This window comes from Cyprinus carpio, chromosome A7, assembly GCF_018340385.1.
Source record: "Cyprinus carpio isolate SPL01 chromosome A7, ASM1834038v1, whole genome shotgun sequence".
NCBI classification, from domain to species: Eukaryota; Metazoa; Chordata; class Actinopteri; order Cypriniformes; family Cyprinidae; genus Cyprinus; species Cyprinus carpio.
The window spans coordinates 18909638-19031990 of record NC_056578.1 but is presented as its reverse complement, the minus strand read 5'-3'; the positions used below and the strand labels follow the sequence as shown (position 1 = coordinate 19031990).

At 37.2% G+C, this 122353-nt stretch overlaps 5 protein-coding genes across 11 annotated transcripts in view; 3 read left to right on the top strand and 2 right to left on the bottom strand.

Annotated features, from left to right (window-relative positions):
• Nucleotides 1–5499: 5499 nt before the first annotated feature.
• On the top strand, nucleotides 5500–13750 carry LOC109094210 (transcription factor PU.1-like). Of its 4 annotated transcripts, none has more exons than XM_042760131.1 (6): nucleotides 5500–5859; nucleotides 6433–6525; nucleotides 6625–6703; nucleotides 8092–8285; nucleotides 12468–12636; nucleotides 12787–13750. In XM_042760131.1, exons 1-6 carry the CDS (start codon nucleotides 5818–5820, stop codon nucleotides 13098–13100), a joined length of 891 nt encoding a protein of 296 aa, XP_042616065.1. In that variant the 5' UTR covers nucleotides 5500–5817; the 3' UTR covers nucleotides 13101–13750. The 4 variants fall into 4 exon arrangements, with proteins under 4 accessions (XP_042616065.1, XP_042616064.1, XP_042616067.1 ...); XM_042760130.1 differs by having other exon boundaries at nucleotides 6622–6703; XM_042760133.1 differs by lacking the exon at nucleotides 6433–6525.
• A 6809-nt stretch (nucleotides 13751–20559) lies between these two features.
• LOC109093803 (ARL14 effector protein-like) lies at nucleotides 20560–25694 on the top strand. Its single transcript, XM_042760126.1, has 5 exons — nucleotides 20560–20763; nucleotides 21267–21465; nucleotides 21592–21732; nucleotides 24919–24971; nucleotides 25158–25694. The coding sequence occupies exons 1-5, from the start codon at nucleotides 20693–20695 to the stop codon at nucleotides 25384–25386; spliced, it is 693 nt and encodes a 230-aa protein (XP_042616060.1). The 5' UTR covers nucleotides 20560–20692; the 3' UTR covers nucleotides 25387–25694.
• Nucleotides 25695–27151: 1457 nt separating this feature from the next.
• On the bottom strand, nucleotides 27152–33346 carry fshb (follicle stimulating hormone subunit beta). 3 transcript variants are annotated; one of them, XM_019107905.2, is made up of 3 exons: nucleotides 33323–33346; nucleotides 28121–28294; nucleotides 27152–27482 (listed from the first exon to the last, which is right to left on the bottom strand). In XM_019107905.2, exons 2-3 carry the CDS (start codon nucleotides 28292–28294, stop codon nucleotides 27264–27266), a joined length of 393 nt encoding a protein of 130 aa, XP_018963450.2. In that variant the 5' UTR covers nucleotides 33323–33346; the 3' UTR covers nucleotides 27152–27263. The 3 variants fall into 3 exon arrangements, with proteins under 3 accessions (XP_018963450.2, XP_018963448.2, XP_042616061.1); XM_019107903.2 differs by lacking the exon at nucleotides 33323–33346 and adding an exon at nucleotides 28573–28889; XM_042760127.1 differs by lacking the exon at nucleotides 33323–33346 and adding an exon at nucleotides 28573–28618 and having other exon boundaries at nucleotides 27153–27482; nucleotides 28121–28320.
• Nucleotides 32006–71136, top strand: kcna4 (potassium voltage-gated channel, shaker-related subfamily, member 4). Of its 2 annotated transcripts, XM_042760125.1 has the most exons (4): nucleotides 32006–32754; nucleotides 33101–36762; nucleotides 50979–51102; nucleotides 70307–71136. In XM_042760125.1, exon 2 carries the CDS (start codon nucleotides 33453–33455, stop codon nucleotides 35463–35465), a length of 2013 nt encoding a protein of 670 aa, XP_042616059.1. In that variant the 5' UTR covers nucleotides 32006–32754; nucleotides 33101–33452; the 3' UTR covers nucleotides 35466–36762; nucleotides 50979–51102; nucleotides 70307–71136. The 2 variants fall into 2 exon arrangements, with proteins under 2 accessions (XP_042616059.1, XP_042616058.1); XM_042760124.1 differs by lacking the exon at nucleotides 50979–51102.
• Nucleotides 71137–111262: 40126 nt separating this feature from the next.
• Nucleotides 111263–122353, bottom strand: part of LOC122145779 (leucine-rich repeat-containing G-protein coupled receptor 4-like) — a 30350-nt gene continuing 19259 nt past the window's right edge. The window contains exons 2-14 of the mRNA XM_042761368.1: nucleotides 121519–121590; nucleotides 120112–120180; nucleotides 119499–119570; nucleotides 119247–119318; nucleotides 118744–118812; nucleotides 118441–118512; nucleotides 117689–117754; nucleotides 117483–117554; nucleotides 116391–116462; nucleotides 115994–116119; nucleotides 115640–115737; nucleotides 115427–115483; nucleotides 111263–114366 (exon numbers count right to left, since the gene is read on the bottom strand). Coding sequence (XP_042617302.1) covers nucleotides 112994–114366; nucleotides 115427–115483; nucleotides 115640–115737; nucleotides 115994–116119; nucleotides 116391–116462; nucleotides 117483–117554; nucleotides 117689–117754; nucleotides 118441–118512; nucleotides 118744–118812; nucleotides 119247–119318; nucleotides 119499–119570; nucleotides 120112–120180; nucleotides 121519–121590 — 2290 coding nt within the window. The 3' untranslated portion in view covers nucleotides 111263–112993. The remainder of the gene's footprint in view (nucleotides 114367–115426; nucleotides 115484–115639; nucleotides 115738–115993; nucleotides 116120–116390; nucleotides 116463–117482; nucleotides 117555–117688; nucleotides 117755–118440; nucleotides 118513–118743; nucleotides 118813–119246; nucleotides 119319–119498; nucleotides 119571–120111; nucleotides 120181–121518; nucleotides 121591–122353) is intronic.

The following is a 122353-nucleotide window of genomic DNA, read 5'->3' as shown; positions in this document are numbered from 1 at the left end:
GTTCTCTCAAAAAATCAAAGGTGCAAAAGCCCATAAATAGTATAACTTAAAAATATTTACATGTTAAGTTGTTCTTTTTTTGCTGAGTTTATATAAATATATTAGTGTGTGTGTGTGTGTGTGTGTGTGTGTGTGTGTGTGTGTGTGTGTGTGTGTGTGTGTGTGTGTGTGTGTGTGTGTGTGTGTGTGTGTGTGTGTGTGTGTTTAATATGCTTATGAGCTTAAGAATGTATTCACCATTTTCTGAATACTGCTGACCAGCATGTGACTTTTCGGCAGGCCCACATTTAGAACGGTGCAGAAAGATTTCCATAAAACTTCTGAGATCAAGAGTTCATTCTCCTCTCAAGAGTACATTGTACATTTGGCATATGCAAATAACATAACTTTGTCAGGTAGCTTTATTTCTGCGTAGACGTCTGCTTCACTCATTGACTTTGTTAAGGCCTCTAAAGATTTTCATCAAACCATTCACTTGCATTACAGGAACTGAATCTGACAGAAGCCTCCTACTTCTGCTTTTCTCTCTGATACCCACAGTGCACAGTTGCTTTATTTGTGTGGCTCTGTGTGAGGGTGTTGTTTTAAAACAACAGGTTTGCTTGATGTCAAGACATGAAAGACATTTACAGACCAACAAAAAACTTGAACAAATGGTGAGATTATCACTTATAAGAAGGGACTGATAATCTACCTCTGATAACTCTGTGCTCCTTTTGCTGTCTCTGAAACCGTCTGCAGTTCTCCATTCTATGATATCTGAGGTTAATTGTTGTATTTAAAATTAAGGGACTTGCCTGGATATTTCTGTAACAGTTGCACACATGATGTCTAGCAGTAAAACAAATTAATTTTATTATTTTACAGGTCATTGTCTATGTCCATGGCTGAGAAAGATCAAAAAATCTCTTTATTCAGATCACTGAAATTGAGAAGTGAAATTTTCTCACTTTCTACCTGCTCTTTTTCAATCAAGTATATAATAGGGCCTTACATAAGCATGTTTCCAGCAGACATAATAGGCTGTAAATGCATTCCATGAGATATGAATAGTTTCTACAAACCTGTACTGTCTGTCATTATTTTCTCACCTTCTCATTATTCCAAACCTGTATGGCTTGCCTTCTTCTGTGGAACACAAAATAAGACATTTTGAAACATTTTTCAATGGTTTTGCTTATACAAATGAAATAAATGAGGTCCAAAACAACACTGGCTTATAGAAAAAAAAAAAAAATCTTCTTTTCTGGTCATCAGAAGAATGAAAGTCATGCACGTTTCAAATAATGTTGAGGTGGATTTTCATGTATGGGTAAACCCAAATACTATTGCACACAAACTCCACTGTTTATGTTAGCCTTTGTTAGCATTTTGAAATGAGCAACAATCATTTAAACAGTCAGTTACACTATGCTGGGAAGGGTGTACAGATTTAAGCAACACATTCCAGCCTGGTGTCATTGCACATTCACAGTTATCCCGCAGTTGCGCCATGCTAAAGACTGGCATGGAGAATGAAGCAAGAGCTAAAGGAGCTGACGTTGAGTGGATGAGGAAAGACAGTGTGGGTGGAATGTTCCACTAGAACTAAGCAGTCATATACCTCAAGCACCAATGAAGAGCCAGCAGCGAATTGGAGAATTAAATTCACATTTGTGTTACATGAAAACAAGTCCATGTTGAAATATTTGTGGAAAAAGCAATGCCTGGTCATATCGAAATTTGTATAAATCACTTCAGAAGAAAACATCTGTGGTGCTGTGAATTTAAAATTGGAAAAGATTGCATTGCTTTTATCAAAAAAGAAAATAATTTTTCACATATGCAATTTAAACATTTGTGTGCACCTCTTGAAATAGCGTTGGAGAAAATAGACTGCGACACATGCAGTGTGTATTAATATATAAAGAAAACAGCGAAAGTCATCAGTTTTAGCCGGGTGTACAGGCAGCTGTGTGTCGCACCAGGCCTGCAGTAAGCTCTGTGGTTTGGACAGCTTGGATCGTGGTGAAACAGAGCAAATAGAATACAATAGCAGTTGAAAAACATTTTTTTTTTGAAGTACAGCAATATGCTGAATGCAGGATTCCCAAAAGTGTTTAGTGCATGCTAAACAGAGGAAAGAACGTATTAGCGATTAGTGTTTGTATCCGGAAAGTAACCAGTGTAATTATACAAAAAGTAATTATATATATATATATATATATATATATATATATATATATATATATATATATATATATATATATATATATATATATATATATATATATATACATATAAATATATATATATTCTTCTAAAATGAATGTGTGTGTGTGTGTGTGTGTATATATATATATATATATATATATATATATATATATATATATATATATATATATATATATATATATATATATATATATATATAAGTAATGCTGAACATAAAAAAGTCCAAATCAGAAATTCTGTAATCATCATGTTCCAATCCATTTTTTTTTAAATCCGTGAAACACATCTGTGACCTTTTTATGCGTGAACCACAAAGATAAGCAGGGGCGCTTTAAGATGCCCAGAGGCCCCTGGGCTGCAGCATTTCGGTAGGCCCCCCTCCTAAGATTTTTTGTTGTTGTTGTTGTTTTGTTATTGATATGATAGTTAACATTTGAAACACTTTTCTTGTGAATGTAAGTGAATATGAACATTCACTCTTTGCCAGACGGTGGCACTTGTGGAACAGCAGAATTATAGCCTTTACATAAACTATACGAAAAGAAAATGCCATCAGAACTTACCATAAATCACACAAAATATTAATTATTCATCATCAGTAGAGCAAAACACACAAAATATTAATTATTCATCATCAGTACACTGAAACATAAGTTGGCATATATGTGAGCTATTTGGTGATTGCTAACTGCGTTTTTATTATAAAACATGCCGTGCTTGTGTTTGCTTAATTAAATCATAGCCGTTTAAAATATAATGATAACATTTAAGCAATAAGGTTGAGACTTTGAAGCAGCAGCTCTGATGGAACAAAGTGTCTGAACCTAAAACCTTCAGCTGACACACAGATTTTATCCACACATTTGTAAATGACTGAAGTCGCACTGTATGACTTTACAGAAAGTTGTCCAGTCCAGTTCCTTTCACACAGCAGTGTTGTGTTATAGCTTATACTACTGTTTCAGTTATTAAATTAGCTCAGTGTTGTACAAATACATGCCTCACAGACATGACAAAACTCTTTCATTATAATAATAATCCTTAAAGATGCACTTCTTTCTAAAGGCGTGTCTAATGAGGAGATGGCGAGTCAGGATCGGTACCTTCATCCTTGCGACACAGACTCAGAAAACTAGTTTATTAGTAAATTATTGAAATATCTCCTTACTGTTTCCCCTTGACACATTTATGGTAATTACTTTTGCCGCTTTAGCCTATTGCGTGCATTTGAACGCAGAACTCTTCCTCTGCGCCGACAGCACGACCAATGCTGCTGCTGACAGGACACTACACACCGTAGAGCCGCTGTGGTTTCCACCAGCACGCCAATTTTTTTCATCACTAATTGATGGATGTCTAAAATATCAAAATAAGGAGAAGCCTTAAACAGGCCCGAGGCCTGACTCGCACCAAACTATGACTGAAAATTGACACGAAGCCTGGCCCGAGGGGCGTAAAAAAAGTCGGGGCACGTTAACAGAACACCGCTCATACTAGGCTTATTAACTAGCGCATTGTGCATTCCGCTCACAGTTTATCAGTGGAGCATAGGCTACCAATTATACAAACTGTGTGGGGGAAACCTAAAATGAAAAAATACTACAAGTTCTTAATCTTACATTACAAAGTACATAATCTTATAAGTGTTGCACTCAATTTATTTAATTATTCAATTCAGTTGATCATTTTTTTGTCAGTAACCTGACAAAGGTTAAATCTTTGACCAAAAACAACAAAGAAACCACTCCTTTCTTTGAGGCATAATATGTGCAGTCATTATACTATGTGCAAGTGTCTGTGTGATAACAGCATATCAGTAGTCCTCTTATAGGTCACCACAAACAAGTTGACAGAATGATCATGTTTGCATCTAGACCATGATTGGCAATAATGTCTCACTTTTTTTTAAAGGCACTAAATATACATACTCTTTAAATTTAGAGGCACAAGTTATGGCAAAACATATAATTGAATAGTTCATTATTACAAATTGATTAATCAGTTTGTTATGGGATGAGCAGTTCTATAACTTTTTTCTAATAATCATTTTTTTTTCTAATAATTGTGTATAAAACAATAATAATAGGATCACATTAAATCACTATGAAGCTTTTTTCCTCTTTTTTTTCTTTTCTGATGACAAGCTACAGTACCACAGTTTTAGTGTAGTAACAGTAACTGTTAATTATATGGGGCTACATGCGAACATGATCATACTGCGTTAAATGAATAATACAGAAATACTATTGTACATAAACCCAAAGGAAATATCTTAGGGTAATTTGTATCACGTGTTTGCCTGACTTTTGTGTGTGCTTTTATATATAAAGGGTCCAAAACTATCTTTTAGTGTTTAAATGTATGCCATATATAGAAAGAAGAAGCATGCATACAAACACTCACAGAGATAAATGCAAAAAAAAATCTTTTGTTATATATATAACATTTTTATCTTTATCTTCACGCTGCAGCTTAACTTTGTGATAAGTCAGACATGTGGTATAGTAGATGAGGACACTAAATGGTGTTTCATACAATGTACTGTATTTAGATCACTAAACATTTTTGATTATTTCAAAGCATTCACTGTAGACTCGGTAAACAGTCTATGTATGCACACGTATGCAACTTTCTCTTCTGTAAGTGATTTTTATGATACTGTTAATTATATGAATAGAAGAAAGGCAGACAGAAGGTTTAATACAGGTGGAAAGTTTGATAAAGATTGAAGCTTGTTTCATCATTGTCATTCAGGATGTTGTATCTCCTCTCCCAGCATGTACTGTACTGATGCAGATAGAAAATGCAACATGATCAGCAATCTTATCTGTCAGTAGGTGCTCTGTCTGCAGCCATGATGAGGCTGAAGCACAGTCTCCAAGATGTAAACATTAGACCAACTAGAAGTTTTCCCTGATTTATTTAAGGATCAGTTATCTGTTTGATTTTTAAAGGGTATGTGATATATTTGTCAGATTTATTTTATTCGCTCATGGTTTCATCGCTTTAATTACCAGACAAAAATCAGTTCTTTAAAAAATATGAAGCATTTTTAATTAAGAAAAGTCTGTACAGTTTTTACATAAAACATTACATTTTTTAAATGGTACCAATGTGTGTGTATTTTCATCCTACATTAAGGAGTTTCTATAGAACAACAAGCACCACGGAGGTGGACAGGAAGAAGAGCGGTCAGCTGAGTTGTCTCTGATTGGCTATTGGGGGCGGTGACACTTTACGCCTATTCTAACTGCAAAGATAAAATCCCCACCTGCCATTACCCTAAAATCAGGAACCTCCAGCGAATACGCACACACTTACCCACACACCCCAAAAATAAAGAAGTAACAAACAGAAACTCTGTCCCTTTTCTAAGGCCACTGCCAGGGTGGGTTGCCCTCTGCAGTGTATCTCTGGTTGGCTTCTTTTTTGGGCCTTTGGATACCTTTGAGGCCCCCCGCGTGATAAGGTGCATGAGTTAGATCATTGGTTTCATTTGGTAAGAGGAAATTTAGCAGAGTTGAGCAATGGTACGGGGACAGTTTTGAAAGCCCTTGAGAAAGCATCAGAGTTGCAGATCGAGTGTCAGGCGGCGAGGAACCCATGCTGCATCCGTACAGAATGGAGGGGTACATCATCCCACCCGTGAGTATTTTTTATTCACTAAATGGTCCTAATATGATGCCGCTGCTTTTATTAGATGCATACGTGTACACAATGCACTTTTAGTTATATTGCTGTCAGTGTGTCAAACGGCATTACGAGGACTTGCCATTGTGGATGTACTAGTTACCGTTAGAACAGCTGGATCTTTTTTTGTGTGTGTGTAATATTTGTGTTTGACATCCGTCAGTCTTTTGCATATTTTGGATGATTTGTACATTTTTTGAGTATTTATTTTATTTTATTTTTTTAAAAAAGTGTAAAATAGTTTGTGTCAAGGTGCATACGTGCTTCAGAAAGACAGTCTATTGATATTCAGCTACTTGTGTTAGTTTTAAACATCTTTATTCATGTGTAGTGGATCAATTAGAGACCCATTGACAGTTTAGTTAATTCATTTGGGTTTGGATATTATACAGAGTATTAATAAATATATGTCTGTAATTATAGCTAATGTGTAGTGGTATGTTTGCTGTAACAGGCTATGATTCACATCAGTGTAATGAAAAAATAAATTGTTCTCCAAAATGTATAATAATCATAATTTCTACATAGAAAGAAGAGAGTAGAGAGAGAGTAACCTGGACTGGCTGGATGTCACAGACACCGTCTGTACAAAAAGATTACTGGGCAGTTTTAACCAAAGATGTGAGGCTTTTCCTATATGGTACAATGTATTATTATTTTGGTGTTGGCTCCAGTCATTCAAACTGGTCACCATTTGTCTCTTATCTATTTGCTTAGCAGCAAACAGAGGAAATGTTTGAGTCAGAGATGTATCGACCACCAATGGAGTATCAGTATGTCATTGACGAGAGTCAGAATGGTGAGTTCCTTGTAATTAAAAATTATAAGATCATCACAATCAAAAGGTGTTTTTTTGTTTGTTTGTTTTTTTTTTACCAATAGGTTTATAAACCAATAATAACCAATAAACCAATAATTAATTTAACTCAGGATGAACACATGTATTTAAATGTAACAACTTCAATATTTTCTTTAACCACAGAATGTTTTTTTTTTTTTTGTTACTTTCTTTTTCCCCTTCAGCCCCAGTTAAGCAAAGTGCTTTGACTAAGTGGCCTGCATTTCTGAAGATGTCTTCTTTCATGTAATCAGCTTCATAGACATTACTTACCTCCTGCAAGCAAAAAACACTTAAATGTAATAACACCTAAAGAGGCCCATCTTGTTATGTTAAGCTAACGGATCAAAATCACACCCAGGGCAGCTGGGACTGAAATGTAAGGGGACGTTAGGGGAGCGAGCGAGTGGAACCGGGCGAGTGACCTAGCACAAAGCAGGAAACAGATGCCTCGTTCTGACATGCAAGAAAACTACAGACGTAGAACGACAAATATCCCCAAGGGTTTCTGTCCAAAATGAGACAATATAGCAATTTAGCTATGTAGACTTCTGAAATAGCGTGTTAAACAGTAGCAGCGGTTTCTGTCTTAAAGGACGAGGATGGTGATTGCGTTTTGTTACTGTATAGGACTGTGAGAGTCATTTTTAAAACAGTTTATGGTGACCTTTGGTTAGACCTTTGTGTTATTTAGTCAGTCCTTTCGTCAGACAGCTATGTGCTTATTTTCTAAGAAGTTAAATGACAAAGAAACTGAAAACTGTTCTGAGTTTCGTTATACAGCAGTAAGACTTGTCAAACTATTTATGTAACAACTATTTATGTTCACTGGAGGAATGTAAACATATGTTTCTCCAGAAAATGTAAAAAAAAAAAAAAAACTTAACTACAACTTTTATGAACACTAAAGGGATTTAAATGCCATAAAATTAGATTACAGTGATAATGTGAGAAAAAAATAGAAAATGAAAGCACATTTAAGTGACAGGTGCACAAAAACATGCTGTAGATTATTTTCTGTGTTTCTATATAGGATTTAAAACCATTAAATAAAATGGCAAAAAAACAAAATTAAAAAAAAAAATTAAAAAATGTGCGTGAGGCTATTCAAAAACTGCAAAGGAAATGGTGGTGTGAACAGGAAACAGGGTGACAAGTAAATGAGTGAGAAAGTAAATGTCATTTCTTGCATGCGAATGAATTGACGGACAGAATAACGTGACATGGTTGATATATTAGCTGCTGGTACCAGCTTACACAAAGAGCATGTGACGTATTGTCATATTTCTTTGCTCGTTAAAAGATGCTTTCTGCTGACCCTCCGTTTCAACTTCACTGTCCTTGTCTAGATCACACTTGGGATTATAATACACATCATGTCCATCCAGTGGATTTCGAGAACCTGCCAGAGAGCCACTTCACAGAGCTACAGAGTGTACAGCCACTACATGCATCAAATGTGCATCGCTTCCCAGAAGTTGAGTCGAGCCATTTTATCGACCCAGGCCTGACCGGGCATCACCTCACTCTACCCCCTCCACAGGTGAGACTTACATGATCTAGAAAACACCTGCTATTAAAAACCCGCATCACTTTCATGTCTTTCACTTTCATTTTATGTGTGAGAACACCTTCTTATGTGTTTTGATGTCTTCACACACAATCTGTGTGGGCTCTGGTCACATTACTGGTAATGAAAAGTAGGCATTTTGTTGAATATAGTGCAGGAGACATTTGAGAACAGATAAATCTTTCTTATATTTCTATAACACTGGGTTTAAAAACTTTTGGTTCAATTTATCTGGTGCTTCGTGACACAAGTGGATGTTGAAGCTGGTTAGGAGGTTGTAGTAAGCATCTGTGCCCAAGCTATTGCTCAACTAAGCCTTATCCTGACCAAGACTCAACACTGTCACCATAACTGCAAGAGTGCACACTCATCAACTGCCGTTACACAGAACATCCCCACTTACACAAACAAAACCACTCTTTATTGTGACACTAACATTCAAGCGCACAAATGTTACAGCTTGAAGAGAGTTAGAACAACACTTAGCTCAAACACAAAAAGACATACATATGATGTTAGGATTTATACAGAAAGCGTAATGTAATTCAACCCATATTAGTTTAATAGCTTGTTTTGGGCAGTTAATTAGAAAATAGCTACATTCTAGAAACCTTCTACACCTGCTTTGATAAAAAAAAAAAAAAAAAAAAAAAAAACAATGTCCGTTTGCTTAACCTTTTGGTGTAGTTGTTTTCTGATATTTGAACAAAAAGATGTTTATATTAACATGTAAAGTATATTGACTGTTCTGTGGGTGGAAAATCAAAGATAACCTCTTTAAAGAGATCATTTAAGATCGTTTTTGCATAACGCAGTGATTAATTTCCCTTCCTTCGGTTGGACTTGATCTTGAAGGCAGACTCTAACCATAAAGTCTGTCACAAAAGAAAGCTTTTCGTTTGTAGACGTCCTTGATTTTTTTTTTAATGGTTTTGAAAAGAAAACCTTTATGCTTACCAAGGCTCCATTTATTTGATCGAAACTACAGTAAAAACATTCATATTGTGAAGTATTATAACATTTAAAATAGCTATTTTATATTTAATTATATTTTAAAATGCTAATTATTTCTGTAATGGCAAAGCTGATTTTCCAAGAGCCATTACTCCAGTCTTTAGTGTCACATGGTCCTTCAGAAATCAATCTAATAGGATGGAAATTTGGAGCTCAAGAAACATTTCTTATCATTATCAAATTTGAAAACAGTGCTGCTTTATATTTTTTTGTGGAAACCATAAAACCGCAGTTTTTTTCCCTCATAATTCTTTGATGAATAGAAAATTCAAATGAAGTATAAATCTTTGTAAAATTAGAGATGTTTTTATTGTCACTTTTGATTAATTGAATGTATCCTTGCTGAATAAAACCATTTACAGAACATACAAAATCATACTTTTGAACGGCAGTGCATAGGCGGAGGCGGCTGCAGGGAGGGCTTTGGGGGGGGGGGGGGGGGGGGGGGGGGGCGGTTGGGTTGTTAGGGTGTTGCCCTCTAAAAGTCCTCTGAGTGAGAACAAAATCAATAGTTGTGGAACTTGACTGTCAAGGCTATTTTATTTACTTAAACATTGGATGAAGTAATTCATTTCTCTTTAATGCAGATGATGCCAATATAAATATATATATTTTTTGATAAGTCCACTATGTTAGCAATAATAACGTTACAGTTGTAACTACTAAAATCATTATGAGATCTCCTTTAAACAGTGTAAACGTTTATTATTATTATTATTATTATTATTATTATTATTATTATTATTATTTTGATGATAGTGCGACCATTATTTAATGCTGAGCCACAACAATAACTATCATTTTTGGCTACCATTGTAATTTTTAAAGGGGCTGTTTTGTGAATTCAGCAGCAGTTAATCTGTAGATTAGTTTTTTCCACCTCAAACCCAGCAATGCAGATTTCTTGGCTGAGCAGATGAATATCACTCTATCATGCTCTATCATATATATATATACAGCAGCTTCGAAAAAGGCAAATTTAAAAGAAAAAAAAATTCTGTGGTATTAAACTTCTCATATGTCTCTGTTATTAACATAACTTCTAATGCCAACTGCCAAATATGACACTTACAAATTAATACAATTTATGAACGCACATAGAAAAGAGAGAAAGTTGGGATTTTTTCCTTTTTTTCATTGTTTTATTTTATTTGATTTTGATTTATTTTTTATTTATTTATTCTATTTAGTCATTTTTTCCTGACCATCAAGTGTCAGTCACTCTCAATGCCAGCTGGCAGGAAAACATGGTAAATTCTAACCATTTTTTTTTTTTCTTTTTTTTACAATAGATAAAGTGCCGACAATTCATACAACTATTTCCACACATTGGGATAGCGGACGGGCATTCAGGGCACGCACTGCGGGTGGGCCCCGTGATAACCTCCCCGTGCTGAGATACGTCGTATCATGTGTAGCCAGAGATATTGTCAAAAGCATAAAAATTGGCAATATTAAGAGGATTTATCATTTCCAATGAACGTAGGCCTGTTACATTATTCTTCTTCTTCTTATTATTATTAGGTTATTTTTATTATTAAATTAAATTAAATTATTGCCCCGCAATATGAAATTATACTATGATTTTTTTTTAAACAGGTCTGTTAATTTATACATTGAATAATAGGCCTTTAATTAAAATGGTTAACACTGCAATCATCAGTGAATATTAAGAGCAGCTTTATTTCGTGCACCGATTTTCAAAAACAACCTGATTTACGCAAAATACTTTCTTCTCACATTTTTCACTATACAGGCCACAAGAGAAATATTAAGGTAATAATTTAAGACAGTTATATACCATTATCAGCATATACTGGAGTAGTTTCGTCTCTCGTTATCTCTTAAACGCTGTTAATGTAGCGTTAGAAAGCTCCATCAGTTTTTTTTACTTTCACTTTCTCTATAGTGAACTGACTGACATTTACCGGCATAACTCTTGCACACAGTTTTCGCGTTGCTTGCTTGCGTTGCTTGACCCCTCCCCCATAATATTAATTGTTTAGGCCACATATTAGGCACTTCATCTTATTTTAGGGTTTTCATGTTTATTTTTCAATGTTAAAGAAAGTGACACAAAAAAACAGGAACATCATTAGGAAATCCTGGGGGAGGGTGGCACCGCCACTGAAAAACAGGCTGGTCTTTAATAGCCTAAAAGCACATTTACACAACTATCTGACCTCTGAGGCTCGTCACAAAATAAGGGTTTAACAAATCCACATAAAAATGTTCCTTATGGTTTTTTTTTGTTGTTGTTTTTTGTCAAAAATGTCAAAATAGTTTGACTGTTGTGTGTTTTTGAGGACATTCTCCTGAAGTCATCAGAGTTTTCAACTGTCATGTCACAAGAAATTGCAACCCCAGCACTGTGTGCAATCACATGAGACTGCTATGAATCTTGACACTTTGGGTTTTTGTTGGGGCTTTTTACATTGAAGCATTTTAACTGAAAAAATTGAGAAAAACATAATATTTTATTTGTTCTTTCACCTGTTCGTTCTTCTCTCTCTCTCTGTAAATACTATACATCCACACTGTTTTATAGATGCCCTTGTTGTAAAGAAATAAAATATCCTACAGCTTGAAATTTCACTGCAGTTATATTGACAATATATAAAATGTAAATTTCCTCTTTCTTAAAGTTGAACTGGGCTGAAATCTCCAGATGACACATTTCAGACCACATGATTGCACAGATGTGGTTGTATAGCTCTCATATTATTTGTGCATCAACTGAATCTGTGACTTTAGCAAGAATTACACCCTTTATAATAACGATTCTTAAATGGCACTTAACAAATCAAGACATATTTACTATATAGAGTTTATGTGAGTTAGCTACAGTATATTCTTCTAGAGAAAAGTTCTTTAGCCTACTACATGTCTGTAAACTTGTCGGATATGGATCTGTAAACTTAAAGGATAATGTACTGGTAATTTTCTGCCAGGACAACTGCTGTTTTGGAGATCAGCATATTGATTCATGAGCACCAGTATGTTTTTTTTTTTTTTAAATAGAATTAAATTATAGAGTTAATTATAGAATTAAATTTAATTAGTCGATTCTTACTGGAACCTCTATTTTGTGTGTGTGTGTGTGTGTGCTCTCTGATAATAATGCACTTTATGTCTTCACAGATGGCGTATTTGCCACGGCCATCTGTGTGTTACCCTCACAGTGTACAGCCGTCTCCTCTCCAGCGCAGCTCGGATGACGATGACCCCAGCAGTCGCAGTCCTCCGTTAGAGGTGTCAGATGAGGAGTGTATGAGAGACCATATTACATCAACAACAGGAGGCGAGCATGGTAAGGACAAAATCCAAGACCAATCTCACCTCATAAGGACACAACCATAGTGATCATGGGAAAAGTGGATAAGCAATGCAAACCCAGTACCTGCTGACTTTTGCAGCCTTCTAGAATCTAGATGTAAGTGTTCATTTCCTTTGTTTTCAGGTAACAAGAAGAAAATTCGCTTGTATCAGTTCCTGCTGGACCTTCTCCGAAATGGTGACATGAAGGACAGCATCTGGTGGGTTGACCGAGAAAAAGGAACATTCCAGTTCTCTTCCAAACACAAAGAAGCTTTAGCACACCGCTGGGGCGTACAGAAGGGAAACCGCAAGAAGATGACCTACCAGAAGATGGCAAGGGCGCTGAGAAACTATGGCAAGACTGGAGAAGTCAGGAAGATCAAGAAAAAACTCACCTACCAGTTTAGTGGAGAGGTACTTGGCAAAAGCCACACAGAAAGGAAGCTTTACATGTAAACATATGCATAAAAAGCAAGAAAAAGGGAGAAAAAGACTTGGAGAAAACAAGAGAATTTTTTTTCTCTATGAAAACAAGTAAATGGCAAAATGGACCAGAACTCTTACCATTGTTATGACCTTATGGTTTGAAACAATTTTATTTTCCATTCCTTTTTTATTATTCACCTTTGCATTAATGAAGTAAACTTTACATCCTTTAAATTTCAGTAGCTTTTGTGATGCAAGACCAACATTTACACCTCTGTATAGTGTATATATATCTTGGGAGAGGACACATTTAAAGAGCAGACACAATGACCAAAGTGGGTAGATATTAAAAATTAGACAAAAAGCTATTCTTGAGTTTAAGACAGTTGCAAACTTCACCACCACGCATGATGGGGAAAAAAACACAAAAATACAAAAAGCAGAAGTGAAAACCAATGACACAGGCTCACACAGCACGGAAAACTCTGTCACGTCTGTGTAACACACACACACACACACACACACACACACACACACACACACACACACACACACACACAAACACATACAGATTCTATGCTCGTGTATGTACTGTCTTTCTCTCTACATTACATTCCATCTGAAGAAAAATAAATATCTTTATAGAAACAAGATGAATAAACATTAATTGTTAATAGAAAGAGTGAGCAGTGTGTTTGCTGTAATCCATTTGTTCAAAAGGCCGTATCATATTTCAGGGTAATGTCTCAGTAGTGTAATGACTCATTTCAGTTGGTTAAATATAAACATAAAAATAACAAGAATCAGTGTCTATAAGAACTGTGGGATAATCTGAAAACAAGCCGACAATCTTAAAACAGACCGACAAAAATGCTTCAATGACTTTTTACAAAGATTGACAAAGATTTTAAACCCTATGCTAAGAACATATATAAATGTATTTATGCTGATAGATCTATGGCCAGGTGGAGTGATAATTAATTATTCATTTGACACAGAACTCTTAATGACTTAAAGGGGTCAGATGCCCATTTTCCACAAGTTGATATGATTCTTTAGGGTCTTAATGACAAGTCTGTAACATAGTTTGTAAAAAAAAAACACCATTTTTACCCTGTCAAAAACAGCTCTTTTCAGAGCAAGTCGTTTTGTAGCATTTTCCTTTAAATGATAATGAGCTCTGCTGACCCCGCCCCTCTCTTCTGAGTCACTCTCCAGAGAGACTGTTTACTTTAGCAGTATTCATCATGAAACTTGCTAGTTAGCACATTATTAGGAAAGGCGATTTGGCAAAGATTCATTAAAAAAACCTTACTCACAAAAACATACTCACCTCTTTAGTTGGTGAAGATGGATCACGAATTATTTGCGCGAACATAGACACATTTAGGTAGATCAGGGGCGCATTCCCTTCAAAAACAAACGTAATCCTCTGCGTCTTCAGCAGCTCAGATGTCGGGATTAAATGACGACTTCTATGTTCATTATTACATCAAACAACAAAACACCTCAATCACCTCAATTCTTGTCTACATCTGCTCCAGAGGTGAAACAATGGCGGACTGATAACAGCTCACTAAGGGCGGGTCTAAGGTAAGAAGCCAGTCCAGACTGTGCTGAAACGCCACTGTCAATCAAACTATCATGGGAGGGGTCTGTCTGTGTGACGTCACATCTGAGATCAACTCGATTTGAGAAAGGGGAAATGATTTAACAAGATTTTTAAAAAAACAACACTGGGTGGATTTTTATCATTATAGGGTGGTTGTGTACACACACTGCCAACACGCATTTCAGTTCAAACTACTTGTAAAAGTGCATGTAGCATCTGATGATCCCTTTAATGATTAAATTTAATATGAAGTAGGCACAAGGAATTTTTGAAAAGTTCAGGCCACATACCTTCATCAGAAATCCTTTAGGATCAACAATATATCAGTTTTGCTACTTAATCTAATTTCATGTTTTTCCATATGTGTATATATATATATATATATATATATATATATATATATATATATATATATATATATATATATTTATATATATATATATATATATATATATATATATATATATATATATATATATATATATATATATATAATATATATAAAATGAATATACCTTACTTCTGGATGTGCATACAAAGTATAATACCCTCAAAAATATATCAATCTAAATATGAAAACCTACTCAAAAACCATTAGTGAAAATACAACTTCCCTTACACGGAACACCTCAGCTGAAAGCAAAACAACCTCTCAGCGCCCCCTGTCAGCAAGACCACTGAACTGCTAAAAACATTTAAGTATGTTTATTTGTCAGTTAATGTATTTAAATAAAATATCATAAAATTAAATTTCATTGATCAATTTTCATTTCATACACAAGGATTAAAGAAACCATTAAATAGTGGTTACTGTTTGGGGGGGGGGGGGGGTGAATGCACATATTCCTGGATTCACAGATCCGTTCTGTGATTTCTTTACCCTTAGGTTCATCCGATGATCATGCAAGTATGCTCTAAATTCAGAGTCCTTTTTTTCAGAATGCAAAACAGGTTTCTTCTTTTTAAATAAAAATAAGTCTGATCAGGAGGTCTTCTGTAAGCTGGAGGGCCTGACAAGAGGAACATACCACTGTAGGTAAAGAGGGTGATCATTATAAAAAACATTATTATTTGGTTTAAGGTACGCAGTCAAACAAATAACAACAACAATAACATCAACAACAACAAAAAAATAAATAATCAAATAAAAAAAATAAAATAGGATAATTCTGCAGAAATTCAACAATGGTATGTAAACCTCTTTTGTCATCCCTGCCATCCTCCTTCCCTCTGTGTTGAATGGAGGATTCAAAAACCCTTTGAAATGCAACTTCACCAATTCATGGAACATTTTCATGGAATCCTGAAATATATTGAGGAGAAGAAAAAAACAGCTTTTAAGCTAGGAAAAAGACTACTATATAAGCATTTCAAGCCTATTTGCATTAGCAAATGTGTTTTAAAAATATGTTTTTATGATTAAATAATTCACTCTCACAGTCATTTACAGTGAAATTTTACCCACCATTTTAATTTTACTGTTACATTGTACATAATTGTACTGTAAAAAAAAAAAAAAAAATCTGAGTTGTTAGATCTCTTACCCGTTCTTCTTTTGAGCAGATGTATGTGAACCATCTCAGCCCTGTCCTGTAGCCACATGTGTGATCTCATCAGCATAAATCACCTCTTACACCTTCACTGAGCTTGTGTCTCCCTGAGCAGCAAAGCTGGACAGAGTGTGAAGGAGCACATCTAAACCTCTGTAAAATCCAAGCAAAAATACAACTAAATAGATATTTTCAGATACATACATGAAAATACAGTAACAGATTCTGACAGACATGAGATGTGTTTTACTTGGCTTCGTGGACCATGTGCACTATAGCTAGCCTTGCCAAAAGGTTGAAAAGAAAAGAGACAAATATTGAATCTCTACCATCACCTATGTTAAAGGGGTCATATGATGCGATTTCAAATTTTCCTTTCTCTTTGGAGTGTTACAAGTTCTTGGTGAATAAAGAAGATATGTGAAGTTGCAAAGACTAAAGTCTCAAATCCAAAGAGATATTCTTTATAAAAGTTGAGACTCGTCCACGCCCCCCTGAAACGGCTCGTTCTAACACGCCCCCCACATCTCTACATCAGTATGTGGGAAGATTTGCATAAAGCCGCCCAGATGTTCACACAAAGAAAGAAGGCGTCCCTTTTATTCTCGTTCTAGTATTGTTGTTGCCGCCGCAGCCATGTCATATATACGCTGTGTGTTTCACTGTGAAAGCGAAACTATTTTTTTTAGCCTTCTAAAAGAGGACGATATCCACTTCGTCATGCCTGGGGCTGAACCGTGCTGGTCGATGAGAAAATGAAACTACTTTGTTTTTGCCTTCCAAAAGAAAACACGACTAGAAATCATGTTTAAATCAAGTTTATAATGGGTTTTATGTTTTTGTCTCATCTCTCTGGCTGGAAAAGGCATCACAATATGTTAAGAGGCGTAACATTTCCATCTCACGCTTGAGGCATTTGGCCAATCACAGCACGTCGCTTTTCAGAGAGATGAGCTTTGTAAAAATCGACTTTTTCAGAAAGACGTTTCAGAAGGCGGGGCATAGAGGAGAAACAATAATGTACAGTATGTGGAAAATAATATGTTTTTTTTTTACCTTAAACCGCATAAACACATTTCATTACACCAAATACACAAAATAATGTTCTTTTTAGCAGCATCATATGACCACTTTAAAACTGGTAAAGCACCAAAGCAGCTGGCAAGTTCCATAATCCTTTGCTCTAGTAACTGATAATGCTACAGAAGAAGAGGTCGTCTAATTAATGTAGGTTACTTAGTTAGCATTTAGCCTAAAGAAATAAAAGACGTAAACATATAAACATATAAACCTTGGCTTCATCTTCTGCTACTTTGACAGAACTGTCGAGGTAATGGCTCACCATTGCTTAGTCTAAATGTGAAGAATCTTGCTATCACATCCCAGGACAGGTCTATTGCCCACTGCTCTATATTTGCAAGAGATTGCAGTAAAGCAACCCTACTCGCCTGTTAGAACAGAAACCATTTTTACTTTGACCTAATTAATCTTTCATTTTCTACTAAAGAACAAAAAGTAGTGTCTTAGTGAAACAAAGTTTACCAGTGTGCCACCCTTGCCCCGTTTGATTATTCCAGGCTCCACAACGGTCAGATTGTCTTTTCTGTTGGACTGTGTGGGAGGGCTGGCCTCAAAGAAACCTATACGAGAAACAAGCAGAAGTCGTATGATGATTTATTTTGCGCAATCAGAAGGTGTCTGATAAAACTGAGATGTGGTAAATGATACTGTTTAGTCAATCACTACATGTTAAAGGCTATGTCCAAACCTTTTCCTGTGGGTCTGAGGTGTGAAGGATTTTGGTGGCTCACATGCAAAGTGTTTTTTCTGAGGAAATTTATTTCCACAGGCAAACTATCTGCAAAGAATCAGCACAAGCATGTATTGTGTACCATAACATGCCATACTCACAATTCATATTTTTGTATTCACTGCCTATTGCTCACCTTGGTGGGTTATTTTTGTCACTGGGATGCGACAGAGGGACAGCGTGCTGTGGGGATTTATATACACTTTTCCATCCAGTATACGGACATCATACACTTGGTTCTGGTGACAATAATATGAGAATGCTGTTAGTTTGATCACCATACATTAAAGATATACTTCACCCAAAAATGAGAATGCAGGGTGAGTAAATAATGAAATAATTTTATTTTTTTGGGCAAACTATTCCTTTAACATGGACCATAATAACAACTTGCATAATAACAAGGAACCAGTTTCAAGGATTAAATCAAGTAATGCCATGGGCAAATCAGTGTCAGTTTCCCATTGCCCCGATCCTCAATATCACCTTGCTCAAGATTATTATATTCAGATCTTAAAACAATTATTTTTATTTTACTGTATTACAGTACAGACCCATAATTAACTTGCATTGTTTTGTCAGAAAATGTTTTAAACTTACATGTAAAAAACAAACAAACAAACAAACAAACAAACAAACAAACAAACAAAAACAGGATAAATATATTTTCAGTTGGCCCCTAACTGTGAATCATTTCACATGTGCTAGATAAAAACCTTAAAGGGATAGTTTAACCAAAAATGATAGTTCCAAACCTGTAAGAGTTTCTTTCTTCTGTAGATTGTAAAATAAGATATTTTAAGAAATGTCTCAACAATACTGTTTGATATTTTGAACATTCTTCAAAATATGTTTTGTGTTCACATTATAAATTCACACAGGTTTGGAATGACATGAGTGTGAGTCGATTATTTCATTTTTTTTCTCCTTTAAGTGAACAATATTAACTTAGAAAGTGAAACAAAAGCATAAAGCAAATTTAAAACAATAACCAATCAAATGTCTGATGTTTCACCTAGAAAGTGGAAGTTACATCACACCACCATCTAGAAAGATTTTTCTCTCAAAGCTCTCTGTGCAAACGAGGCTTGTGAAGGAAACCAGAATGAGGCCAAGATGGTGAGAATGGAATAAAGAGACAATTATACCAAGTTCTGCATAACATTATTTTGTATGGAAGGGCACAAAATAAATTAATATTCAAGGAGAACCATATGAAAGCATAAAAACATTACAGTAAAGTAGTTGCAATGGTCAGATGACAACAAACTGAATCTAAAACCAAAACCAGTCCATCTAAACAAAGAAAACACACTTCCCTTGGCCAGCACATAAACCACAAGAGTTATCTGTATCAGTAACAACTAACCTTCATGTGGGCAAGATTAATCCATAGCCCAGAATGTATCATCCTCTGTAATGCACCAGGACTATATGCTCTCCATCATCACAGTAAAACCTTAAAAATATAGTTATTATTAAAGATATTCTCAGAAAATATGTAAAAGTGTACGCATGAAGAAATGAATGCTGTCAAATGATTAATCGCATCCAAAATAAAAGTTTTTGTTTATATATGTGTGTGTGCTGTGTATATTTATTATGTACATATAAACACACACATACAGTATGTATATGCATTTATATATTTATATTCTTATATTTTATATTATATATAAATATATTTAATATATAAACATAACATATTTTTCTTAAATATATGCATTCATGTGTTTGTATTTATATATACTTAAATATACACAGTATACACACATATGTAAACACAAACTTTTATTTTGGATGCGATTCATCGCGATTAATCGTTTAACAGCACTAGAAGAAATATTATACTGATGTGAATTTTCTCAGTGAAAATATGAATATCCATATGCATTAATTCTTTAATACCCGCAGGTGGACTCAGATTTGACCCTACTGCATTTCCCAGTTTTTTTTTTCCATCGTAAATTATATTTTTAGTGTAACAGCCATTCAGAATAGATTGATTTGTAACATAGAATCCTTGTCTAATTCCATATTTTTTTTTTAAATACATCGATTTATTTATTTATTTATTTTTTTCAAATCTGCTTTCCAAAAAGTTGTTTTATAAAATATCCTCATAACAGTTCAAAAGTATCATATATGTATGCATTTATACAATGACAAATTTAGATTGGACTCCCACGCTGCCAGTTTCCACTAAATCCTTCTGGAAGTGATCCATTCAGAACCTCCTTGTGCCTTCCACTGTTCCGGGTTCACGTAGCTCCGGTTACGATTTATTTCAAAATAAAAGTTTACAACTTTACTTTTTTATATTTATTTTCCTTTTCATTTGTTTTTTTCTGAAGCAAGTGTTCTTAAGAAAAAAAAAAGTGTTGTTTTGACTATCAAATACGGACGCAATGGCATATCCTCACATGCAAAAAAAAAAAACACATTATCTCTATTGACACTAATAATAATACGCCAAAAATCCCACAGAAGAAGAACACACTAATAAAGGATCTGCTGTGTGCCCGTCCCGTGGCAGCTAAACGATTAACAGCGCATGCGCAGTTAACACGGTCGGCGTTTGTGAAAGATGGTTTTTGTTCGTGTGGAAAAATAACAGATTCTTCTACGTTTTTAACACGGATGCAGAACCATGCCGATCTCCTGTTCAGCTATCGATTGCTCAAACCGGTTCGCCAAAGGGTCAGAGATCAGATTCTACAGGTAAGCTCGAATATAATTACAGTTTTTAACACACTTGAGCTTTTTGTTAGACTTCATTGTTTACATGTGCACGAGTTGCTGTATATGTAAATTAACTAAAAAAAGATCCTGTAATGGCAGATAGAGGTTTCCTAGTTAACATTTAACTTATCGTAAATGTGCTTCAAATACTATCTTGCAGACAAAAGGCAACAGCACATTTTTCCTTCTTGCTTATTATGGTGCTTCGTGTATGTCTGTGCGCTCTTTTTCAGTTTAATATTTATTCTAGTCAAGAAGTCGCAGATATTGACACCCCAACATTATTAACTGTAATTGAATGCTTGTAATTGAATTTGATATGCTGATATGATTGGTCAGTTTGCCATGGTGAGTCAGTATTTTTAAATTTAGGTGATTTGCATAGGTTGCTGATTTCAGAATACAGTATGCATATGTAGATAAACTGTATTGGAAGTAACAGTATCTAATGGAGTTGCAGCCTTTACTGTCTCTCTGTTCAGGTTTCCAATCAGCAAGCCTCAGCTAGCCGAGCAATGGGTACGAAACCTTGGGAGAAAGAACTTTGTTCCCACTCAGAACTCCTGTTTGTGCTCAGAGCATTTCCAGCCTGACTGTTTCCGTGACTATAATGGAAAACTGTTCCTCAGAGAGGATGCCGTGCCGACTATTTTCGCAAACTCTGGAGGAGATGGTACAAAGGTGTGTGTCTTTGCACTTTTAAAGTTATTCTCGTTGTCCAGCTCAAGAATACCAGTGTAACTGCTTCAGCAATGTACTCCCACTCATTGTTTTTTTTTTCATGGTGTTTATTTATTGCTTTTACAGATTGAGTTACGGAAAAACAGAGGAGGATTTGTGGCAAAGGATGCAAATGATTCCAATCGGTTTAGTTCACTTTCTGATAAAGACGGAGCCAAACAAATCACAAAGGACAGAAGACAGCCCGTAAGAGACTCTAGCCTGAAGGTAACTCGTACTCTGCCGAATGTGCAGTTATTAACACTTACCTTAGTCGTTTTCTTTTTAGATTAGATTAGATTAGATTCAACTTTATTGTCATTATGCAGAGTACAAGTACAGAGCTAATGAAATGCAGTTAGCATCTAACCAGAAGTGCAAGAATATAGTGTTTTATATGCATATAAGTGCAGAGTAAGAGAAGCTGTGATTTACAGAATGTACAGAGTTGCTATATACAGTATTAAGAAGAGTATGTACAGAATATAAATAGGAATGCAGTGTAGGATTATATATATACATTATGAACAGCAGCAACGTAAGACAGTGGTAATAAATACAGTTGGTTGAGTGTACAATAGTATTGTTAAACAATGTATTCTATGCAAAATATCAGTGGTGCAATAATATTTTTATAGAAATAGTTACTGTGCTTTGTACAGTAACAGTGTTAGACAGTTTACAGTGTAATAGCTTGAACAGTGTGCAGTCTGTGCAAAATATGAGTAGTGCAAATACATGTATGTAAAGTACTGTGACCGGTGCAGTAAGAAAGCAGGTGCAGGTTTGATTGGTGGTGTGGAGTTCGGAAGGGTCACAGCCTCAGGCAAGAAGCTCTTCCTGAGCCTACTAGTGCGAGAGCGTAGGCTCCTGTAACGCCTGCCGGATGGAAGGAGGGTAAAAAGTCCATGGTTAGGATGTGAGGCATCCTTGATGATGTTCCTTGCCCTGCCCAGGCAGTGCTTGTGATAAATGTTCTCAGTAGTAGTTAACTGGGTGCCGGTGATCCGTTGAGCAGTTTTCACCACCCGCTGGAGTGCTTTGCGGTCAGATGCGGAGCAATTGCTATACCATCCTGAGATGCAGTTTGTGAGTATGCTCTCAATGGTACAGCGGGAGAATTCAACAAGGATCCTGGGACTCAGGTGAACTTTCTTAAGGCTCCGTAAGAAGTAAAGGCGCTGCTGTGCCTTTTTGACCAGGGTGGAGGTGTTAAGGGACCAGATGAGGTCATCAGAGATGTGGGTGCCAAGGAACTTGAAACCCGACACACGCTCCCCTACAGCTCCATTGATTTTAGCTTCTCTGCAGGTCATTAACATGTCTCACGTTTTTTTTGGTGTTTAATCTTATGGAGAAAAATCTCATTTTCAGATTAACTGTATGTGAATAGAGCAAACCTTAAAGATGTTTGGCTGCAAGGTGTGTCGATGATACTTCAGTCTGTTAATCCTTTTGATCTTTTATTTAAAAAAATTCACAAAAATCTAACCTTTCATTGGATAATAAGAATTTAAAATGGGGGGAAATATCAGTATGAAATGAATGTTTTTCTCTAATACACATTGGCCACAATTAACGGCACCCTTTTATTCAATGCTTTTTGAAACCTCCATTTGCCAGTTAAACAGCTCTAAATGTTCTCCTATAATGCCTGATGAGGTTAGAGAATACCTGACAAGAGATCAGAGACCATTCCTTCATCCAGAATCACTCCAGACCCTTTAGATTCCCAGCTCCATGTTGGTGCTTCTTCTCTTCAGTTCACCACACTCATTTCTATAGGGTTCAGGTCAGAGGACTGGAATGGCCATAGCAGAAGCTTGGTTTTGTGCTCAGTGACCCATTTTTGTGTTGTTTTTGGGGTTTGTGTTTGGATTATTGTACGGTTAGAAGATCCAAACATGGCCCATTATAAGAGTCAGTCACTCAGTGATTTTTTTTATCTGTTGGTATTTGATAGAATCCATGATGCCATGTGTCTAAACAAGATGTCCAGGACCTCCAGCATAAATATAGGCCCACAACATAAAAAATACAGCAGTATATTTCATTGTACACATGGGGAACTTTTTTTATTTGTGTTCACCAAACCCATCTTGAGTATTTGCTGCTAAAAAGCTATTTTTTTTAGTTTCATCTGACCATAGAAGCCAGTCCCATTTAAAGTCCCAGTCGTGTCTGATAACTGAATATGCTGGAGTTTGTTTTTGGATGAGCTACAGTAGGAGAATTTTTCTTGAAACCCTCCCAAACAACATGTGTTGATGTAGGTGCTGTTTGACAATTTTTATTAAGGTTTTCTGACCCCGAGACTCAACTTTTTTCTGCAATTCTCCAGCTGTGGTGCTTGGAGAGTCTCTTTAGCCACTCAAACTCTCCTTCTTACTGTGCATTAAAACGATATAAAGACACGTCTTCTTCCACGCAGGTTTATAACATGTTCTGTTGATTGGAAATTCTTAATTACTGCCCTGATGGTGGAAATGAGAATTTCCACTGCTCTAGCTCTTTTCTTAAAGCCACTTCACTAATTTGTGAAGCTCAATTATCTTTTGCTGCACATCCGAAATATATTCTTTGTTTTTTCTCATTGTGATGGATGATTAAGGGCATTTGGGCTTTGTTTTGCCTCATATTTATATTTCTGTGAAACAGGAAGCCTTGGATCAATAATTTCATGTTCATTATCACCCTGGAGTGCTCAAAATTGTGAATATGAATGGGAATATACTTCAGAGATATTTTACTCATAAGAATTTCTAGGGTTTTTTCCCCCCATTTTAAATTCTTATTATCCAATGAAAGTTTGGATTTTTGTGAATTTTTTTAAAAGAAAAGATCAAAAGGATCATATTTACCAAGGGTGCTGATATTTTTGGCCATGATTGTGTAATTATTATTATTATTATTATTATTATTATTATTATTATTATTACTACAGTTGCATTGTAAGACCAGACTAAAACTCTTTTTGTCATGGCCTAATGCCTGAAGTTATAGTAGTTTTTTTTTTTTTTTTTTTTTTTTTTTTTTTTTTTTTTTTTTACCACTGATTAAAAATAAAGTTAATTGTGACTTCTCACATTTCGGAATTTTATTCTCAAATGTGAATTCTGAAAGTCGGAATTGCAAAGGAAAAAAAGTCACAATTACCTTTATTTATTTATTTATTTATTTATTTATTTATATATTTTTATCCCATATCAGAAACAGACTTCCATAGAAAAGTGTCTGGAAAGTGTCAACATTAAGAATAATATATTTCTTGAGCAAATCTGCTCGGCCATTAGGTGTGATCACAGCATTGCTTCCTAAAATAATTGTTGCCATTTAAAAAGGAACAGCTATAGTTCAGCTGACCACTTTTCCCTTTATAATGTCAATCAGACTTCTTTTCTCTCTTTATTACAGGGCAGAGGTGTGAATGACCGGAGACGTGCAGGGAAGCTCTCGTTAGGTGACAGGTACCTGTCTTTCTAGTTTCTCAAACTCACGAACATACTGCCTCCAGTCATAATGAAGATTAAAATATAAATCATGGTTTCAGTTAATTGAATTGCAGTTGTATCCAAAGTGTTTCAAGCTTTGAAATAAACACTAAAGCTTGGATGAACTTATCCCATTTTTTGCCATCTTTCTTGTCCCTGCAGACAGACCCTGTCTCTCAAGAGTAAAGTGTATGACAGCAAAGGCCTGTTGATCTCATGTGGAAGGGATCTGTGTGACTGTCTAGATGTAGACTGCATGGGTTGCTTCTACCCATGTCCTGAGTGCGGCTCACGGAAGTGCGGTGTTGAATGCCGATGTGACCGGAAATGGTTGTATGAGCAGGTGGAGGTAGAGGGGGGAGAGATCATTCGCAACAAGTATGCAAATTAGCTAACTTGTAGGTTGACCAAGAATACGACACCGCTTCTGAGCACAAAAGACTGTCAAGGGCTTGGTATATGGACATTGCAGAAGTACTTGGTTCATTTGCTATATTGTTTCTTTTTTTTTTTTTTTTTTAAACTTCAATAAAAAAAATTTGTCTTATGTTTTTTATTCTTCCATGTTGTTATCACAGCTGTGTTCATTTCTGTAATCTTTCCAGGAGTTCCACTTTCTGTAGTTGTGCTGTAATGCTGTAGCTGTTTTTCGCCCTTGAGATTTGTGTTCACACTTACAAAAATAAAATCTGAACATAAGCAGTGTGCACAGCGCTGATTCAAAGGTTTTACAAATATGATCTAACTTCAAATGCTGTGAACATTTGGGAAAATGTATCTATTGAGAGTTTTATCTGAATCACTCTATCTACACTATATCTTATGTAAAATATCAAGCATAACATGTAGCCATTGGTTGTATTTTATTATTTAAATAATTTTTATTTGAGTAATAAAATTAACTCTTTGATTTACTCAGAAAACCAACTATGATGATTTACAGAAACCTGTTGGTTCACTGCAGGGCACTTTAGTATTTGTTTGGTGAGATCATCTATTAGATATTGTCTAAGATGTTTTTCTAATTGGCCCATTTGTCTCAGCCTGCACATTCAGGGCGCTCCACCTCGTGTAGAAGTGCTAGGAGCCAGCAACGTCAAGATGAAGAACAATCTGTCATAGGCCCAGTTTGCCTTGTAGCTGCACAACAATAAGAATGTACAAACAGCAAGAAAGTTGACTTGAAGAGGGGATAATTTATTGCAAAAGAACATGAATGAAGCAGATTTGGATGATTTTCAAAACATTCACAACTAGACAGGCAGTTTATCTAAGGAAAACTGCATGGGTGCAGCTTTTTCCAGTACAAACAACTGGCAGTGCAATTTAAGAGAGCATTGATAGTTTTTATTTATTTATTTTTTTAAATATGACAATTCTTGCAATGTAAGGCTAGGGTAAGCCTTTTATTTAATTACTTAAGACCTTGGGAGTTAGTAGGGAATTTCTGCCGGTTTTAAATCAATTAATCAAATGAAATTCTGATTAACCCTTTAATTTTGGAAAAGTATCTGCAATGTGCCACCAAAAAATGTACACACACACATTTATATACTCAGAGATTATTTGTTTCTCATTTGTTTCTCATTCACCTTGTAAAGTTTGTACACCTTTGCAACTGTAAGTCTGCAAGTCAAGTATTAAAGGCTCTTTGGGATGTGTCCTAACCCATTTCTCTATTAATATGCCCCTTTTTCCTGAAAACTCTTTGATATTCATATTGATTTATTACTAATTTGATTATGTAATGTAGTATGGTTTCAGTGAGTTTGTTCAGTGTATCAGACATCCTTGTTCAGTGCATCCTCAGTTGATCTCAGAAGGACAATTATAAGCTCTGGTAAAAACGCACCAATTTCACAAGCAAATTTAATTAAGTGTCTCTATGTATAAGCATTTGGGAACAGATGGTTTATCACAGGAAATGAGTTCTGTTTAAGATATGTGAGAGCTGTTTTAATGGTACAGTTTGTGCCTGACTAAGGTAATTGACACCAGAGCCCACAGAAGATTCCTGAAAAACAACAGCATGAAACGGCACATCACAGAAGAGAGCCAGGAGCCAAAGCATATTTTATATTGATTTAAAAATTAAATATATTTCGCATTTAATAAGTTCTTGCAGTATGTTATATTTATTAATGCTTACAAATAAAATGAAAAGGTTTCATATTAGTTTTATTCCATTATGCAATTTACATAGTATGAAATATTCAGAACTGTACAACAGGCTTTCAAATGGTTTAGAGTGGGGTTTGGTTTTCTTGTCTAATGTGCATTGCAGCCGATTGTCTGCTGGCTGAGAACTCCACAGTCTGTGATGTCAGAATTACACTTGCTGCATTCACAACTGAGGGCCACTGGGTAAGTGAAAACGGAGTCAGCCCTGGCAGGGCAGCCTTTAAACTCATAGGTCTCGTAGGTCCATTCTTTGAAGTTACAGGTGTTCTGGTAGTACAGCATCATTGGGCTACGGTAAACACTTTCCTGTCAAAATGTGAAGTAGTTTAGCTCCCTTTTATCTTTTAATGTTGTTAAAAGAAGTCTCTTATACTTACTAAGGCTGCATTTATTTGGTCAGATAAATGCAGTACCGTAAAAGCAGTAATATTGTGAAATATTATTACAATTGTAAAAAAACTGCCTGTTTTTACTATATTTTAAAGTGTAATTTATTCTTGTGACAGATAAACTGAACTTTCAGCAGCCATTACTCCAGTCTTAAGTGTCACATGATCCTTCAGAAATCATTCTAATTTGCTGATTTGGTACTCAAGAAACATTTCTGTGTTGAAAAGAGTTGTGCCGCTTAATGTTTTGTGGAAACTGTGACACACTACCATTCAAAAGTTTGGGGTAAGATTTCCACAAAAAATATTAAGCAACAATTTTTTTTTTTTTTTTTTTTTTTTTTTAGCATTGATAAGAACTGCTGAGTACCAATAACAATTGAACACCAAATCAGCATATTAGGATGATTTCTGAAGGATCATGTGACACTGAAGACTGGAGTAATAGCTGAAAGTTAAATTACTAAAGTGAAAATTCATATAAATTCATATATATGTCAAATGTACACAAATCCATTTCAAACAAAATGTTACAAGAATATTGCTTCATCCTACCTGTGTTTTGCAAAGCCCGGCACAGGCAGTGGTGTCAATTGTGATGCAGCTGCCACATTCCTCACTTTCCACGGTAATGGAGATATTGGTGAGCCGACAGCTGGACCTGCATTCTGATCCTTCCAACATTAGCGCTGGCAACAGCATCACCATAACAACGAAGCGCATCCTCATCTGGGAATCAGTGCGAAAGTGTGCAGCTAATCAAATACAGGTACTGCAGTGGATTAATATTAGCATTGCATTTTGTGTCCATCTTGGGTTTTATTGCTTATTGGACATAAACAAAAAAGTTGGTTAAATTATTATTAGTTGAGTAACAAAGATGAATAAATCTAAATTTGGTTTGGGAAAAGCAACTATCAAACACATTGAAAGTGAAAGCAAATTGCTAATATAAAGTTCATGCTAATATAATTATAATTACTAAAATACTAATATGTCAGTCCTACCTGCTGCAGTTTCGCTGAGACAAAATCACTTCACCTCAGTTCACATGGACACTTATACCCTCCTGTCAGATGTGACGCCCACATCTAGTTGAGAGCAGCCATGTCTTATCATACTACTCTATTTGCTTTTGTGGAGGTGGCACAAATCCCCAAAAGCCCTGTGGCCATGGCATTAAGTCTGGAAGAGGCTTAGACAGAACAGCATCCATGTAAAGGCCACCACTGATGTTCTGCTTTTCAAGGTCAGTGTTCTGCAGCACAGTTGAAAATCACTGGAACAACAGCTTGTCTTCTCTAAAAGATCTACACATGGCTGCTTCAACAAAATATTTCTGCAGGATATTTTTGAGAAAATTTTACTAACCTAAAAATCAATCAGTTTTTAGTGCACTGCATCTGTTCAGGTTTTACCTGGCTAACTTTTGAAACAGTCCTTCATAACAAATGGAGATGATGTTCCTACAAGAACAAAAACAGGCATCAGACTATATCCTGATTTACAACACATATGTCAGTATTTGGTATGTTGGTGTGTATATTTGACATCAAATGGTCTAACAATGCATTTATTTATTTATTTTCTCACTAGATCTACCTATTTATGTGAATATAATAACTGGATTGAGATGCTCATGAGCTTTGAAAAGTGTAATGGGTAATTTGATGCATTAAATTGGTAAAGTATGCAATGAATCGATCAAAGTGACAGTAAAGACATGAAAGTAAAGACTGGAGTATGGCTTCTGCTTTGCCATGACCAACAGCATTTATTTGAAACAGAAATATCATGAATGAAAATTTACATAAAAAGCCTCAATGTGTTCACTGTCACTTTTGACCAGTTTAATGAATCATTTTATATACAGTATATAATCTTCAAAACTGTCTTCTGTAAAAGAACTATTCTAGCATTCATTCCATTTAGCAGCAGGCCTAGCCATTATTGCATTATTGCTTGACCATTATCTGTTTTAAAGTTATATAGTGCCCTGGATTTCCATTTTGATTCTGTTTCTTTTCTGTCAAAGATCTCAGTCTGTCTCTTTGGCTTTTCATCTCTTTTTTTATTTCAGCCGCCCCCAGTCTCTTTCCATTGCTTTTGAAGGTTGTACAGTCATTGACTCCTGATGTGTACAAATCTTGGAAATTGTCCAAGATGACCCACTGACCTTCATTTATCATGCTGTGACAAGAGCCACATTAGAATAAGGCTTATAAATGTAGAGAAAAAAATCTGCCTTTTCACTCCCATCAGTGCATCCAAATGCTTCTGTCTGACTCTATATTTCCAGTAATTCTCAGGGCTTTTTTTACTCAGTCTTAATGTACTTCTCACTGCCACCACAGTCATATTCAAGACTCCATTCTTGGTCTACAATGCAGTCAGCACCATTATTCTAATAACTACATGCCATTATCCAAACGCACACCCACAACCTTCCCACTACAGTCAGAATCTTTACTTCCTATACATATAAAGCAGGCATCCTGTGTACTTGCACACAATGACTAAATGTTGTCTTGTGAAATACTGCCCCCTTTATTCTGTATAGTACCAGCTGTAGCCTCTGTACAGAATAGACAAGCATAGACAAAATCATAAGCTAAGTCCAAAACAAGCTACTAAGGTGGGGTATTTGAATAATAAAAAGGCAAGATGTCAATGCATGGTTGTCAGGATAGTAAAGGTTGGTCAGTGCAAACTGTTTTAACAAGTGTTTTAACTGTTTTACCACAATATCTGCTGCATAACATATGAGCTTGATCTAACAGTACAATCATTCAGATAGCACATTCACATTTCTACAACTGAGTATGAGAGACCCGAGTTTTGTTGAGCATTTCTCTGTCTTGCGAAATATATTCCAGGTGATAAATATAAAGTATTTGTGGCTTAAACACAGTGCTGCTGATGGAACTGGTTTTCTAAAGCTCTCTGTTGTAAATAGAGTCCCAAGAGAAACAGACAGATGGCGTAGTGGGAGTAATAATTTGCATTTTGCTTTCATACAACCATCATGAGTTTAAAGCATTAACATCCCCAGAAAACCAATTTTGAGTTTAAAATGTAAAATTAAAACTGCATGCTAAACCAGATGTTTTCAAATATTTTAATGGCAAGAATCTCACATATGATCATATTACAGGAAATAAATCTTTTCCAAAACTTTTAAAGGGATAGTTCACTCAAAAGTGAAAATTTTATGTTTATCTGCTTACCCCCAGGGCATCCAAGATGTAGGTGACTTTGTTTCTTCAGTAGAACACAAATTATGATTTCTAGCTCCAGCCGTTGCAGTCTCTCAGCCGTATAATGCATGACAATGGTAACAAAATCTATGAGAGTTAAAAAAAAAAACATGCACAGACAAATCCAAATTAAACCCTGCGGCTCGTAACAATACATTGATGTGTAAAGACACAAAACGATCGGTCTGTGCAAGAAACTGAACAGTATTTATATTGTTTTTTTTTTTTTTTTACCTCTTATTAATGCAATGTCTGAACTGTTAGAACTCTTCTGAATGTGCATTCACAGCAGCAGGCGCCTGAGGCATCTTCTTCTTCTTGCTTTATGGCGGATCGCAGACTTATAAGTGCATTACCGCCAACTATCTCTCAAATGGACCATTGACACTCTATCTACAATCTCAGTTAGGAGCAAGAATATTATTATTCTTTTCTATTCACTATTCTATTCAAGAATTATAGCACAAGAAGAAGAAGAAGATGCCTCAGGCGCCTGCTGCTGTGAATGCACGTTCAGAAGAGTTCTAACAGTTCGGATATTGCATGAATCAGAGGTAATGGATGCCCTGGGGGTAAGCAGATAAACATCAAATTTTCATTTTTGGGTGAACTATCCCTTTATGTAATTGGCCCTTATATTACCATTGTTCAAAAGCCAAAATAAACTGATATAAAATATTGAAAATATTATACAATAAATTCCAATAAGATAACAGCATATTTAAATGTATAAACATTAATGTAAATTTGGGTTTTATTTTAAAACAAAATAAATAAAAAAAAACTGTGATTGATCCTATGCTTCCTTGTGTGTAGAAAAAAACAGTAATCGTTTCAAAATCTGATAAATGTATTTCGAAAAATATTATGTTAAACATATTTAATTATGTCAACATTTAAACTTTGACAACTTAAAGTAAAAGGTTGTAAAATCTTTATTTTTATCCTCAAGTTTTCGGCAGATCCTACAGCACCCCCTTTTTATTCTCTTCGGCATCCCGGTCCCCAGCTTCAAAGCCTCAGTGCTAAGCTAAAAGAGGTGAATCTTTTATTTATGCTCTTTGTATAAACGCGTGCTTGTTTAATGGATCAGGGAAGAGTGAAGTGCAGAGCTCTCACGAAACACAATCACATTCATCTTTTTAATGTTGTGTTTACATTCTTATCTTTTTCCAAACGACTGCTATACACAAACCGGCTGTGACAGAAAGTGTATGTGGCTTTTTGACAGAGCCACACACAGGCTGCTTAGTGCGTGCATCTTGTGCTCTGCAGCAGTCCCTCGGGAGGGCAGTTGCGATGAACTGGATGTCAACAGATGCATAAGGGGTTGTCGAAGTTTGAGAACTGCAGCACAACGGTGCGCGCGCAGTGTCCTGCCACGACCACTTGGGGGCGATCGATGTCTTTCCGCGTTGCGCAAACGTGCCTCTCTCGGCGGAGCGCAGCTCCCCAATAACACGAGCACAATGGTCAACGGGCGAGACTGAGCGGCAGACTGATGCGCGCTGCGCATACTTACCTAAGGCTATTTCACATGGCATCCTAAAACTTTGATACATCTCGATTCTGACGCCGCTTGTGTGATTTATGGAGCCTCGCAGCATGCTCTCGGTGGCAGCACCTGCTTTTTTGTGAGTCCAGGCTTAATGCAGCGGTGCATGTTTTTTTGGGGAGGGGGAGATGGGCAGGTGATGAGAGATCCTGTTGAATAAAGACCCAACGGCGAGCCGTGACCAAAACTGTCATCCCTCGAATGCGATCACACCTGACTGTTGAGGTGTCATGTTCTACGTTTGGCTACGTCGAGGAATATCTGGAATTTCTGGATATCTGGAAATTTTGACAAACCTGGGATTTACATCCTCAGCCATCTCTAGCTTGTCATATTAAGGGTGGAAGCTGAGAAGACATCCTCATATAATTTCCTACGTAAGTGACTCGAATAATGGAAGGTGGGGTGCATGAGAGGGTTGATAAATTGCGTGCGACGACTGTTTATAATTAATTGCCAAGGGATTTTGGATCAGTAATATAACGCGCTGTTTCCTGTTTCCTTGCTTGGCTGGCCTGTAACAATAAGGATGTGCCATAGTATTATTATTATTAATAATAATAATACTATTATTATCGATATGTAGCACAAGAATAGTGACTTATGTCTTTGTTACTGATTACTGTTTTCAATTGCTCTGCTCATGTCGGTATACATATCCATCACAGTCTACATTATGATGAGCAGTTTTCATTCTACAACACCTTTTTCTTTTCTTTGCAGTTGTTTCTGGTGTCAAGCGGATTCAGTGATTCATTCATAGCTCTCGCCTCCTGCATTTAGTTTCCTTTTGGATAACGCAGGCGCGCGCTACGCACATGGATTCTAGAACTGTTGGACACATTTTTCTCATAATGATGATTATGATGATGATGTCACCAGAAGCACGTCGCTTCGCTACAGTTGTAAAGTCCAATTACAATAAGTAAAAGTGCACTGAAATACCTTAAAGCACTTCCGAAGGCAGCGGACCTACAGTTCCAGTCAAGTGCATTTATGAACTTGCTGAGCCCGTCTTTTGCTCAGCCTCTTCAGCCCATTTTCCATCTTTCTGAACGCTTCGTAGTTTAAGAAGATGGAGTTTGCTATGGTGGGCGCGGACAGCGGGGGCTGCAACACCCACCTGCCCTATGGATATGCACAGGCTCGCGCCCGGGAGAGAGAGCGCGAGCGGGAGAGACAGTCTCGCGCAGCGGCGGCGGCGGCAGCCGAAGCCGGAACGGTCGGAGAGGGAGGTGGGTCTAGTGGCCATCCCCATAACCACCCGCATCAGAGTCGCACCGCCTCTTCAACGAATGCCAACAACAGTAGCACCGGGACCGCCTCGCGCCCCTCCTCCTCCTCCTCTTCCTCCTCCCAACAGCCGCAACAGCAGCAGCAGCAGCAACAGCAACACCACGAGCCACCACAGCAACTTCCCAGAGAGCGAAAAAAGCAAAGAGGCGTTGCGCGCTGGAGACGGAACCGCGCGGCACTCGGCGGGGATCTACGCCACTCAGAGTTGGCGCTCCTAGGATCCGAGGAGGACATCATGATCGAGGAGGAGGAGGCGGAGGGCGAGGAGGAAGAGGAGGACAGGGGAAGCAAGAGGTCGAGTTTTGTCTATAACATGGTTGATGAAGAGGAGAGGGTCTCGTTAACGGACAGGCGTCCTCAGTCAGGGTACGAAAATGTTTACAATGAGTACGGCTGCTGCGAGAGAGTTGTCATCAACGTGTCGGGCTTAAAGTTTGAAACTCGGCTGAAGACTCTCGCGCAGTTCCCGGACACTCTCCTGGGAGACCCTGAGAAAAGAATTAGGTACTTCGACCCTCTGCGTAACGAATACTTCTTTGACAGAAATCGACCGAGCTTCGACGCCATTCTATACTTCTATCAGTCAGGGGGACGTTTAAAGAGACCCGTCAATGTGCCGTTTGACATCTTTTCCGAGGAGGTCAAGTTCTATGAACTCGGGGAAGAGGCAATGCTCAAGTTTCGTGAGGATGAGGGCTTCGTGAAGGAGGAAGAGAAGCCGCTGCCCGAGGACGAGTTCAAACGTCAGATCTGGCTGCTCTTCGAGTACCCGGAGAGTTCAAGTCCAGCCAGAGGGATCGCGGTCGTGTCAGTGTTGGTCATCGTTATATCCATCGTCATTTTTTGTTTGGAAACATTGCCAGAATTCAGGGACGACAAAGAATTTCTCAGCCCAGGTAAAAACTCCACACAGGCAAACAATGGATTTACGCCATTCAACGACCCCTTTTTCATCATTGAGACGGTGTGCATCATTTGGTTCTCGTTTGAGATCATCGTGCGCTTCTTCGCGAGCCCCAGTAAAGCTGATTTCTTTAAAAATGTTATGAACACCATAGACATTGTCTCTATTTTGCCTTATTTCATAACTCTCGGCACAGACCTCGCTCAACAGCAAGGCAACGGGCAACAGGCAATGAGTTTCGCGATCCTGAGAATAATACGACTCGTCCGCGTGTTCAGGATCTTCAAACTGTCTCGACACTCGAAAGGTCTTCAGATCCTCGGGCACACTTTGCGCGCGAGCATGCGAGAGCTGGCGCTGCTCATCTTCTTCCTCGTCATCGGTGTCATCTTGTTCTCCAGCGCGGTGTACTTCGCAGAGGCGGACGAGCCCTCGTCACAGTTCACCAGCATCCCAGACGCCTTCTGGTGGGCTGTAGTGACCATGACCACAGTGGGCTACGGGGACATGAAGCCCATCACGGTCGGGGGTAAAATCGTGGGCTCGCTGTGCGCCATCGCCGGTGTCCTGACCATTGCGCTTCCAGTCCCTGTCATCGTGTCCAACTTCAACTACTTCTACCACCGGGAGACTGATAATGAGGACCAGGCGCCTGTTGTGGAACAACCCCCACCGGGCTGTCCGTACTTTTCGGATTTCTTGAGAAAATTCAGAGGGTCCCCATCGGGGTCGTCTTTGGGTGACAAAGCGGCAGAGTACATGGAGATGGAGGAGGGCGTGACAGAATCTCTGTGCGGGGCTGACACGCAAAGCCCGAGCAGAGGGAACGGTACTGACATAGGCGGAAAAAAAAGTTCACATTCACGAACCCTACAAACAGATGTATGATTATGGAAGAACGATAATTTTCATAAAGGTGACTGCACAAATGAATCAGTTGACAGCACACATGCACAACTTGAAGACATACAGTATGCGCGTGCGCAAAACACAAGGAGACGCTCACACACATACATACATGCACTCAATAAGTTCTGGACCTGAGCTGAAACATTTTTGCTATGTGGCTACTTTTGTAGAGAAACATACCCTGTAATCACGTGACAGGCAACGCAAAAACCACCAGCTTTACTTGACGCGGAGAGGTGTCTCTATCTGCCCACCTGTTCAGTTTAGCTGAGAGAACTGAACGACTCCCGGTTCATTAATGAAGGCAACAAAAAGAAACTTGCATTGGCACTTTATGAGTTACATTTGTCAGTAATTGTAGGGAAACAGTCGAGTTCTTATCGTATGCTATTATGCAATAACGTTTAAATCGTTTGCACTATCATCAATTATGTTATAGTCTCCCAGTTTAATGCAGAGGTCAGAAACGTGTAACACTTAGGTAGAGAGGGAGGACATTGAAAAACGACTCAATTATCAACATGACTTGCATTATTAATTAATTAATTCGAAATACTAGCAAACATATTCTGCAGTCTTCGCTGATGAAAACCAATTCAGCTAATAGTAATAAATTATTTTAATATATTTGAATTATGATTAATTGGAAAGAAGCATGTTGCCCAACTTAAGGCAATGTTTTCTTAAATCCCATTACGGCAAACACGAATCCGCATGGCAGTATTCAGTATGTTCTACACTCTGGTAAAACCCCTTTTAGCACAAACCCTGTGTAGTTATTTGTGCATTGTCCACGGTGACTGAAGTGTCATTTATAGTCAGTCACTTTTTTTTTGTTTATTGAGAAACAAATCAGTAATGTTAGTTTTTGTTCATTAGCACAATATTTGAAACACCATAATTCATACATCACACACAATGCGAGGATTCATTCTTACTAAGCATCACAGTCACATTATGGCAAAACGAGGCCAAAATAACCGGTTCACATTGTCTCACAAAGTAAACACCTTGTACAACAGAGTCAACGACACCATGGCTTGAAGGATCAGTTTGGCCAAGTTACTGTCATGGGAGTATATTTCAAGGGAATGCATCATGCAACTATTGTCTTCATCCCTTTACCAAATGACAATGCATCCCTTTATAAAAATGCTGGCGGAAATGTACAGCTCTGGAGGGAACATGAACTTGGTGGACTTCATGCACAGCGAATTCTCGTCCGATTGGAATGCACGATGACCACTGAACAAGCGCAGTGCTTTGTGGAACCCAGGTAAGCGATTTCTGCATTAAGATTTTGTTTAGTCACACACAGCAATCATGTCATTATTCACGCAGTTTTAAGCGGCATTCAGATGTTTACGCATCTGCATGGACCTACTAGTTGTCTGTTATGACTAGGAACAGGTGTTCCACGTGATTTCAGCAGGCATGTTTTCTCTCGTTTCATAATATATCAACAATGTCTTGAATTGCTTAGCAACAAGGGGCTTAATTGTGAAAAAGACGACTAACTGTGCTGTGTTCCCTTGGAATCCAAAAATCCTCATTGCTCATTAAGTGTTCCGAGCTTCATTTTCTGATGTCATAATAGCTGTCACCGTTTTTTGTAGACCAGATAATTACCATTTAATCTCCAGTAAACCGATATTTTGTCATTAATAAGACATACTCTCAGCACGCGCTACGGGGAGATAATATGGCCTCCCTCGGCCTGCTCGTCTCTCACAACACGATAACTTGGCAAATGTGTACTTGTGTAAAATATGCACTCCGTATTAGATTATCATAAGTGCCTTCTGTGTCGTGTCAATCTAGTGCCTTGTGGGATGTTACAAGAACATTGTGTAAACTGATGACAAAGTAACCGACAACTGCCATTTATCAGCTGTTAATGCTGTCACCGCTATAAACTATGCACACTGTGTACAGTGTCCCTTTTCAGAAGCGATCCTCTTACAGTAGATGCTCTACTGATAAAGAGTTATATACTGTAATGACATGAAATTACAGGCAACGTGCACTGTCTTTAATCATAAAAAACGGATTTTAAGCATATTATTATTATGTCTTTATAATATAATTCAACAGAGGTGATGGAAATCTTTTCACTTAAACAGCGTTTACTTTCTTAATGTGGACTTATTGTGAACAATTCATTGGTGCTTGTTATTAAAAAAAGTCTTCATAATCTCAGCACATGGAAATGTATGTGTCATATTATGGATGTAAATCGCAAAAAAAGATGTCTATAGCATATATTATTCTTTGACTTATCTTTATTGTTTATAATGGACTGTAAATGTGCACTATGCAGTTACAGTAATCTCCATCTCACATAATAGAGAAAAAATAGTGAATTTCTTTCATTTTTATATGTTACATATGGTATACTTATTCACACAAATGCTGTTTGATACATATCTTGTGAGATTTTGTTTGCAATGTTAAGGGAGGGGATTGACCGTCCCATTGCACTAAAAAAATAAGAAGTGGTATTGAGTAGTGTTTACTAAACCTTTATGTTTGCTGCTGAAATCTGAAATGATATTCTGTGTAAATGAGGATATATTGATAGTCCTTAAACATTATGGGATCCTGCTTGCTGAATCATGCAGTACTTTTGCACATATACATGCAGGCACTCATATTCATGATAACCCAGGCTATTAAGCACTCGTTTACAGGTTAATGTTGCATAGCCTGTGGAGAGGTGTTACGCTAGATCTGTCACTTCATTTTCTGCTGTAGTTCATACTGGATTGCACCAATACTTCACAGCACTAGTTATTTGCTGTGCTGAACATTTTTAAAACATTTGGTGCTGGCTGTGTAGTAATGGCTGTTGCCCATCTTGAGCTCTTTTAAGTTTCTCTGGGCCTAAAAGTTGTTGTTAACGATTCATTGCATCCAAAAGCTGAATCTGCTTCAGCTTCAGAGGATATTTTCTGAAAACAATCTGCTGTGCTGCAGTCCAGGCATTTGTAAAATGGATAACAAACTAAACATTGGCTTTTCTCATACTTTATTATTTGGCATTCTTCTCTCAATCTGTCCTACTCTGTTCTTTGTTCCTTCCATATGCTTCTTCTTCTAAAAGGTGAAAGCATATCCCTCCATCTGTGACAGCCTCATTCACTTCTCTGTAGAATAACATATAGAATCCATCACACGCATGTCAGAGACAGAAAAAACAACAACAATGTAATTCTTGTGAGATCAGTAGACTGTACAGTTTGCAATGCATGATATTTGTTTAAAGTGTAGGTCTGTATGTGTGCACTTGCTTTTCTGTGAGAGCGTAATAAATCAATAAAACCCTTCACCCACATCACCTTCATAAATATCAGGCTCAATGCCACAGTAAATGGATATTAAACTAGATTTCCTAATATTAATTAGCCATGACTAAAAAAGACATTTTGCCATATTGATAGATCAGTGCAACAGCACTCATTCCCATAACACCGACTCTCTGTAAATATCAAGACTGGCATTGGAGCAGTGTGGAGAGACAGAATAATGTGGCATTAGTCCAACCGAAAGCAATCAGCATCTCTCAACTCAGGGCATTAATTAGCTGCCGTGCGTGATGTGTGTTGTATGACACAGAAGTGTATCTGGACTTGGCTTGATCACCATACCCACACATACAGTGGCTTAGTGCATGATGGGAAAATAAACAGCACTATAGATTAGAAACTGAGTTGTCATAACAGATTTTTCAATCCATAATCCTCTCATCTTCTCTTTGTACACCCAAGCAGTATAAACAACAGTGCTGCATGTGTTAAAATCAGTTGGGCAGAAAAACACAAGCTAGTTACCCTTATGTAACTTTAAAATTAGTGATTTTATTTCTGCTAAGTGTTGTCCTCTAAACCGTTGTTAGTGTCAAGTGCAGTGTAAGGCCCCAAGCACAGGTGGTGTGATGCAGCTGACAAACTAGCATTACTCCTTGTTCTGTGTAGAGCAATGCTTAACATCTTAATGACATGCAGTAGAGGTACATGTTCATGCTCAGAGGGGTACAAACTAGGTTTTTAGGATCACAGGGCTTGCTAGCACCAGTGTATGGGAATGTGGTTTGAAAAGTGACCAGTGGTTTCATTCAATGAGTCCCTCAGCTAAGAAAAAGTTCAGTAAGAGGGTCAATGATGTAAAAAACAAAACAAACAAAAAAAAACCTAATGAATCATGTGGGGCAAACATCAAGTAAAATGTGAATTTTACCAATTTTAACTGAATACATGTGAGTGTACACATCTTGAGCAGTACGGTTCCACATATGTCCCTGGGAGTATGGTAAAATATGGGATTTTAGAATGTACAGTGACATCACATAACTCCCAGATTCAAATGTGCTTTCATGCTTTGCCTGGTGCTGAGCCACAGACTGATACACTCTGTGCCTGTCATATATATCACAACTATGGAGTGTTTTCAACCACATAATGTTTATTTTATGTTTCAGACATTTAAATACACATAAGTACTAAGGATGCCACAATTCGCAATATAATACTGAACCATTCTATAAGACATACACGGTTCAATACGAGCTTGTTAAGTGTTTCGTTTTTTTCTAAGTTATGCATTTAAATAATTTTTGTGTGTTTTATTTCTCTCTGAATTAGCTCTGTTTATGTGTCTACATGCTGAGATGAGAAAATGCCTCTCATCTTATCTAACAAAAGAGAACATTATAACGTACTCCACAAAATCAGTTGAATGTTTGAAAAAACTTCATTTTGTGATCGGATGTGGCTTCCAATCATTGAATGAGGCAGAAAATATTTTCCATACTGCAAAAAATGTTGATTAGCAATGGATTATAAATATACATAATTACTAATTACTACATTAATTACTATGAAAATACATGAGATGGCTTGAAGAACAGAGATAAAAACTAAACATTGTCACAGTCAAGTGTTTATTGTCTTGATGTTTCATCATTCAAAACATTTCTATCTAAAAAAAAAACAAGGTATTTATTGAACCGTGGGCCAACTGTATTGTTGCATCCCTAAGAAGTACTAGCAAAACTAGCAATACGGTGCTATTGTGGCTGCAGTATATCACATGCAGTGTTGGGAAGGTTACTTTGGAAATGTAATAGGTTACAGATTACAAGTTGCCCTATTTAAAATGTAATAAGTATAATGCAACACTATATCAGTAACTATTTCAGTTACCTTATTAATGTAACTGATTACATTTGATTACTTTTTGATTACTTTTATAAAGTTCTAATGAATGTTTTCAACTGAACCAGAGTTAAACTCACAGTAGTACTCAACACTGATTACTGTCAAAATCCCCCAAATCCACTTGAATTAAGATTCTAAAAATGTCATTTTAAAGCTCAGCCACCACAAAATCAGATTTTAGACTTTTTACTTTGAGATCATTCTGAGGTTAAATACAAATTTAAAATCCTAAGATATAGTTTAATATGTCAGGAACCATTTGCATCTAACAGTGCCTTGAAAAAAAAAAACAGTTAATCTTAAAAAAATAAAGTATATACATAAAACCAAATAGAAAATAATACACTTATAAATAAGCATGTGTCCTGAAACATTGGTGTCTCGTATTTTAAAGAAGTCAATGCATTTTGGAAAAGAAATCAATTAAATCTGTATGCATATGTGTGTGTGTGTGTGTGTGTACTGGTTTAACTATACTTGTGAGGACCAAAAATAACATCAAAAAAACATTAAAACACAAAAACAACACACAAATGAGGACATTTTACTATCACTACCACCCACTAGTGAGGGCATTTGACTGGCCCTCACTAGTTAAAAGGCTTATAAATCAGCCAAAATATATTTTTATTTAAATTTAGTGTTTTGCACAAATTTCTGTGAGGGGTAGGTTTAAGTGTAGGGGTTGGGTTAGCTGATAGAAAATAATCAATGGGAGTCTATGCAAAAAATATGTCTGTCGAAAATATTCACATGTACCCCCTTTGTAATCATTAACATTTTCATAAGTATCTGTAATTTAATTACACATTTTTTTCCCAGTAACTGTAACAGATTACGGTTACATTTATTTTGTAATTAAATCACGTAACTCTGTTAGTTACTCCTCAACACTGGTCACGTGGCAGGCTTGATGCGTCCCCATGGAAATAATACAGTGATACCTTCTAAAATAATGGTCACCCTAAAAAACTCATGCTGAGGGGTCAGCTAGAATATTTAAAACTTATGTGTGAAAGGGTTAAATATATTTCTCAAGGTATGTACATTGCATTGTAATGAGAGTGAATATGTATTCATAAATATAATGTTTTTGGTTGCTTCACATGACATTTTACAACCTGAACTAACCTTGCCTCGCTATGCACAGGTCAAATCATCTGATATTTTAAGAAACTTAAACTGACCTTGACACACAGTCCTGAAGGTCTGCAGGGGTTCTCGCTATTATATCTTTTCCTTTTTTATGTGTTTTCCCCCCAGCATGTTTCTGCATAGTTGCACCACATGACTTTGATTTGGACAAAAGCTATACAAATAGCTTGAGCAATGAAAATTTATTAAATATATACTTGTTCTAAGAAATATATAATAAATAATTTTTTGTCAAGAATTTCTCTTTTAAATGGGCTTTTTTATTTATTATGATATCAAGTTGTTTTTACCCATATATTTTTTACTTTATTAGGGTAAAAAAAACAAAAAATCCCCCCAGCAAAATAAATAAATTCATTTGATTACAGAAATAAAAACATACCTACCTTAGAATATATGTGTTCAATTCACTGTATGTGTAAATTGGATTTTAATGTGCTTTTTAAACAAATTATTTGATAGGACAGAAAATAAGTGTCGCTTCATTGACCCAAGAGCTGACTCAATAAAAGATTTAGGGCTTCTAAAAGAAGGGTCTTTCACCCTCAAGTCATGACTGCTGAGGTTTATACCCCCATGTTTTCCTGGAATACAGACAGAATGACTTTGCACCTGGGTGTGTAGAAGAACAGACTTGATGAACAAATGTTCTCCCGCTTATATTCCACTAGTAAGTAGAAAGATCAGTTCTATTGTTGTCAGCATATCCATCTTTGACGTGTTTGTTTGTGTGGTTGACTTGCACACACACACACACACACACACACACACACACACACACACACACACACACACACACACACACACACACACACACACACACACACACACACATTGACAAAAACACTTCCCTTCAGGGTTTAATAACACTCCCGTAGGGCAGGGCACTGGAGGTCAGGACGTGTGTGTTGCTGAGCAGTTCTGTCTTGTTGGGTTGTGTTTCTCTTGTCTGACGGCTTATGCCCGCAGGGTCAGGGTGCATTGTCTGTACTAATAGGACTGACCCCTCTGATGAGAGACCCAAGACGGGACACACGCAATGGGATGCTCTAACAAACTTCATGACCTTAGCAGAGGTTAACACATCTTGTTTGTCAACTGCATTCACATACAGCATGAAGAGCAAATAATTGAAAAAAGTAATCTAAAGACAATTCCAAAAGCTCCAGAAGCTATTTAGAAAAAGATTCTTAGGATAACCCCATTTATTAGTGTAGAGTGCGAACATGCAATTACAAGTGTTCCTCTTCAGCTGATCTGCCATTTTATGTCAAATTATGTGTACTATATGTGCAGTTCCTTATCATAGTCCTGTGACCTATGGTTACTTGAGTTGTTTTTCATTTGACCGACATATGCTTGAGAAAACACTTCAGACAGACCATAATGCTGAAGGAATAGGATATGCAATCCAACTGAATTCTGCTCAGAGTAAATCCAGTTCTCAAGATATTGTAGGATAATTACTGATGCCTCACGACTGCAAAATATGATAAAAAGTACAATCTGAATATTACTAGATGCCACTAGATGTTTGAATTTGTTGCCAGTTTTGAATAAGAATAACATACAGTAATTAAAATAAAAAAGAGGAAACATTGAAGGCAATCCCTAACAAAGGCATTTCTAGCACGCATAACATCATTATATCATCATCACAATTGAACTTGTGCTACAAATTTTTTGGAACAGGTGAGATCTCAGAATCCTATTCTTAATATCTCAGTTTTAATGGATCTGTTCATTTATATATGTAGTTATTAGGGCTGACAGCAAATCTATTTGATTCACAATTATTTCATATGATTCTTAAAAGACATCCCCTAATGTATTTCAAGCAAGACAGTCATGGTGAAAAAAAAAACAGCATATGCTGGTTAGGTATGTTTTGAAGCATGGCAGCTGGTTTGAGCTGGTTAAAGCTGATAATTAGTTGGTTATAAGCTGGTTATGAGCTGGTCCTGAGCAGGAGCTAGTTGCTTAGGACCAGTTTAGGACCAGCACATGACCAGCCTAAACCAGATGCCATGCTTCAAAGCAGGTATGTTTTTCAACAGGGAGAAAAGATGGACAGACTTTTAAAGACTATTTATTGTACCAAAAGTAGGCGCGGATTAACCCACAGGCTTGCCTAGGCTGCAGCCTAGGGGTCCCACGTGTGCAGGTTTCTCGGATTGGCCTGACTATTTTTTTATTATTATTATTTTAAAGTTTCTTCAGTGCGAACAAAAAAGACCCTCATTGGCCCATAAGAAACATCAAAGGAGGATTCGTTGCAGAGCGTCAAAAGTAATGTCTTGTATTGTAGAATGCACGCGCAGCACCGCCAAGAGTTCGCGCAATTGTTAAATCGAAACCGAAAGTACAACGATCAGGCGCATTCAAAACCGATTTTAATACCCCGCGTTATGAGAGCGACTCCCTCCACTTTGAATATAACACTTTTTGTTATTTATACTGTTTTTATTTCTATGTTCAATTTGTGAAAAGGAGTTCAGTTAGGAGGTCAAACGTTCTAGAAGCTCATAATTCATGTTCAATTCTAAGGTCTAAAGAGACTCACATGAAATCATAAAAGAGAGAAGCCAGTCAGCTGAACAAAACCTTTTACAGTGCTTGAGTGTTTTTACAGCATATGATAATTCATACTCAGAAAGTAGAACTGAAATGACATTCATCACAATGATTAGGTAAATAAATATTTTCAGTCATGTATTTGGTCATTGAGTATTTTTTTTTAAAAAATGTGTAAAAATCTTGGTGCCTTGTCTTGTGTCTTGAGTTAAGTGTCGGCATTAATGATAATCAAACAACAAAAGACGAGGAGAAAAATCACTCCCTGCTCTTGACAGAATGGCATTTGTAGCTTTTATAAGCATTTATATAGTGTAAATTGTTCCCTACCATCACATTCACATCTGTGCAACCAATAAATAAATTACTACTACTAAGAAAGAGCACATATTTCTTCATGGATCTAGTCACTTGATTCTGATCTCAAAATGCACTAGATTTATGCATTTAAATATAAAAAATGAACAAAAAAATAATAATCCCCCCACCAAAAAAAAAAAAAAAAAAAAAAAAGCATCTTATACTGAACATAATAGGCTACTTAGAACACAACAGATAATTTAATAAAACAGTATGGACTGAGATGGGGAAAAATACAAATCAATATATAATAACATCTAAATAAATTAATGTAAAATAATATGTCTGTTTTTAGTTATCTTTGGGTTACCTCTAAGCCACTTCATAGCAATAATATCCAGACACCTTTATGATACTAGTAAAATTGCATGTCTGTATTTTACAGATAATTATAAAGTTTAGTATTTTTTTCTGCTTTTAAAAGGTTAATAGTAGATGTGAAAAATTCATGCACATGTTCACATTCAAGTACATTAATGAGCTAGCTTTAATAAAACTAATTTATTTTACATACAGTGGGCCACTTTATGGAGCAGACATATTAAGATAACATGACCAGCAAAATATCACTCGCTTTACCCAGGTTACCCTACTAAGACACTTGAAGAATAAATGATATGTCACTGACTGCAAATAGGGCAATTCTGAATGCACATTTCAGTGCATTTTTTTAGTAGTGGCCATTGCAAGCTGAATCACTGGTTTGAACACACCTGTAGCAGTTATAGGTGGCAGCGTGATGATTTGTTACAGCCTTAGTTATTAGTTGCATCGCTGCAAAGATACATTTCCCAAATGCATAAGATCGAAACATACAACGATTCAGTTTCTTGTCCTTCCTTGTCAAGTTATTCAACCATCCATTCCCACCAAATTACACCATCTTTCATGATGTGACATTGTAGTGTCCTGGGGAGGTACTGTGGCCTTGCTCTGCATTATAGTCTCCAATCCACAGACCACACAGACACTCATCAGAAGAAGGGAATTACAAACGGGACTGAGTGTGCCCTGATCTAATTCCTGCGCTGTTTGGTAGTTATAGGTGGACATCAAGTTCAAGCAGGAGTCAGTGACCTTCTGACATTCATGCAGTCAGAAATACAGCATGAAAACTACTGAGCTGTAAATGTAGTATGCTGCTGCACAAGCAGGCCCATCATTTCCTGCATGTTGTCTATTAATCTTATTGTATAGCAGCTGAAATAGTTTATCAACTTCTAGCATTTGCCTCGCATCCTGGCCCGTTGTACAGCCATTTACATTTCTCCTCTGTACTGTGCAAGGAAATCTTCATTGTTGTGATAATTCTGGTCTGAATGTTTATCTTGGTGGGTTTCCTGTGCTTTAATTGGCTTGTCATGCTACCCCCAGAGAGCAGGCTGAGAAACTGCAATTTAGGTCTCTGGAATTAGACAGCACTTCCTGTCTCTCTATGGGACAGATGTAGACCAATGCATTTTTTTATTATTATTATTTATAGTACTGTTGAGGAGGGTACAAGAGTATATGTGGCTTTTCTCAAGAGAGCTTTTTATTCGCTTCATTTAGTTGTTCTACTAACCAAACGTTTAATGTAGATTTGCTTGTGGAGGACCATCACAGGGACCTAAATCTGTTTTAGCAAAAAATAAAAAATAAAAGCTTTCTTGTAATGCTTTAAAAATGTATTTGTTGCTTTGGTGATGTATAGTTCTAAAACACATTTGCTTTACAAAATATAGTTTAATGGCTGAAGCACATGCAATGTGAGGTGACAATGATATATAATAATGTTTTAAAGATCCCATCCAGCTTAACATCGTGGATGTAATAACGTGACATCATAACCAATCACCTGACATGGTGTTTATATTGAAGTTATTTTTGATTCTTCCCACCGTAAGAGCTAGATGTTTTTACAGTAATTAAAACTACACAGAAACAAAGCAATAACTGTAGATTAATCAACTCACAAATTGAAAAATGCAATAAATTTAATCAAATCATTGATGTATTTGAATGACTGTGTTGTATTTTATCTTGACTGCTTGTATGCAATCTCTGTCAAAATGTGTCATAAAATGTGTGCAAAATTTACATATTAATTCACATAAATCTCATTCCATACAGACAGACGGATGAGGCCTAGCAAGACAATTGACTTCCCCTTGTTGTTCTGTCTGCAGAAATGGAGGGAGAGTTTTTCTTTCATTCCATTCTCTCTCTCTCTCTCTCTCTCTCTCTCTCTCTCTCTCTCTCTCTCTCTCCAAGCCTCTGTAAAGCTATAGAGCTGACTTAGTTTGGGCGGCTGAAATGTTAATGTTACCATGGAAACCTTAGCTAAGATCTATTTTATGTTACTAGCTCCAGAGTTAAGTGTGTGTGTGCATGTGAGCGAGAATGAGAGAGAGATGACTTGCTTGTTGCTTGATTGAAACAATGTTTTCTTTAATATTTTTTTAAAGTATTGCTCTAACTAGATGATTAGTGTTAGATGATTCAGCATAGGCAGAGTTACTTTTGTGCAGAGGTGTTTTCACTGAAGGAGGCTGTGAATGTTTTTTTTTTTTTTTTTTTTTTTTTTATGAACGCAGTGAATTAAAAAAAGGCATACACTTGTTTAACTTTTGAAGTGACTTGATTTTATTAAATAGCAGTATGTTAATATATATATAAAAAAATCTATTATAGTATTGTTTTATTGTTAATAGTGTATTAGTGATAAAACATCAAATGGAAATTAAGTTTGAATTTACATTAGAAATAAAGTGCCACTGCTTGTATCTGAAAAAAGTGGTCTGAAGCACATATACTGTGAAATTACCAAAATTAACTTCTTGACAATTGCCAATAAATAGTAGATTTAGAAGACTATGGAATTTTTAAATTGTGAAATTAGTTGTTTTTTCCATGAATATGTATGGCAAACAGTGAAGGTCATCGTGTCACTCACAGCATCACATATTGTCCAGTCTATGCTCTCTATGTGAAATTCTGTCTCTCATAATAAAAATAGTCATTTTGGTGGCTTAATGCAAGTAATGTCACTAATGCATCACAACATGCAGTTCAATAAAAAAGCTTAGTTGTTAGAAGATGTGCAGGAAACGACAGTCACTAATGAGCTTATCTTTTTATGGTCGGACAGAATGTCTGTGTCCGGAGAGATCACACTTCCATCATTATTAGATGATAGTCACTTTAGTAGAGTGCTTGTACAGTATGTGTTTCATTTGATTCACTCATGTCACTTACATCAAGTAGAAATCAGCTAGACTTGGACTATCATTCTTGGCACTGAAACATAACATCATGTTACAGCTCCTAATAAAGCTACCAGTCTAATGCCAAGAAAATTAATTTATTTACTTGCCAAAGTCAGATTTTTCTCCCTGGGCACATATATATAAAAGGTATGTTTACACAGAACTGTTTAATGAGCAGAAGGGACATAAATACATTTGCAGAGTAATCACAGTTGCGGTAACCAGTGCATCACATGCAGAATTTTTGTCATGAGGAAAATATAGAAAAATACATACTGGTTGTCATGGCGACAGCAAAGTTGAAGACACAGAATGAGAAAGGTAGATTTCTACACCATTCTATCCACAATAATCATTTTAACAAAAGTCATTCACACTCCATCTCTCATGCTGTGTTCTCTCGCTCGGTTACCTGGGTGTTGTTTATAGTGATTCCATATTCATTGCAGTGCAGCAGACACCACGACTCGGCTCATGATATCTCTGCAGCTCCCTCAGGCTTTGCTGCGTGCAACATGTGGAGCACAAGTGCTTTCCTGCTTCTTACTTCTGGAGAGAAGGCTAGATCCCCAAGCACAGCTCATCATGGCAGCTGCTGCCCTCTTTCCACATGGAATTTGACAAGTTTCTCCATGTTGCTTAAATAATGCAAACTCTCTTGCCTCAGCTTTAACACAGTTCACCACAGTGAGACTGTGTGTGTGATTTGTGACTGTGTCTTTTGTTCTGTATGTTCTGACTTTCACCAATAGTGATAAAAAGCATTACAATTGGCTGATTTGTGTAATACAGATAATTGAGCACTTTTAATACTAATACTATCAGCAATAGGACAAGGGATAGTCCAACCAAAAAAGAAAATTCTTTCACAATTTACCCATCTTTATGTTGTTCCAAACCTGTATGATATTCATCCTTCAGTGTAAATTTTTGAAGAATGTTGGTAACCAAATAGTTCCAGTTCCCATTGACTTTTATTGTATATATATATATATATATATATATATATATATATATATATATATATATATATATATATATATATATATATATATATATATATATATAGTGGTGGGAGGAGCAAACATCAGACACAGTGGGTGTGGCATCAGGCCTAGGAGCAGTGGCAGCTGGTCAATAGGGGGCACCGCCCCCTCCAAGTTAGCCAGGGAAGAACCTACTTCAACATGTTAAAAATAAGTTAAATATATATTGCAAAATAATCAAGATTTAATGTCAATTTTAGTCATACTATTCAACTGGTGGTCATGTTAGCACCTATTAAAAATCCAAAAAATTAAAAACTCTATTTTGTTTGATTTGTGTATGATTTCATTTTTTACAAAAAAATCCTTTCACAAGACATTCAGATTAAGAAAATAAATAAATAAATATGGATCATGGAGCTTGGGCAGAGTCGGCTAGCTGGATGCAACGTAGGTCATGCCTTTTATTGTTTTCGCTGTTTGTTATTTCAAAGTTCTGTCACTGAAGCATTGTGGACAACGACACAATGCAGTTTAACTTGAGGCAATCATCACAGTCCTAGCACAATGGTTTGTGTAGATTATATAGTTATCCAATTTATGTCTTTTCAAGTGAAATATGAGTCTTTATGGAAGTATTATTATATGCACTATATTAAATTAGATAAATAATATAGTGTCCCTTCTACTATTGGACATACATTTAGTCATGTCTGACAACTTGGCAAATATGTTGTCAAAACCATTAAAATTAAGATAAAAAAGGTCTATAAGTATTTAGGAAATTGCAGTTTTTGCATACTTATTATATTGGGGTTTATTAAACTTTTTGAAAATATATTGAATTTATATGCAATTTTTTACTACAAGTCAATTTATTGAACAATCTTCACAGTCTTAAAACTGAGATCTTAAAGGATTTGATATCCTGTGGCTCCTTCCTGTGGACAACATTAGTATTGTGGCCTTCATCTTTGAATCACATTAATATAAATGGCTGATATATATATATATTACACGTTTAATGATTACTTTACTGATAATACACCCACATTAAACTCAGATTCACTGATTTGTGGTATCTTTGCTTAAAAAGTTGAATTTTCAACTTCCATTTTTTAGCTAAGCAGTAATGATACATTATTATGTCATTTTTTAAAAAAAAAATGGTTATTTAACAATAGCATTCAGTCCTGCTGCCTGCAATAACAGTGTTCTGTTCTTCCCAAAATTGTTTTAGCACCAGCCGCCACTGCCTTGGAGAGACTTTTATTTAACAGAAAATAAAACATAAAATGTCTGTCTCCATTCACTTCAGGTGTGCCTCATCACACGCCACCAGACCTGAGATGGTCCTCACTGCAGAACACAAGTCCAGGGGGTGTGGTTGGATACAGATCCAACTCCTCCCATCTGACATATACCTAAACCTACCTGTCTCCACCCCCTAATCCCTAAACCCACCCATCTCCACCCTTAAACCTACCAATCTCCCCCGTAGATGTGGATCCAAGCACGTCCCCTGGATTTTGTTTTCTGCAGTGAGGGGCTACTGTTAGACCTGGGTGTTTCTGCACCCCTCCTCTCTCACACACCCACTCCTATCGGGAGCCTGGTGAAGGGCTGTGATTAAGGGATGGGGTGATGATAATTAGGGTGAGGCAGCCGATCGGTCACAATATATAATATTGAAAGTCAATGGAAACATAAACTATTTGGTTACCAACATTCTTCAAATATTTTATGAGCCACAGAAGAAAGTCATATAGGTTTGGAATGACAACAAACGTAAATTACGACAAAATGTTTATTTTTGGGTGGAATATGTGTTAATGTGGGTGCTCCAAAGGAGCAGTTTCAATGCATCATGGGTTTGTAGTCTGTTTCACTTTTCTAATCAGAATCAGAATACTCAGTACAAATGTTTTATGAAACTTGATTTTTGTTCTTCAGGAACTGATTGGATCGTTAAAATTGGATGTTACAAATCAGAATGGAGCCAGTTGGAGTATGAGGGAATTGTGATATCAGCCGAAAGTGCAAGTCATTTCAGAGGTGGAGAATCTGAAGATTAAAGGTTAAGACGACAATTTAAATAATTTTAAATATATGAAATATTTTTTATATTTTACCCCAGTGCAATGCAATATTTGTTTACAAAGGCTTTAAGGAAATAATCCATTTTATTTTATGATTCTTCTTAAAGTGAATGTGTAATAAACAAACTGTAATTGACAAGAACAAAACAAACAGTTAAATTCATAATTATTTGTTTGTCAAATAATCCTCAGTTAAAGTGTCATGATAATGTCAGCTGTATAACAACTTCATTCTTTGCTTATTTCAAATGGGTTTATATCTTTAAAATGGTTAATCACTTACTTTTAGACACCACTAGATTCATTTTTCCTCAAATATTTCAAATATAGTCTTGTCTGACAACTTTGCATCTTGCTTGTGTCTCCCACCACCTAGCTGCCCTGATTTCATTTAGATGAGGCTTGAAAAATTGTAGTAGACTGCAGTGTTCATTGTGAGGGAGATCTGTCTCAGTCTAGAAATACTCTTATGCTTCAAATACCAGTGTAGATGAAACAGGCTGTATAGGGACTGTAAGTGGATTGTCGAGAAAGTAAAGCAAATGCATGACACTTTCAAGCAAGACGTTTTATAAAAAAATTATTAACATACTGTAAGTGTGACATTGCTGCATAAAAGTAAGCTAAAATGCAGTGTGAGCAGCACTAATGTGACAATATAGTCAAAATGTCCATTACATCTGTGAATTGGTATAATTGTTACAAACTGCTCCAAGACTACAGGTTGAAGATCCAAATACAGTATTTATTAAGGCAACAGCAGATAAGACCGGGCAAAGAATTGTGAGAAATGGAGTCCAGGATGGAGTGGGGAGGAGTGCCCTCTGGTGGATGTCCAGGGCACTCCAGTTGGTGATCGTGACATAGGCCCCTCCTAAGGGGCGGATTCCAGGCTCTCCTAACAAGATCAGAGAAGACCAGGAATGAGGTGGAGTGGAGGCGGATCAGGGGTTCGGGTTGGAGAGCCAGATCCATTGAGTGGACAATGGCCTGGAGATTGAGGCAGAGCTGGGGGAACAGGCAACCAGGGCAGAGCAGAACGCTAGGGTGGAGTCAGCAGAGCGGAAAGCCAGGGCAGAGCAGGGAGCAAGGAAGGAGCTGGCAGAGCAGAAAGCCAGCGAGGAGCTGACGACCACTAGGGCGGAGCTGATGGCCACCAGGGTGGAGCGGGCAGAGCTTAAGACCACCAGGGTGGAGCAGGTGGAGCTGAAGACCACCAAGTCGGAACTGACGACTACTAGGGTGGAGCAGGTGGAGCTGATGACCACCAAGGTGGAGTGGGCAGAGCTGAAGACCACCAGGGCAGAGCAGGCAGAGCTGAAGACCACCAAATCAGAACTGACGACTACCAGGGTGGAGCAGGCGGAGCTGAAGACCACCAAGTCGGAACCGACGACTACCATGGTAGAGCAGGCGGAGCTGATGACCACCAGGGCAGAGCAGGCAAAGCTGAAGATCACCAGGGCAGAGCAGGCACAGCTGACAACCACTAGGGCAGAGCAGGCTGAGCTGTAGACCACCAGGGCAGAGCAGATGGAGCTGAAAACCACAAGGGTGGAGCAGGCAGAGCTGAAGACCACCAAGTCAGAACTGATGACTACCAGGGTGGAGCAGGTGGAGCTGAAGACCACCAAGTCGGAACTGACGACTACCAGGGTGGAGCAGGCTGAGCTGAAGACCACCAGGGCAGAGCAGGCAGGGCTGAAGACCACCAAGTCGGAACTGACCACTACCAGGGTGAAGCAGGCAGAGCTGAAGAGCACCAAGTCGGAACTGACAACTACCAGGGTGGAGCAGGCGGAGATGATGACCACCAGAGCAGAACGGGCGGAGTGGGCAGAGCTGATGACCACCAGGGCAGAGCAGGCACAGCTGACAACCACCAGGGCAGCAGCCATAATAGAACAGGCAGACAGTTCAGAGGGGGCATCTTGGCCTTGACAGTGTAGACAAGGAATTCAGGGACGGCCTCCTTGGCCGTGACAGGACAGGCTGAGAGTTCAGAGATGGCATCTTGGCCATGACAGGGTAGACAAGGAATTCAGGGACTGCTTCCTTGGCCATGACATGATAGGCTGAGAGTTCAGAGAACGCCTCCTTGTCCGTGACAGGGCAGACGAGGGATTCAGGGATGGCCTTACTGGCCATGACAGCACCGGTAAAGAGCTCAGAGACAGCCTCCTTGGCTGTGACAGGACAGATGGAGAGCTCAGGGAGCATCCATGGCAGCCATGTCATGACAAAACTCTGGAATGGCAGCCATGACAGGACGAGTCTCTGGAGTGGAGGCCATGATGGGATCCTCCTCAGTGACTCCCACATTGAATGTTGAACTGCTCAGCTGCAATGCAACATTGATATAATACTCCAGAGTCCAGTTAGGGTCGTGTAGCAGCATGAGCAAGCTGAGTAGTTCTGATAGCCCCAGTCAGATGAGCTAGCTCAACAAATTCCTGAACATAATCTTCAATGGCCTGGTTACCTTGACGAAGGTGCAAGAGGCAAACTGCTGGATTCATCTTTTGCCGAAGTCTTCTGTTACAAACTGCCAAGAGACTACAGGTTGGGGATACAAATGTAGTATTTAATAAGGTGTAATCCAAAGTCGTAGTCTAATAAACAGGCAAGAGAACATAAACACAGGGTAAACAGTCCAACACAAAACATCCAAATAGTAAAATACACTTGGGCCAGTTCCGGTTAGATTCTTACCCCTTGGCCCGACTCCGTCTGCCGCACTCAGGCTGGATGCCTGCTGCCGTTAGTGAGTTGATACTGCCGCATCCGCATGCACAGTGCACCAGACATGGCCCGGATTCATTTTTAATATCTACTTTACTGTTCACTAAGCTTTCATTTAAAATTGATATGCAGCCAAAACGTTTTTCATTTTAATTATACAGATATAAACATCTCATTATGATGAATGCAATTTTAAAGTAAAGAACTTGTTTATTTAAAGTAAATAAATAAACAGATGTTATACAGAAGCTATATATAAAACATAACATTTAGCAAAACAAGTAATAATAAATACTTGGATTCTAAAATTTCAAAAAAAATTCTTGGATGTTCTAAAAGTATAAACATTAAACACTCTAAAATTTTCATTAAGGTTTCATTTGTTAACATTAGTTACCTACCTAACATGAACTAACAATGGCCAATACTTAATATTAACCATAGTTACTGTAGTTAATAGTTAACATTAAACTTAGTTAATTTTAACTTACTAATACATTATTAAAAACAAAAATTGTTGACATTTAATGGATCTGAGCTAACATGAACTAACAAATAACTTTTTTTAACAGCAACAAAGATTAATACATATTGTAACAAATGTGTTGCTCAATATTTAATGTTAATTTCAACATTTATTAATGTTAACTAATTATACTTTATTGTAAAGAGATATCAAAACTTAGTGTTTTTAAGTTTTTAAATTAAACACATTTTGTACTGTTTTAATCATCCAATCCAGCGGTTCCCAATCCCAGTCCTCGCGGTTAGGTAAAACGTAAATGAAAGAATTCTTGTTAACTATATATTTAAGTAAATTACTAAACACTTTTCACCAGCCATCGCTATGCAGAAAAATAACAGTGAGCGCTGCAAAAAAATGTTTGAAAAATACACATTCAGTAGATCCAAAGCTTGCTGATGATCATCAGTAGGTCTCTTCAGTTAATATTCTACCCAGTTACTGCAGAAAATAACATGATGAATTGGTCAGTGCAGACATTTACTTGAACTTTTGTTCTCATTGGCTCTAATGCTCCTTGCTAGTTCAGAAGTATAATAAAGATGATGTCCACTGTCTTGGACTCCAACCACTGCTCGGTGTTCAGTTTGCTGCAGCATAAACACCCTAGACTCACACAACAATACTTAGATCAAAGACGAAAAATATATTGTTTGTTTATTTTTAAATCATGTTTCGGGCAAAGCAAGTAAGCCGCGTTCGCTGCAGTCTCGCATGTGAGGTTAACTTTAGCAAGTTCCTTTATGAGTGCCTGCGCTAGTAAAATACTAAAAATAAAAGCTCAACGATGCTTACCAGAATTCTTTTATCGAAATGAGTCCATACATCCAAATCTCTTGGTAAATAATCCATTGTTTTATTTGAACCAAACTGCACAAATATGGCAGACGTCACCCTCGAGCACAGGTACAAGACTCCGCTGACGCTATGCTAGTGAAAGTGAATGAATCACCTAGAGCACATTGAAGCATGTTCAAAATAGACACAAGCGTATAAAAGATTTGCATAAATAGATTTGCTATTGTTATAACTATTAAAGAATGTTCTGTCCTATAAAGCATGTCTAATATTGTTTTTTTATCATAGATCATTTGTTTTTGACATATTCACGACATTAAAGTAGTTAACGTTATAAAATACTGTAAAGGTGTTAAGTCAGGTTTAAAACAGTTTTATGATAATTATTGCTATATTAATGTAACCATCTATGATTGAACCAAGCCAAGTCATTGCCAGAAGTGGCCCAGACTCTACAACCAGATCCAGGCAGGTTACGCTGAACACAAATCGGGCCAGTGCTTTACAGCCGCATCACAAACACATGCGCGAGAACGAGCTGCGGGCCACACTCGGCCCGTATAACACTCGACGATGCCTGAGTCTGAGCTGAAGGCGGCAAGGGCCAGCCAAGCTCGGGCTGATTACTACATACTATCTGGGCACCAGGCAGGAAACTCCGGGATACAGGGTAATACAGAGAACAGGCAGGGGTCAAAGCCATGGAACAAATAAACAAAAAAAGCACTCAGAAATGCAGTAGTAACACACACAAGACTTCGCAACTCAGACAGCAACATAGTATTGGCACAGATCCAACACACATCTGGCCCGTGATCTGCCAACACTGGTTGCTGTCTGGGAAAGACACAGGGAAATACATTGTATAAATAATGACAGACAGACAGGATAACAAGGAAACAAGGGGGAGGGGCTAATTAAACACCATGGGAACCAACAAGGGGAGCCATGAAAACAAACAAGGCAGAGGGGCAAACAGCCGATGAGACCAGGCAAAGAATTGTGGGAAATGGAGTCCAGGATGGCGTGACAATGGAGTGGGAAGGAGTGCCCTCTGGGGGATGTCCAGGGCACTCCAGATGGTGATTGTGACAATAATAAAAATATCGGTAATGTCTTAATTGCTCTTTAATTCCTCAAATATGTATAGCTGAAATATATGCAGCTATACAAATAATAATTTTGAGATTTTGCTATTTCAATTCATTTATTTTTGGACATATTGCTTAATTATTTTACAAATTGTCCAGATAACGAGAACATTTAAGTTTATTGGCCCTCAGCTAAGCTTAAAGTTGAATGAACTAGTAAAACCGTTTCAACTCAAAAACACACTGAAACAACTGCATCACACTGAAAAAAATAAGATAACAAAAAATAAAAAAAAATTAAGGCAGCTGGGTAACTTTTTTAACAAATTGTTTTAAAAACAAAGTTTTTTTTAAGTTGACTCAACAATTTTTTTTTACAGTCCATGCAATCTAACTGCATTGCTTTATTCATTTTTATTAGCATGACTGCTAATGTAAATGGAATCTTGAGCCCTGGGAGTATTCATTCATCTGTCACAAATTGCAGTAACCAAACACGAAATGCATAACACTATGCCTCAGTGCATATGACAGAACCAAATATTCCTGCAACAGACAGTATCAAAGCATTATTGATTTTTTTTGTGTATGTACAGTATGTATGTTTATGTGCATTACTTGTGCATGCATGTATGTGAATTTGTGTTTGGAAGAGGCAGAGAATGCATTTTAATTCCAACGACTGTGCAGCTTAGATGCTGACAGATGAATCATACGCTGCTAGAGAAGGAGAAAAATCAATAAATTTTAGATTCACTTTGTGAGGTAATATCAAAGGCAGTGACTGTTGAATCGCAAATAAGTACATGGCTGTGTGCAGGTGTTAAGCAGGGGCCGGGTGAAGGGAATGAAGTGTTTTGTAGAGGGTGTTTTCAGCATGCACTGAAAGCATGATGATGTCTGTCTCTGATAAAAAAAAAAAAAAACTCTCTCAAGACCTCCCACTCACCTTCACTAAATTCTGAAAAATGTCTATAAGCTGCAACAGCTTGAAATCTCAAGCTGAAAACCCATCAGCATACAATATTGTTGTTTCATTGGTTCTGAATGCTAATATAGTGCAGTTGATGGATATTTTATATTGAATTCTAATGAATCAATATTTTAATATTGAATCCTATATGCCTATTGATATTATTTTTATTAATATTATAAGGTATGTGTTTTGGGGTAGAAGTATCTGTGCGTTTGATGGGTGGACTGTTCAGAAAACCTGTTTGACAACATTTTTTTTTTCAGTTCTTTTTGGTGATGCTAGTTGTGCATAAATGACGTGCTTCTCTTTTAAGGGCATGTTTTGGACTGAATACATATGGCATAAAATATTTAAAAATATGAGACACAGTTGGGTGTTGGCATTGTCTTTACTGTTAGTGACACCTTCTGTTGTGTTCTGTTTATCTGCTTTAATCATCCACTTGCTTTTCAATAGAACCTGATCTCTTGTTGATTTCACAAAACATATCAGTGGTGAGCCTGTGGTTTAAGTATCATGTGGCTTAAAAGTATTTCATCTTAAAATCACGCCCCACTTTCACATTCCAACAGCTATCATCATTTTACCCTTGAGCAAAGCATGTTACCCTATGTCAGTACCTACACAATTATGTTAACTTGACACTGTATTATTTCAGTGGAACACAAAAGAAGTTATTTGGCAAAATGTCCAGGCTGCATTTTTTTAATAACTGGGGCCATTAGATTCCAAAAATACAATAAAAGTATTCTGTGCTACTTTTGTGCACCATGTTTTCATTATTCCAAGTTTTTTAAATTACAGTTTTTCTCAGTCACTTTGGTGCATTTCTCAAATCAGAAATTAAATTCTCAAAACTACTTGTTAAAACTCCACATCATCTAGTCAGTTGTATACATCATAAAAACAGCTTCTTATTCTTTTTAACAAGTTGCGATTGCTTTGGTACATTCATGCAATCGATTATGTACATTTGTCTGCGGTTTCCTACATTATCAGATGCTAATGTCATGTTGCTCAAAATGTATTATATAATTTTCTGTGCAATAGTCTTATCCCTCAAAACATCTAGTCTTTATTTCATCGTGTAAGTCATTAAATGCAAAATGGTTGATCTTGTTCACGTAAACTGTCAGACACATTTTCTACACATTTCTATTAGATTTTTTGTAAATTTGTCATGAATTGTGCAGGTGAATCTTGACTTTCACTAATGAAGAGAATGTAGATCAGCTAATGATAAACCAGTTCTCTGAAAAAGCTCAAAGGAGCATCTCATGAACCTTCAATTGGAAAGCATATATAGACAGAGCACAACACAAGAGTTACAAATTCTGACAATGGATATTTCCTCCCCGAATCAACAGTAGCTCTGTGGCCGATGACATTTTGACCACGCCTTCTGCTTTTGGTCATGGTGAAGCCAGCCTCATCCATATGAAGTTGTGAGATGGTTCATTTCACTACAATTCCACGTTGTATTTAAAGGGAAGATATTCATTGTGATGTAGATGAGAATCTGTGGGCCGACTGACTGGCACATCAGGAGGTGTAGACGGAGTCAAGGGAACCATCTCACAACTTCATATATGTGAATGAGGCTGGCTTCAATATGACCAAAAGCAGAAGGTGTGGCTTATTTAGGTAATTCATTGTGTGGTGCTGTTTGTATGAATTGTTTTGAGAAATGCACATACTTCTATGCAAATATTAAGGATGATTCGACTGAGAAAAACTGTAATACAATAGCTTTTTTTATGAAGTACAGGCCCTAAATTAAGCAGAAATTCACAGAAAAGGCTCACATATTGCAGCTTGAGTGCACTGAATTTTAAGTTTTTTTAAGATACCATGTACTGCAAACCTTAATAAAAATGTAAATGATTATTATCCTGCTGATTAACGTGCGCTCTAACTTAACAGCATTTGTTTTATTAGGGCAGCTGGGCAATAAATGATAACGATGATTATCGAGATACAATTTTCCTCCATAAAACGATATGAAGAGTTCAATATAATGTTTATGTGCCAAAAGCGGAACAAAACAGGGCTATTCATTTGATGCATGCCACACAAAGCATTTATCCACTCGGTTTAAAGTTCAAACGGCAGCGCAGTACGAGCAAACTAGAGCAGATACGTTTACTCGCTGATGAGTCTCGGTCACACAACACTAAACAGCGCTGTAAAGATCCAGTGTGAAGCGCTTGAATTCAGCCAAAAACACAAATGACTCGCTGATTTAATCTAGTTTAAAGTCAGATGAAACAGCACTGACAAACAGGAGAAACAGTGTGCGTAACAGTGTTTACAGTCAGATCTATTCAATCTACAAATTGCCATCCTTTACTATGGATTTACTGTAGTAACACTAACTGCAACATGGTATTGTAGTAGAAATGTGGGATATCCATATAGAATTTTGTTACTTATCACAATCAACTAAACGCTGGATTTTCAAAAGTATATGAAATATTTAAAGTTTGCAGCATAGAATCTTAAAAATACGTCCAAGAGTTTTACACATGGTCTGTTATTGTGGGGACATTTCCACGCCTCTAAACATGACGCGCCACAAAACAAAACGTGATTAGTTGCTTTATCTGTCAGTCATATGACCTCTTGGGAGAGCCTTAGCCATTCAAAGCAGCCAAGGTTCCCAGACTTTCTGCCGTGAGTCTGAAGGTCTGGCTACGCGAGACTATCATGATCTAAATGTATGCTACTATGGAAAGGCGAATGGTTAATTTTAATAAAGCTAAATAATTTAATAAAAATAAGTAAATAAATTTAACCATATAAAAATGAGGTTGTTACCTTTTTTACAGATGTTACTCTTTTTGATAACTGATGATAATTTGATTGTTTGATATTATGATATTTTTTTTTGGCCATATCGCCCTGCCCTAGGCAGCAGTAGTACAGGGTATATTCATTGTAGTGATCTGTGGCATTGCATTAGTCTTGCATTGTACCCTCACTTGCTGGAAGGCCAGACGTTTTTCTCATGGCTGTACAGTGAGACATAATTGGCATTAGGCAGAGCCCGTCTGAGGCATTAGATCTGTCTTCCTCTAATAGGGATGAAGGTCATTGGCAGCATAAATCTAGCACATGAAAAGAGATGAAAACGGGCACGGGATGACTGCTGATATCATTTCTGTTTCAGATACGTCTGTGTGATTGATGAGGCTGAAAGCAAACAATAAATCTCCTCTCAGGTGAGGAGAAGCAGTAAGGCAACTGGCACACTTGTGTCCCTCCTTTAGATCACTCTCAATCTATTTCGGCTCTGAATGATCAGACACATTGGCATTCGACTATATCACAGAGAGAGAGGTGTGAATCAAAAGCAAACTCTCTTGGCTTCATAATCTCTGTCTGTATCTGCATGTTCATTGGTTAATGGATTCATTGGTAATGACTATATAATCTGAAAGAGACACTATGTAATCACTGTCTCATAGATCATCCAGCACCAATCACTTACATTGATCTTCCTTACAGACATGCAATAAATATCCTCAGAAAACGTTACACAGAGCAGCACCACCCATATGTTGGTTCACAACGCTCTGACATAACCTGGGTGGGGATCAGTTATTTGATCATATTAGTTATATGGAAATAGTGGAAAGGGGGGTAAAAATGTGTTGTACATAAATCTTTACATGGTTTCCACATAACTCTTAAGTAGCACAGCTGTTTTCAACATTGAAGATCATAAGAAATGTTTCTTGAACACCAAATCAGCATATTAGGTTTCTGAATGATTATGTGACACTGAATACGCGAGTAATGGCTGCTGAAAATTCAGCTTTGCCACCTCAGGAATAAATGACATTTTAAAACAAATTAAATAGAAATCAATTATTTAAAATTGTAATTTTACACAATATTTTTGTTTTTATTATGTTTTCGACCAAATAAAAGCAGACTCTGTCAGACTTCTTTCAAAAATATTAAAATAAATTAGCGGCTCCAAACTTTTGAACATTATGCACATAAAATAAAAATACCTATAAATTAATAAATAACCAACTCTTCAAAACATAAATATATATATATATATATATATATATATATATATATATATATATATATATATATATATATATATATACTGTTTTTTTTGATTTTCTGATATGGGTAAACTTTGATATAAACTGAGCTGAATGTAAACCACATACCAGGTTACAGAAATGTATTCTAAATGAAAACAGCGTAATTGTGTCTTGATTTTTTTAGTTTTTTTTTTTATTCGGGTATTTGAAGTTGAATCCAGTGCCAAGAGAGAACGCTGAATTAACTGAAGCTTGATGATTTAATTGAAACATCATTTTCCTGAGGAATTAGTCAGACAGTGATGTCCTTATTTGGACAAGTAACTCTCAAGTGTTTATGAAAATTTCATGCACACATCTGTTTGTACATTTTAGCATTGTGTTGCTAGAGGGAGAGTGCACAATTAAATCGGTTAGACTTTATCTATTTTTACTATTCCCCTAATTTAAATCTATTAATAAACACTGCCTCAGAGCAACACCACTGACAAGCCTTTTTTAACGTCATTCTGAACATTGCCCTTTTTAGTCACCATGCGGCTACAAGAACGTGTTTGTTAACACTGCCAGAAGCATCAGCTAAAAATGGAGTTTAATAACCCCGTACAAGCTAAAACGTCCATGCACTGTCGCAAAATTGGTTGCTCATCCACTTGGAGAATGCACTATTTCGTTTTCTTGAAATGATGTGACTGTTAGAAGGGTATAATGGTAAATAACCTCTAATAACAGCTCTCTATATATTCACTGTGATTTGTGCCTTAGTTGTCACACAGATTGTGGAAGATAAATAAGAGGTATAATTGTGTTTGTGGTCCTGAATAACTTATCCATTGTCTGAGCTACTTTCTTTCTTTCTTTCTTTCTTTCTTTCTTAACTATATGTACTAGCTAAATTTGTGTTCTTCCCATTTTCAGTATTCAGCGAGTTGGGTTTTGGCAAGTGTATGTACACTCCAGTCTAATTTTTTACCCTGGCAAATACACAGTAATATCCAAGGTCACGCTTCATTGTGCAACTGAATAAGTGAAAGGGTTTTAAGAGCTTAATACAAAGTCTTGTGTCACATTACAGGTTGTACAGTGTATATTCAGTGTACAAATTTATCTACAAATGGTTTTACATGTGTCATATTTTAAACCCAATTAGTTCATCGGATTGATGGATGAATCAAGAAAACAATCTCTAATTGTAAATGCTTTGCTGTCAAGCTCAAGGCTGTCCATAGAGAGAATAAAACTTCCTCTGATTAAAAATCAATAATTGCTCATCGGAGCATAGCACCTCATGTTGCCGTCTTCATTGTCTCACAGAGACCCCTGATGTACCACTGACTTTGTCAGGGATCAATTCTAACTGCTGTGTTCTTGATCAGAGACATTCGGTACAGAAGTAAGCATTCTGTGTAGATGCCTTGGTTGTTTATGGTTGTGTTTGTGCCTTGTTTTGAGGGAGCAGAGGACGTCTTTGCTTTAATGATGTTCTATAGCCCCCGCCCCCATGAGCGGGATGCCGTTAATTCACACTGATGGTCTGTCATAGAGTCAGATGACTCAGAGGCACATCAGGCACATGTGAGTTCATTGTACCCCCCAAAAAAAAAATAAAATAAATAAAAATCAGAATGCTGAGGGTTACAGCGCAACCCTCTGTCATATACTTACTACATGCTCTGCCTGCTACAGGGATGGTAGCCAAGAGAGGGATAAGAAGAGAGAGATGAGAGAGATGGGGGGGACTGGGGGGGGGGGGGGGGTCAACAACACCAGATATGTAGGCATTCAGGAGAGAGATACCGATGTGCAGTGATAAATGATGTGGATTTCTGCTGTGGACATTTTGTTTTTGACTGAATGTGTATGATGGTCTTGTTTTTTTTTGTGGTAGAAAAACCGACAGGTTTCTCTTGGGTTAAAAATTATTTTACATTTATTTTACAAATGTATGTATTGTTGTCATGGCCAGATTAATATTTATAATTTATATAGGCTACATATACTATATTTAAACAATATCCTACAAGCAAGATTGTTGTTGTTTCTGAGTATCATCAATCAATGTTGATATTGGTAATGTTGATGTTTAGACCAAGAGCACAATTGCTATTGTGATACTGCTTTTATACAGTTAAAAAAAGTTAATATTGAGTAGAGCCCGACCGATATGGATTTTTGGGGGCCGATGCCGATGCCGATATTAACTCGAAAAGAGCCGATTTATAAGCCGATATTTTGATTTTGAAAATAAACTGGATATTAGACCCATTTCCTATAAACTACACTTACACAACATTCAATAGCAAAATATCTGCCTGTTCTATGTATGTGGTCTGTATAAACCATTTTCCAGAAGGGATTATGTTAAAAAAGCCTTAGATTACAGTCTCAATGACTAAACAATTGCACATCAAAAGTATAAATTTTTAATGATCAAAAGAACACTGCATTAGAGGAATCTTTGCAGAAGTAGTCCCACACTTTGCTGCTACAGCGTTCACCTTTAACCAGCCATCTGTAGGGCAGAAAGAGAGACAGAGAAAGAATAAGCATGTGTATTAATAATATCACCATGTATCATTACTCATGTCATCATTAGAATTATAATAATAATAAACAGGGATCTCCTACATAGGCAAAAAAATGAGAAATATAGAGAAATATATATATATATATTTTTTTTATTTGTCAAGCAATAGGTATTACCTATTACCTACTTATATTTAACTATATTATTACAACATTTTCCTGTTATGTCTGTAAAGCTGCTTTGAAATAATCTGTAAAAAAGAAGAAAAAAAAGCGCTTGTTCAGCTCACATTTATTTACATGTCCCCTCTGGTTTTATCATTTCTGACGCACCTACTGTAGTTACTGTAACTACACTATATTTGCTCTCACAGACACATTCACAACGGACCCGTATATCTTCTCCTCTTCTCTTTGTGCAGTCTGAATCAAAACATCGTCATGCGCTGGCGAACGTAAAGTTAGCCTACTGTTACCGGAAGATTACGGAATCAATTCGAAGTTGAATGGTTAACGTTAGTGTCATGAACACACCGCTGTCAATTTTGAGAAGAACCACCTTCAAACAAGTTAATAGCAAGCATTTAAGGGGCCTGCTAAAAAGGAAGCTATGCTAGCGTTAGAATAACGTAACAGTTGTTGTTTTTTCGAGGCACGCTGTACATAACTTCTAGTCATTGACTAACTTACACGCGCCCCCCTGCCACAGTTACGCGGTCATTATGTGGGAAACACTGCAGATATATTTAGAATAAGTTAAACGCTAACGTTATAGTTTGACCTCTTATTAACGTTCGCGCTCTTCCACTGATAAACAAGGTATTAGCTTTGTGGCTAATCTAATACAGCAATGCATTAGCGGCTGTAAGTGATGGTACAGAATATTTAGAAGTGATAATGATAGGACCGTTAGCTAGAACTACCACACCTGTTTTTATATACAGTGTATGAACTAAATCTACAATCATTTCACATGACGAACGACAGACTCACCGTCAAAAGAGTACATCTCCGTGGCTCGGCTGATAGCTTTCTTCTGTAGTGGATTTCTGGCGCTGTTGTCAACTGGGGAGTTGCAGAGCTCCCTCTGGTGGGCAAACTATGCAACACTCATAACATGAGTGAAGCATGAGACTGTTTCTCATGTTTCATCGGCCGTTATAAACGCCGATGCCGATTTAAATGCAATTAGCTCATATCGGCCGATAATATCGGTCGGGCTCTAATATTGAGTAACTTAGATAAAAAACTGTCGGTTATTTCATCTGTTTTTCTGTCACTCAGAAAGACTTGTTTTGTTCCTAAATAAATCGGTATCTTTGAACATGGTTGTGGGAATGATTCAATGACCTACTCATGATGAGAGTCACTTAAGTCCTTTTTGAAAGAATAATTGTTTTTAAATAAATCGGTCCATGAATAATTCATTTTTTTCTTTGTGTAAGGATGAAATCTGCAGAAAGTGTTAATAAATGATTCCCCGCTGCTAACACAGGCTAAGTTATACAAACAATTAAAAGTCAAAGTACTGTTGGGATGGATAATCTTGGAATGCCACTTATTCAGTGAAATTAAGAAAATAATTATGAAGTGTATAATTATTTCATTTTGGATACAGAAAAGAAGACTGAGGTGTTTATGAAATATCACTATTATAAAAATACTAGTTTTTATTATTCTGAATCTAAATGTATTTGTTCTCTCTTTTACCTTTACTTTTATTACAGTCATTGATCCCAGCTGTACAGTAAATCTGAGCAGTGCTGCTTTAACCTCACCAGAGTTCATGGGATTTGTGGTTGTTGCTGGATCCCTGTTCACAACATAAAAAAGACTGTGTGCAGGAGCGCTAAAATTAGCTATGGAATGAAATGTCTCAGAAAAAGGAAAATTGGACTCAGTTACTGGAGAGTTCCTTATTCAGTCATGTTTTGACCTCTCCTGTGCCAGGAAAATATGAATGTTGTTTAGTAGCGGAGAGAGGAAAAACAAAGAGAGCAGTAAAGAGAGAGTCAGAAGGTGAATGAGTACTGTATGTTAGTTGGGGGCTCTGAGGGGTACGCTTGTTTCCAGTGGCACGAATCAACTCAAAATATTGCAGTTTGATCTGTCCATACGCTTGGCTGTTTTTATACTTTTGACTTCTCAGCCTAGATCTCAAACATTTGATGGCTTGCCAGCCCAACACTGTGCCAGTTTATCAGTGTTTATGTATTACTTTAGTGTTTATTAGGAATACAGCTGTAAGAGAATAATTAGAAAAACAAACGGGTATTTCAAGTAGCTTAAACATGCTAGCTGAAGACAGTCCTCCAAAATAAATAAAGCTGTTGCACTCAAATACACAACTGCACAGAACACTTATTATCTTCAGTTCTTTTATAGGTTTAAATTCTGAGATTATGAAAATAATTAAAATATGTCATGTAAAATGTCCCTTTTTATTTATCTTCGACACCATTAATCCTTTTTTTTAAAAAGATTTTTTAAATGTTTTTGAAATGTCTCTTATTCTCACTATCTCTTCAGAGAATGAGAACATTTTTCAGTTTTCAAAATATTTCACTGCTCATTTTTTGACAGAAAAAGAAAACATTATCAGTCATATTGCAGAGCTTTCAGTGTCATATCTGACTGTTTAATGTGATAGAGACTGAAGCATCATTTGTGGGATGTTTTCCCACAAATATTTGCAAAAGTGCCTGACAGTGTCCATTGGCTGGTGTAATCAGTCTACATTGGAGGTTGGATTGTTCATCTGTTCTGTTGGCCATCTTCTTGGACTTAGATAAACAGCCTATGTTGCGTCTTGTCACTTTGGTACGTGACTTGGCCACTAGCATGTAGAACATGACTATTGTGTTGACTGTCATATTGACTATTCTTCCACTGACCTCAACCCATGCCATTTTAAATGACTTAAAGGGATAGTTCAACCAAAACTGAAAATTTCCTTTCCTCTGTGGAGCTCAGAAGGAGATGTTAGGAAGGCTTTTTCCATACAGTGAAAGTAAATGGTGACTGAGGCTGTCAATCTGTCTAACATCTCCTTTTGAGGTACCCTTTCATTCTCAAAAGGGTTTTTCTCATTCTATTTATGTTTGTGTGCACTAGTCAAGTCAAGTCAAGTCTGCTTTATTGTCAATTCTTCCACATGTACAGTACATACATACAGAGAATTGGACTGAGGTTCAGAGTTCAGTGGTGCCTGGGGAAAAAGAGGGGAGGGAGAGCAAGGTCGGGAGTGAGATCAGCTTCCTGACAGCCTGATGAATGAAGCAGTCGTTCAGTCTGCTGGTCCTGGCCTGGAAACTCCACAGTCTCCTCCCTGATGGCAGCAGACTGAAGAAGCTGTGTGACGGGTGAGTGGGATCACCTGCGATGCAGAGGGCTTTACGGGTGAGACGGGTTCCATAAATGTCTTGGAGGGAGGGGAGAGAGACACCAACGATCTTCTCAGCTGCTCTCACTATACGTTGAAGAGTCTTCTGGCAGGATGCGTAGCAGGCACCATGCCATACAGTGATGCAGCTAGTCAGGATGCTCTTGATGGTGCCTTTGTAGAAGGTGCAGATGATGGGGGTTGGGGCTCTGGCTCTTCTCAGTGTGATGGTGCTGGATGTGTTCCTGCCGAACTGTACTGCCTGAGGTCTTCCAGTCAGAAAGTCTAACAGCCAGTTGCACAGCGAAGTGTTGAGCCCCACCTGGAACAGTTTTTTAATGAGCTGTTGAGGGATGATTGTGTTGAATGCTGAACTGAAGTCTATGAACAGCATTCTGACGTACGAGTCTTCTTTTCTCTAGATGTGTGAGTGTTGAGTGGAGGGTAATGCAATGGCATCATCGGTCGAGCAGTTGGACCGATATACAAACTGGAAGGGGTCCAGGGAGGTGGGGAGGACAGACTTGATGTGGTGCATGACTAGCCGTTCAAAGCACTTCATGAGAATAGGGGTAAGTGCAACTGGATGGTAGTCATTGAAGCAGGATGGAGACGGCTTCTACGGGACTGGAATGATGGTGGTAGCTTTGAAGCATGTGGGAACAACAGCCTGACTAAGCAAGATGTTGAAAACCCCGTCGACCAGGTGATGACGCTGAGAGACTGCACTAGTATGCACTAGTATGCACTAGTATGCTTTTGTGTTGAAGGGTGGATCTATGGATGATTATATCTAAAGCCAAGTTCACACTACACTACTTTAATCATCAGCAGATCGTTGTGCTGTTCAGACTTCATGACTTGCAGTCTGTCTTAAAGTCGTTGTGGTGTTCAAACTATGTGACACTACATAAATGATCCACAACAGGGGGTGACACACTACACAAGCTGACAACAATGACTTACCATATGCATACATATTAGGTGTGTTTGACTTGAAGCAGCACTGCCCAGACCGATCAGAAAGCATAACGAGCCGCCTGCTCTCTATCCACCTTATTCTTCAACGTGGAAGTAAGCCTATGGGCGAAACTTCTGGTTCATTAGCCGCTGTAGGGCAACGTGCAGTAAACAGTATAACTGTCTGCACTACAAACCGGTGTGTTCATAATTAAGATTATACATTAAAATAATAAAGTAAGACATACCAATTTGCAATATCAAGCAGTAAAACGAGCTGTTTTGTACAGCTAAAAATAGCTAGACATGGATGAGACCGGAAGCCAGACCCATAAAAATTACAAATGGCCGCAGCCACTCTTACGGGAAGAATAAGGTGGATAGCTCTCACGGTACTTTGATATCATAACACCGATTAGTCTATGCAGCACAAACAAAGCCCAAACCTGGATATTTTAGGCAATATAGAAATCCTGGCCAGGATGTGTCCAGGAATCAGGGCACGTATGGTCACCTTAGTATAATGCCTAAAAGCACTGCTTTGTTTACAGGGCAACCATGGTAAGAGCTGTGTACTGTATTTCTGCTTGTCCTAAAGCGCCACCTAATGTTAGAAAGTGAATTTGCATTTTCATTCAGCCTGTCTGCTTCTTTTGTTACCATCAGTGTTGTAAATTTTACTAGTGGTACTCACTGCAGAGTCAAATGACTTCCAGCTCCTTCTCCCTGGACGTCTTGTGAGCTAGACATAAGCTCCACCCATTTGCTCTGCAGTGAGCAGCCTCTTTTTTAACCGTTTGACGAAAAGTAAGACCGATTCAGATAATAAGGTATCTGGAAATATTTGTCCGTTTTATTCTTAGTTTAAGTATTTCAAATGGATCTTCTGAGGGTTTCCTAATTTTAGACTAGTCTTTCCATTCGTAGCGCACATCCATATTGTGAACACTGAGGTCATTTATTTGAGATATTACCTGACAGTTTAACCTATTTATTAATAATCCTCTGCATATTTGCATACTTGTTGTTGTTGTTGTTTTGGTTTGTTTTAAATGGCAAATGAAAAAAATATTCCTATTGAAGATGCATTTTTTTTTAACAACAGTCCTAACTACGGAGCCCCACACATGACATGCAAGAAAAAATAAATAAATTGTGCGCACGATTTACTAATTTGTTCCCTCAATGTACTAAAACGTGCACACGATTACTACTGCGTTCCCACGATTTACTATTGCGTGCGCACAATTTAGCAAATTGAGGGAACGAATAAGTAAATCGTGCCCACAATTTATAAATCGAGTGAACAAAATAGTAAATCGAGGGAATGCAATAGTAATCGTGTGAACGTTTTAGTACACTGAGGGAACGAATTAGTAAATCGTGTGCAAGATTTAGCCTACTATTGTTTCCTGCATGCCATGTGCAGGGCTCCGTACCTAACAGCTGTATGAATTTTATTCTGATATTATGAAGATTACATTCTGGTTCAAAATAAAATGGCAGTAATGTACACTACAGTTCAAAAGTTTGGGGTCAACATGACTTTTTTTAAATAAATAAAAACTTTTATTCAGCAAGGATGCACTGATCTTTTACAATTGTTACAAAAGATTTCTGGTTTCAATAAATGCTGTTCTGTACTTTTGAACTTTCTATTCATCAAAGATTCTTAAAAGATTATGATGGTTTACCATGATATCTTACAAAACCTCAAACAACCATAATGCAACATATGAGACAATAATACTCAGACTTTGCACCCTACAGAGCACATACTTCAAGAGCTCTGTCCTTCGGATTGAGTAGGGCACTTTTGAATGAATTCACCCATAATCTCATTATCTTGAATTTGTTGTTTAGTAATGGTAAAGTATGCTCTTTATAGGTGAAGGTTGTCTGGGTTAATGTGCCAGACAGGACAATCTTCTGTGTGTCACTTGACACTGCACTTCTTTTTCACTGTAAATTCTGACACTGTAATGACATCACTGAGGAAACTCTTACTTTAATTTGCTACTAAGACAGGTGAATGAAATAGATTAAAATCTGATGATAGACTATTTTATTGATAAAAGCTGCATCAGTAATCAACATTTGTTATTTCCTTTCTGTTGCAGCCTTGTGAGTCTTTCCTATGAGAGACTTTTCCGTGAGCCGTTGGACTCCTACAGAGGGGAACAGCAATGACTGCCAGTCAATGAACAGCAAGTGGACAGGATGGACCCGTCAATGCAGGTGTCACTGAAGCCACTGCTGGACATCAGATAGAGAGTGGACACTGCAGCCTCTCCGACGAGCAGTAAGACAGGAAGTCCATCAAGCCAGGTGTCAAACTGTTTAAGACCCACCCCAGTAAATGCCTTAAAGACACAGTATACTACATCTTTATGTAGATGAACCTGCAGCAGGAGACTTCTTAAAATAGCTTGACAAGTTTTCATTTTCCTCTTTATGAGTGAATCAGTGTCTTGCAAGATCAGATGTGAATATTTTCTTATAATAGAGAAATATTTGTTTGGGTGTAATATTGCCACTTTTTTTTTTTTTTTTTTGGTAGGCCTGGTGAAAGCTGTTAAATATAAGTGAAGGGAAAGTCTACTGTCTGTCTGTGGCAGCCTCTTCCATCTAGTATTATCTCTTTTCATTTCCTAAACCAAAAGACTGCCAGCTGGAATGGAGAAATTCAGCGGCAGTGCTCAATGATGTCAGTCTGAACGGGTCACACATTTACAGTATGAATGCAGGGTCAAATCACATTCCCTTCAGCACCAGACTCATTGCTTTTTCTCAAATCTTCAACAATCAAGAACAATCCGCTTTTAGATTAGAAGAGCTGTGTCTGTCATTGAAACCTTCTATGTTTTTTTTAAGGGATATTTCACCCCAAATTTCAGAAAATATGGTGATCGTTTATTCACCCTCATTATGTTATTCCAAACCCATATGACTTTCCTTTTTCTGAAATATATATATATATATATATATATATATATATATATATATATATTTTTTTTTTTTTTGTCCGTTCAATGCAAGTCAATATGTTTGCATGGACCCAAATAATCAATTTTTTATCTGAAATAAAATTTCACTCATACTATAAAGAGATGGTGTAGAGCTGAAATAATTCAATGAACAGGAAAAAAAATTAAGCTGACTTTTCTCAGTCGGATTCAAAAATACCTTACGAACATACGTAGTGTCATGAAGCGTATGTTTACATATGTTTTACGTCTTGTGATTGTGCATATGTTTAAATGTCATCTCTTATTGGTCAGTGGAGGAGACTAAATATATACTAAGTATTTGGTAAAAAGCTTGTTTGACATACAGTATACAGTCATGGACAAAAATATTTCTCCCAGAAAATTGTTGCAATTACAAATGCTTTGGTATTCTCATGTTTATTTGTTTTGTTTGCATTGGAACAACACAAAAAGAGAGAAAAAGTCAAATCAGACATTCTACACCGAACTCCAAAAAATGGACTGGACAAAATTATTGGCACCTTTTCAGAATCTTCTGAAATAATTGTATTTCAAGCATGTGATGCTACTTTAATTTGTAATTAAACACACCTGTAGCAATTCACAGGTGCTGGCAATATAGAATCACACTTGCAACCAGTTAAAATGGGGGAAAGTTGATTAAATGTTTGTGTTGGGTGTCTATGTGTAGGATTTGTCTGAGGATTTGAAAACTAAAATTGTGGAAAAGCATTGATATTCTCAAGGCTACAAGTCCATCTCCAGATATCTTAATGTTCCTGTGTTCACTGTACGCAACATTGTCTAGAAGTTTACAGCCCATGGCACTGTAGCTAATATCACTGGTCGTGGACGAAAGAGAAAAATTGATGAAAGATTGCAGTGAAGGATTTTTCAAAGAGTAGATAAAGAACCTTGGTCAACTTCCAAACAAATTCAAACTGACCTGAAGGCACAGGGTACAACAGTGACAGCTCACACTGTCCGTCGCCATCTGAATGAAAAGGGATGCTATGATAGGAGACTCAGAAGGACCCTGCTGCTGACACAGAAATATAAAAAAGCCAGATTGGAGTTTGCCAAAGCGTACCTGAGGAAGCCAAACTCCTTCTGGGAGAATGTCCCATGGACAGATACAGCAGGACAATGACCCCAAAATTGTTTAAGACAAAGCACTGGAGAGTTCTGATGTGGCCAGCAATGAGTTCAGATCTAAATCCCATAGAGCACCTGTGGAGAGATCTCAAAACAGCAGTTGGGAGAAGAAACCCTTCAGATCTGAAAGACCTGGAGCAGTTGGCACAAGAAGAGTAGTCCAAAATTCCAGTAGAGAGCTGTAAGAAACTCACTGATGGTTACAGGAAGCAATTGATTTCAGTTATTGTTTCCAAAGGGTGTGCTACCAAATATTAAGTTGAGGGTGTGAATTCTGTCCAGTCCATTTTTTGGTGTTCTGTGAAGAATGTCTCAGATTTGGCTTTTTTCTCTGCTTTTTTGTGTTGTTCCAATACAGATAAATGACATAAACATGAATACCAAAGCATTTGTAATTGCAACAGTTTTCTGGGAGAAGCTGTGCATTATCTGACAGAAACGCAGGGGTGCCAATATTTTTGTCCATGACTGTATGTCCACTTTTTTTTAATATGTGAATCAGATTGCAACATTTTGTTCATATGAACAGAACTTTTAGATTCTGAAATCTGATTGAAATTATTTCAGCGCTTCACAGAAGAAAGAAAGTCATTCAGGTTTGAAGCAACATAATAGAACTTTCATTTTTATGTAAACAATATGTAAACAGTCCCTTTATCACCTAGAGGAGTAAAACATAAGTTATAGTCATTTGAATAATAGACCTGTATGTTTGGTGGCCTTGATGGTCTCTTAGGTGCAGATAAATGATGAAAGTTTAATTGTGGGTGCCATCAGGTTTGGTAGACAGCTGGTTATTCATTTGAGTTGCTGCATTACTGGACTGATGCCCAGCGCTCAGATGGTGAGCGGAGTCTGCTTCTCTCTGCCTGCATCCACTTTAAATATCACTGATAATAACCCACAACAGAGTTTGGTATTAAAAATATTACTGATCACAATATCACAATAGGAATAACACTACTCTGCTGTTGTGAACTGGGAATTTTGGTATTGCAGTTCAATTCGCCCCTTTTGCAATACCCTCTATAAATAGTGCCCTCAAACAGAAGACTGCAAATTACAGTGCCACACCGACAGCATGACAATAAAGCCACATATAAACAGATCTGCAAGTCATATTCCCAGGTAACTAACACTCTCTTCTCCCTCTCTCTCGCTGCTGGGAGACACAGCAACATAAAGAGATGATACTCTCTGTGAAATGACTGCCCCACAATCCTCCCTGTCTCTGTCTCTGTCTCTCTTTTCATCTCCCACTCTTTTCTCATTCTTTGTTTTTTGCCTTCTTCCTTGTCTATCTGACATGCAACCAAGCATGCAGACTTATGCACACAGTTGTCTTCTCTTTCTCTGTCTCTCTCTTTCTGTCTGTATATCTATCTGTTTTTCCTGTCAGAAGTACTCAGAATAGACAATGTGTCAGAATTTTAGGATTAACGTGGTCTGATCTTATAGAATATAAACACAAACAATTTCTAGAATGAACCAGCTGCTTCGTTGTCAAGGAAATACATTCAAGTAATCTGTATGCAAAGTTCTATGGAAGTGTACTATCTATTTTTTTAAATCTAGCCTTGAATATTATATAACCAAAGTCAAACCCTGAAAATCTGTGTTCAATGTTTGGACCTCTTTTTTTTTTTTTTTTTTTTTTGAGATTTAGACCTAGTAAAAATAGATGCACATGAAACACGACGTATGTACATAAGCAGATGTCTATTTTATTGTGTCCTCAAGGTCACACATCATTTTAGGCAAATCTACTTTTTGACTGTTAGCCTTCTCGAGTCCCAAGCCCTTTTTTTTCTCTTGATCCCTTAATTCCTAATGATTTTGTGCACCTCGTGGAAGCCGATCCTGCCAGTTGCAGACTCTCTCTCCTCAGCTCTCTCTTTTTTAGTATGTGTGTTAGTTAGTTGACTCTCTAGCAGAGGACCACTTGCTGAGTGCTTTCATAAACTGAAGCCGAGATCATTAGGTGGATCAGCGCCATGAAGCAACTAAACATGGAGCATTGCGTCATGTCACATGCTGTAGATCTACATGTGACTTTAATATGTAAATATGTGTTAGTGCTATTATGATGTCACCACGACACTTCGCTCTGTGCTCGATGCAGTGGATCGGAATGGTTTACATTGCAGAACAAAAGATTTCCATAACATCCACGAAGCGATGCGCATGGCTCTTTTTATTACACACTGAGTCAACAGCCAAGAATTACCAGTCAACCGTGAGGAGACTTTGTTACCATGGAGATGCTCTGCCAGTGCTGACTGGTCAGCTGGCTTTGAAGGAAAAGGAAGCTTTGCCCCATGAAAAAGGAGAATTACCTGCTAAACGAACTAGACCATATCAGCACATCCTCTCATCAATTTGATCGATTATTTTGTTCATATTCAACTTGCTGCGATTAAACCGTGGCTTATGTGGTCTGGTTTACACAGGAATATGCAATGCAATGGAGAGATATCTAAAAGTTAACTTATTAGATGCACACACAATATTACCATTATGAATTCTGTTTGACTGTTAGGGATGCACTGACAAATAAAACTTTTTATGTCATGGCTGATAGACAATAAATGGCTGATATTAAAATTGTATGCCATTTTATCTATAAATCTTTAAATTAAAAAATAAAATAAAACGTTTAGGTGTTGTAGTCACAACATTGTAATGTAGAGGATATTCATTTATCATATACATCATAAAGGTGACGTTTAACAGTGTTATTGAATTAGTGTTTTTAAAAAACTTCAAATGAGTGTTACATGACGGCAAAGATGATCTAAATGTAAAAATGGTGGAAACAAGCATGCATAAATATATAATCAATATTGGCCGAGCTGACCGTTGTATAACCAATACAGAGGTGTCCAAACTCGGTCCTGGAGGGCAACCGTCCTGTTGAGTTTAGCTCCAGCTTGTCCCAGCTTACCTACCTGGAAGATTCTAGGTATCGTGAAAACCTTGATTACTTTGGTTCAAGTGTGTTTAATTGGGGTTGGAACTAAACTCTGCAGCACAGTGGCCCTCCAGGAATGGGATTAGACAGCCCGATCCAATATATAAATTAAAAAAAAAAAAATCTGTAATATTGACTAATATATTGTGCATCCCTATTTGATTGCAAAACAGCCAGAATCCCTGTTGCTGTGTGAGAGATACTGAGACTTAGAAATGCAAATATAGCAATCACAGAATACCTGAAAACTTAGCATACCAATGTGATATTTGATGTATCGTATGAACTATAAAACTTTTCTTGTGGCTTTCATTACAGCATGGAATATATTGTACTGTGTACAAGTGACTGTCTGCTCATTATTAATGGATTTCAGTGAGCTTAGATAAATTCTAAAGAATCATTAGGCTTTTTTTTTCACTTTTGTAAAGTGTCATAATGGACAGAGTTACCTGTGTAACGCTTGGCTGCTCACCCTTATCTCCACACAGTAACGAAACCGCAGGAGAACATTGCAGACTGGAAGAGATCTCTTTCAATTACCAGATCACCTTACTTCTAGCGTCTGGCTTACAGCAATGTATACAGCTATAGGTCACTAACGAAACATAGGCAATCGCACGTCAGAAATATGAATCTAATATCAGATCATTTTGGTAATCACAGATGGGCCTCTGTGTATTTCCGCTTCGATGAGAGGTGTGTTGGTGTGTGTTGGGTCAGCTTTTGTGCCTCCTAACAAGCATGCAGAGGGAGATGCGCTCGATGAGTCTGTGTTCTTACGATGAACAATCCAGATGGCAGGAAAATGTATAGAACCACCCCCCTCAAAAAAGTAAATAAATAACCAGATGTTCCTCTATTCATGTGAGTTTTGGATGGGCTTGCCCTTTCTTTCTGCATGATGCTTTGGTTTAGAAAACTTGCATCCTGATTGACGATGTATTTGTGTTATTTATTTATTATTATTATTATTATTATTATTATTTGTATATTGGAGACCCTGTATCATTTCTTTCTTTCCGTTTCTTTTTTTGGGGGGGTTAATTCACCAATCTTCTGGATTTTTCTACATGCATATCATTTTGTAAGCAGCAATATGAGATGTGATGGAAATGAAATTACGTGCAATGTTGAAAATTAAAAAAACAAAACATAATATATTAAATAAAAACAAAGAAGGCCATTTTTTTATCTTTCTTCTGTGTGTGTGCATTTTTGAATTAATCGTTTTGGTAATCTAACTCTTCATTATGTTAGCAATCATCCTGCTCCACTTCTGAGAATCAAATCTCCATGTGTGTGTGTGACAGTTGACGTAGCATGGGTCTAACAAATCCCTCGCCGTGTGTTCATGCCATCTTCGACTGAGGACAAAAAGGTTTGCAATTATGGGACATTTTCTGCTGCAAGGGCTCACAGACTTGTTTTTGACACCTAATCCTCCAGTCATTCATATACGGCAGCGTTTAAATATTTAACATGGAAGCTGCGTGGAGCAATTACTAGACTCTTGGATTTGCTCCAGACACAGTAGCCAAACTCCCACTGAAGACAATGTGCCTGAGTTCACACCCTGCAAACAAAATAGCACTGCACTGCGCTCCATCCAGGGGTCACACACATACGCTCAAATGCAGCGATGTAAACACAATAACACTTGAATGCTGATGTGGTCCTTCCCCTTTAACACACATTTACTAGTCCACACAAGTGCACCAAAATAAATGAGGTGTTAATTAGTCCCAGTCTCCTGGCCATTGCTTGACTTCAGGGAAAAATCACCAGTGGCTGGAGGGTAAGAGTCAACAGGTACAAGGGTACAGGTGACCTTTCTACTTTAATTATAGATTGTCCCACTCTATGTGTGCTTCTTTATTTACTGTAAACTGGAGAAGCTGACATGGAAAGAGACAGATTTGTCTTTGTGTGTTTGCATTCCGTCTTGAAGGTCAGTGCCAGTGTGGACTCTGGGCTACAGCCACAGGGTGTAAATCAGCACTGGGGTGCTGATATTTATAGACGAGCACCCATCACTGCTGTCTGTAAAACAGGGGTGAACTTGCTAAAAGACCCAGAACAAACTGTGAGGTTTTCCCATCCCATTTCCACTCCAGCTCGCAAACGCTTGGCGCATCTGTTTCGCCATGCTTACGTAAAGTTTCTGACGTTGAATGTCAGCTGTCGCATTCGCATTAGCTATGTCCAAGCATGTTTGTTACCATTGGCTGGAACAGTCAGGGTGCATACGCTCATTTATGTCGACTGGCTCTCCAGTGAGCTAGTCCTGTTTGGTCTGAGAAGAATGATACTTTATGGATCATCCTCATGCAAGGTCATTGAATGAAACAGGCCATGAATGACCTTTGCAGAGTAGTATTATATTTGGTCTGGAGTCAGTCTTGCTGGCTTTGAGTTGAGGCTTGTGGCTGTCTTCCAGGAATAGGCCACATCACTCAAAGGTGTAACATTAAACCTGACATAGGACAATAGCCAAGCACATGGTAGGCATTCTGTAGCGTTCACACTACGAGGGAACATGGCAATAAACAGCTAGCCTTATCCCTATCACTGCTGGAAACATAATTCCCGGCCCGTTACTGTTCCTGGAAATCCTACACCATTTTACGCTCCAAGAGTTTCCTTTAACCTGACTCTCTCTGCACTGTACCCTTGGTCCCTCTCTCTTTTCACTCTAATTCCCCATTCTTAGGCTCCCCCAACCCATTCTCAGATAATGTCCAATCTCTCTCCTGCTATTCTATTGTGCCTTCTTCCTCATCACGAGTCGGTTCCCTAATTACCAGCTTTTTTTTCCCGAGGGCCTCTTCAGACGGCATTTGATTCTCAACCAATTAAAGTAATCAAGTGATATTCAAAATTATAATTTGCCCAAAAATGATTGCTGGTCATTGTCCGAGGAAGATTTAAGCAGATTATTTCCCCCCTTTGGACAGCAACCGAGGAAGAGATTAATTGTGTTTTTACATCATTTATGAGATGCGTGTCGTGTGTTATAAATGACATATTGTCTGTGATCACTACTTACGCAACTGTTAAATGATCATTGTGATGTGAATCTTAATTGGAAAGCTTTAAATGTGTGGTGTTTGCAACACTAATTTCCATGTTTTTTGTTGTTGTTGTTGTTGTTGTTGTTGTTGTTTTTTTTTGACAGGTTGAGTTCAAAGGTCATGGCTTTCTGCTTACTAGTAATGTCAAAGTTTGATGACATGCTGACTTCAGGGTGTGTGCCATTCAGAAATGAATTGAGAATGACTTTTAAATTCAAATCCAGTTCATTTCATATGAATTGATTTAGCAAACAGGATGCAGAACTGCAATTTGAAGTAGAAACCAGTAGAAACTAATTTTAACTAGAAAAAGTTTATTAAAGGGGTCATATGATGCAATTTCAATTTTTCCTTTCTCTTTGGAGTGTTACAAGCTCTTATAAAACTTACAAAAGAGTCAACCACGCCCTCCTAAAACGGCTCTTTCTAATACACCCCACATGTCTACGTCACGATGTGGGAAGATTTGCATAACACCGCCCGAGTGTTCACACAAAGAAAGAAGGCGTAACTTTTATTCTGGCTGTTGCCGCCGCCGCCATGTCGTGGAGTCACTGTGTGTTTCATTGTGAAAGGGAAACTACTTTGTTTAGTCTCCAAAAGAGGATACAACTAGAACAGTGAACAGTCAGATGAAATGTTGTCAGGCCATATGTCAATAAATACTTACTGAATTTTCCTCTCCTGTCAGCCGTTATACTGTGCTCGTAACGTGCTCTTCAACAGCACACAAATGCAGCGATGTGCGCTGTATATCATTTCATATTAAAGCGCAAGAGAAACTATGAGCATGCAATGTTGTAGTTATATCGTCAGGTAAGTCATGAATTTACCAAAAAAGCGATTAAAGTTGCCTTAAAACTGCATCCATGTACAGTAACTGCATCCAGCACTGTCTCCCTCATCTAACACACCCGATTCAACTCGTCAGCTCATAAGTAGAGACTTTAAGACCTGAAGTGAGTCAGAAAAGGTAAAGAGTTGTGAGAAAATATGATGCGTGTCAGATCCGGGTCATGTTCGGCAGCGGCAGCTCTTGAAGCAGCCAAAATAACATAATAACCAGCAGCTGCGATGTCTGTTAATCAAAGAACGAAAGAAAAAACAGGAAATCAATAATTTTTGCAGCTTTAAGGATTCATCTATATTTAATTTAGAATTTAGTGTTTGATAACTTTATTCCATTTCTGTATATTTTCTACTTGCTTAAGGGCACAGAAAGCTAAATATGACATTTATTATTATTGATTTATGTGAAGACTGTTTGAAGTTCACTTAAACTAAAAGTTGTTATTTTTTAAAGTCTAATAAATGTTAAAATTTAAAGCTCTCAATTAAACTGTAATGTTCAATGGCTATAGTCAATAGTTAAATATTAGGTGTAAAAAAAATATTTCCTAGAGACATCAGTAGTATTGGTATCAGTGTACTCACCTTAAGCCTTAAAAAAGATGCCATTAAACAAATGTTATTGTCTTAATGTTGTTTCTACATTAATTTATAGACTGAATGTGAAATTATTGCAATAAAAAAGTATATTTAAAAACTTTAATGTTAGGTGGGACTAATCACGAATAATTTCAGGGGGAAAAAAATGCAATTAATTAGTTAGTCAATTGACAGCACTATTTTTTTTTTTTAGTTTTATTATTATTATTATTATTATTATTATTATTATTAATCTTTTTGAATTACAATTCAGTAAAATCCTCTTCCTGACATTCCAATTCAGCTTCCTCTGGGGTGTGGCCAATTCAATTCCAACTCATGAATTTGAGGCAACCAATCACTCCGAACTTTGACTTATGTAAGTAATCAAACTGAGTTACTTCACAGTAAGGTGTACAAAGGGCTGGCAACATCACTGTAACTACATCCCGTAATATTTGCAGAGAGAAAATCAGCTGTCTTGGCAACAGAAGCCTCTTTTAAAATGGGTCCCTTCGGCAGCTATGAATATATGTTAGACCAGTCTAGTAGCACTGCAGGACTATGTGAAACAAAGAGAGTGAGATAAGAGAGCGGGAGAGGTGCAGAGAGTGAAAAAAGAATCGAATAAATGAGTAGGACAATGGATGACAGAGCAGAATAACAGTCAAGGGACAGTTCCACAGGATTGAGAGGAAGAGATAAAATTGTGAAAGAGTGCAGACAAAAAAAAATGCATGAACAAGAATAGGAGCATGACAGAGTGAATAGAAGTAATGCTCTGGCAGTGAGAGAGAAGTCAGTTGATGCAGAAACAATTGAATTGTAAGAGAACAGAACACATAAGACTGCACATACTCAGCCAACCGTAACACACACACACCGCCATGGGCACACGGCACATCCTCAGCCGCTCTGTGCAATTACTGACATCATCCTCAGCTCTGATAACTCCATACATGGGACTCATCTTAACTCACCCATAATACAAACCAGCCTCCGAGGGATAGGGAAATGAGAACCAGAGAGCGTGATTCTATATGACATTCATGCCCTCGCAGCCAGCGTGAGGCCTTGAAGAAGCTAGTGGGCTGTAGCTTGGAGCTAAGGCTTAGTGACATGGGTAGAGGAGGAGGGAGGCGGGGGGATTTTTTTTTGGGGGGGGGGGGGGGGGTGGATGTGTAAGCACAAGAGCATGGCACAGACAGTTTGTGACATGGGAGGCGGGCGCTGTCTTCGATGCACTGGCGGTGAAATGCACCCGCATGAGGTGTGAAGGGAAATTTCTATTTGTTGTCATGGAAACTGCCAGTATGATTGTCTGGAGCAAAAATACAAGTGGAGGAGAGGATAGCAGAGGAAAAGACAGAAGAGAAGAGAAGAGAAGAGAAGAGAAGAGAAGAGAAGAGAAGAGAAGAGAAGAGAAGAGAAGAGAAGAGAAGAGAAGAGTCACGTGGTAGATCTATTCAGGGGAGACTCTTTGTTTCATTGTGAGATGAGAAAGATATATATATTTTTAGAAATTAACACACTTTAGGGCTGAGGTGCACTCTTTCACTGTTAAATATAAACTGTTATTGCAAAAAGCTCCCTCTTTTGCTCACAGCCAAAGCTTTCTAACATGCACTACAAACATGAATAATTGGATTTGTCGAGTTTCTGAAGTTGATCTGATATATTAATCATGTTTAGTTGCAGATATTCATATAGGCTGTGTATTCTGAGACGTTCTTCTCACAGCGGAATAGGTGTCGGGTTACCTTTATGATTGTGAGCGATTGAATGGTACATTCATGCCTCTGAATAGTGCACGAACACAGCTGTGCAGAAGCACTGTGCTTAAGCGGCTCTATTTCAGAGGATTTAGACTGGGGGGTGGGACGTATATTTCCAATGAGCGCTCAGCAGAGTGATATATAAGGGTGTCAGGCATTGTCAATCATCTACAATGGATGTTTCCATTTGCCAGCTCAACCTTTCGGAGAACACATTGTGCTGGATCCTTTTCGAAAGGCCTCTGACTGATGCACAAATGCACCACGGACACACAGACGCACACACTTTCAAAGGCTTCTGCCACTCATCGGGGGCCTGGGCTGAACCTGAGCAGCAAGAGTCGGCCTGATATTTTCAGCTGTGACACCCCTGACCTGCCAGTGCCCTCATCATCCTAGGTGGCCATGTGTGTATGTACTGTATGCATGTGTGTGCGTGAGACTGGGGATTAGAGATACAAATTAAGTTTCAGACCAAATGGGAATGAAAGTCACTCTACACAGCTCAATTACTGTTAAGAAATAACCTTAAAACAATGCCACAGTATTCCGAAATAATGCTGGTTGTTCATAACAGTGCCAGTTTGTTGGCCATAACGCAAGATCTCAAACCTTTCACATAAATGTTAAAAATATCTAATATATCATATTAAATACTTTATCATCCAAATACATAAAATGGTAATTAAAGTATTTACATATTAACATCATAATAATGACAAAATGTGTGTGTGTTTGTATATATATATATATATATATATATATATATATATATATATATATATATATATATATATATATATATATATATATATATATATATATATATATGATGGGTTGGCTGCCTCCCCCCAAATTATCAACGTCACCCAGTCCCTTAATCGCCGCCCTTCACCAGGTTCCAAACGGTCGGAGTGGGCGGGGTGGAAGCCTGGTGAAAAAATGCAGTGGATTTCTATCAAAAGTACTCTTCATACTTTAATTTGATTTATGACATAAATGATAGTTAAATATTACATATTAATATAATGATAATAATAAATAATTAGATTTAGTATATATTTATTATAATTAAATGCAGTAAAATACATTTATATACATTATAATTATTTAAATATTTACACATTCATATAATAACAAATAACCCAAATAATGATTATTGTATTGTAAAAAGTATTATTGTAAAACGTACATGCATATCTGTGTTTGAATTAAATAAATTATATATATATATATGCAATGTGTGTGTGTCTGAAATATAAATCATAGATTTAGCACAACAGATGTATTACAACCATTAACAGTCTTGCCTCTCACTCTAAGTCACTTTGGATAAGAAAAAATGTGCTCATTTAAAACAGAGATATCAAATTTGAGTCTTGTTTACAGCCATGCTAAGTTGAGCAGTGGTCATGTGATCAGTTTCATGAAGTGTAAAAACATTCTCTCTTGCACACTTATATGATTAACAGTGGGCAGACATTTATGAGAGCTGCAGCATAAACATTTTGTGTTGAAGGAGGTCAGCTGTTGTTTTGGATTTCAATGAGGAATGTTCGGAGGAGGTTGAGATAATGCATGGGGATGATGTGGAGAAAATGGGAATTTTTGCAAGTGTTTTGATCCTACAGTGAGTCACTAGCTGATTACAATGAGGACAGAAGAGTGTGTGGTAATTTGGGATGAAATAACAACGAAGTGACAGACTGCATGCAGAGAACATCTCTTGGAGAGGCTGCAATGCAAGTGATGTGAGCGTTTTATCCAAGCGTGTGGTTTGATTGGCAGGACAGTTTAAGGATTATCTGAATGAGTGTCATAGTTTCCTACTGAAGTTATGCCATGTTGAGATTTGCCCTCTTTGTTGAGAGATGCTGTGGAGCTCATTTTTAGAATTCCTATTTAGCATTTATGGTGCATATAACTGCAGCATTCTGTGATGAAGTGTGTTGAATAACAGAGGTTCCCAAACTATTTTATGCTAGAACCTACTGAACTACAGAGGTGTTGAATCTTAAGGCCCACCAACAACATTTCAGAGTGAAATATGAGAAAAAATGCATTTGTTTTCATATAGTTACCTTTTAAATTTTTCCTTGTCATATTATTAAATTATGTATGCCTACTTTTCAATTTTATTGTATTACTAAGGGTTATGATAAGCTATAAAAGATACAGATAAAGATAGAATATATTTTGCTGTCATGGTTGCATAGCAAATAAAAGCCGGATAATGGCTTTATTAAAGTAATGATGCTTTGACATGAAATTTGCAAGTAAGCGAGTCAAATGGTAAATCATTAACTGCTCTGACAGATTTTGTGAGTTTATTCGTCAGAAGTATTCATCAGACAGATTCAAACCAGAAGCTTATGGGTCTTTTTTGAATGATTCATTCTTGTAAGGGTCATCTGTTTGTGAATCGGAATAGACAGATTGTTCTGTATGTTTTTTTTTTTATAGAGTAGCGCAAACTGAAAAGTGGTTTATGAAACATTGATCGGTCTTGTCATAAATATTATGCCCACCAACAAACTTGTTAAATTAATCTTTCATAAATTTTTTGGGATTTCTGGAATGACATCAATGGATTTTAAAAACTTTGCGTCACTTATTTCCACTCTGTGACACACAGTTACCCAAAGGTGTACCTTTGGAAATGTTGTCTTGCATTTTGTTGCACCTCTAGTGCAAATCTAATTTTGGAGTGTGCAGGTAAGTGGAATGCAGTGTAGAGCTGAGCTGTGTTGAACTGTGTTACACTGTGCCTTCTTAGCTTAAGCTGCTCTGAGGGAGCTGTCAGTCAGCCCTGTATATGGCTGAGCAGCTCACAGGCATGGGGCATATCATTCAGCCTTACAGAGAGTGTAAGTGAGAGAGAAGAGAGAGACAGAAAGAAAGAGGGACACTAACAGTTTCCTGTGGGAGCAGAGCAGTTCACTTCCAGCCTCACACTGTTAGAATACCAATTCATTCATCAAAGACTCAGACTACACACACACACACACACACACACACACACACACACACACACACACACACACACACACACACACACACACACACACACACACACACACACACACACACACACACACACACTTTGCCATGTACAAAGCTATTTCAATGACATAGACTATATATTGCCCCAAACAGTGAGTCAATTCACAAATGAATTTCTTATTTCTTATGGATGCTTAAAGTGCCTCTATTGTGTAATTTTTTAAGGTTTCTAATCTTGTTTTAGGAGTCTCCTACAATAGGTTTACATGCATCCAAGGTCAAAAAAAGGCTTTCATTTTCTAAAATAATGTATTTGATATCACCTCATTTTCCCTTGATTCTCAAACGATTTGTTTGAAGCAGTTCTAACATTAATCTCTCCAAACCCCTCCTTTCCGTGAGCCTACTCTGCCCTGATTGGTCAGATGGCCTAGTCTACTGTCGTTGGTCTACCACATACAACAGGTGTCAGAAACAAATGGGTGTTCTGTATTTTGAACGCTCGATAAAAAATATAAACATCTATTATTTATCATACTTACAGGTTATGATTTAGTGGAGCCAGCTGGTCCAGATAAACTGGATACTGAGCCATCTTTCAAGAGCAAGCATTTTTGAGAATCCAGTGTTGAACTCCCCGAGATTACAGAAGCAGTCGTCAGCAAAATGACAGGAACACAAAAAAAGACTAGGGTTGTACTGCTGTGGTACAGTGTGAAAAAAAAAAATATTTTAACCACTGATTCTTTGCAGCCTCATCTTTTGGAAGTGAAAATAAAACAAATTTACTATCAAAATGTAGGACACAGTGTCTTCACGACGTGATGTTAACCACAAATAAGCTACAGTGTTTGAGGGCATGTCAAGTTGTTCGCAGCTAGCCAACAATGAACATACAGTCATGGCCAAAAGTTTTGGCAGTGACAAATTTTGTTTTGCAAAGTTTACTGCTTTAGTATTTGTAGATTATTTTTCCACATTTTTCCGTGGTACAGTAGGCGTCCATTATGCAAATGTATTACCCGGGTTACCCTGGGACGTGTAGCCATTACTAAAGTGGGATTCGAATTACTGATGACTCGTTTAGATTGATCAAAGTCAATTCTTTCTTCTGGGAGACATTAAATTTATTTATGGTGCACTTTCGCCTTTACAGTTTTGCAGATCATTTACATTCACATACAGCTACATTACACACTGCATGAAAGGCAATACTCGAAATGGCATAATAGGGGCATTTTTATTTGATAGACTGCAAAGACAAGCTCATTTTGGCCTCCAAACCAATAAGTCTTTGCTAAAAATGGCCTGACTTTTTTTTTTAAAGATCTTGCATCTTTTCCTCCTTTTTCAGGGACAGAAATAGAATAAAATGGCTTGGGGGGAAACGAAAGGCATCCTCCTGTTGGAATACCACACAGGCTCCGCCTGTAAGCTTGGGCTTTGCATAAAACGAGAATAGATAAATTTAGCAGACTTACGTAACCATTCCTTCCTCAAATTCAAACTGATGAGGCAGGGAAAGATATTTATTTCATTCTACAGCGCTTCTATGCTAATGAATAGTGGAGAGGCTTTGAATGTGTCACACTGTGCTGGATAAGTGACAGGCAGAGAGGGGCTGGGATTGGACTTGGCTAAGCTCAGATCCACATGCTATCTCTGTGATGAACAGGACTACCTGCAGAGGGTCTGCTGCTTGGCCGTGGAATGCTCATGGAAATAAATAAATTAATTCTTACAAAAAGATCTTACATGCTGGGTTGAGATCTGCATTCACTGTTTCGGCTACAAACATTTTGCCTCAGCTGAAGTGCTGAGTTCTAACTCCATCTGGAATACTTGAGTGTGAAAGTGATGCAGTGACGTGCAAGGTAACACAGCGCACACACTAAAATGCCGCCTGAACATCTGTTTATTGTCTCGCATTTGCAGAGATTTGTAAACGAGCATTCTAACATCCTAATTCTAGGTAATGGCTGATAAAAAAATGCTCAGATGCTAACAATTCCTTGGGGTGAAGCGAGAAAAGCGCGGTTAGGTTAGATCAGAGGAACTCTCTCTCCATCTTCACCGCAGCTACATCTATTTCTTATTGGCATCATGCCTAAAAATGTTTACAAGCCATCACTGCTGTAAATCCCTCTAAAACATCCATCCTGTGGCTACTCACCCAGAGCTGCTCCAGGGTCTACTTATCTTATGAATGTGTACAAGGTGTGTGTGCATAACTCACCCTCTCTGCTGCCGTCACTCCCAGGAAAATAATATTTGATCTTAAAGTGCTCTTCAGCTATTCTGTCATACTTCCTGCGCTGGCTCATAAATCTTAAATTTAGGAATGCAAGAACAGTTGACTTGTGGTGATAAAGTGTACCTGTGTTATCATGAGCCAGAGGAATAATAACTGTAATATATTGTACAGAAGCAATGTTTTTAATGCATTATAAAATATTGATCTATCTATCTATCTATCTATCTATCTATCTATCTATCTATCTATCTATCTATCTATCTATCTATCTATCTATCTATCTATCTATCTATCTATACTGTATAAATATACATACTACTGTGCAAAACGTCTTAGGCCATTAGTATTTTCTCAACAACGAAAAGGTTTAAAGTTGGATATTTCATTCTTTTGCTTTAGTGTGTCAGTAGTAAAATATAAGTTTACAGTTTACAGCTTAAAATCCATTCAGTCACTGCAAGTGAACTGACCTATGTTATTTTCCTGTAGTTCTAATGGTCTTGAAATGTATGGGTTTTCTGTGATGCGTTTTGTCATCCTATTTTATACTATATTTTTCTGATTCAGCAGACCCTGAGAAAAGTCAAGGTTCATCTGACACTTCAGATTGAGGCATGACAAACCCAGGGTCACATTGTCTGGTCCTTATGGGGCAGGGAATAAGCAAACTACTAAATAAATTCAGATAAAGATAAAGGCATGAATAGCACTGCGGATAACACACATATTTTTTAAAAGCAGCTACTGTATTTGATGCAAAATGTTTTATTACAGTGCAGATTAACAGCAGGATGGCAAATAAAAACAGGAAATGCCTATAAATAAATCAAGAAATAGAATAAATAGACTGCTTATACTGTATGTTTACTTTGTATATTTATATTTATATTTATTATATATTTATGCTATATTTATGCATGTATTCATGATGGAATCTTTGTTGAATTTACTTTAGATCTCTATTTTTTTATTAGAAACAGAACAGAGCCCAAATGACCAGGGTAGGATTGCACCCATAGATATATATACGTAGATGCTTCATTAGCGACTGTTTCTATGGGCTGCTATACGTAAGCCGTCCGACATATTGTAACGGTCAACTTGACGTCATTCACCATAGTATTTACTGAATATTCAAAAGATTCCACAATCCTGCACAGAACGGCTCAATGGCTCTGTGAGAACCTAGAGTATGTTAAATGACGTCAAGTTGAACTTGTTTAAATATGAATTTTCATTTATCCTTCATTCTTACTTCATTGGCCTCATGTATACTAATGGTACAAACAAGTTTCCATTAAAATCGATACATTAATAACATTAGTCTATATGTAAGCTATTTTTATGTGAAAAACGTTCAGAAATTGTAATTGAAATAAATAAGGATCAATAAATACTGAAAGAAAAAAAAAACTTCATAAATGGCATTTATTTATTATTATCTGACATGAGCAACACGGACCAAACTGCACAGAGGTGCACTGTAGATGGGGTGATGAAGACGCTCTAAAAAAGAAACAAAGTGAGTTTATTCACATATTGTTCTCTATCATGTATGTGAGTGTAAATGTAAGCAGCATCATTGGTTGACGGGTAAAAGAAGAGCATATTGATGCAGTTCACACAGTCTGCTATTTTACAACAATCACTCACTACCAAACACACCCCACATCCATAAATATTTAGTTTATACGTAGAGTTACACTTCAACTAAGTGTAATGGTGCAAAAAAAAAATAAATAAAAAAAATTAAGTTTACGTCAAAACTGGGCTAAGTTGTAACTTATGTACAGCTGGTGCAACCTGCCCCAGGTTATAAGTAAAGACTGCTAAACTCATGTACTGTAAGCACTCATTTAAAAACTAAAGGAGAATTTGATATCTGCCACTTGAGAAGTCACTGTAATCACTTCTAAAGACTATGCTAAGTGTTTCAACAGGGCAGCGGTCATGAACCGGCATGACTCTACACCATTACAATCATTTAATCTGTCTTCAGTCTCACAGACACTCTCTTGCTTCAGTGTGAAACGTCTTCATGATTCAGTATCAGTGTGAGACTCGGCAGGGCCGAACAAGATGGAGAAGCCCTGCAAGCTTTGGCACAGGAGGCAGATGGAGAGTTGTCTCGTGCCCAGTGGTCTTCCCTCAGGAGGCTGCTAGGACAACACAAAGATGCCAGCGGCTCCACCACGGACATTAAAACTGAGATTTCACAATCATGACACACATGAGAATATAACAACCAGCTGTGCATTTCAAATTCTGCATTCACATAGGGCTGAGTGCCATGTGGGACTGTACTGTACACTACCCTTTAAAGTCTGGGGTCAGTAAGATTTAATAATTTTATTATTACCCCCTTCTTCCAAAAAATGCATCAATTATATAAAAAAAAACAAAAAAAGGAAAATAATATTCTCAAATATTATATTTTATATATATTATCATTTTTACATTTTAGTATATTTTAAATGAAATTTATTCCTGTTATTGCAAAGCTGAAGTTTTAGCAACCATTACTCCAGTCTACAGTGTTACATATGCTACAGAAATAATTCTAACATGCAGATTTGGTGCTAAAGAAACATTTTATTATTTTCTATTTTGAAAATAGCTGTGTGGCATTTCTCATGAACAGAAAGCCTAAAGTACATACACAGAAAAAAGAAAAGAAAGCCAGAATAACATTATGTGCAGTGATTTCTAGGAGACAAGTAAACAAGAAATGGTGTCCTGACATTGTGCGGGGTGGCAAAGAATGGACTCACACATGCTGCAAACAGATGGCACATTTGTCCTTAGAGATGCTTCTCACATTTTTTATCATTAACCCTTATTAACAAAGTGTATGCAGCAGCTTTTTTGCTTTAATAGTGGTAAACTATGAGTTTTACTCTTTGGCCAAGGCAGGTGTCTCCTGTGGATGATGTTACATCATTGCATCACATCTGGGCAACATTTATCAGATCTGGCTCCAGTGAATCATAAAAGGGTAACTTTTGAATGTCGAAAAACTCACTGCAATGCCTTGACTTTCAAATATAATGCTTCAATTTGGCTGTCTTGGCTCAATCAAAAACAGCTCTAAAATTGCTGGCTGTTTTTTAAAAGTGCAATATTACAATGTATTATTTCCTGCAAATGTAATGCAGCGTCCCAAAAAGCTTTGTTTATTCACTCACTTGCCCTTTCCAGAATACTGCCAATGTGTCTCTTTGTGATAAACTGATCCCCTGTCAAGGCAAGTTTATTTATATAGCACATTTCATACACAATGGTAATTCAAAGTGCTTTACATAAAAAGGAGTTGAAATAATCATAAAAATAATCACAACAATAAAAGCATAGAATAAACATTTTAAAATGATCAAACAATTTATTTAAAATGAATTAAAACAGTTAAAACATAGCACAGTACTCATTTAGCAAATGCACAGTCTGAAGCACATCCAAATCCAGGCCACATCCCAGCCAGCATCCTAGTCTTACCCACTTCAGACCTGCAGTGACATATGTATCCCACTTGCCCTTTCTCATACATCATCTAATCTCTGAGTGGAACATGGATTCAAAGCTAATAAAGGTCTTATCAAATCATTTAAAAGGTTAGTTCACTCGAAAATGAAAACTGTGTCATTTTTTACTCACCCTCATGCTTTTTTATTTTGTGACCAAAAAAAAAAGTTTAGTCCCTATGACTCACAACCACACAGTTCTAAATCTTCTGAAGTTATAGGCTTTGTGCAGAACAGATATGTTAATATGAAAATATTCGTAATTTATGCAACCGTTTAAAAGTTTGCAGTCAGTAAGATTTTAACAAAAAATTAATACTTTTTTTTTTAAGCAAGGGTAAATTAAATAGATCAAAAGTGACATTTATAATGTTACATCAAATATCTATTACAAATAAAATCTTTTCTTTTCCTAAAAAAATTATCTGTTTATTAACTGTTTATCATAAGAGTTTATACTCTTCGATTTTAATGAGACCAAATCAGAACATTACAATGATTTCTGAAGGATCATGTAGACTGGATTAATGATCGCTGAAAATTCAGCTTTGCCATTACAAAAATAAATTACATATAAAAAAGAATGTAGTATTTAAAATAATAACATTTCACACTATTACAGTTTTTACTGTTTGCAGCCATTGGTGAAAATGAGCCTTGTTTAAATATTGAACCTTTGAACTACAGTGTTATTATAATAATATAAATACTATTAGATATTATTAATTGGTGTTCATGTAAATATGTCAACGTGTGTTGTGTCAGTTTGACATGACCAGTCATCACTGCTGTCTGAGGTTACATGTCTAAGTCCCATGTCTGAACAATACATCTGACCTCTCTGCATGGACCTATTCCACATTATTCTTTTGTTTTGTTGTAACATTTTGGCACTGTTCTGCACAGATAGTCTGAGCCAGCAATCCTTCACTCCCTGCAGCCACCAGCCAAAGCACATGAGTGCCACGGCAACCGTTTCATAACGACACAGTCATCAGTGAGATGTGGATGAGTTTGTGGGCGATGAACTCTTTGGCTTACTCTAAATAATGACATATAGCAGAGGTGTATTCTGACCTTCTCCTGTATCACTCTGTGAAGATGAAAACACCTGTACTGATTTATAATTCAGAAAAACTTCCAGAATGAACATGAACATTAATCATTTGTTCTTTGGTTGTAAACTTTACATGAAAATGCATGTTTTGATTGAACTTGACTGTATTCAGATATGTTTTAAACAAAATGGAAATTAAGCTAATAATACCATACCATACCATACCACAACACAACACAACACAACACAACACAACACAACACAACACAACACAACACAACACAACACAACACAACACAACATAACATAACAACATATAATTATAAAATGCATTTGTATGATCCATATATTTTTAAACGTACATCTTAGTGAGTTGTACTTCTTGAAGAAAGCTTTAAAGAAATCTCCAGCCTGTAGAAGGTTTTGTCAGTATAATGGCCCTCTAATGTGTATCGTGCACTCCTTTACTGGTCCACTTCACTTTGTGTAAATGACTGGGTCGCTCTTCCTCTCTGTTGAGCTCCCAGTGGTCCGTCGCAGGTTAGGTTAAGCCTTAGGCAGCACTTAGCTTGGTTATAGTCATGTCAGATATTCAAGTGGTTCAAAGCAGCAGCAGGGACATGATCTAACCAGTCTGATTAAGCCAAAAGGCTTGAGGACATATGTGACCCTGGACCACAAAACCAGTCTTAAGTCGCTGGGGTATATCTGTAGCAATAGCCAAAAATACATTGTATGGGTCAAAATTATTGTTTTTTTCTTTTATGCCAAAAATCATTAGGTTATTAAGTAAAGTTCATGTTCCATGAAGATATTTTGTAAATTTCCTACCGTAAATATATCAAAACTTAATTTTTGATTAGTAATATGCATTGCTAAGAATTTATTTTGGACAACTTTAAAGGTGATTTTCTTAATATTTAGATTTTTTTGCACACTCAGATTCCCGATTTTCAAATAGCTGTATCTCGGCCAAAAATTGTCCTATCCTAACAAACCATATATCAATGGAAAGCTTGTTTATTCAGAAATTCATTTTAAAAAATCTACCCTTATGACTTGGTTTTGTGGTCCAGGGTCACATTTGTCTTTAACACAAAAACTATGTGTTTATCTAAAATTTATCGAGCAAAATCTAGCTAGCTTATAGTCTTATGCAATCATCATAGACATTGCTTGGATATTGGGTAAATGTTTTTGCCTGCGGTCGAGGAGCGTGTGTGCACTTTGGGATCCCTCCCACAATGTTGGCTCCTCAAGAGCAGTCAAACGCCCACCTCAGACCTATCTCTCTATCGCTCCCTCGCGTACATGTTAGCACTAACTTATGCACAGGAACACTGTGTTGATCACTTGATAAATATCGTGATTTCAAAGGCAAAGCTGCTGGCCTGTTTAAAGAGCAGGTTCATTCAGTCTATTGCAAATTAGCTCTGTTGCAGCCATGCACATTATCCTTTTTACAACCTCGCTCTGCAACTACAGGCTCTGTAAGCTGCCAATGAAATGAGCCACTGAGTCACTTCAGCTGAACACCAACTCTTCAGCAAGCATGCAAACGCACGTATGAGTCATCATTATCCAGCCAATATGTGGCATGACATCACAGTTTTCATACAGCCCTCCAAAGTGTGCTGAATAAATTAATCCACAGTTGTTCAGCTGAGAATAAACAAATCTTTGGGGGATGTTAAATGATTGCATTTAAATTTGTGGAATTGTTTCAGTTTTCATCAGCAGAGCTGTTGTGTATCATCTGTTGATCACTGGGTGTTTTCACTAAATGTTTTATATATTGGCCAATAAAGCATGGCACTAGCAAATAGGTTTGATTTTCAGGGAATGCATGAACTGATAAAATGTAAGTCGTTTTGGATAAAAGCGTTTGCCAAATGCATAAATGCTTCTAAAAGCTATTAAGGTGGAGTATCACAAAATAAGTAGGTCGCTCACTACAATACTAAGCAGTCATGTCCATTGAAAGTGTACACAAACAATAATGTACCATTACATGTGCCTGAATGAATTGAACTGTGCTTGAGTATAATGTAAGACTCTGTTTGTGAGGGTGATGGAGTATAATTCAGTAATAATGACTGACAATAAACTGACTGGCAGTTAGTTGACTAAATTCTTAACTGTCATTTTGCATTTTGGTATAAAGTAAAGGTTTGTTGGTAAGATTTAAAAAAAAAAATTAAAACTTAAAACAACAACTTAATATATAACAAATGATAACTTAAAATAACGGTTTTCTGTTTTAATATTTTAAAATAACGGTTTTCTGTTTTAATATATTTTAAAATGTATTTTTTCCTGTGATGGCAAAGCTGAATTTTCAGCATTAATCCAGTGTCACATGATCCTTCAAAAATTATTCTAATATGTTAATTCAAGAAACATTTATTATTATCATCAGTTAAAAATAATTGCTTAATATTTTGTGGATATTTTCTTTTTTCGAGATTTCTTGGTGATATACTTGAAATATCTTGAACAATCTTAGGTAACTTTATAAATGTCTTTACTTTCACTTTTGATCAATTTAATGCATCTTTTCTAAATAAAAGTATTCATTTCTTTTTTAAAAAATTGTACTGACACCTAACTTTTGAATGGTAGTTTACATAATGTGCATCTGTTTTTTTTTAATAAAAGCACTAGCACTTTGTTTTGCCTACAATAATGCAACCAAAACAAGATAAGATGATGTCTGTGCCTATTACCATTATAAATCTCTGATCTTAACACAGAGAAGAAGAAAAGACACTCAGATAGATAGAATGATAGAGATGCACTGAGTAATTAAAAAAAAAATGTAAATGATAAAATCATATAAAATTAAGAAATGAAGTTTAAAACAGAACAGTTTAAAAGAACATAAGAGGTCAAAAGGACAATGCCAGCATGGCGGATGTAGTTCATCTCGTTGGTTATCTCAAGGGGTCAAATGTTTCAGACATCTTCCTGTGTAAGCAGATGGTTCTTGGCCAAAATAAGCTGCAATGCATATTATTGCCAAAGATCTGGCTAGACGAGACTATCCTACACGTATCCTTACAATGACGCAAGTAAATATTTTTTTGTATTAATACCTCTCTGTGGTGCTGAATAATTTGTTTGGCTTGGACTAATTTTTTCTCTGGTTCCAATAAGGACCATATGTGTTCTCCTTTTCCTCTGTGAATGTGTGCTGTTAAGAGCAGTGATGACTGAGAATCTTGCTCAATTGCTAGGCTTTAGTAAAGTGCAGAAACTCTGTAAATGTTTCCTGGCAGTTGGTTAGTTCCTGGCTAGTTTCCTAGCTGCCATATCCTTGCTGGGTTCGCCTAGTTGTTTGTGTACAGTAAATGCCAAGAAAGGCCTGCATTCACAGAGAATTATGGGAAAATTACAATCTCTTCTTATGGAGGTTAAAAATTATAAACCAGTATACAGTTTAAAACATTTTGTTAGGGTATGATGCTGAGTGTAATTGATGACAGTAATGATAAAACATTTTTTTAATTAAAAAAAAGGACAAAAAAGAGATGATGTATGACTTCATGTTTAGCTTTATAAAACAGCTTAATTTTTTTTTTTTTTAAAGTGACATTAACAAGTACATTTGTTTTTATAAATTTACAATGATGCCTCAGGCTGTAATATTCACTTTACTTTTCAGGTGAGGTCAAAAAGTAGAGCTGCCAAGAACAACTTTCAGAGCTTTTCTAGATGTCTGGACTTATCTTCAGGCTCACTTTCACTTGACTGAGGAACATAATCCTGAACTTAGACAGATTTTAATGAATTTAGTCAATTATCAGCATTAATTTCAGTGATACATTCTGCTGATAAGAGGTTTAGAGCTGAAACTCTGTTGATTGAATTTCAGGTTGTATCTTGCTGCGGGTTCACAGACTGAGCTAAGCTCATCAAATTGGACTCTCTCATTTCTCATCCTTAATTCTTTCATGGCTCTCAGACCAAACTTTCTCCATAAACTGCTTCACGTGGCATAAGAGTGGGTTTTTGAAAGACATGTAATAGCATCAGGCTTTCCAAAATTCAAAAGTTGTGTTTGACAACAGCAGCCTGTTGTTTTTGTTCACAGTGGGTCCTTATGTCACCTGGCTGTAGGCCTGCAGGATATTGTGTGAGTTTTGGCTCTTTGGTACGCTGTGGCAGTCTGTCATGTGATGCCAAAAATAGATAATGCTTCCCTCAGTGGACTGAAAAAAAAATAATAATAATAAATTATGGCCCAGTGCAAATCCCTCCAGAGCTAATGTTTTCTAGGAGAGGATAAAAGAGTCAGGGCAACTGGGCTCGACTCCATTCAGAGGAAGGGTTGCCCTTAAAGATTCATCACAAATGTGCTCTTCTGTGGGTAAGCATCTAATACTCACACTTTCAAACTGATTTGAAACTAGGAAATTATGGAACATAAATGATAGCAAAAAATTCTATGATAAAGTCTATGATAACTAAATGTCAGTACTCCTTTTGCTCCTTGGGCACATTCTTGTTATCTCATGCAGAATACTGTAAAACAGGAAATTCAGCATTTTTGTCATAGAATTGTATGAATGACAGGTTGTTTAGATGGAAAGTCATTCTTGTATTGGAGGCCTGTTCTTGTAAAGCTGAGTGTTTGAGTGACATATGACACAGCGCTGCCCATATGACTATATAAGAGCTCATTTTTATCAGTTCTTTGTCTTTGGGTCCTTATATTTCTCACAGGTTTCTGCTAGTTCTAAATTAGATACAGATAAAGTAGCACAGTAAAGATCCATTTTGACACCCCCTTTGAGTAAACAATTCCTAAAAGAAACACCTTTATTCATATGTTCTTCACATTAAGAAAATCTAAAGAGCCTTTTTCCACTATTAGACAATTTTGTGCAATGGGAACGTTCCATGGATATTTAAGATTCTTCGTAGAATCACAGATGCCAATAAAGAAGCTTTATTTACAAAAGTGTACAATGTGGCGTCATCTCTTTAAGTCTTTATTCCTGCACATGGTATAAGGGATACAAAAAGCATCTGTTTTCTTGATCAGCCCAATAAATTCCAGTCTATTTTTTTTATTTTTATTTATTTTTTTGGACATTTTGTCTTCATTGCACAAAAGGTAGCAGACATATATACTGTAAATACTCTTTCGAAACAAGAACACCTGATCAGCTGCAACAGGCAATTTCGTTGTGCAGACGAAACTGGTGTATCTATATAAATTGACTGATTTAAAAATACTTGTGCCCCTGTAGAGTAACCAGTACATTTCAAAAAACCAAATAAAAAAACCAAAAAAACTAAAAAAGCTACAAAATCTGCACAACACCCCCCACACCCTTGAAAGTGTTTCTGTTCTCCCCTTAAAGACTGACACACCCCAGCCTAAACCGAGCAAACAATTTGTAAAAGAACTGAGTCATCAAAAGCAAGTTGTCAAGGATTTGGAGGAGAGAAGAGAATAAGAGAATGGTTAAAGAAAAATAGAGAGAAAAGTGGCACAGAGGGGATAAAGTGAGAAGAACAAAGAAACCAAAACAAGAAATAAACAAACTCCTGCTCTGGTTTGCATCCATGTGTAAATCTCTGCATGATTATCTCAAAGTGCACCACACCACTGACTCATTTTCCGTACTCTGCATGCAGATGATGTCATTGGTATATTTGGGGTACAAACATAGACCATAAGTGTGTTTGACATAACGGGGTCTGACAGAGTTGGTCACAAACCAGTCTGCCTTCATCTTCATCTGAATAGTGACGATCACAATCTGCCCGAAACGCAAGAGAAAAGAAGGAAAACTCTGTCTTCATTCACCCACTGGTCACTACAGTGATGTTCCACAGACTATACTGGTCTTGAAAGCAAACTGAAAAGAGGATGTCCAAAGACTAATATCTTCACTTCCATTGTTTTTTGTTTTGTTTTTTTGGCCTTGGACGTTAGCATTCAAGTTGGAAAGTTTTGAAATGAAACAACAATCAGGCACATAAAGTACAGAAAGCCTGTCTGAAGTTCCATGATGCATTTGCTTTATATCGGATTAAATGAGAGCTGGAGGAAACTGTGGTACCATAGGATTCGTTCTTATCCATTCCTTTCACTGATCCTCCCACCACATCTCACTGTCACTGTCTGTCAGTCAACTACAACACAATGATGAAAAGTAACTTAAGTAATTTCCCAATTGCTTCTGTGTACTGTAGATTTGAATATCATCAGAGTCCATAAACATTTAAGATGTAATGATAATGAGAGTGATCTATGGCCCTGTTAGAGCTGGGTGGAACAATCACATGGGGACGTTTCAGTCCGAGAGAATCCGTTTGCTGTGAGATGTCCTGGAGGCAGATGATGCAACAGTGCAGGGAGAAGGGTAGAGCTAGTCACGCGTTTGCTAGTCCTTTCATCAGGCATGCTCCCCTGCAACAGGACAGCGTGTGTCACAAACACTGTCATAGCAGAACACTCACTCAGCAGAGCTAACACTCAAAACTATGCTCAAACACAAATAAGTGCAGGCAATTACAAACACAGTTAGTCGCGCAATATTCTCATACAGAGACAAACACAGGCTTTTTACTGAAACAGCAGAATAAATCTGATTTAGTGGTTTTCATTGCATATTCCTAACTTAATAAATATATTCATGTTTAACCGACATATCAGCACTTTAGACTTTCAAATGAGCACCAGTTATGCTTTGTGCTTAGGAGGGGCTTCACGGATGTCTGACTGAGACACTGCCATGATGCAAACCCTTGCAAGTCGGAATAATCACCCTCCATCTGCAACCTAAGATAACGTAATGAGAGTTACTGAGCACATATATGGCAGGTGAAAAACATATGCTGGCTACTATGTTCACAATTATGAGAAGAGCATTAAAATATGCATTGTGGAACGCTGGAGGAATGCTTACATTTAACTGATTTATGTCATTAAATTGCATGTTATGGAATTCACTACACACACACACATACACACACAGTGAAGATCAAAATTAGAGAACAATCTATATATATGTTTTTTAAATATTGCTAATCTTCATCACTCAAAAGTTTAAGGAATATTAGCTGTGGGTATACCACTGTTATACTAACATGTTTGACAAAAAAAAAAAAAGAAAAAAAAAGAAGCCATTTCAACTAGAACCTCTATTTAGAGAAAATAAAATTAGAGAACAGTTACTACTATAGCATGAAAGAAGATTACAACAAAAAAAATTTGGAGGGTTACAGCTCCATATTTTATATTTTATATATTTCTTATATTTTAATGTTCTTATAGCTTCAAGGAACCGCTCTACAGGTTTTGCAGTGTGATGGGAGCATTGTCTTGCATGAAAATAGCTGGCTGATTGGGAGATGCTTGCAGGGAAGGTATCGCACATTGCTGAAGGAGGTTCTGATAAACATTTGCATTCACCTGTGATGTAGCTCTATAAGAGGCCCAACTCCAACATCCCTCAAACCATGACACATTTCTCCTCTCTCCACACAACATGCTCTGCAGCAAAGGCGAGCCTAGACTTTTGATTCTTGATGAGAGGCTTCATCACTGCAGAGTGCGTTTTCAGTCTCACTTCTCTTAAATGTGCTGAGTCAGATACATACCTTGTTCATTGCTGAACTGGAGAGCAATTCCAGCTGCAGTGCTGAACCAATTGCCCATTTAGAGTCTCCGCATTATCCTGTGTTCACGTGCATTTGTCTTTAGTGGACAGCCAGCCTTTTTGGGGGACTTGAATGACTTAATGTCAATGTAAAGTTGCAATATTCTAGAAATCACAGATTTGGAATGACCAACTTCTCTTGAAGTGGCTGAAAGGGTCATCCCTTTGGCCTTCATCTGGACCACCTCCTGTTGCAGGCCTTCAGTCACCTTAGAGCATCCCGCCATCTTGCAAGCTCAGTGAAAATTAGAGGAATGCTGCCAGTTAAACACGGTTTGTCATATTTAAGGAAATTAACACACACACACAATCACACACACAATCACATACTTACTGTTCAAAAGTTTGGGGTCTTTTAAATTAAAAAAAAAAATTTTTTTTTAATGTTTTTGAAATAAGTCTCAATCGAAAACTTAACCAATTTGAAATAACTGTTTTCTGTTTTAATATATTTTAAAATTTAATTCATTGTGATGTGATGGCTCTGATGGTATAAGCTTTATTTAATTTGAGTTAAATTTTCAAATTGAGTTCAAATTTTAAATTAAAGGCTAAAAAGTTAAATATTAGTTAAAGTCTTCAATGTCACATGATCCTTCAGAAATTATTCTAATTTGCTTATTTCGTGCTCAGGAAACATTCCTTATGAATATAATCAGTGTTGAAAACAGTTGTGCTGTTTAATATGTTTGTATTATTGAATAATAGAAAGATCAAAAGCACTGCTTTATATATATATATAGGTGCATCTCAATAAATTAGAATGTCGTGGAAAAGTTCATTTATTTCAGTAATTCAATTCAAATTGTGAAACTCGTGTATTAAATAAATTCAATGCACACAGACTGAAGTAGTTTAAGTCTTTGGTTCTTTTAATTGTGATGATTTTTATCTCAACAAATAAGAATACTTCATAAGACCAATAAAAAATAAAAAAAAAACCTTTTTAGTGAATTGTTGGCCTTCTGGAAAGTATGTTCATTTACTGTACATGTACTCAATACTTGGTAGGGGCTCCTTTTGCTTTAATTACTGCCTCAATTCGGTGTGGCATGGAGGTGATCAGTTTGTGGCACTGCTGAGGTGGAATGGAAGCCTTGGTTTCTTTGACAGTGGCCTTCAGCTCATTTGCATTTTTTGGTCTCTTGTATCTCATATTCCTCTTGACAATACCCCATAGAGTCTCTATGGGGTTTAGGTCTGGTGAGTTTGTTGGCCAGTCAAGCACACCAACACCATGGTCATTTAACCAACTTTTGGTGCCTTTGGCAGTGTGGGCAGGTGCCAAATCCTGCTGGAAAATGAAATCAGCATATTCAAAAAGCTGGTCAGCAGAAGGAAGCATGAAGTGCTTCAAAATTTCTTGGTAAACGGGTGCAGTGACTTTGGGTTTCAAAAAACACAATGGACCAACACCAGCAGATTACATTGCATCCCAAATCACAGACTGTGGAAACTTAACACTGGATTTCAAGCAACTTGGGCTATGAGCTTCTCCACCCTTCCTCCAGACTCTAGGACCTTGGTTTCCAAATGAAATACAACACTTGCTCTCATCTGGAAAAGAGGAATTTGGACCACTGGGCAACAGTCCAGTTCTTCTTCTTCTTAGCCCAGGTAAGAAGCCTCTGGCATTGTCTGTGGTTCAGGAGTGGCTTAACAAGAGGAATCTGACAATTGTGGCCAAATTCCTTGAGACGTCTGTGTGTGGTGACTCTTGATGCCTTGACCACAGCCTCAGTTATATACTTATACTTCATATACTTATGAAGTTCACTCAAATTTTTGAATCGATTTTGCTTGACAATCCTCATAAGGCTGTGGTTCTCTCAGTTGGTTGTGCATCTTTTTCTTCCACACTTTTTTCTTCCACTCAACTTTTTGTTAACACGCTTGGATACAGCACTCTGTGAACAGCCAGCTTCTTTGGCAATAAATGTTTGTGGCTTACCCTCCTTCTGAAGGGTGTCAATGATTGTCTTCTGGACAACTGTCAGATCAGCAGTCTTCCCCATTATTGTGTAGCCTAGTGAACCAAACTGAGAGACCACTGAGGCTCAGGAAACCTTTGCAGGTGTTTTGAGTTGATTAGCTGATTGGCATGTCACCATATTCTAATTTGTTGAGATTGTGAATTGGTGTTTTTTTGTTAAAATCATCACAATTAAAAGAACCAAAGACTTAAACTACTTCAGTCTGTGTGCATTGAATTTATTTAATACATGAGTTTCACAATTTGAGTTGAATTAAGTAACTATGTAAATGCTTTTGCTGTCATTTTTGATCAATTTATTGTGCCCTGTCTGAATAAAAGATAAAAGTATTAATTTATTGTTTTTGTTATTAATTTATTTTTTGTTTGCATACTATATACTTTTATTAAATAAAGTGTATGTGTTTTTTAACATCACTTCTAAAATAACTACAATCATTCAGATATACATATTTTCATTATAGTTTTGCTATTTTATATCTATTTTATAACAATGGTTGTGGAAATCTTGATAAACATAAACTTTTGTGCTTTACAGACGATTTGAGCTTTTATTTTGTTTTTTATTTATTTACTATCATATAATTTCTCTTAATTTTTTTTTTTAACTTCTGCCTCCTTTATCTTTGTGTATGTATGAGCTTGCCTGTTTCTAGAAAACAATATAGTACTCGAAACTAATGCATTCATAAACCTTCATTGCTTTTGTTCAAAACAACCCTCAAATGGCTGTGAAAGGCGCTGTGTGCATGTATGTGTTAGTGTCTGTATGAGACAACATGAATGGAGCAACTGAGCCTCTGATTGTGGTACCACTGTGCATCTGGCCTCCACATTACATCAGATATGTGTGACAGCTCCTCGAAGCCTTCAGGCTCTGAGATCCCCCGCTTTAGTGCATCAGTCCAAGTAAGACTGAGTGCCATGATTCAAAATCCCCATGTATCTGTGCAGTATTAGGCTATAACCACTCATTTACGTAAGCCAAAGGTCAGCAGGAATTAATTCGAATTCTTAACAGGTAAGACAATGGCTAAAAAAATCTTAAAGCACAATTTTATAGTCTAGCGGATTAAATCATGACAATAAAATTCTGAAACCTCTATTTTCTACCCGGCATCCCTCAGCACAAAGCTAAAAAAACAGGAGCAAGTCTCTCACTCTCTTCCTATCCGTCATACACACTTATATAACACTAATAAAAGACACAGCTTGCGATGGGGATTTGATTTAATGTGTCTTTGGAGTATTCAGAGCCATGTTGGAAAAAGTGGGGAGGGGGTGAGGACTAGAGACTGGACACACTCATGTGGAAAGGATGATCTGGCCTGGAGCGGACTCACAGACCCATCTCGCTGTAGTTACCACACGAGCATGTTTATGTGTGTGGGGAGGGGGGGGGGGCGTTTCATATTTCAGAATGTGAAATATGTGGGTGAAGTTAGCCATGCATAACCATGTATGAATGTGTGGCTGAGCAAAATGTCATACTTCTACTCCTATATGTTCCTTGAACATGGATGGCTTTGCGTGTTCATTTAAGCGCTCATGTGATGTAGATATAATTACACATGTGACATGTTTGCGTGCACAATTTCCTTACAAAATGCCAAGGATGGACATGGATCCATCCCAGGGTGACAAACACATGCCGATGTAAAAGTGTTTCAACGCACACACCTTGCATGACAGTGCTTCGTTATGACAAATGGAAGCGGACGTGTTCTGCCCTGCCGGCCCTCTTGCCACATCTTTCTGCAATGACACACAGCAGAAAGGGGGACAGCTCAGATTTATTCAAATAAAATAATATAAAAAGAAACAAACAACTCATACTTAGCATTCATGGTCTAAAAGATGTCAGCAGAGAAAAAAAATATTTATACAGACTTATATATACACAGCAGCACTATATCTACCTTGTATTTCTATAAACAGTCATTTTCACATCTGGAAAGCTGTGAAAGTGCCCTGATGATCAGGTGACTGGGAATAAGGGACCGGCCAGTCAGTATATTTGGCTGGGTATCTCCTCTGCAGTAGAACTTGACTTTGAAACTTCTATCTCAGTTGCATCGTTAAATTTGGTTTGCTGCTAATTTTTTTGTGACTACTATATATATGGTGTCCTTTCCATAAGCATTTGTCCATGAATAATCAATCAAGTACTTGGTTTATAGCCAGTAAAGTGTCTCTGCGTGTACTACAGTAGCTGCAAAGGGGAAAAAAATTAATAAAATAAAACCTTTTTCTAAAAATTGCATCAAGTGATTCCAGTGAAGGCAATGGGCCCTCATGCTTACAAAAATCTTGCCTGTTAATATAGCCAGACTTGAGTTGAATCAGTGACCGGTGTCTGTTCTAGTGAAACTCTCCATCAAGAACTGTTTTATAATCCATGACCAATCTCATTTCTTTATGGATCTATTACTGTGCCCGAATTCATCCATGCAAGCACAATGTTTGAAGATTAACGTAAAAATGCAGTTACATAATTTACTTACATAATGAGACAAAGTCAAGACAACCATTTATGACACCTTTGAGAACTCGGTATAAATATCAGTAACACTTGACAATAAGGTCCCAATAGTTAACGTTTGTTAATGCATTAACTAAAATCAGCTAATAATAGGCAATTTGTTTGTTATAGAACTAGTTAACAGAAAATACAACTGTTCATTGTTAAATCATTTCATCTCAGGTCTATTCAATAATGTTAAGAGATACTAAACCTTTAATAAAAATTTAGTAATGTATTCTATCAGTAAATGTATAAATTAACATTAAGATGATTAAATGCTTTAGAATACACACACACACACACACACACACACACACACACACACACACATATATATATATTAGTTCATGTTAACTGATGTATTGTACTTAAATAATATTAACAAATGGAACATTATTGTACTGTATGTGCTACCAAAATATGTAATAATAATAAGACATGTTTTATCAGAAAAAGAAGTTCCTATACATAATAACATTAAAGTTCTCGAGAACAACACTGAAAATCATGTTTTTTTCACCCTCCAGAGTCAAGCAGCATGCAGCTATTTCCCTTCATTCCACTTCCTTCCTTCCCTCCTTCATACCCAACATCTCATTTATTTTTACAACCTCAGTTTGTTACCAGCAGGGACAGCGGCTCAACAGCCTAAAATGGTGTAGCATTTGAAAACACACTACACGTTTAACAGAACATAAAGTACAATCAGGCTTAAACTTGTTCAATAATGATATATGCTGCACCATTCAACCCAGTGTTCTGCTTATCTACCCAGAATGAATACTTAAGACTGGTTCAGAGGATAAAAATGTATCTAGAACAAGAGTTTAGAGTCATAAATGTTTCAGTGAGGCCATGTTGTGATGTGTTTAACATCCTTTTGCAGCGGATGCTTAAATTGGTGGCCGGGGAAAGTAGCTGCTGAGAGATACAGTTGTGATGAAGAGGACAAATGGTCACTAGGGCCCAGCTACCCTTAAAACAACCACCTACTCCGAGGAACTCCGCAGTGTCAGAGTGAATTACAGCAGCCCTGTGGGATGGCAGGGATGATACGTGTGAATGACAGAGTGAGGGGTCGTAATGGATTACCACACTCATTTCATGACATCACAACAAACCCACCTGCTCGGTCAATGTCAGATCATATAATCATGTTATGACTTTCCACTAGACCTAGAAAGACCATGACAAGGAGTTTACAGTGTTGATTTCATGCACCTTCATCGTATATAGCATACCATTCACTTCCTACAATTGTTGTGCAAAACACTTGTTCAAAACAATTTACAAAACCATCGCAACAGGATAATAATATTTACTAAAATCATTAACTGAAACACTCATAACGCCATTTGCGTTTGAATAAAAAAGATTCAAGATTCAAGATTCAGCAGTTATACAAGAAACACAAAGCCAAGTTTTCCCTTGAAATCGTGTCTCCAGCAAATAGTTATATATTTACTTACTATACAGTGCATAATAAAACAAATTAGACAATGTATCATTACGTTGCTATTTTAATAACTGAGATATTTGGACATTTATCGTACATAATTACAGTACATTAAAGATTGTTGTGAAGATTGTTGTAGGGTAAGTGTCAATGCTAAGCTTTCAAGCTAATAGGTGTTGTAGTACATAAGCTATCTAAAACATACATTAATGGTTATTATATGGACATTAATGGTCATTATAGTTGAAACAACATACAGTATGTGATTTTGTAGTCAATTGTAATCAGGCACTAAAGAGAGAAGCCATTAAAAGCTCTCTGAGCCAAAGGGATTGCTTGAGGTTCCAAAGGAGAACCAATGAGAGGACCTCATTTCTCACAATGATTGAGAACAATCAGGTCTCCCAGACAAATGGGTCTGCAAACTGGAAAAAGCCATTTGTAACTTTTGCTTGTATGCTATCAGCATAGTATGTTAACACTACTGTCACCTGTGTATTGTACAACAGGTGATTATGAAATGATTTAAAATTATATATATATATATATATATATATATATATATATATATATATATATATATATATATATATATATATATATATGAATTATGAAAAAATATCACAGAACTAATAAGCTAGCAGCCTATTGGAGCAAAGCTAGTATGCTGCACTGTTAAATAATGAGAAGTATCTGATTTCACAATCTATAGCTTTGTTTACTTACCATTATAAGTAACTTAAATATAAAATTGTATTTATAACATTAAAATGACATCATAAGTGGAGTATACCGGTTTTCTAATGGCACACAATAATGGCACGCTGATATGGCACACAATTAATGGCTATTCAGCCAATGGAATCGCAAGGCAGATCCATTTGTGCAATTGATCATGACACTGGTTTCGGTTACTGGTCTGATATACAATATTTCCAATGAGCGATTATGATTTTAAAGAAATGTCTGACCACTGGCGGGCCTGCTTGGCCAATCACGATTGAGTATAAGCGCTCAATAGTTGTACATTTCTATTTGTATAGACAAATATCGCACACAACATCCTCTAAATATGCACAGTGTAGTATACAGTATCTAGTAAAATGACATGGATATAAATAACTTGGAATGGGAAAACATTACCTCCTGTATTTTAAAATAAGCTTTCCTCATCAACACAGGGGCTTAAAAATTAGCCTTGCCACAGTGCATCTGTGTGAGATTTTTGACAGCAAGAGATAAGCTTGCATAAGCAGGATGTGGCTAAGCTGAAGCCGTTCCCCAATGAGGCAGTGATCACCTTCAGCCACTGAGAGAGGAAAGCCAGGGGTAGATGAAAATGGGCAACTGAGTGTGATTAGGTGCGTGCTTTCTGTACAATCAAGATGGCAGATGTGCCACTGTGTATTACCTTGTAATGTTAGTGAACACTAATCTCTCAGCACATTCGTGCCCTTTGCTCCCTTTATCAAATAATGTCTGCTGATATGAGCGGAGCGTGTTGTCAGAGATACCACAGACAAGGCCATGGGGAGATGAACTGTGCTATCAGCAGCCCCTTGAGTGGTGAGAAATCATGCTAATTTTGTACTGAAAGATTGTCATAGTGGTGATATTAAACTGGAACTAACTTGCAGTTTACATGTTGTCTGGATGTACTTGAGTAAACACATTTGGCTCCATTCAGCAAACGAACATAAAGCTATGGTGTGTCTAAATATATAAACAAATATGTTCTATTGTTGTGGTTATGTATTGCTTTTGTTGATGGAGACCTTCCATCATACTAGTTTTTGCTCAAAATTATTTTAAGCACATAAGCACAGCATCTAATAGACATGTGTTTGAGTAACTGCTTAGATTTTGGGCCGCATACTTTATCTGAGTCGTTATTGAGCAAATAGTTATTTAAAAAGTTAAAGTAAGATGATCATACTATGACTGATTATTTGGATTATATATTTTCATTTGTTGTATTTATGGATTTTTTTATATATATATTTGTTTTATTTGGATTACATTGTGTTGTTATTGTTAACTTAAAGTAAAACCATTAAAAACTGTTTGATTAATTAAAGTATAATTTTAAACAAACTAAATAACCAAACAAACTTAATCAAATTAGTATTAGATATAAAAATTAGACGGCAACTTAACATTAGAAATGCTGGCTACTAAATTAAAATAAGTTGAACCTGAATACTATAATTACTGAATAATAATAATAATAATAATAATAATAATAATAATAATAATAATAATAATAATAATAATAATAATACTATAAATACAAAAAAAGCTACTCAAAATGACTAAAGCACATAACAAAATGACAAACTTAAAATGAAAATATAAACATAAAAGCTCATTCAAAACATTAATGCTAATAATAGTATATAAACAATACAAAAACAGCACAGCTTTGCATACATACAGTGTTAGTGAGTTAAAGGTAGGGTGGAAGGTAAGGTATATACGATATATTTGGTGTGTGAGATTCGACTGTGTACCACAGCTGACTGAATTTGTAGCCGGCAGACTGGGGGGTGGGGGCAGTGGACGAGGGGGGCGTTATTTTTAACAGCTTAAGTTTCTTGACAAACTCTGCCTATGTTGTCTGTTCCAGGTCCAGATGGACAGCTCTACTGATACCCTTGCTTATTCATTTCCTGCCAGAAAGAATCAACATTCTGAATGCCAATAGATGTTTTTTCTTTGAGCTCTTTTCTCTTTTCTCTGGTTCCGGTCCAGCGTCATGCCCTCCCAGTTTGTCCTTTATCCGGAAACTGCACTAGGAGAGATTTGTCTCTCTGCTGATCCGTTGGTACTGCGCTCTGAATGACTTTTATGTGCTAATGACTCTGTTTAATGAAACCTTGTAAAATTCTGCACATGGTGAAGGAAGCCTAATTTAAAGGCATGGAGATTTCTAGCTCACTAAAGTGCAGAACTGACGGCTCTGTTTGGGCCTTTCTCCATACTTTCTTAATGATTGAAGCTTTCCGGTGTGTGTAGCAGGGCGGATATCTGATAAACAGATTATGTGTAAAATATTAAAGATTCCTGTATGGAAATATCCATCACAGACCTCTCAACTGAGATACCTAATTTGCACTTAATCTCACTCAAATGAGTAGGAACATTAGATCATTAGGTACAGTAAATACTGTCATTTTTAAAGATGTAAACTGAAAATGGATCCAAGAAAACAGGTAAAGCTATATTAGCTTTTCCAGTTCACTGTATCACCATAGCAACCCTTCTTGAGACTAAAAACTTTATAAAATGGCAATGTCATACATCTTTGTGTGGTAGATTGATTGCTTCATCAGTACCAGTAGGCCTGTTGCAATAATTAATATATCGACTTATCACGCAATATATGTACATGACCACAATTTGACGCAATATATCGGCCATTATGTTTACTTAAAAAAATTATGTCACCGTGGTTTTTTACATTCCACTTGCACCTGTGTCTTTTGCAGCTTCTTGTACATAACGTGGTGTAGTCATGAGATGCTAGTTCAAATTTAAAAAATGCTTCTACAAAAAATATATAAACAATCTGCAGAAATGGCCTTGTTATGGATCTGTGCCTTTGTGCATACGGATATCTGACTGCTAAGCAGTGATTGTGTTCATCAATCAATTGCACCCACAATAATACACAGAAAAAAAGAAAATCAAAAAAAATATGAATAAAAAAAAACCACAAAAAAAATATTTTCATCATTCTTCTTTTTTACTTACTACCTTGCACTCACTTTTTGTTAGAAAATGTTTATTTACTATTTATTCACGTTTTTTAAGGTATCTAATATTTGGATACTTAATTTCTATGATCTAAATATTCTTAAAAATTAAGCATGTTGTCATTTGGAGGTGTGTAGGCCTTCTTGCATTATTATGCTGTTACATTATGATTATATATTCAGTGGCATAAAATGGTCTTTAAAATGACTATAATATTGCTTATCGCTATTATTTCTGGGCCAATATATCACACAAGTTGTTATTGTGACAGGCTTAAGTATCAGATATACTGGAGACGACAGAACTACACAACAGCTCATAAATCTAGAGCACATTTACATGACTCTTAAAGCTAGATGGTGGCATATGAGCTGTAAAGACTTTTTGAGACATTTTTAAACATTTATGCTAATGTATATTAGGCTGAGCGATATCAGCCTAATGTTAATAAGTAGCCTATAAGCGGGCGCTTTACATTAGCCCACCTCAAATTGATATCTTAGCAGGTGGTTTCTCTGACTAGGCTTATGTGATGGCTAAAGGTCCATATGCAGTGTGCACTTACATATGAAGTTTACAGGAGGACATTTCGAAAGATCAGAGGCTCTAAGCAGCTGGGGAAATTCTCCTGCGTTCAATGTAAAGCTACAGTTGCACTGAGAGGAGAAAGCATCACTGTAATAAAGCAGCTGAACTGCACTGCCATCTAGAGGCACGAACCAGTCACAACCAACCGGAGCATATGAGGCCTCCCTCTTGTCAGAATCACTAATTACATGTTGAATTGCCTGTCACGAGCCGTATATTTAGTACTGACGGTGATATTAGTCATAGTAATGAGTCTTTTTCTCAGCCTGGATGGTTTTAGTCTATCACCAGGAACATTACGGTAATAACAAATCCTGGCAGGCTACCGCTTCTCACTCCTGCCTAATCAAAGCTATCCATTCAACACACGCAGCGAGGTGTGCAATAAACACCATAGATCTCCTCAAACACCAAACTGTGGACCGTAAGTCAGGTTAGATCAGCCTTCAGAATCTTCAGTCGTGGAGGTTCAGTGTGCGCAGATCTGTACAACTAATATTACACAAGTTTGGAGAAAAGATGGCAGTTTAACCAGCGTGACTGTAATAAAGTTGATTGCAGAAAGCGTTCACGCTTAAGTGGTTGGTACAATTACGGCCACCTTAGGAAAGATTCCCACTGAGATGTTTTCGCAACTCGACGATGAGCTCCAGGGGGTCTACTTGAAATTCTCTTATTCCGCCCCTCCGGTTAAGCATCGGGAGACTGATAACAGGAAAATTAGGAGGAGGAAAAAGAGAAGAATTGACTGCCCTTTATTAAGAATCCCTCCCTGTGCCTTCTGGCAGTGTCTGGTGGTTCCACACTCCCCAGCCCTGCCTGCTTGATTGGAGGAGCCGTTTTCCACAGCGCCGGCTGTGATATTTGTTCCTTTTGTTTTAGGGAAAAGATCATTCCCATGGGTTAAGCAGACAATTGTTTTGTAGACACTCTCCTCTCTTTATAAAAACGTACTAATGGTCCAGTAATTTAATTACTAATCTCGTCAAGCATTTAAATGGCATGACAGGTTTAAGCATAATTAATGCATTAACCACATGAAACGTTTTAATACTGAACAGTTTTGGATGAAAGAGCTAATGTTCATCGTTATGACATGAAGGTGAAGGAGCCGCAGTTAGTAGCCTAGTATAAAAAAGATGAGCCTGTCAAGGATGACAGTCATAATGCTGCAAGGTTAAAACGTTAAATCTATCAACGAGACTATTAAATGAACCGTGCCAGGACCTTTCAGCTCCGTTGGAATTAAAAGCAAATGTAACTCGTCAACCAGAAGAGGACTAAACTATCTGAGGGAAACTTAATAGCAAAGGACAAGCACTGCCGTCTTTGAAAGCGAATCAGTTTATATAGTTTGGTTTACAAAAAATGCCTGTATACAGTATGTCATTTTTCTCCCAGTACAAACTAACGCGTGACTCATTCAGTGAGAACGTACAACTAGATGTATTTACAGCGCAAGCAATCATTCCAACAAAATAAACATGAAAACGTAACCACATCTACTACTCACAACTGGCAGCCGCTACGTTTGAAGAGGTAGCTTCCACAGATAGACAATGCATCCCATTTTTGATTAGACGTGTCCTACAAAAATAATTTACAACAAACTGTCATCTCTAAACGTCACACACACACACACGATTTGGAATTCTGTCAGTTCTATTAGCTACGACCTGCAAGGCTTGTCAGAAGATGCCAGAGCTTATATGACTGGCAAAATGGCATCCACTCTGCAAACATATTAGAAGACCAAAGGATGGTGTTGACACTTGGTATCTAAGGCAAACAAACCCACATTTCCTTTCACTTGAATTCCTGAACATACATGGACAAAGGTGTACAAATGGAATCATGATGATGAAACGTTGTTATATATTCCTGAACACAAAGACACACTGGTCCCCTTGTCCATCTCACATGACATAGCTTAATGGCAACTTGGACATCGATATATCATACAGATATACTTGAATGTTGCTGTATGGATGTAAAGTGCAGAGAGAAAAAAAGGGTTTTCATAAGGGCCCTAAGGATTAAAGACTTTGGTACAAAGAATGTAATGTTAGTGTTTATGTAGGGATGCACAACATTCAAGATTTTCCAGATTTTGCTAATTTATTAAATTAGGATTGAACAATATTGGATATTTGTGCATGCTATTCTATCTATTTTTACATTTAGATTACTTTTGCCACCATCTAATGTTCACTTACAGTTTATCTTTAAAAAAAAAAAAAAAACTAACAATTTAGTAGCACTGTTATATGTAATATTTAGCAAATCTATTAAATTATTAAATTCAGTTGAAGAGCTTAAAACAACTGATTTTCGTTTTTGGTGTTTTCATTTATTTAGTCATAATAGTATAAACATTAATATCGGCCATTTATAGTTTATCAACCATAACTTAAAATAATAATAATCTTATATTGGCTAGAATATTAACACTGTTGCATCCCCTTTTTTCTGTTGCATATAGTAAGCTGTATAGTCAGATTATCTGGACAAGAAGGAGCTCTAATATGAAAACCCTTTTTTACTCTACCCAGTGTACAAAATACAGATTGAAATGATCTAGTGACATTCTTGTCAGGAATAAAATAAGCGTGGTTTGCCATTCATTCATCAAAGTATTTCCATGTCTTACAATAAATTATTAGAAACTTACTAGTGATTAAGGAAGCGCTCTGGTCAAGACATCCAAATGTCATTTTAGAACATAAATAAAAGACAATTTCTTTTAATAAACAGTTGGTAAAGTACTGGCATTACTGGATCACTCAGCTGAACGGAGGGGATTGTGGAAAGGACTGTGATTTTTAGCATCACTTGTAGAATAAACAAGAAAGGAATGAATGCTTTTCAAAAATAACAGCCACTATGAACTTACTCTGAGAAAATGTGAGGGAACACAAGACAGCATGAACATAAACTGGTACATTACATTCTCATCGGCGTACTGGAACTCCAGTATATGGAAAAACTTTGCTACATAGAACGGGATCCCCCGCCACAGTCAGGATTTATGATAACATGAGAGAAAAACAATCAACATCACTAAAAACAGTGGCACATATATCCCTGCTTTAAATCAAAAGGACAAACATTTGTAAGAATAAAAGGGAAAATATATTTTTCGTTTCTAAAAATGCCCCGAGAAAATGAACAGATAAATTCTACTTTCTTGCAAACTTAAAGGCAGGCACTGGGAGATAAGTTCTCTGTGTCCATCAACTGTCAATCAGCCCTGGGTGCCAATGCAATCGAATTTGGCTGAGGGGGACAGGAAACAGAAAACAAGACGTGTTGTATGTTGACAACATTTGGCTCAGTGAGTCTTTCTGTATTGTCAGATTCCCTTTTCATGGATTCAGTCTACATTCACTCACAGACACACACACACACACACACACACACACACACAAGTGTGAAAAGAGAGAAAGTGCTTCCGGTCGGTTTGCGTTTCCATGGCTCTGCAGCCATGTGTCCAGCCCCTCCCTGTTCTCTGTCCTTGAGGAGCAGGGACACTCCACACCCTGGAGGACTGTGTGAGGAAGTGAGTGTGTGAGCGCTCCTGGCTGTGAGCTCAGTCTGTCATGCGGGGGATGTTATAAGAATAGTGTACTAGAGGGAGGCCACGGCTCTGACAGAAACAGGCTCGGCTGCATGCCTGCACCTGCTCCGAACTGTCCGACACAAACGAATCACCCTCGTCTCCATATTCCGACTGAGCGGAAAGCGTCCCGGTGTCTGGCCAGTACCCCTCTGAGCTCAAGCACTGGGGTGCGTTTGCCATCAAAGCCGGGCAGCTGTGGGACTTAACTAAATGTCTGCAGGCTGAGGAAGAGGAGGAAGCAGAAGAAGAAGATGTGCTGATGTGGAGAGTGGCGTCACAGTGTTCGCACATTCCCCGATTGTCGCCGTGGAGCTTTGTGTACATTCCGCAGTCACTAGACAGGCCTTCACCATCATCGGATACTGCTGAACCCCCTGCTACTGTCCCTTTGGTAACAGCTTTACCAACCAGCCCGCCACAACCTCCAGCCCTCCCCTGTCCTCTAAGACGAAGCCAGTCGTATCTGAAGGAGGGACTGAAGCAGACGTAGAGCACGGGGTTCAAGCAGGCAGAGAGAGGAAAGAATATGAGCGTCACAGATTTGGCCATCTCTGGTCCGCCCACTGCATTACTGGTCCCGGCCAGCAGGGGAGCGAAAGAGAAAGCCGCCACCGGACAGAAGAAGATGCAATTGGTGAAGATCAGCCAAGCGATGTGCCTCACAGATCCAGCCTGCTCAGGGTCAGCCAGCTGGGCACGGCCCAACCTGCAGTATAACCGCGTATAGACCACCGCGCTCAGTAGGTATGCTAGTGTGTTCATTAGCACCAGGGCCATTGTGAACCCCAGGCCTGGTCCGGGACCTCCAGAGAAGGGCAAGCAGAGAGGAGAGCCCATGGCTGATCCGTGATACAGACTGAGGCAGGCCGCTGCAACAGATACCAATCCCAACAAGAGCGCTGTGATACCAAATCTCCTTAGTCTTTCCCTCCTTTGGCCACTGGATCTCAGAGCTCCTGCCTTCCCCATTAGAGCCCTCACAGCCAAGCAACGCTCCACCGCAGCTAAAGCCAGCAGCAGGACGGCCCACTCGGAGGAAAACACAGCGAGGAAACCCACAACCTGACACCCAGTGCCTGTTTCCCACCACACACCATACTCGGCAAATAAGCCCCAGGTGACTGCGTCCAGGAGTGTCAGTGCTGCCACGTAGACCCCTGTCAGCAGGTTAGCAGAGGCCAGGAGTGCCACCAGGAGGCGGGTCGGGGAGTGAGGGGAGGTGCGTGGGGAGAAGGTGGCTGCAAGGACCAGGCAGTTGAAGAGGAGCGCCACCAGGCAGATGAACCACACGGTCAATCGAATCATCCAGCTTCCCAACAAGTGTTCACAAGGTTTAAATGCCCCTGAAAGACAAACAACATACAGAGAGAGACATATCAATCCGAAGTATGAGAGGGTATGAGAAGTATCAATATTTCACAATGTCGGAAAAAAAAAAAAAAAAAAAAAAAAAAAAAAAAACTAGCACTACCATTCAAAAGTTTTTTGGATGGTTTGATATTTTGGAAAGAAGTCTCACCAAGGCTGAATTTATATCATAAATCAATATGGGAAAACAGTAATATTGGGAAATAATACTACAATATAAAATATATTTTAAAATGTAATTTATTCCTGTGATGCAAAGCTGAATTTTCAGCATTATTACTCCAGTCTTCTGGATTCTTCAGAATTCTTATATACTGATTTGGTGCTTGAAAAACATTTCTTATCAATATCTTAAAATGTTTGAAAATCTTCTTTCACGAATAGGAAGTTCATAAGAACATTTATTTAAAACAATACATTTTTTTAATAACATTATAAATGTCTCTACCCACTTTTGATCAATTTAATTTATCTTACTGACCTATCTTACTTACCAAACCTTTGAACGGCAGTGTACACAGTATGGATGCACAGATATTAATAGATATAACTATGATAAGCAGGTAATTATTTTCATGTAACGGCCAATAACCTGAGTTCATGTAATGCCAGATATGAAAATTATATACTATTTTGTCTAAACTGAAAAAAATAAAATAAATGAAATGCTACAAGTGAATTTAAGCATCACAACATTATAATGTTCAGTGTAAAAATAGTTATTCATTTTGAGATTACAAGCATCATTAAATTATTAGTGTTTTTAAAGATTTTTATAAGATTGTTAGATGACGGCAAATGTAAACTAAATGTTAAAATAATGGAAATTATAATTTAAATATCCAATATCAGCCACTGTATATCCAATATTGTTTGATACCAATTAAAAAACAAAGGGTAATGCATGCATGTACATCTCTATTACACAGTATACATGGGTTATGTGGCACTAATCTGTATCTCATAACATTACATTACCCACAGTTCACTGGCTGTAGCAAAAGAAGAGAAAAAGAGATTTTTTTTTGTATTTACCCGGTGATGGTGAGCAGTGCATGACCAGAGGAATCCTTTCCATCTCCTCCTCACCACCTAACATATATATTTATATGAATGTCAATTACGAGAATCATAGTACCACACATAAATATGGCCAGACCACTTCATTCAATCACATGCGGCCACAAACACCAAAGCAGCAAGCTGCTGAGCTTAACTGCATTAAAGTGCACACCAAAAAAATCATACCAAATGCATTTCTCCGCTCGTCATCCTGTGCTGAGTTAACTGCACTGTCACAAGCCACAAAGGCACAACACTGGTAGGCATAGGGAACCGTTATGGACCTGTGGGGACAAAGAGAGAGACAGAGTGATCGAGAGAGGGACAAACTACTTGGGAAGACCCAAAGAGTTACTTAATTATCTGGGTTTTGATCAAAGAAAGGCTCATGGTCTCTCTGGTTTCTTGAGTACATTGTGAGTGTGATTACAGAGTACGGGTGAAGGTGGGGACATCACGTCATTATTCATATAAACTGAACTGGGACACAGGAGCAACCTTAATGACCTGTAATCACTCACGGCTGTGAAGAGCTCTTACCTGAGTTTAGGCAGACTCTTAGACATCAGACCGTTCCTCAGCTCCACGTTTCCAGTCAGTTTAAGCTGGTTCAGTGCACTCAGTCCTGTGGTAGGAACACTAGCTAAGGAGTTCAGACTGAGATCCCTAATGGCATCACGGAAAAAAAGGCAATTATATTCATGTACACACACACAAACACACACACAAGTAAGCCTCATATGCCTTTGTTGTTTACTCAGAGACACTCTGGTGGAGAAACTGCATCACAGTACTTTTGATATCTTTAAGTAATTAAACAGCAATGTATGATCAATTAAATCATGGCAATTAAATTTTAAATTCCCCAGCAGTTTTTCCACTAAAATGCAATGAATGTGAATAATTGTGAGAGAAGACTCCATGACAGAACACTCACAGGTTGGTGAGAGCGCTGAGAGAAAGGAAAGCATCTCTGTGGATGAACTTGATCTGGTTTCTACTCAGGTCTCTATAGAGTGGTAAGAAAACAAACAGATACACAGGCTAAACATATACAGATGGCTCTGGGTAAAGATTCGGAATTCAGGACAAGCCTTGTGCAAGTTACTATGAGAAGATCAGTCAGAGTGTGATTACCGAACTGCTGTTGTTCATTTAATTAAAAAAGTCATAAGCTGGTCATTTTACCTTCATTTTACCATTGCCTTGAAGCCCTCTTAACCATGGTAAAAATTACAGTAATCTATGGCCCCTTGTAACTTCTTGCTTTTATAAAACATTGACAAAAGCAATACACGTTACAGTTCAAAGGATTGAGGTCAGTAAGGGTTTTATTTTGTTAATACTTGTATTCAGCAAGGACACATTGATCAAACATAATAATAAAGACATTTATAATGTTACAGGAGATATGCTGTTCTCTTAAACCTTCTATACCTAAATATCCGGAAAAATCCTGACAAATGTGGCACATTTTTATGTGGAAAAAAATATTAAGCAACATAACTGTTTTCAACAGTGATAATAATAAGAGATGTTTCTTGGGCAACAAAAGCATCATGTGGCACTGAAGAATGGAGTAATGGCTGTTTAAAAATCAGCATTACTATCACAGGAATAAATTACATTTTAAAATATATTAAAATATGAAACATGCATTTTATTGTTTTATTGTATTTCTGATCGAATAAATGCAGTCTTATAAGAGACTTAATTTAAAAAAAAATCCTGACTCTAAACCCTGAACAGTAGTGTAAACTATAAATATTCAGTTAAATACATTTACGATACAATTGTTATTATTATTTGAGATAAACAAGTCTATAAGTAATATAGTTCATTAGACCTTTTACAGTTAATCACTTTATTACAGAATACAGGTGCGGATGATCAACAAGTTTATCAGCTATTTCACAATGGTTTTGTATGAGATACATACAAAGTAGAGTTTTGATATATTGTAAGACTCTATGGGATACCTTATTCTTATTGATTAATTTCAGCATTTATGGAAATTGTGATTACTTACAACAATCTAAGGCTGGTCATGCCCTGGAAAGTTCCTCTGTCTATCTGCTGGATTTGGTTATGCTGTAGACTTCTGCAGAACACATAATAAAAAAACAAAAAAATGAAAAAACATCAGTGCCTCTTCATACACATAATGAATTCAAATGTCAAGAACCCAAAGTTGTCTAAAACAGTAGGAAAATGTAGCACGATAACAAAACTTACATGTCCTGCAGTCTAACACAGCCCTGAAAGGACACCAGGTCTTCAATCTCATTATAGGAAAGATCTCTGTCAGAACACACACACACCATTGTTAAGACACTGAGCTTGTGAGGAATTGAACTGTTTTGATGAAGTTTAGACAGGAACTAAAGGATCTGTCATGTGTTACAGCAGCCAGGCTGGGAGCAGGCCTGCCTCTGGCTCGATCTCCCCCGGGAGGTCATTAGACATCACTTTAAAACGTCCCCCTGCAGCTGTGCCTCTGACAGGCCACTGCGCACAAGCCTGTGAGGTGAATGACGCTTGACTGACGCACACTGCGCTTGTGTGCGATGGAGTGTGTCTGTGTGTATTTGAAGCTGAGATGGAAAGGAGAGTGTACGGTTATGACTGACATGCTGAGCATATGTTAGTCTCTTGAATGACAGCACTGGCTTGAAGGCTTTTCTGTGACCGTGTGTGAGTGTTCTGTGTGTGTGACTGATGATTAATTACAGAGCGCTTGAGGCTGTAACTGGCACATCACTGGGCACTCATGGACATTTGACTGACATGTGTTACGAACTATTATGAGTAATATATCACTGCTTAAAAACATGCTAATGTGTATGGTGGCACTTTAGTGTGTGGTTACAACTTGGTATTTAGTGCTATTATCCTTGTGTGTGTCTCTGATGTATTACACTGTTGTGTCAGCAATATAAGAGTGGAACTGAATTATAAACCATGCTCATGTGTCAAGTATGACTTACAGTGTGCGAAGCACCGTCAGATCCTCACACAGGTCTGCTGGGATGCTTCTGATTTTAGTTCCTGTTAAAGTCCTGGGCAACACAAGAGACGTGAAATATGAAATTTGTGTTTTTGCTTAATTTACACTTTATTTCAAACTTTAATATATGACTGGCCTTTAATTTTTTATAATTTATTATCATTTCAGGGCGTGCTGTGTGACGTTTCAATATTTGGAAACTTGTAAATAAATGGTCTGCTGTTGATTTTATAGTAACTGACACTGTTCTTTTGTATGTTTATGCTGTGTAAAATAAACTCACAGGCTTTCTAGATTTATTGTTCCAGTCAGGCTGGGGAAATCTTGCATCATACTGGCACCACGCAGCATTCTGAAATATATAACAAAATTAAAGAAAATGAAAACAATGTGTTCATTAATTCAACATAAAAAGAAAAGCTTAGCAGAAACTTTGACTTGTTTTTTTCCATATAATGAAAGTAAATGGGAATGCTGTCAAGCTCCGAATGAAGGGAAAAACACTTATGATATATAGTTTATTATATGTAAAAGTGCAATAAACAACAACAAAAAACAACAACAACAACAACAACAACAAACTTCTTTATCATTTCTTGGAAGAAAAAAATCCTACTGGTTTGGAACAACAACATTGTAATTTTAGCTATAAGACTGAATAAACAGAAATGAACTTATAAAAGCAAGTAAACACTGTAATATGCAGGTGTCAGTATGAGTGACTGACATGTTTAGTGTGAGTGTAATTCGGTTCCAGAATTATGACTGAAAAATTGTTCTGCTTACAAAGAGTGCAAGTCTGACAGGTTCTGGAAAGCAGTGGTTCCCACGAAGGAGAGCGGGTTGTCAAAAAGATGGCTGCAGACAGAGATGTAATATATGTTTATAGCAAACAAACTAAATAAATGAATCACAATATTTCAACTAGACTGTTGTGTGTGTGTGTGTGTGTGTGTGTGTGTGTGTGTGTGTGTGTGTGTGTGTGTGTGTGTGTGTGTGTGTGTGTTTTCCATGACAGTGGCATCAGTGTTTGCTTACATTGTGCGTAGCAGGGAATTTCTTTGGAAAGCTCCCTCAGGGATGGATGCAATGTTGTTGCTATGAAATCCACTGGCAAACAGGGAAAAATTAAAATCATTATGAAATCATTAAGCTAGAAATCTTAAAGAAGCTCAGCGAGATGAGCACTCTGAGATATTCTCCCTCAGGATTCCTAACTGCTACATTACTGATCACAACTCAAAATTATGAAGCAGTTCTTATTCTCAACGCTAGATGGCAGCTGGACACAAGTGATTATTTTTAAAACTCTCTGGATTTCAGAATACAGTGCTGAAGAGGTTAACAGACACCTGTTTGAGACCCTTGATTTTAACTGCATTATTACACTATTCTAGTCTTCCATTCTATTAAAAGGACTCACTTTTTAGAATGAATTTAAAATGCTGGTAAAGCACCTGAAACTTCACACCAAATTTGATTTCCTTTCCTCTCTGAAATAGAGGTTCAGCAATCCGAAATTTCAAACGATGATTTTATAACATCAGCTGTCCACATCAAAATCCAACCCCAGAACAAGTGTCTGAGAGGAACTATTGGAAGGACTGTTGAATGAGTGTTGGAGTGTGTGTGTGTGTTTGAAGATTCTCACAGTTCTTTCAGCTTGGGCAGTGTCTGAATGGCCTCTGGGAAGGTCTTCAAATTATTGAAGTTTAGATCCCTAAAAGGAGAGAGGGCAAATGAAAGTTATTCACATAAGGATTAAAATCTCCCTTGTGTGATCTAAACACTTGAGTGAAACTACTACCACATTAGCATATATTTTGTTGTTCTTTATACTGTATATTTAATAAAGCAGTATAATAAGGACCATCTCTGTTAACGCTCTAAATTTAAAGAAAGACAAGAGAATCACAACTGAAGATCATTTTTTGCTAAAAGACAAAAAAGGAACAACCTGAGAGAAGGAGAAAAGAAAATCTGTTGAGACAAACTGACTGTGCTGTTTACAGAAGCCAGTCGAGACAGCCAGTCTGCTGATATCTTCAGTGTGTTATTGTCTGTCTCAGCTGCCACACGATACATAACCTGACATGATACTTCCTCTCTACCCACTAATGCCCCTGTCCCGTGTCCCACTCTCCTCCCTAGGGACACAGGACGTTGGCGTGTCCTCATCCTGTCCTAATTATGGTCAGAATAAGTAAATAAAGCAGAATCAGCGATGGCTATCTGCTTTCCCCTTCCCCTCGCCTCTTCCTCCCTGACGCGGTGGATACTTGCTAAACGAACTGTGGTAAGTTGAGAGAGAGAACGGAGGCAATAAGGAAAAGCAGAAGGTCTTGAAAAGACTCCTTTGTCCTTTATCGGTATACTGTAAATCCTGATTAACTCAATTCAAGCGTAGCAGTAATGACTTGTTAGAGTTGCCAGACTTTATGTTGATCGCTAATCACATCAAAATACAAAGAGAAAATGAATCTTAACTTTTATAAGTCGAGTAGTATGTTTTACTCTCTACAATAACTTTCAGAATAACAATTGGCACATAATGAGTGTCAAAGAGAGACTCAGCTATGTTACGTGAAAGTCAAATGCTCAAAATACAAATGCTCATAAAGTCAAAACCGTTGCATGTCCATGTCTATTTTGACACTTCTTGTGTAACGCATGCTTTTTTTTCATAATGAAAAGCATGAGATAACATTTCAGGTTCAAGGTTAGGGATCTCTGTTCAAGGATTACATGTATTTCAAGTCTAGTGTATTCTCTACTACACTGCATGCTGGTATTCAACTAAAGCATCCTTACAGAAAGTTCCCAACATTCTCTGCAACTCTTGAGTCTTGCAGAAGAGGGCGCTAGAGCAGCAGATAAATATCCTACCAAACGCTATATAACTGTATTTGTACCCACATACAATCTCTTGTAAAATTATGTAGCGTGATGCTATTGATGACAGACCCACTGCAGCAGATGTAAATGTAGCGTTACATGCGGTTACAGTCTCTTTAATGACAGGAAGTGTGGCTACATATGTAGGTGAAGGGGAACTCACAATGTCTCCAGGTTGTCCAGCCCATTAAAGCAGTTTTTTCCAATCTCCTGGATCCGATTGTTGTGAAGATGTCTGCACAACAAGGACAAACAAGATAGAAGTTATACTTAGACATTCATTACACGAAACCATTTTAATTTGGGGTTTTAGCCAATAGGCTGATAATTATTTTGATGCTATGAAAATAAACGGACAAAATAAAAATTCTATACTTTTTTTTGTCTAAATTAATTAAAAATAAAATATATATCAGGTATAATGTTATAATATGTCATATAATATGTGAAAAAGAGCATGAAATAATAAAATATATTAAATTTGAGTTTAAGATTAAGGCTTAAGATTACATTTCACAGCAATTTATTAATTCAATTATTAGCGATTTTAAAGATACATTTTAGGTGTGTTTTAGATGATGGTGAACTAAATATAAAAATAAGTGGTTCGAAATTTACGATCAGGATTGTAGAATATTTGACAGAGTGAGCAGAGCGAAGGACCGTGCTTGCATCACCGTTGAAGGGTCACATGATCTCTGACAGATGTTTGTTCTTTAAGTATAAACTCAATTTTTAAGAAAACAAGACTTCATATGTTCAGTTTGCATCTCAAGTAAATGTATATTGATTTAAGGATGTTTACATATTTGTGTTGGAAAACAAAAAATGGACAACATTTATTTTTTGCAGTGAATTAAACATTTAATGCCATGACTTAAACGATTTTTAGGCCATAATTTGTGGAAGGGCGAATGAAGACTTTAAGACCAGCAGAAACAGTGTAAAAGAATAAATCTCATCTATGCAGGATTACTTTTTCAATTTAGAACTGTTCA

Coding starts and splice junctions, on each gene's coding strand:
- LOC109094210 (XM_042760130.1), top strand. CDS start 5,818: ATGCTGCATCCGTACAGAATGGAGGGGTACATCATCCCACCC. Junction 8,286..12,467: donor TCACTCTACCCCCTCCACAG/GTGAGACTTACA, acceptor ATGTCTTCACAG/ATGGCGTATTTGCCACGGCC. Junction 12,637..12,786: donor AACAACAGGAGGCGAGCATG/GTAAGGACAAAA, acceptor CTTTGTTTTCAG/GTAACAAGAAGAAAATTCGC.
- fshb (XM_019107905.2), bottom strand. CDS start 28,294: ATGAGGATGCGCTTCGTTGTTATGGTGATGCTGTTGCCAGCGCTAATG. Junction 27,483..28,120: donor CCGGGCTTTGCAAAACACAG/GTAGGATGAAGC, acceptor ACATTTTGACAG/GAAAGTGTTTACCGTAGCCC.
- kcna4 (XM_042760124.1), top strand. CDS start 33,453: ATGGAGTTTGCTATGGTGGGCGCGGACAGCGGGGGCTGCAACACCCAC.
- LOC109093803 (XM_042760126.1), top strand. CDS start 20,693: ATGCCGATCTCCTGTTCAGCTATCGATTGCTCAAACCGGTTCGCCAAA. Junction 20,764..21,266: donor TCAGAGATCAGATTCTACAG/GTAAGCTCGAAT, acceptor CTCTCTGTTCAG/GTTTCCAATCAGCAAGCCTC. Junction 24,972..25,157: donor AAGCTCTCGTTAGGTGACAG/GTACCTGTCTTT, acceptor TTGTCCCTGCAG/ACAGACCCTGTCTCTCAAGA.